Source organism: Pinus tabuliformis, chromosome X (assembly GCF_031772625.1).
Source record: "Pinus tabuliformis cultivar Carrire ecotype Pingquan chromosome X, CPIR1, whole genome shotgun sequence".
Lineage (NCBI taxonomy): Eukaryota > Viridiplantae > Streptophyta > Pinopsida > Pinales > Pinaceae > Pinus > Pinus tabuliformis.
The window spans coordinates 1,091,858,360-1,092,002,538 of NC_142308.1; the positions used below are offsets into that span (position 1 = coordinate 1,091,858,360).

At 37.3% G+C, this 144,179-nt stretch overlaps 2 pseudogenes; both read right to left on the reverse strand.

Annotated features, from left to right (window-relative positions):
• Positions 1-9,874: 9,874 nt before the first annotated feature.
• LOC149143628 (DNA replication licensing factor MCM7-like) lies at positions 9,875-22,001 on the reverse strand (annotated as a pseudogene).
• Positions 22,002-27,880: 5,879 nt separating this feature from the next.
• LOC149143629 (protein disulfide-isomerase pseudogene) lies at positions 27,881-74,855 on the reverse strand (annotated as a pseudogene).
• Positions 74,856-144,179: the final 69,324 nt, after the last annotated feature.

The window sequence follows — 144,179 nt, forward strand, 5'->3', positions numbered from 1 at the left end:
ATATGTCCCAGAAGTTTGCCTTCTTCTAGAGCAAATTGTGACTTCTTTGGGTTCACCGAAATTCCAAACTGTCTGCACTTTAGAAAGACCTTCTTCAAATGCTACGGTCCTTATGACTGCTGGAAAAGACTGTTATGTCATCGAGGTAAACAAGGACAAACTTGTCCTTCTCTCCCACAAAGGCTATGTCCATGGCCCTCTGAAAAGTAGCCCCAACATTCATCAGTCTAAAAGGCATCTTTGAGTACATGAAAGTGCCCCAAGGAGTAGTGAAGGTGGTATTTTCCTGATCTTATGGATGTATAGCAATCTGATTGTAACATGAAAATCAATCTAAGAAAGACATGACTCTAGCCCCTGAAACCTTTTGCAGCAAGTGTTCCATCTTAGGCAGGGGGTAGTTGTCTTTTTTAGAGCATTTGTTCAGATTCCTGAAGTCAACACAAAGCCTGATTTCTCCATTCTTCTTTCTTACTACCACAAGGTTAGTTATCCACTTTGAATACCTCAGGGGAACTATGATCTTGGCATCCAATAGTTTCTTGATTTCCTTCTCAATTAAAGGCAATAAGAGAGGGCTGATAGGTCTTAATTTCTGCTTAAAAGGGATGGTGTTCTTCTCTAGCAGAATCTTATGTTGAATGATGTTGGTGTCATAGGTCTTAAGATCACTGTATTCCCAAGCAAAAATATCAGCAAATTGTTTCATCAGGGTGCAATACTCGGAACTCTATGCAGAAGACAAGTGAGTGGACAGATTTATGTATTTTGGATGGGTTGGACTCCCTACATTATGTTTATGAATAGCAAACTCATTTTCTTTTTTGGTAGGCTTATAAGGTACATCATTATGATCAAACAACTTCTATAGGGGCACCAATCCTTTGGGTATATGGTTACTAGGCAACTGGACAATGCTTTCGCGACCAATCTCATCCTTTAGCTTGGACTGGTTGCATTCTTCCATGGTTTCATTTTCTTGGTCGATGTGCATTTCAGAAAATTCATCAACGACTTGTAAAAACCTATTAATTTCATCATCATCTTCAAAAACTTTCCAGTATTTGACATTGTCAGGCAGAGATGGTCTATATTTCACTTGAACTTCATAAGTCAATTTAGGAGGCAAAGGAGGAATAAACGTGCTAGCAGACACAATAAGGGAATCATCACACTGGTTCTTCATTCTCGGGATGTAAGAAATGATGAAAATATTAAAAGCGTCCTTGAGTTTCCATACCTCATCTCTGTATGCTTTCAGCCTTGGATGCTTTGCTTTGAAAGTTTTGTTGACCTGCTGAATGATAAGGTCTATGTCTCCAAACACTTTCAGACCTTTGATGCCCATTTCTTTAGCAGTGTTTAAGCCCAATATCAAGGCTTCATACCCTGCTATGTTATTTGTGACCTGAAAAGTTAATTTGAAAGATAAATGAATGCATTCCTGTGTGGGGGACACAAGGACTACACCTACCCTGCAGCTTCCTTAGATCAAGCTCCATCAAAGAACATGCCCTAAATTTGTGGGCCTTCTTCCTTTGTGATCTGGAAAACTGGTTTCTTAAGTTGCGTGGAGGCCAACTGGGATTCTTCAATCTGAAGAATACAAGCTCCAAAATCAGTGTCGACAGCATAAATAGGATGATTAGTGGGATTCCTTTCATCACTGATGACATAAGCCAACTGAGCTTCTCTGTATAATCTCCTATTCTCACCTCCAAAAACTGGGACAGTAGCATAGGATAGATCATTTTGCAATGTTCCACCTAATCTCTTGATCCAACCTCTGGAGAGCAACATGCCAAACTTGGGGGGTACATCTGCTACCACAATATCCATCATCATGCTTTTCATGGGTAGCTGAGACAAGGTGATGGCTAGGTCTTTGATTAATCCCAAACATTTCACTTTTCTAGAGTCAAAAGAAAACAGTTCATGATAAGGCTTGGTAATGTCAAGACCCAATTCATCTATGACAACCTTGGGCATTAGATTATGGCTAGCTCCAATGTCCAGAAGGCAGTTGTGAATGATTTTGTCATGAATAGTTAGAGAGACATAGAATGATGGTGAGTTGTCATCATAGTCTTCAATCATTAGGCTGAGAACAACAGCTGGTTTTTCATCTTACAGATTTACATAGTCAGTGGAGGCTTGGATGGCTTTAGGCTCAAGGGTGTTGAAAATGCAACAAGATGATGGAGCTTAGTGGAAATGAGTCGCCTTCACTAAGTGGGCCCACAGGCTATTTTTGGTGCAAAGTCTATTTTTAGACATATGGATCATGGTCTATGAGTTGAAGGATGCTATTTGTGGATGATTGGTCATGTTGGTAAAAATAGATGTACTTCTATTTTTAGACATATGGGCGGAGTCTATTTTTAGACTACCAGGCTAAAAATAGAACATTCGAATATTATTAGCTCTTAATAATATTTGGACTATAAACATTATCTTATCCTCTTGGAGCACTTTAGTTTGAGCTATGGATGTGGCACATGCAGCTATCAGAAGGAAATATGATTTTCTTGTGGGTCAGTTGAGCTATTGCATGCAGGACATCAGTTAGAACTCATGTGGTTGAGTTTGGTGGAGTTGATTGTGGAGTTGATGGAGTTGTGTTCAGTTTGACTTAGTTGAACTAGTTGTATTTAGTCTAACTGCAGAATACACTAGTGATGAGTGATGTGAATTAATTATTAATTAATTCACTAATTATTAACTCATAAAGCAACTGAAGAATATATCAGTTAACTCAGTGCATGGACAGTTCAGTGGAGACAGGTGTTAGAGGTTGAGATTGCTATCAGTTGTGACTATAGTTGTGCATGAGATTTGCACAATCAATGGATTGAGTATTGCCAATGAGGATTGCATGGTTCAGCCAAGGGAAATACGAGTTTGGATCAGCCATACTCATCCATTCTCATGCAGGATTGCGCAGTGGAGGCAGGTAAGCAACAAAGGAGATTTGAACCTATGATTGATTCATATCTAAGCTAGTTTGTGTGTAACAGGTGGAGACAGTGTTGAGTACTTGTGAGGAGTATTGTACTATGTATTGTTACATGTTCTCAATCATTATAATATACAGATAGTGTGGGGTTTTCAGCTATATGCTTTCCCCGTGTTACATACTGTGTTAATGTGCACATGCGATTGATGTTTCATTGTTTTTAATGCTACAAAATTGATGATCAACATAGAGGAGGTTATGTATTATGCATGTATTCTGCAATAGTGTATAATCAGGATAATCTCTGTGAATAAGTGTCATATTATTCAAAATTTCTACATGGTATCGGAGCAGAGTTGATCATCGGGTCTATTATTCAGAAAGTGGTTACATTTTATTTCTTCAGGCAGAGTCTGTAATCGGGCCAGGTAGCCTCTGGATTCATCCTTTTTTTGGAAGGTGAGATATCTGGTAAAAGCCCATACAGTCAATCTCTGTACGAGAAATACTTTGTTCTCATGAATTTTAGATTAGAAGCGGTTGAGTTTTGAGCTGTTGGAATTCGAATTTGCAGCAGTGTTTTCTTGGTGTCAAAGTTGAAATGTCTTTCAACGGATTGCGATTGGAGTATGCTCTTGAAGGCAGCTCAAATTATATTGCATGGAAAGATAGGATGGAGGTGGTGTTAGATGACAATGGGTTGAAGTATTTCATAGAGGCTGAGGTCCCAAAGCCTACTGATACTGCTCACATTGAGGCTTGGCAAAAGAAGACAGCAAAGTGTTGAAGGATTCTGTTGGAGGGCATGAAGGATCACATTGTATCCAACCTGCATGGAAAGGCTTCTCCATACTTGATGTGGAAAGCATTGACAGATCTATTCCAAAGCAAGAGCAACCAGAGGAAGTTGGTGCTTAAGGATAAACTCAGAAACATTAAGTGTGAGAATGGAGATAGTATGCCCAGGTATCTCACGAAGTTCACCCAATGCCGGGATGAGCTGGGAAGTGTGGGGGTGACTGTCGATGATGAGGACTTGGTGAGCTTGGCTCTCCTTGGAATTCTGAAGAGTTGGCATTCCTATCAGGACTCCGTCAATGGTCGGGAGAAATTGCCAGGATGGGAGAGACTTTGGTCGGATCTTGTGCAAGAGGAGATCAGACGGAGCACCAGAGACAATTCTTCATCCATGCATGATGAGGAGAACTGTGCCTTAGCGAGTAAGGTGAAGAAGGGGAAGGAGAAGGTTTCTCTTTCCGAATCCAGTTCTTCCAATAACGGGAAGAAGGTTGACAAGTCGAACGTGAGATGCTTTCATTGTCATGAATTGGGCCATTATGCTACTAATTGCCCAAAGAAGAAATCCAAGAAGGGATCCGGGGAAGGATCTGAAGGTGAGGCACTTGCTTCACAATTTGAGTTGGATTTCACACTCTTCACATGCATGGTTTCATCCATGGTGGGAAGCGGTTGGTTTCTTGACAGTGGAGCTTCTTTCCACATGACCGGTGACAAGAGTTTGTTCAGTACTTGGAGGAGAAAGATCTCCAGATACTCATAGCGATGGGTAATGATGAGAAGTATAATGTCTCAGGTGTAGGCACGGTTATTTTTCAGAGGGAGCATGGAGCTCGCCTTACCTTGACCGAGTATGTACCAGGACTGAAGAGAAACTTGGTGTCGATCGTGAAGTTGGAAGACAGAGGATATGATGTAGTCTTCAGTAAGGGAAAGGTTTTCCTTGGACACATCATCACTAGACAGGTGAAGCAGATTGGTTCATGGATCAAGAACCTGTATGCTCTTGAGGTTCAAGATGCATGCAAAGCCTTGAGCAGCAAGGCAACTGATGGAGACTTGGTGGTTGAGAGGGAGCATATATTACCTCTCAACATGCAGAGCCAGAAGAAGTCTCAAACGATTGTGGAAGAGCCACGATTGGTGCAGCAGCTTCAGGAGGTTGTGGAGCAGCCACAACAAGGGAAGCTGAGAGGAGATCGAGTAGAGACATCTACTCATGTAGAGACCTCCAGTAGGGGGAAACTTCGATCCAGGTGGGCTGAGGGATCGCATGCAGCCATACCTCCAGGTAGGAGGTGGGGTGATGTGGATTGATCGTCCCAAGGAGGAGGGGCAGGATCCTTGAGGTACCCAACCTCTTGGATGAGACCTTGCTACGGGAGCCCCGATGTGGAGTAGCAGGAACTGACTGATTGGGTAGAGACAGATGCGGATGGAGCAGCAAAGAGAGCAATAGTGTAGGGAATCCCAGGACAGCGCATAGCTAGCAGGCTACAGCAATGCGAGAGGCACAAGTGTTTTGCACAGTGCTAGGTAGCACAGAGAAGTGTGCAATAGTGCAAGATGCATGGAGATGTTGCAGTAGCGTAGATGTCAGAGAGGGAGCACTTGTCAGCAGCAGGTAGAGCTTCAGCATCAGAGTATGTTCCTAGCCCAACAAAGTGGTCAGTTGGGAGTGTTTTTGTTCCAAGTGTTGTTGGAGCAAGTGGACAGGGCAAATGTGTTGCATGCAGAACATTCCAAAGTTGCAGGATAGGGGTTGCAGATAATCCATATCTTGTTGAGAGGGAGTGTTGAAAAGGCAACAAGATGATGGAGCTTAGTGGAAAGGAGTCGCCTTCACTTAGTGGGCCCGCAGGCTATTTTTGGCGCAAAGTCTATTTTTAGACATATGGATCATGGTCTATGAGTTGCAGGATGCTATTTATGGATGATTGGTCATGTTGGTAAAAATAGATGGACTTCTATTTTTAGACATATGGGCGGAGTCTATTTTTAGACTGGCAGGCTAAAAATAGAACACTCGAATATTATTAGCTCTTAATAATATTTGGACTATAAACATTATCTTATCCTCTTGGAGCACTTCAGTTCGAGCTACATATGTGGCACATGCAGCTGTCAAAAGGAAATACGCTTTTCTTGTGGGTCAGTTGAGGTATTGCATGCAGGACATCAGTTAGAACTCATGTGGTTGAGTTTGGTGGAGTTGATTGTGGAGTTGATGGAGTTGTGTTCAGTTTGACTTAGTTGAACTAGTTGTATTTAGTCTAACTGCAAAATACACTAGTGATGAGTGATGTGAATTAATTATTAATTAATTCACTAATTATTAACCCATAAAGCAACTGAAGAATACATCAGTTAACTCAGTGCATGGACAGTTCAGTGGAGACAGGTGTTAGAGGTTGAGATTGCTATCAATTATGACTATAGTTGTGCATGAGATTTGCACAATCAATGGATTGAGTATTGCCAATGAGGATTGCATGGTTCAGCCAATGGAAATACGAGTTTGGATCAGCCATACTCATCCATTCTCATGCAGGATTGCGCAGTGGAGGCAGGCAAGCAGTAGAGGAGATTTGAACCTGTGATTGATTCAGATCTGAGCTAGTTTGTGTGTAACAGGTGGAGATAGTACTGAGTACTTGTGAGGAGTATTGTACTATGTATTGTTACATGTTCTCAATCATTATAATATATAGATAGTGTGGGGTTTTCAGCTGTGTGCTTTCCCCGGGTTACATATTGTGTTAATGTGCGCATGCGATTGATGTTTCATTGTTTTTAATGCTGCAAAATTGATGATCAACGTAGAGGAGGTTATGTATTATGCATGTATTCCGCAATAGTGTATAATCAGGATAATCTTTGTGAATAAGTGTCATATTATTCAAAATTTCTACAAAGGGCCTTGAGGATGGATCTTTTGAAGGACTCATTCTTCACTAGTTCAATCAGAGGTATAGGTATTCTTAGCTTCTGAATTTATGATTGAAAACTAAAAGGAGAAGGAGACTTGTCAAGGCCTCTTACCTCATGAGCTGGAGCTTAGAGGATGATGGGATCAACTGCTGGTCGCTTCTGCTTATTAGCTGGTTGTACTGCAGGGACAACAGCTCTTTGAACATGACTTTCCTTGGCATTATTGATCTTCGACCTCAGATCATATCTGTGCCAATCTTCAGTTTGCAGAACAGCTTCACCATCCCATTCTTGGTTGATTTGGTCATTGAATAATGACTTTTCATAGGCAGCTGAGGTAAAAAAGGAGGCACTGCCTTTGTCTTCCAGACAATGGATCTCATCATCTTCTTTAAACTGCTCTTCTTCCATGACTACATTCTGGAAAGGGGTCTTCACCCTTTGGTCTTCATTGGCATCTTTACTTCTTTGCAAAATCTGCAACTGCTCATTGGCTCTTCTATACGGATTTGGAATTCTAGGAGAAAAGGTATTAGGAACTCTTCCTTTCCCAGGGTGCTGCTCAACCTTTAATTTGGAGATTTCAGAGGCTAATGACTCTATCATCTTGGTCATTTTATCTATCTTGGGATCTGAAGATGATGAATATTCGCCCCTCTGTCTCCTTCTATCAACATTTCCCTTGAGCTTCTCTGCAGCCATGATGTTTGATTCTACTTCCAAGGCTGCATCCTGCATATCAGCCAAAGTAGCACATCACCTCTCCCTCAATAGTAGATAGAAGTCAAAATCAAAAGCACTGGCATAGGTGAGTTTAGTAGAGGTAGTGGTGGGTTTTACTTCAGCTGGTATTTTGTTGTACATGTGGTTAAACCTCTTATTAAAATTAGACAACAACTCACCATTTTCCCTCTTTAAGTTCCCAAACTCGGTGTGGTAGTAGAGTAGATCCTTCTTATCCCCACAATGCTTTAGGAATGCATCATCTAAAGCCTCAATATCTACTATAGACCTTGGGGTCAGTTCTTTGAACCATTTTCTAGCCTCTCCATCTAGGCTTTGGACAAAGACTCTCATCCAGACATCATCTTCACTAATGTCCAAGTTATCAGCATAGCTATTGAATGATTCAAAATTTTCTTCAGTTGTAACGCCTTCAGTCCCAGTGAACTTAGGCCTATACTTCTAATATTCTCCAGTAGTCATGGCATTCAAAGGAGTGGGCAGTACTAGAGGCCCATACCTAGCAGCTATGATTCCTTCCATTTTGGTAGGTGCTTGTGGACCTACCATAGCTGTGGTGGCTATAAGGGTACTGGAAGTCTGAATGACAGGGGGTTGAGGAGTGACTGATAATACTAAATCGGTATGAGGGATAGGAGGAGAGGTTTCCTTTGGGCTTGCAACAAAAGGAGAAACTAAAGAATAAGGAGCTCTATGAATCTCTGAGATTTTTTCTTCACTGCTAGTATTAGATGCTATACTCTCAATACGTATTTGTTCTATTACAGGATTTTCTTGAAGAGATATAGAATATTGCTTAGAGCTACCTGAACCTGATGCTCCTTTCTACAATGCCTTTCTTTCTTTGATGATTTTTTCAGGGTCAGATACTGGGTCAGCTTGTGGCTTCTGAGGATTTCTCTGAGTATGCCTCACAAACTGAGCCATAACTATCAAGTGGAGTCACCAAGAGGTTCGTCCTCCAGTAGAGTCGCCAAATAGATGATTACAACCAAAAAAGTGCCCAGACTTTGTCTATCATCAAAGTTGGATCTGTGTCATCTCCCAGGGAAGCTGAGCTTCAGTCTCCTCTCCCTAGCAATGGCACCAATTATGTTATCACTCCAGGAAGCTCTCCTAGGTTGTAACTCAGAGATGCCTGGTAACATATAAATCTTCAATATTGTTCTCTGAACTATTGGAATGGATGATGGTTTGGATCAAGTCAGATGACTGTTTCAACACTTTTTTCACTCAATACATGCATGAACACCTCAGCTTTACAAGGCTTTAGACCACTAATGCTCAATAATTTATAGATTCAATGGATAAATGGAGAATATTGACTGTACCAGCAAATGCATACATAAACACATATGAATGGCTAGCTACAGAAAGCAAATGAAGCTTGCAAATCTAATTTATCAATGCAGAGATAAGATGACAGTTATATGGCATTAGACAAAGAATAAAACATGAATAACCTATTCAAGTGCAAGCATAGAACAGAAGAGAAAATGGGAATTGAACATGTAACAGTGAAAGAAGCTTATATTACTGGAATGAAGATGAGAAGCTAGAGGAGTAGAGTCTCCACGGTCTCTAAAAGTTGGACCTTTGTTACTCTGAACTTTCAAATATTTATAGGCCTTTTACAATGCTCTCGAGCCTTCTAAGGCTTGAGAGGTCTTAATCTATCCCCTCTGTCTTTAATGACTTGATGCCCTGACTAGGCACACATGGGCTTGGAGGTTTCTTCTTCTAACAGCAGAGTAACTGCATTCTGGTAGTTTACTACGTTGTCAGGGAACTCGCTCGCACTAGCGATGCTCCATGATCACTTCTATTGGTTTTGGCTGTGTTGCACTATTGCCTTTCCCCTTCCGGCCTTTTGTCTCTCGGTCTTTGTCTCTCGTCCTCTGTTATGTGATGGAATGGGTCTGTGGGCCTTTTGAAATCCTTTCAAATGCTAACAATGACTGTTTTCTATTTTACATAGAAAAACGTTGCAACACTGTGAAATCCCGCCAAGCTCTGTTTATTTCAGACTTCACAAGTCCTTAAACACTATCTATTCCTCTATCGAGTCCACCCTCAATCACTATCACAAGTCGCTTCGGCCTTGTTTCCAAGCTTCCCTTTGTATTTTGAAATATGTTAAAAACACTAAAAATCATGAAAAATTGGCTTTGGCGGACCTGAAATATTATATATTTTCATTTCTGAACCCCTTCAAGTCTGGGTTTTATCGCATCGGTGCTGCCCCTTTGTATTTCGTTAAATAACGAAAATACGCAAAATACATAGGAAAATGCCTTTCGGTGGATTTCAAATTTTATGCAATACTATGTATATAACTGTTGGGTCTGGTTAATCGCATCGCACATATACATGTATAAAGGCCCCGCTCCATAATGTTTCCCCAATTGTGATCCGTCGATGCGATTGATCACAATCGCATATCGCTCATGCCCTAGGCCAATGGTGAGCGCTTTGTTGTGTTCTCTGATAGCGATCCTGCAATGCGACGTGGGCCGTCGATCTGCGCGCTTGATCGACGGTCCACGTTGCATCGCCGATCTCCATCGCAAGTTCCATACAGTCCGCCCCCAATCTGTCGATTGCGACCTGCCGATCAGATCTGGACCGTTGATCAGCCAGATCTGACGGCTACTGTGCATTTCACTGTTTATGCCTCTGATACTTGGTTTTTCACTGTTTTTATGTGTTTTTGCCTCCCGATAGTGCTTTTCTGCCATTCTAAGGGTTCTTCTCCTGCGCTAGTTTTGATCTTTGGCATGATTTTACTGGCTTTTGAAGACTTAAAGAGCATATTTGGACCCATTTGGATCAGGATCCAATGTATTTATAGATGTGAGAGTAATATTTTGAAGTCTGGCTTATGGCCAAAGCGGAGCAAGAGGAGATGTGGTCGTTAGAGCTGAAACAAGGGACATTTCCACTAAAAATAGCAGCACTGCACCTCAGGGGCTAACACCCCCTCTTGCCACAAACCTGATCCATTCTTCATTTTCCTCTAATTGATTTAAAATTTATATTAGTGAATCATTCTTCATTTGCCTCTAAAACTGATTTAATTTTTATATTAGTTATGTGTTCAAATGATTTTTCTTCTCTCGAGTCCTTAGCATTCTTGTGTTATCGATGTTATAGCTCACACCTCCAACTTCCAGCTCCTTATCATTTATACCAATTATAACGATTCAATACTTTATTTGTACTCATTAGATTCTATCTCCTCATTTCCTACACTGATATTAAAACCTTTAAATTATTCTCCATGACTGTAAGGATGATATATATCCTCCATGTTTCTTCTCCAATATTAATCTTGAATTCTAGCATTTAATTGTCCCTTGTGTAAATTTTACCAGCAAAGTTTTCATACAATTAATTTGTTTCATTTCCAAAATTTAGTGAAAATTTTTAGTAATATGATCATCCAATAATTTTCCACATAATAATAAATTGCCAACTTTGTCTTTTTGGGCTTTATTAGAACATAGATTTTGGTGAAAATAAATTGGAAAAACTAGAAATTTCACTCCCATAAAGTTCTCCAACATATTGAAAAAAACCAATGTTCGAGGATTAAAATAACAATGAGAAAGAGGCCCAATCCAATGACATAATGCATTAGGAGAAAATCCAATTGTATAGTACAATGACAAAAATCCAATAGTTGAGGACAATTTTGTTTACATCAGGTTACTCCATTTATTATGTTAATCTTTCCATGGTTATTTCACTCTAAAAAGAGTCAAACAAGTGTCCATAAATTTGGATTATCTTCATTGTAAAATAATAATTCATTTTTGTCATTTATATGACAGGAAATGTAAATAAGATTACAACAACTCTTGAGGCTTAAGAAACAGTTGAAGTTTAAGCTTAAAAGTAAGAAAGACAGGAAATTGTGTACAATAGAAACCATATAGAGTTTATCTGGAAACACATATTTTTTACATAAGTACATATAATGACACTTCATAACAGAACTCTTGGTTGTTGTCCCAGTGTCCTGTTCATGGAAGTCCACATGTAATCACTATTCAAAATATAATTCTTGACATGTCTAACCTCGTGAGTTTTCCAAGAGGAAACTCATCCTTGAATTTCATATCAATTTAAGGACATCTAAAAAACAAAACTCTCTTTGCTAAAAGAGTTGAACAATGAGGATATTTAATTTACAGGTATATGATACATTATTTGCTTGTTGGACATTTTAGGCATCAATAAAATTAATATCAAATATATTGGTATAAATTTTCCACACGTTCAATCTTGCATACTCTTCCCAGCACTCCTTTAGTTAATCTTAAGTGTAAGGATACATGCAAGAGACCCAATTAGATGCATTTAAACAAACCTTGATTAGGAAATTTTTCAACTAATGATATTTATCATGCTCTAAATAGTCTCTGGAGAGTACCTTTCGAGAAATCCAGTTAACCGAGGGGTTAGAAGCGGGGCGGAGCCCCCCTTCATTGAGCCGATTGCGTAGCGGGGGAGGGTCACAGGGGGTTTGAGGGGTGTAGGTAGACCCACTCTATGGGGTTCAGGGCAGCACCCCATAAAATTTTGTTTTTGGACCCTCTATTAGGTTGGGCGGACCTACCTATGGTTTTGTGCATGATTTTTTGCACATGGTTTTGGACGCGATGGTTTTCGTTCCATTGTTTTGGACGCAATGGTTTTCAGTCCATGGTATTGGATGCTTCGGCATGTATAAATATGTATTGTAGCATTGAAAGGAACATAATGAAAAATCAAGCTGGTAGTCCCGGTTTTGGGATCCAGGGGAAAATCTCTGTGTATATGTGTTTTATGTGTTATTCTCTCGCATTGTTTATTTTTTGTATTTTAGAATTTGTATGCAGGTAATTTCTGTACGGTGTTAAAACCTACATTTGGTATCAGAGCTATTTTGGCTTCAAGGGATGCCTTTGTTTCCAAGGGATTTCACTCGGGCCTGTGGTAGACCCTGTTCAGTGGGAGATCTGTGAGATCGATTCTAGTGGTAAAAGAAGATGGCGAGCAGTGGAAAGATAGAGATCAAGAAATTCAATGGTCAGAGTTTTGAGTTGTGGAAACTCAAGATGGAGGATCTGTTGGTGGATAAAGATCAATGGATCATGATAGATCTAGGGACTAAATCAATGGGAGTGTTCGATGAAGAATGGAAGAAGTTAGATCGGAAGGCAAAGAGCAAAATACGATTGTGTGTCTCAGATTCAGTATTGTTGAATGTATCAGGGGAAGCTACGCCTAAGGCTTTGTGGGACAAGTTGGGGACTTTGTACCAATCTAAGTCTCTGGTGAATAAACTGTTCCTACGGAAAAAAGTTGTATAACCTGAGGATGAAAGATGGAGACTCAGTGACAGAGCATCTGAATGCATTTAATATTGTGGTAAGTCAGTTATTATCTGTTGATATTAAAATTTCAGATGAAGATAAGTGCATCAGTTTGTTGTGTTCTCTACCAGATTCATGGGATAGTTTGGTTATTGCAATAGGTAGCAATGCAACTGCCTTGCAGTTTGATGAAATAGTCTCATCCTTGCTAACGGAGGAGATGAGACGGAAAAATATGGAGAGCCAAAATGGTGATGCCTTGTCTGTACGAGGATGGTCCTAGAACAGAAACAAAAATAGGTCATCGAGTGGAAGATCTAAATCTCCAGGAAAACCTTTAAAGGTGGTTTGCTGGAAATGCGGAAAGGAAGGGCACTACAAAAGGGACTGTAAATCTAAATCTCCTGACAAAGGAAAGGGATCTGATGATGCTCCTTCTGCAGAGGTGAAAACCACCTCCGATGAAGGTGGGGGTGTGTACTTGGATTCTTCAGGTACACATGTAGATCATGAGGCATGGTTGATTGACTCAGGTGCATCCTTTCACTTCACTCCCCATAGAGAGTGGTTCTGCGACTATGAGAAATACGATGGTGGTCATGTCTTCTTAGGGGATGATAAGAAGGCTAGAATCGTTGGTCGCGGAAAAGTAAAGTTGAAGTTGCAAGGTGGAAGGATTAGAACACTTCTGGGTATTCTACATATTCTTGCATTGGCCAGAAATCTGATTTCTATAAGCAAGCTAGATGATGTAGGTGTAAAAACAGTGTTCAAGAAGGATACATGTAAGATGGTTCGGGGAGCAATGGTATTGATGCAGGGAGTTCGGATTGGAACTCTGTACAAGCTGCAAGGTAGCACTGTTGTTGATCGGTGCAATAGTTCCATGGTTCTTGAAAGTGGAGAAGAAAATCTAGCGGTCTCTGGAGAGAAGACCATGTTGTGGCATCAAAGGCTTAGACATATTGGAGAGAAGGGCCTTCCAATACTTCATGGTAAAGTTATGGTAGAATGTATGAGTAATAGCTCTCTAGATTTTGATTTCTGTGAAAATTGTGTATATGGGAAGTAGAATCGGGTGAGTTTCCCCTCTGGTGGTAAGTGGGTGAAACAGATATTAGAGCTTGTGCACAATGATGTGTTTGGACCTGTGAAGGTTCCATCACTAGGTAAGTCTGTGTACTATGTATCATTTATATATGACTTCTCAAGGAATACATGGATATGTTTCCTTAAGAAGAAATCTGAAGTCTTTGACAGGTTTAAAGAATTTAAGGCTCTGGTGGAAAACTAGCCAGAGAAGAAGATAAAGGTGATGAGGACGGATAACGGTGGAGAGTTTTGCAGTAAGGAATTTGAAGAATTCTATAAGAAGTGTGGTATAGCATGACATAAGACTACTCCATATACACCTCAGCAAAATGGAGTTACAAAAAGAATGAACAAGACGTTGATGGAAAGGGCAAGAAGCATGCTCAGTGGTGTCAGGATAGGACAAGAATTCTAGGCAGAGGCAGTGGAGATAGCATGTTACCTGGTCAACATATCACCTTCATCAGTGTTGGAGGATAAGACTCCACAAGAGGTATGGATTGGTAAGAAACCCTCCCTTTCACATCTGAAGGTATTTGGATGTGATGCATATGTACATGTTCCAAAGGAGAAAAGAACCAAGTTGGATAGTAAATCTGAAAAGTGCATCTTTATTGGATATAAGGATGGTTTAAAGGGTTATAAGCTCTGGAACCCAGTAACAAGGAAGGTTGTGTACAGCTGAGATGTGGTGTTCAGAGAGGTGAAAGATGTTATTAAACATGAAGTCCAACCAAAGGAACCTAAGAAGATAGAGTTTGAGCTTAAGGAGGAAGAATCATACTCTACAAGAGAGGAGGAATCAGAAGATGAAGAGCCACAAACTCTGGGTGTGAGAATATCAGTTCAAGAAAGAAGGCAGCCAGAAAGGTATAGTCCATCTTCTTTCTGTTCAAATTTTGCTTTATCTGTTACTGATGATGATCCCGGAACTGTGAAGGAAGCAATAGATTCAGAGGATGGAAAACTTTAGAAAGAGGCCATGGTTGATGAATGGCATCTTTGCACAAAAATGAGACTTGGGATCTGGTGGAGTTGCCGGCTGGAAGGAAACCCATTGGCAGCAAATGGGTGTCCAAGAAGAAGACAAATGTAGAAGGAAAGGTGGAGAAATACAAAGCTCGGTTGCTAGCAAAAGGTTATTCCCAGGTGCCAGGAATTGATTTTGGTGATATTTTTTCTCCTGTTGCCAAGGTAGCTTCTATTAGATTACTTTTATCTGTTGCTGCTGCTTTTGATTTTGAGATAAAAATGATGGATGTGAAGACAACATTTCTTCAGGGGATCTGGAAGAGGAGATCTACATGAAGCAACCTGAAGGTTTTGCAATGAAAGGTAAGAAAGAAATGGTATGCAAGTTAAAGAAGTCTACCAAGGAAGACCAGGATTGGATAGAGTGTTGGATATTCGCGGCTTTATTGATGCAGGCTGGGCTGGAGATCTAGATCAGAGAAGATCTGCAAGTGGGTATGTGTTTAACCCATTTGGAGGTGCAGTCATTTGGATGAGTAAGAAACAATCTGTAGTGGCACCATCAACTACAGAGGAAGAATACATGGCAGCCACTCACGCAAGCAAGGAAGCAGTTTGGTTGCAGAAATTGTGTTCAAGTATGGGGTTAGTACAGGCAGCTATAAGGATAGACTGTGACAGGCAAAGTGCAATTTTCTTGGCAAAGAACCTTGCATATCTTTCAAAGACAAAGCACATTGATGTTCAGTATCACTTTGTCAGGGATATGATAGAAGACAAAAAGGTGTTGCTGGTAAAGGTGAACACTTTGAAGAACACTGCAGATGCATTGACAAAATCCGTGAGCTCTAAGAAGTTTTCTTGGTGTAGAGAAAAAATGGGCATTGCAAGGCTAGAAAAATGACTAAGCTCTCTTGTGGCCCCTTGTGGAAAGAAAACAAGTGGGAGAATGTTGGGTTGTGTTATATTCTTTCCACTACTAGCCCACTTAGTTAACCAAAGGTTAGAAGGGGGACGGAGCCCCCCCTTCGTTGTGCCGATTGTGTAGCGGGTGGGGGTCACAGGGGGTTTGAGGGGTGCAGGTAACCCCACTCTATGGGGTCCGGGGTAGCGCCCTGATAATTTTGTTTTTGGACCGTATATTAGGTTGGGTGGACCTACCTATGGTTTTATGCATGATTTTTCGCACATGGTTTTGGACGCGATGGTTTTGGGTCCATGGTTTTGGATGCGATGGTTTTCGGTCCATGGTATTGGATGCTTTGGCATGTATAAATATGTATTGTAACATTGAAGGGAACATAATGAAAAATCAAGCTGTTAGTCCTGGTTTTGGGATCTAGGGGAAAATATCTGTGTATTTGTGTTTTATGTGTTATGCTCTCGCATTTTTATTTTTTGTGTTTTAGAATTCGTATGCAGGTAATTTCTATAGGGGGTTAAAACGTACAATATAATGACACTTCATAACAAAACTCTTGGTTGTTGTCCCAGTATCCTATTCATGGAAGTCCACATGTAATCACTATTCAAAATATAATTCTTGACATGTCTAACCTCGTGAGTTTTCCAAGAGGAAACTCATCCTTGAGTTTCATATCAATTTAAGGACATCTAAAAAACAAAACTCTCTTTGCTAAAAGAGTTGAACAATGAGGATATTTACTTTACAGTTATATGATACATTATTTGCTTGTTGGACATTTTAGGCATCAATAAAATTAATATCAAATATATTGGGATAAATTTGCCACACGTTCAATCTTGCATACTCTTCCCAACACTCCTTTAGTTAATCTTAAGTGTAAGGATACATGCAAGAGACCCAATTAGATGCATTTAAACAAACCTTGATTAGGAAATTTTTCAACTAATGATATTTATCATGCTCTAAATAGTCTCTGGAGAGTACCTTTCGAGAAATCCAGTTAACTGGGGGATTAGAAGGGGGGCGAAGCCCCCCCTTTGTTGCACCGATTGCGTAGTGAGGGGTGTCATAGGGGGTTTTAGGGGTGCAGGTAGCCCCACTCTATGGGGTTTGGGGCAACGCTCAGGAAAATTTTGTTTTAGGACCCTATATTAGGTTGGGTGGACCTACCTATGGTTTTGTGCATGATTTTTCGCACATGGTTTTCGACGCGATGGTTTTGGGTCCATGGTTTTGGACACAATGGTTTTTGGTCCATGCTATTGGATGCTTCAACATGTATAGATATGTATTGTAACATTAAAAGGAACATAATGAAAAATCAAGCTGGTAGTCCCATTTTTGGGATCCAGGGGAAAATCTATGTGTATATGTGTTTTATGTGTTATGCTCTCGCATTGTTTATTTTCTGTGTTTTAGAATTCGTATGCAGGTAATTTCTGTACAGGGTTAAAACCTACAATATAATGACACTTCATAACAGAACTCTTGGTTGTTGTTCTAGTGTCCTTTTCATGGAAGTCCACATGTAATCAGTGTGCAAAATATAATTCTTGACATGTCTAACCTCGTGAGTTTTCCAAGAGGAAACTCATCCTTGAGTTTCATATCAATTTAAGGACATCTAAAAAACAAAACTCTCTTTGCTAAAAGAGTTGAACAATGAGGATATTTACTTTACAGGTATATGATACATTATTTTCTTGTTGGACATTTTAGGAATCAATAAAATTAATATCAAATATATTGGGATAAATTTGCCACACGTTCAATCTTGCATACTCTTCCCAACACTCCTTTAGTTAATCTTAAGTGTAAGGATACATGCAAGAGACCCAATTAGATGCATTTAAACAAACCTTGATGAGGAAAATTTTCAACTAATGATATTTATCATGCTCTAAATAGTCTCTGGAGAGTACATTTCGAGAAATCTAGTTCAGGGCATTAGCATATTGTACATCCATAGTATTCATTCTTGAAGCTTAATCCCTTATGATTGAATAGATGTAAGATATGGAATCCAGACCATTTTTCTTTCTTTTTTCAGCACATAAGGAGAACTTTGACATTGCATAAGCCTAAGGGATTCATCTACATCACTTTGAGCCATTATTTCTAAGAATCTAAATCGACTTAGGGCTTGTGAGGAATAAATCCATGCAAAAGAAACAAACATAAGATTTTGTCAATAAATGGGTTTCTGAGATTAAAAGGCCAAATTTGGATTAATGTTGTTGCTTAGTCACAACTCCACTCTAGCGTTGAAAATATGAGAAATTGAAAAGTCACTTATCCTATAACTCGCACGTAACACTAGGTAATTTAAAAAGGAACAAATAAATTACGATTGAGAAGCGAAAAATTCTTAAAAGTGTTCTGCCAGTGGTGTAAGAATGTGGTGCATTACATTGTTCTTCCTCTTGTCTCATGGAATAATATGCACTGGAAATATATTCGGTAAGGTCTTTAGGTACAAAAGGTGATACCCTTCTTTCTATTGCTATATAAGTACTAGAAAATATTAACCATCATAAGGTTAGAAACTACTCAGCATTAGAGTACAACAATTCGAGCATTAATCTCTAAAGAGCAAGTGACAACAAATCACCTAAGGATGGAAGACTCGAGAGGAGTAAAGCCTAAATTTGGTGGCTCACACTTTTGATGCATGTATAACACGTGTCTTGCCATTTCCAGGTCACTATACATATCGACTTTATCAAGTATCATCCACAAAAAGTCAAAACGAGAAAGAGATTCTACCTTAAAATAATGAAAATTTATCTCAAAATAATCAACTTTACTCAAAATAGATTATTCCTTAAGGTCAAGAAAATTATCAAAAAAAGAATCAATTGTACTTCACATATGTTCTCACTTAAATACATAAAAAAATTATCTCAAACTAATCATATGTATTGAACAGAGATTTTTTCTTAAATTCATGAAATTTTATCTTAAAATAATCAGTTGACTCAACAAACATTCTTCACTTAATTCATGAAAAATTATCTCAAAATAATCAGTTGTGCTCAACAGGGCTTGTTCCCTAAATTCATGAATATTATCTCAAAATAATATGTACTATAGATATTCTTTCTTAAAAGTTGACTTAGCATAACCTACAAGCAAAACATAAAATTTTCCAGACTTTCTAGAAAATTCTTCTAATTTCTCAACTCCTTGTATAAGTTCCCTTGGTTCCTCCACTGCTAGTAAAAATCCTCCATTACTTGCAGAAAATTCCTTTAATTTCTCCAGTTCACCAAAAATCCTTTAATTTTTCCATTTCATGTAAGAATTCCTAAGAAAAATTGCAAAATGTAGAAGCATAGGGGAAAATTAAAGAAAATTCCCATAATTTAGCAAAGAAAAATTGAAGTACCTATGTTCAAGAGAGCTTGGCGCTTAGCAACGGTCATGTGAGAGGCCCATGACTCGGCATCCATAATAATTACGGAGGAATTTCAAGCGACAATGACTTTTGTTAATATAAATCCCCTGTATTTATGGGCACTTTGAAAATGAATGGCCAAGTTTGATATTCTTTGTAGGTGTTCTTCATAGATCATACCGACCCTTGTGATAATAAACAACATAGTATAAAACAAAACTCAAAATTAAATTTGCATCACAAAAGTAGGATACAATGTACACTAAAATACTAGAAATAAAAAATGAGCCATGCTGTCCTTTCAAGTGAAGATTATATAAGGAATTGTTAATTAGCTATGGAAATAAAAGAAGGAAAAGAAATTTGAGAACACTATATATAGTTAAAGCTTAAATAAAAAACTACTAATTGAAAACAAGTAATGTAAAACAAAAATTATCTAAGAGCAAGGAAACAAAATCACGGTAAAAATAGATTAATCCTTTTTTACCAATTCGAGTTCCTAAATAGGAGAAAAATTAAGGGCACTAGGATCTTTGTACAAGTCAATATAGGAGTTTAAAGAGGTTTCAAATTTCTCCATCCTCCAATGTATCCTAATGGTTTATAGCTCCAAAAATGAAAATGTACCTCATACTTTCGATCCAAGATCCAGAACTAAAGAGCACATAACAAATTTAACAAGGAAAAGTCAGAAGAAAGGACACACAAAAGCTTTAGTTTCAAAAAAAGAAGAGATGAATGAATCCCCCAATAAGCACAACATTCCAATTACATATCTCTTCTATAAAAAACATTGATAAAACAAAATCCTTTTCTTCTATACAGGACACCTTCCATGCGTCCCACTAGGTTGATGCAATTCCATGAGATCTATCTCTAGAATTCATGACATTCACAAACTCATATTCATGGTAGGACCTCATATGAATCTACCTTCAAACTAAATGATAATAGCAGTAGCGGCAGCCAGAACAACTATCCATGCATTTAGAGATGTTGTTATGCCCACCTTTGCAATGTTGACAATTTGTTGCTCCATCACTTCATGAATAACAATACGGTTTGTCTCGTCCATAACACCTGATTCATCACATACAAGATCCATTATTTTTTTCACTACTCTGAAGGTGTCGAAAGATATATGTTGGTGAAACCTCTAATGCATTCAGTCTAAAATAAAACAATTTCCAACTCCAAAGAAACCAACAACTTAAACATTGGAAAGAATAAAGCTCATAAACATACCAGGGCCCCACCTTCAAGGACCATTTCATTGGGTGAACGGATCCTTTTGAACAACAGCTGTCAGACCAACACCATTGCTTCCTCGACCTATGGTGTAAACTCCTCGAGGTTCCACACTAATCATGTGTTTCAACAACTGACTCTTTACAACTCCAGGATCTCCCATCAAGTAGACATGCAAATCACCTATTATTTGCAAGTAAAACATAAATATGAGAAATAAATATAAAATTTCCTTTGGTAGACAAACTCCATAGACAAGATAAGCAAGAATAACAAGGAATTTTTCTCAGACAGTCACCAAAGGGATAATAAATTTTCTCTATAACAAATCTTCAGTAAAATAATTATACCTTCATTCCATGCTTGCGTTTTCTAGTTGGGGAACCAACAAGAAGCAAAAGAAGGACTTTTTTTATATCCTCTTGTCCAAATATTTCTGGAGCTAAAGAACGTGCAAGCTTGTTGTAGATGTCCCCATCCTTAGCAAGAAGTTCTATTTTTTCTTGTTCATCACCTTGTAAAACATACCTACAAGTGTTTGAAATTAATGAATAAAATAAGAAATATAGAGAAAACATGGATCAATTAAAAAATTCACTAAATGACACGTTTTAAAAAACTTCATATGCTAGACATGTGCAACCAAAGAAAAATTGCTAATCTACCTGCATCAGATGTGGAACTTTACATATTGAACTTTAAATATCTATATAATGCATACCTAATGGTATATTAACTTTGAAGACTGGCTTTTGGTGGAAGGATCCATCATATTGGTAAACCCACTTATTAAATAACTACATGCATGATGTGGCCTGAATGTATCGATGACTAATGCCCTGTAGAAGGAACTGCCAAACTTGCCTTGTGAAGTCACATTAGAGAAAGAGATGTTGCTCTATTTCTTCTACTTTCTGGCATAACACACAATGAGTGGGGCCAGCTGTCCCATGCTTCCTTAAATTATTTGCAATAGGGACTCAGGAGCTTGTTATGCACTAATATCCAGCAGAAGGAATTTACCTTAGGCAACGGTGCCTGTGGAAAGGAAGGGAGGATAGATGATGGAGATACCCCTGCTTAACAGAGTAAGAAGATGCCCCATAGCCCCTATATTTTCTCTTGGATATGGAGATTAGAGTACATCCGAAAAGTGTCAATCTCATAAAATATTGGTCTAAGATCAAACTTAAGTTCTAGTCAACCCATTACCCTGCTTCATTCCATGTAGAAATATCATATAGGGTAATCAAAGAGTATTGATATAGTCAATCAAAAAATTCATGAATGAATTGGATCAAATGATAACATACACCTCACTTCCTTATCAATATACTCTATTAATCTTTGAAGAACCATATCAGCATTTGCATCTGACTGATTTTTTGCATGGCATGCAAGCATTTCCTGACTGTAATGACCCAAATGTGCAAGTCATGCACAGTTAAGACACTAGAAATTGCACACAATCCTTATTCAAACCTTGTAGAAACAATCTCACGAGGTGCATTCACCATCAAAACTTATAGAATGTGCTTCAACATCTTTAACTTTTAGAATATTTGTCAACATATTTATAATGAACCCCAGTTCAAGTACTAAGAAAAAAATGTACATAGCAAATCAATTATTTTCATGCCAAGCTTTACCCAAATAATTAAGCTCCTCTAATCATGACCCCAATAATCTGAACCAAATCTCACAGCATATGAATATATTCCCCCTCCAAATTTATATTTAAATGTGAATGATTGACTTTCAGCACCTTTGTTTTTGCCTCCAAGACATGATATAATTTTAGTCTAGTATTTTGAAATTCCTACCTTCAGCACCTCTCAATCCATAGCCAAGGGTCTCCCCGACATAGTGGAATCATAAAAAAAATTATCCCTTTCTACCTCTGAAAGAAAAGGCTTCTTCAGTTTCGTTTTGTCTTAAACCGCAACAATGCATATACTGAGATCTTCATGCTTATGGCCATGGTCATGAATGTATTTAGTATTGCCCCTATGTTCTTTTGCATGTCTCTTCTTAGCTTCTTCTCGATGACCTTTTCCCTCACCATGTCTTTCCCTCCGTTGTGATTGTTGACCATCAACTGCACCTGTAATGTGAAGTATCTTATTGATTGGATCATAGATGAGAATTCTAGTGACAAACGAAATAAACTCAATGGACAATATTGCACCTAAACTCTCAAGACAAAAAACCCATGTCTAATGAGGTGTTTCTTCCCATCCTGATGCCCATATTGCAAAAAAGAAATTGCAAACCAACCTACTTACAATTTATCTAAAATATAAATTGTGATTCGACAAAAACAATTAAAGTCAGTCATATAGGCACCAACAAAATTGCACCAAAGAATCATTTATAAAATACTAAAGATCTAACTCTGGAATAACACCTCTTTCAAGAATTTGGTGAAGACGAAACGAGATCATCATTTGCGATTTGGAAAGAGGAAAAACTTGAACTAGAGCATCATCTATAAAGCACCAAAGATCCAACTCTTTAACAACACAAATCTGGTAAAGAAGGAAGGGGATCATCATTTTCAATTTGACAAGAGGAACAATTAAAACCAAAAAAAAATATCTATGGACTAAATATCTAACTCTTTCAAGAACATTTTTTAAAAATTTGGTAAAAGAGAGGAAGGAATTTGGTAAAGGATAGGAAGGAATAGTAAATGTTTTACAAATCAACAACCTCGAACCTAAATTTGGTAAAGGAGAGACATGAACAAAAATATTTTTACAAATCAGCAACCTCAACCCATAGTAACTTTTTCGAAATTAAACAACCACAACGCATTTGGTAATTTGGTAAAAGAAATCAACAACCTCAACCCATTTGGTAATTTGGTAAAAGAAAGCATGTGTAGTAATCTCTTTACAAATCAACAATCTCCACCCATGATTAGTAAGCTTTTTGCAAATCAACGACCTCAATCCCTAGTAACTAGTACTTTATGTGAAATTTACCTAGAGAAACAGAGACTCTTGGGCTAGTAAAACCAAGAATCAAAACATGAAAGAAAAAAAATAATCAATGTACACACTTTTAAAGAGCTTATGAGGCTTCTTCTTCTGTTTTAAGTAATCAAGAACTGAAACAATGCCCAGAGAAATTTACCATGTGAGACAACAATTTACCCTAGAAACCCAATAACCCAATTTGATAAAACCACCTTGAAATGGGAATGTTAAGTAGGATTATCAGTGTTTTATCAATTTATAAAAAATCATAGAGTATCATGGTTGTCCAGATCATGAATAGTTTGATCTTACAGGGAAAATCAGTCTCATTGCTAATTTCTGCCAAAGAACGCCTATCTCATTTTTTTGTCTGCATTTAATAGAGAGTCTCGAAGGTTTTACTGATGATAGTAAGGAGGTTAGGCATTATCGAATCTTCAGATCCCTTCAGCTATCATTTTATATTTTGTCTTCTTCAAGTGATTGGGGTTTCCACAATTTTGTAATTGGAAAGCATGAACAAGCGTCATTTTGACATGAATGGGTGACCATAGTAGCTTTCCAACTCGAATTCGTTGTTGAGTATGTGGTGAGAGCATGGGCCACTTTTACACCAAGGGGTGACCATAATAGTTTGCAACTTGAGGCCATGGCTAAGGATGTGGCCATCATAAGCATGGGTCACTTTACACAGAGTGGCCATAGTAGCTTTGAAACTTGAGACTGGTGCTTACAAAAAAAGCTTCATAATATCATTTGAACTTTGAGGTCATTGATTATGATATGCTTATAGGCTATCTCAAGATCTCAAGCTATCCAGGTAGGAAATTTGCATACTTTAAGTTCTCCCATTCCATCACTAGTGAAAAATAATCAATTGTGTCCAATGTGAAATGCTCGCACTTCATTTCTTGAAAATACTCTACCTCATTCATGAAACCTGAGACATCAACAATAAAAATTATTATAACCCCAAACAAATAGCCAATAGAAAATTTGGGAAAAACATGAATGATGGTCTTTACTTCAATTACAAAACTAACATTGTAAATCCAATTATTGGATGCAAGATTTTGTAAATACAATGAGTGCATGCAGGATTTTCTAAATCCAACTAGTGCCTGAAGTATTTTTAAAACCAGAAGAAAATGACCCTCAAATAGCCCAAACGAATTTCAAAATCCAACCCTCTGCCATTCTCATAAAAAAAAACAAATAAACCAGATATACCTGCTACCAATCTTAGAAAAACAAATAATATGAAATCACCATCGGTGCCTGTAATGTCCTCTTCTAATTAAAATTTCCCAAGGGAAGATGAAGTAGCCTACCTAACCCAGTAGGCTATAGTCATTTGTTTACTCTAAAATATTTGTTGGAAGGAATCTTCCACCAATATACAAATTACATGTGTGTATGATGAACTCACAAGGTAACGCACGAGAAATATTGACCAAGGGCACAAGAAATCCAGAAAATTTGTTGAATAGTGGTAACAAATGGAAACAACACTAGAATAAGGGGAAAAAAAATCCTAGATGAGAATTAACACACAGCCATATTACGAGAAGAAAGAAACAAAAGGATCACAATGCTAAAATACAAGAGGCCCTGTACCTTAATTTCATCTTCTTCAACTAAAATATCAACATCAGGGCCACGAAGAGCCTATAATGAAGCTTCAAAATCTGACTTCTTCCCTATTTTAGCCTGCTCCCAACATGAACAGATGTTAGATAATATTTTCCTTTTACATAACATAGCACACGAAATTTCTCTAGCTTATGTAGTTCATATCATTTACTGCAAGAATTCAAGATTTCTAAAATCTTACCAGCCATCTTGGAGATTCTGGGATAATGGAGAGACCAATAAGCAACAGAACACTGGGAACTAGCTCTGCATCACATCCCAGGAGCTATTGGTTTTAATATTTTGAGAAAAATACAATAAATTTGTAAACCCTTCTTACTAATCACATACATAGAAGTTCTGGAGACCTCCAAGAAACAAACCCATATAAATATGCCATCATTATGGCAATAGTAATTAAAAGTTGTTCCACATAAAAGATACTTTGGCCAGTTACAATTAAGATTTCTAGGGCTTTAGAAGTCAATTACATCCATGCAAATATGGCTTCTTAGAAAACCAAGATGAAGCTATATTCCCAAGGTGAAAAACATAAGAATTTAAGAATAGGAAACTCACATGATTTACAGTAACAAGAGCTCCCCACAAGTGCTTCAGAGCTATCTCAACTATATATATTGGTACCTTGATTTACCACAACACATGAATAACATGAGAGGCTTGACAACATTACTGCAGTACCTAACTTATGAAAGGTTTTGGAGGAGAAAGGGCAAATGAGGGAGTGGGATGCTTGTTGTGAAAGGTATGGCTCACATTCCAAAGCCTACCAACAATCTATCTGCATACAATAATAAATAATTCTGCTACAAGGAAAACATGACAGCAATAAATCAGAATTAATTTATGTTCTTTGGTTGTTCCTCATCTTCTTCTCCCATTGATAACCTGCCTCGCTCATCAAAGCATATTTTTTACTTCTAGTTATGTTCCCGGGAGAGATCATAGGTATATTTTGTATGAAATTTTGTGGAAAGTGGCCACTAAGTGGCCTTCTTTCCTTTTTGGAGGTGATATGGCATGCTATAAGAACTTTTCTATGTATTTTCCTTTTCCAAACCATGAAATAGAAACTTATGCATTCTTTCTTTGGAAAAATAAAATCAATTAAAATTTTCATACCATTCACCCTATCAAATTCCTGTCAATCCAAAAGTTGAAAAAAAATAGATACCATTCACCTTAAAATACCCCTTGGATCAGACACACACATTGTAAGGCCCATCAAACACATATATATCAATGTAGTCAAAAACAAGAAAGCAAAGTGTCATCACCCTTCCAATCTACTAGAATCACATATCTCAATAAAGTTTCAAATAAATTAAAAACAAACTACCATCACATGCCAAAAATCTGTTACAGATAGTAACTAATGTTAATATCGTTTAGTGAAAGCACTGAAAGGAAATGTCCAAAAGATGATTGAGGACTCAATTGTCAATAATAACCAAGTGCAATTAAACTGTTGTAGACCCCGTGCGCATGGAAAAAATATAAATACTTCCAAAAAGACTTTGATGGCACATTTGAACTATAGATTATGATTTATATGTCCAATTTAAAAAATAGGAAAGCCAACTACCACATAAACAATCAAAATAAATTGCACTTCATGTGTTAGACGATGCAAACACAACTCTAGCTTACAGAAATATTCACAAGAAGTGCTGGCCAATGTAATTTACTATGTTACTTAGGAAAGAGACAGGATGCCTAATGTCACTATTTTGATTTAGTTTAACACTAAATGGAAGAGGAAGTGGAAGAGAACAATAATCAAAGTGTCTATCAGAAAATGATTGACTTAAACAAATAGAAATTCATATTAATTTCAACAAAACAATCACCTTCTAAGCACTTTAAAATACAAATAAAAATTTGTAATGTGTTTCTTGAGATCTTGAAGATCTTGACATTTGAAACATCACTTGAGATAAAAAATCATGATGTTGAACTAACGTAAATGATAATTTCACTTAGTTTCATAACCCCTAGTTGACCCTCGTGTAGGACCATTCAACACCACCAAAAAGGCCATGGCTAGGTAATTTTTCAATTTTGTGAGTAACATTCGGTGGCATAAGCCATGGTTATTGTTCATGATAGTGTGGTGATCCCTAGTTGATATGGTGATGGTTGACTTGACCATGATGCCTCTTGCATGCCACAACACTCAACCACTATCTAACCCACCAAGCTAAAATTTTCCAAAATTAGACACTAGATGTTAACCTTTTCTTCATTTTGGTTTATTAGCATGATACATGCACATGTCACATATATTATACCCCAGGCTATAAGAGCACCTTACTTTCCTCTATGCAAATAGAGTGAATGACATGATCCATAATTTTACGAACTTGCAACAAATACGATTATTGTCACATTATAAAAAGAATCTCTAACACACCAAATGCATCAAAGGATGGTCCGAAAACAAATGTAACAAAACCAAGGACACCCAACATGTTGAGATAAGCATAACCTTGGTTCCCAATATGTTCCTACATGAGCATACCAGAAAAGACAATACATAATCATATTTAAAATGTAAAAATATCATGCGACGAAGAATGCAAAAGTTCCCACAAGTCTATAAAGTTCAAACAAATTCTAAACTAAGAATTATTTTAGTTCAGGCGAGTTTCAAGAGAACCCTCTAAAGGAAACAAACAAGTAATATTGATAATGTGCATTTTGACACATATAGAGCACCTTGACTAGCCTCAAGATCAGCAAGGAGAAATTTCAATCCTTTTCCTCTATGAGATTTTGCTAACTCTTGATATGTGGCTCTGAATTCCTCTCCACTATCTATAGTAAAATTAAAAAAAACAAGGCCTTGGCATCTAGGTTGTTGAAGAATTTGATTGTGTGAGGATAACTATCAGGGTCTTTAGTCAAAACTGATAAAAGGGGCCTACTAGCTTCTTTGACAAACTTCTCTAATGAATCAACATCGAAATCCTGAGAGTTGGAATATCACTCATGAAAAGGCTTAAAAAACTGAACAAATGGTAGGTTTATTGCAGAATCCTTCAAAGGAATGATTTTAGCATCAGATGTATGACCAAAATCATAATTTGAACGTAATTTCTTTGTAACAGTATTGAAATTGGTATATTCCTCTCCCTCAAAGTTTGAGAACACTCCAACTATAAATACTTTCTTGTCACCAATAAGGCTAGTGGCCTCTTCTGAAGATTTGATTTCCACAGATGTAGGACCAACCTACTTTTTCAAGTATTTCACAATACATTTTGCTTCACGAGGACCTTTATAGTCTTGAACACTTGACCCTCCCTTCTAAATGATCTTCAGAGTTGGAAATCCATTGACATCATATTCACTAGCCAAATCTTTATTTGTTTCTTCATTAGCATCAACTTTAGCCAAGACAATGGGAAGGTCATGATTTTTAAGACTAGCTCATCCGTTGTTCTGATGGAAACGTGGCTCAACCGTGAAATGAAATATTTTGCCTTGGAATAATTATCTTGGATATATTTTATGTTCTTTCATTAAGATTCTACACTTGGCATTTGTAGTGATTCCATTTCTATTCAGATCCAAATTTCTAAAATCTAGATGGTCAGAGGAGTCCAGAGACAGTTTTTACAGCTTTAGACATCATGTTTACTATAGAAGTTTCATAGCGAGCCATCACAATGTTGGAAGAAACTTGATATTAACAAGGAATTAGTATTCCTTTTGCAGAAAAATTCAAAGATTACATAAAAGAAATAGCAATCTCACAAGGACCATAAAGCTCAGCAATCTTGGCTATCTTCAAAGGAAAAATAGAAAACAAACAAAAAGTCACATGAATTCAATTGCATCAGAGAAAAATCAACATTGACTTCATACACCTATAGTTTACCATTCTACTTGAAAATCATCTCCCTATGTAATTGTGGTGCAGGGTCGTCCAAAAGGTTGGGAAGTTCTCTAGTTATAAAATCAATTGTAAAGAATTACACCCAATGTAATCTTTCATACGTGCATGGTCCAATAACTGTTATATCAGCTAAACAACTACGACTATAGCTTTTGGAGTATTCAAATGATATGGATTCTATGATTGATGCAACTAAATATGTTGGCTTTGTCTTGCTTCTCATAGATGGATGTTACAGTTTTGAAATGGAAACCTTCCAGCTCTTGAACATTCTTCAAGTTCATGTATTTCCTAAAGTTATGAGTGTTCTTACACATTTTGATTTAAATGATGTTAAAAAGAATGGATTGTGTGAAAAGATAAAGTTATCTATGCACCAATACATACTTGGGTGATCTCTTATATGACAAGGATGGTGTTTACATAAAGGCAATGATTATATGGTTCAATTCTCCAAACCAAACAATGAAGATGAGGAAGAAGAAAAAAAAAACGAGAAGAATCTTGATATGGGTGAAATCCTTACAAAAACACTTTAGAGTATAAGGTACTTGTTAGCAAAAATTGGAGCAAAGCTTTATCCAGTTGTTTAAAGGAAAGTCTACTGAATGGTCTATGATCCATTTTGTTTTTTAGACAATGGCTTCCTGGTAATTCTTTATGGTCACCTTCTCAAAGTTTAGATTACCACTTCATTGAAGTGTGTTTCAAACTTTTTGTAGTTATATCTGATTCTCAATGTCATGTATGGATTTTGCATTTCCTTGCAAGTATAAACTACTCAAGGGAAAGCTAGAGAGATATCAAAGAAAGTGTGTGGGCCAACTGTACAGTAATACATAGAAAAATGGCAAGGAAGTAGTTCCCATTGCTCATATATCTGAGTGTATTGTCTCCTATTTAATGTAATCTTCAATCTTTGTGAAAAGTGGCCACCAAGTGGCTTGCTTTTCCTTTTTGGAGGTGATATGGCATGTTATACGCACTTTTCTATGTATTTTCCTTTTCCAAACCATGAAATATAAACTTATGCATTCTTTCTTTGGAAAAATAAAATCAATTAAAAATTGCATACCATTCACCCTATCAAGTTCTTTTCAATCCAAAAGTTGCAAAAAAACAGATACCATTCACCTTAAAATACCCCTTGGATCATACGCACATGGTTCAAGGCCCATCAAACACATATATATCAATGTAGGAAAAAATAAGAGAGCAAAGTTACATTGCCCTTCCAATCTACCAGAAGAACATATCTCAATAAACTTGCAAACAAATTAAAAGCAAACTACCATCACATGTCCAAAATCCTTTACAGATAGTAATTAATGTTAATGTCGTTTAGCGAAAGAACTGAAAGGAAATGCCCAAAATATGATTGATGACTCAATTTTCAATAATAACAAAGTGCAATTTAATTGTTGTAGACCCCATGCATATGACCAAAATATAAATACTTCCAAAAAGACTCTAATAGCACATTTGAACTATAGAGTCTGATTTATATGTCCAATTTAAAAAATAGGAAAGCCAACTACCACATAAATATTCAAAATTAATGTACTTCATGTGTTATACGTGGCTCTGGTGTAAATCTATTGACTTGAGTGAGCAGAAACCATCATGATTAAAGCTCGTGCCATCAGATCCTTGATATCCTTTCTAGCAAGTGAACCATTAATCTAAAATTCAAGGAAAACATTCACATTAGTGAGAAGAACCACATACTTATCCACAAAACATATTCATGAAAAAGGAACCACCTCTTCTTGTTTTTCATGACTAAATGGACCAACTTCAAAGGAACCATAGTAGAAGGCATCCAACACAAGTGTTGAGGTAAGGGGTACCCTTACCTCCAAATTGTATATATGTGTTGAGGTAAGGGGTACATATAGTTATATAGGTATGTAATTCTATATTTTTTATGGAGGAAATACCAAATAAATGTTTGAATGAAACACAACTACAAAAATATGAATGGATAGTGAAAGAAACATACACCAAAAAGAAGGTAGCAAAATAAGGTTGAGTTATCCCGAACATTCACCATTTGAACTATCCACTAGACCTAAAACCAAAAAGTACAAAATTAACATCAGATTCATACAAACAAATCAAAAGAAATAAAACCAATAATTATTTATAAATGATCCAACATATGGAAATACATAAGGAAAGTGAAAGTAGAATGTTTTGAAAATACCCCTTGTTCAAAATTTTCACAAAATCTAAAAAACTTTGTAGTCAATTTCTTCTAATTTGTATGTATCATTCCTGGCATTGTATGATAAGTTTGCAATTTTATAACATATTCAAGTTGTACAAAAGCATGATCTGTCAAATCATATGTATACATGTGTTGCCCCTTTATTCTACTATACCAACATAATTGAAGCTTGATGCCTTCTAATCTATCCAAAAGGTTGATGTCATTATAGTAATCAAAAACCCAATTACCATCCTTCTTCCTTATTCTTTGAACCCTTCCAATGTACCACGTTCCACAAGAAACACCTTTCCTTGTACTTTGAGGAACACCTTTTCTTGCAGTAAGTTCAATGGGGGGAATTGAGTTTCTTTCAAACAAAACCCCACAATCTGATCCAATTCTAAAGCCAATTGAAACACCCTTTTGTGGAGCTTTCCCATCTCGCCTAAAATAGACCCTATTTCTCACTTTTGTCAACCTATCTTTGGATAATGTCGGATTTCCATTCAATCGACTAACCAAACATGCTTTGAACATATCCTTACCATCAAAATCCACCACTGGTTTTATCATTTTGCTTGCATTTTCATCAATGGAATCTAAAATTTCATCCAACTCATGTCTCCACTCACTTTCCATTATTTTCAATTCACTTTCATTATGTACCAATGATGATGAAGATTGGAATAGAGAGATGTAACAACTCGATGGAGATTCATCAACTACTTCATCCACAATTTGGAATTTTGGGTAAGTTTGATCCTCTGTCCATGGTTTAACCCACCAAGAAGATTGAGTGTAATTTTCTTGTTGCCTTCCAAGTGTTGATAAAATGTCCTGTGCATTCTTCAATCCAATCTTAAGGGATTCTACAATTTTAGCGTCTATGGATATTGAATCATATTGTCACAATGTGTCAATGTTTTGTATTGTTTCTTGGTGTAATCTATTCCAAATGCTTTCTTTCTTTTTATGATATTTCTGGGGATTTGATTCTTTTTCAGCAACTCTATTAAGGGTTCCAACAACATGAAGCATGTCAGTGAAATCATAGGCCATCTCCACTCCAGCCATTCCACCAACTTTATTAAAGAAGTTCTCACATACATCTAACCCAGTGAGTTGTAAAAAACATGGCAAGTTAGAGTAATGATCTCGAAACAATCTCATCAATAAAACTGCAAAATGGCAAGAAATTTTCACATCTTAATATGCCTCTCTGCTGATGAAATTTACGTTTACATTAGTATGAGATTGTTTTTATACCCAACATAACCATAATGTGAAGAAATGATGAACTCATGAAGCATGTGAGGAGGAAATGAAGGAAAATAATGGAAAATGAAGAAAATAGAGGCCTAATTGATAAAAAGGATTCTGAGGAATAATTGGTACCTTTTGTCAGTTCAGTTTTGGAGCTATCTCATTATTCTCTCTATCTCTCCCTCATACTCTTCGACACTTAGAGTTTTCTTGGAGCACATTGGTATTGGATCAAGAAATGAAAAGAAGGCAAGAGGAAGGAAGGAGCAAGCAAGGAAGAGCAGGATCAAGTAGCTACAGTAGGATTCATTGCAGGTATCGATTTGCATGTGTGTTTTCCTTTCTATATTTCACATACATGGTATTGCATGTGGTTCGTTGTTGTTATGACATGGTTTTTCTAGGTGTGATAGTGTTTTTAGCCTAGCCTTTCCATTTCCGGATAGCCATGGTGTGATGGGGTTCTCATGTTTATGTTGAGCTGGATTGCCTGATGGATTCGAAGTTGAGTAAGGTGGATCTCCAAATAATAGAACACATGTCCTAGTAACCCCTGAACCGGACTATGGGTTGTGGTAAATCTGGATTTTGTGTTGCCTCGGTGGGCCTAGGAATCCTTGCGGTGAATGGCAAGATATCTAGTAAATCCTAGAGGTGGATGCTCTCTATCAAGCCTAGTAATCTCGAGATGGGATATGTGGTAAATCTTGGAGAGTTTGTCTTGGTCGACTGCTAAACAAAGGATTCACTAGCTTTTTTCCATTGTGGATGTAATATTGGTCATGCAATCTTGTTACATTGCAACCATTATACAACCCAGTTAGCCTCCACCCTTCCCAAGGAATTTGATATCGAAGACCTGATGTTAAAGAATAATCCTTCAACATAAGTTGCCTTCTTCTGCTATCCCCATCCGATGAATGACCAACAATAGGTCCCAAATTATTTTCCACGTGATTCTTCCACATAGATTCTATCGTTTCCCATTATTGATAAACAAAATTTGCATTGAACCTATTGCACATTCGATGAACAACCACAACCAAACGAGGAATCTTTTCATGTAAAGGGTTTGAAATAATATGTGTATAATGGCCAATAACATTATTCTTAGAATAAATTGTTATAATATCATAGCCTACAACTGCCTCACCAACTCTCACCAAGAAATGTGATTGCATTAATGTTCTTCTTTTGTACCACAAAGCCCCACCAATGTATTGCTTTTTGCTACCCACCTAACATATTTTTTCACAATTGTTTCATCTTCAACAAGCAATACAGGAATTGGGCCATCTATACCATGCTTGTCTTTATAAGAAGCATAAAATTTTCTGACTGCCTCAAAAATGTGCTCATGCTCCCCTAGGATATATGCTAATGACTTTCTAACTTGCCTTAAAGTCATAGATATTGAAGAACTATCCAGATTCAAGCTAATAAAGCTATGTAATCTAGGACCTCCCCATAACTTGATAATATCATAAAGGGATTTTTTGGATGTATTATACCTTCTCCCTGCTTTTGCATGCATCAAGTTATGAAAGATATCCTTGAAAAAATTCCAAACTACATATTTACCTTGTAATTTTCCTTACTTATGTGCCTCACACACATCCTTACAAAACCTAAAGACATCCTTCCTTTTTGTCGATTCAAACAACTTTTTCTTTAGGGATCTCATTCTAATAGAGAGTGTAGTAACCTTTGTCATTTTCCACCAAAGAGCTCGCATTGTTGATCTATGGTTATAATTTGTAACCCTTGCAGCATTCTACAGTTCATTTTGAGTCAAATAGTCCATTCTTATACCTTTTCATGTATCTCGTTCACTTCTTTTATTGGTGCACATTGATTCATGATATAATCACATCCTGAAGTCATCATGTTCTAGAGCCAACTTACAAAATATTCATGTTAATGAATAAAATGGGATCCCTATTTCAGAATCCCTCTGGCAATGAATATGCCTATATGTACCATCAATATGACATTCAATAACCTCATAACATAACATGATATTAGTATGCTTCTTTATGGCTCATAATTTTCCACCCCTTTTATCATCCATTAGGAACTTTGTTTCCAATATCTCTCCATTTCTATCAATATAAGGATACCAATACCCCCAACATTGTAGTAACAATGGAGATAATTGAGCTATAATAATATGACAACACAATAAAAAACAAATAAATTTGAAGTAAGATAAATAAAATAATATACAAATTCACATTCAAGTTTAGTCTAAGTTGTTAATTAACACACCTAAAGTAGAATGATTTTCACTTGTAGAACCCCTATGTAATACTTATGGTGATGATGGGAACAAGAACATAGTCAAACTTTGTTGGGACTTATCATTGGTAGGCTTCTTGGGTCTGCCAACTGTGCCACTCGGCCCAATCTCCTCATGTGAAGCCTCATTTGTAGTAGTAGTAGTAGTGTGCTTCTTTGATTTCATGTGTTCAGTTAGAGAACTGACAATATTACCACTTTTCGTCACTAAACAAAATTGTTGATTGCATCATGTACATTCCACTCTCACGTTTTTCATGTCCTTGTAATCTGCAAGTGTTGCTTCCACCACCTTGAACAAATTAGGCTCTTGTGTCTTGTTGAAATCATATAGAAGTTTGATTGCTTGATCAATGTGAAATTAATCTCCAACCATCGTTATATGTTTTACTTCGTTACATGAAGGAATTTCACTATCACTTGGCATTGAAAGGCGTTGTTGATGAGCCCCTGTTTTCATATGATGGTTTTTTAAGTTGCACGTTGTTTACACTGCCAAAGATAAATCACCTGTTCCATAATCAATACCAAAAAAATCACAATGGATCTTTATTTTATATCCTCCCTTTTGTTAATATACTTTGAGAGTAATTTTCTCATTGACAAACTCTTCCATTAAACTTTTGACTTTTTTTTCCCAAGGTGCCAATACACTAGAATCAACAACTATGGATTGTTCCACTAAAAAAGAAATATTTTCAACTCTTACTTGTTTATGCATATGTCCCTCCACATTCACTTCAATGTTTTCAAATATTGGTATTGTTTCCACTACATTTGAACCCTTTGTTTCCACATCAAATGTGCCTAGTTTCATCTTGAGCATAAAAGTGTTGTACAAACTTTCCATTTTTTCTCTTGCTTTGGATTTAAAGTTAATCCATCCTGGATAAAATCAAAATGGTATCCAACGATTTCATCATCGACAATTTCATCATAGATTTCAGCAAATGTACAATATTCTCAACACCTGACCATGCCAATGATAGAATTCTCTTCACCAGTATCAATTTTATAAAATAGTTCCATCTGTTTTTACACATAAATAAATGAAAAAGTAACTAAAATTACACAAGCATATTGGATTATTATAAAACAAAGAGCAAGGAAGCAAGGTATGAACTTTAAATTCAAAGCTCCAAAAAAGATGAAGAAATATTACTATTTGGATGAAACACATTCATTCAAAATGTACTATCGGTGGATTCCTCAAATGGAACTAAAACCAGAAATAAAACAGAGTACTAAAACAGATTTGAGAGTTGATTTATTGAGTCAAAAATTGACAAACTTATAGGAAAGCTTAGGCCCTAGATGTGCCTCAATTTTGGCCTTATTTACATCATTTTTTTGTATCCTAAAGAGGTCAAAACCAAACCCTTATAGCTTTTATTGTTCGCTGGTATCAAATGCATTTAATTCATTTTATTGTTCGCTGGTATCTAGGGCTTGTGAGAGATAAAGGCATTTTTTATGTTTTTGGAGCTACCAATGGATAAGGACAGTGCTTGATCTCTCATATAAATAAGAGAAGCAGTTTAGGATTAGATTAGAGTTTAAAACAAATTTACATGCATTCTTAGCCATAAATAGGCTAGACATCTTAGCATATGAAGATCTAAATGTAGCCCAGATTGATTGAAAGAAAAATATTCCTAATTTTTTTCTTAAATATTTATTAGTCTTTATTAAAATAGAATTATAATAAATTATTTATTGTTATTAAATTTTTTAATTTTAATCGAAAGTTAATAGGTTCAAATACACATAAAATATACACTTAGTCAACAAAATAATCAAGTTTCCAGTGTGTTGGCAGGCCACTGGGCTATTAGAGAAACCTATAGAACTAATGTCCTTGACACAATTTGGTTGACAGAGAAGGAATACTTAATAAAATTGGAAGTCCTGCTAACAAATTACTGTAGGTTCCAACCTTCCATCCATAGTCAGGTATGGCTAATATTGAGCATATGAAAAGACTCACCTCCTCCAGCTACCAAGGCAACTGAAAGACAAATGCATCTAACTAGTGCTACTGTAGAAAATTGCACTAGATGAGGTGGTAGTTTCTTTATAGAAAGCTTAAAAATGCCATAGGCCACACCCCAAGGGTCAAGTAACAATAACTGTCATGGATGGAAAAAATTAATGATATGCTGCCCTAATCTAATTTTTCCAACAGATCTGATCTAGGCATGCCTTTCATTCATCAAAAAGTAGAAAATAGTAGCATATGTCAGAGATCAGTGTATTAACTGGAGTGGTGACAACAACAATTGATGAGTTTCTAGTAATTGTTATGTTTATTATTGAAAATCAAGCTAGGAGAACTATTGTAGGGTTATTTCTAGCAGATTTCAGAGTTCACAGCTTGTAAACAGTAGCATATTATAGGAAGAACTGCCTAATTGAGCATGTTTGACCTTCCAACATATGCATGTGTGCTATACCAAACAGAAAGTAGTAAATTGGTTTAGGATTTGTGCATTGATGATGTTGTTTCATGGGTTTTTCCATGGTTTTAACGTCACATTGGATATATTTGTGAAGGATAACTGATCTAAAGAAGGTTTGGGACTTATGATTATTGAACAACAATGTTATTGTGGAAGAGAAAATTTAGGGTGACAGCTTTTGCATGATAGTTGTGCAGCAGTAATCCCATCACTTGCACACTACAATCTTGTAGAGGGTATGTCCTAGTGTCTTTTGGGCTTGTTTGAGGATCTAAAATAGTAGATAACACTTTATTCCCAAGTTTATTTTTAGAATATTAGATAGCAAGATCAGTGGACATGGGTGATTGAGATGAATTTGTTTACAACCTGTTGGTGATTTATTTTTGGCAAACAACAAGTCACTCAGAGTTAGTACTACATGGAGAAGTTATTAGTACAGTTTGATCCTTTTTCCCTCATGCACAGCTAAGGCACAGTTCCTTTCTTCTAGCTTCTTTAACGACAGAGTTGAGATATCTATGCAAGGGATAAACATTTTTCTTGGGCAGATTACAGCAGAAGGTTGTTTTCATTGTTCTTCCATCCAGGTCAAAAAAATTGCTTCCACCATAGCACTCCATGGAACTTACACATCTTGTAATGTGTTGATCATTATGGTATGATTTAGTCTCTTGATTAACACATTGAATAGATTCAACTATGTTGTGTCATTAGATCTTTTAATCCCATTGTTGTTATGAAACCAGCTCAAGAAAAGATAGAAAAGAAAGATCAACGCCTTAGAATTCAGCCTCTTCGAGGGGGCAACCTCCTTTACATTACATAAATGAACAATTCTTGGATGATACAAATGACAAAACCTCCTTTCTATATATAGGAGTCTAAGGAGTCACAATATAATCCAGCCGACCTAACAATAATAATATAAAGCCACAAAAATAACAATAGAGGGATTCTATGGGGCACAGAAATAACAATATGGGGGTAATAGGGGCACAACAATATAAATAAGGGGTATAACTACAATAGTAATGGGGTAATCACTAGTATTATAGGGACCCAACATGCCCCTCTCCTTCAAAAAAGTGTTGTCCTCAACGCTTGAGTAGTTCTGGATACTTCTGCATAAAATTCTCATCCTCCCATGTGGAATCTTCAGCGGATAAGTTCTTCCACTTGATAAGATACTCTGAAATTGATCGATTTCGTAGCTGTCGAGTTCTTGTTTCTGTGACTGCTTCCGGTTCCAATATAATTTTTCCTTCCTCGTCAAGTTCTGGCAATATTGTTTGAACTGGGAGCTTGTCGCCTATAACCTTCTTTAAACATGAAACATGGAAAACTGGGTGCAATCGAGAAGCTGCAGGAAGCTCCAATTTGTATGCCATAGTACCAATCTTTTGCAACACCTTGTACGGACCATAATACTTTGGTGATAATTTATTATCCTTCTTAGCTTGCTTTAGGGACATTTGCTTATATGGTTGTAGCCGTAGGAATACCCAATCACCTACATCAAAACTTCTTTCACTGCGATGTTGATCTGCCTGTTGTTTCATTCTATTTTGTGCCAACACGAGGTTATCCTTTAAGAGTTGGAGGACTTGTTGTTGATGTTCGATGTGATGTTCCACTGCTTGAACCTTAGAATTTTCTCTTAAATATGATGTGATGGATGGTGGTTGATACCCATAAAGTGCCATAAATGGGGTCATTTTTGTTGCTGTATGGAAGGAAGTGTTATACCACCATTCAGCCAGAGGCAACCATTTGACCCATTGTGTCTGTTTATCAGATACAAAGCAACGAAGATATCCTTCCAAACATTTGTTTACTATCTCAGTTTGCCCATCAGATTGAGGATGATAAGATGAGCTATGAGCTAACTGAGTACCAAGACAAGAAAATAATTCTGTCCAAAAATTTCCAGTGAAAATGGGATCTCTGTCACTTACAATAATCTTTGGGTTTCCATGTAGCTTTTGAACTGTTTCCATAAATGCAGTAGAAACTGTACTGGCTTTAAATGGATGTGATAATGCACAAAAGTGTGCATACTTGGTAAGTCTGTCAACTACCACCATGATGACACTCTTTCCCTCAGACTTGGGTAAACCTGTGATAAAATCCATTGAAACCTCCTCCCAACGTTGGCTTGGAATGGATAAAGGTTGTAATAGACCCGGTGTCTTAATTGTTTCAACTTTATTTTGTTGGCAAACCAAACATTCCGCCACAAACTTTTGAATATCTGATTTAAGGCCATCCCAAAAAAATTCCTTCTTAACCCTGTGGTAAGTTTTTAAAAATCCTGAGTGCCCTCCTAAGGGAGAAGTGTGCAATTCCATAAGAATCTTTTGTTTTAGCTGGGAATTCTTACAGAGGTATAAGCGATCTTTGTACCATAACGAATCATTTTTCCAGCTAAATGTATCAGAAGTACTGGAATCTTGTTGTAGCTTTCGAATAAGTGCCCACACTTCTTCGTCATTCTTCCATTCCTCCCTTGCTTCGTTTATCCAATCTGGTTGGATAATAGAAATGGCACACAACAATGCTTCCACATCCTCATCCTTTCTTGAGAGTGCATCTGCCACCACATTTTGCTTCCCTTTTTTGTAGATGATTTCAAAGTCATAACCCAACATCTTTGTGACCCACTTTTGTTGCTCTTCAGAGGATAATCTTTGTTCTAAAAAGTATTTAAGGCTATCATGATCCGTTTTTACCTTGAAGTGTCTTCCCATTAGGTAGGGTCGCCATTTCTTAAGTGCATGGAGTATTGCCAACATTTCCTTCTCATAAATAGCTTTGCTTAAAAACTTTCCCTTGATTGGACGACTTTCAAAAGCAATGGGTCTTTCATCTTGCATTAGAACAGCACCAATTCCATTTCCTGAAGCATCACATTCCACAATAAAGGTTTTTGTGAAGTCCGGTGTAGCTAAGACCGGTGCTTGGCACATTGCCTCTTTAAGATGTTCAAAGGCCTTTGTTGCTTCCGGAGTCCATGAAAATGAATCTTTCTTCAATAATGTTGTTAGAGGTGCTGCTATTCTCCCATAATTCTTAACAAACTTGCGATAATACCCTGTCAACCCAAGAAATCCTCGCAGATGCTTTATGGATGTGGGGATTTTCCATTCCTTAATGGCTTTAATTTTGCTAGGGTCTACCTTAACTCCTTCATGAGATACAATATGACCCAAATATTCCACCTCCTGGACTCCAAAGAAACATTTGGATCTTTTTGCATATAATTGTTTCTCCTCCAATAGTTGTAGCACCTTGTCAACATGTTCAACATGATCCTTCCAAGACTTGCTGTAGATTAGTATATCATCAAAAAATACTAACACAAATTTTCTAAGGAATGGTTTGAAAATTGAATTCATCAAACCTTGAAATGTTGAAGGTGCATTGGTAAGGCCAAAAGGCATGACCAAAAATTCATAATGACCCTCATGAGTTCTAAATGTCGTTTTCGGAATGTCTTCAATCTTCATTCTGATTTGATGATATCCCGAACGAAGATCCAACTTGGTGAAGTAAATTGATCCATGCAATTCATCCAGTAATTCATCAATGACAGGAATGGGGAACTTATCTTTAATAGTGAGCTTGTTGAGCTCCCTATAATCTGGACACATGCGCCATGATCCATCCTTCTTGTGCACCAATACTACTGGAGCTGAGAAAGAACTTTGACTCGGTTGAATTATACCAGCCTCTAGCATTTCTGCAACCATACGTTCAATTTCACTTTTTTGGACATAGGGATATCTGTACGGCCTGATGTTTGGAGGAACACTTCCTGGAATCAGATGAATAGCATGATCATGATCACGCATAGGTGGGAGACCTTTGGGAGTCTCAAATACCTTGGAATGATTGTCCAGGACTTTTTGGAGATCTGGAGAAATAGATGATTCCAATGTGGAAACATCTAGCGAACATAATTGTGCAATTACACCTCTTTGCTCCTTTTTTAGAAGCTTTGTCATGCCATTAGAGCTGATTATCTTTCCTGGTTTCCCTGCAATACCCCTTAATTCAACTTCCTTTCCTTCCACAGAAAATTTCATGAAAAGTTCTTGAAAATTAAAAGCTATTGTACCCAAGGATTGTAGCCATTGGACTCCTAGTACAACATCAGCACCTCCCATTGGAATGGAAAGCATTGGGCTAGTCAATACATATTCTCCCATGGATAGCTTGATATTATGGCACTTTCCAGAACAATTTATTGTTCCTCCATTTGCAATCATCACTTGACACTCTGGTGCTGGATATAGGAAGCAATTCAATTCTTTTGCTACCCTACAATGAATAAAATTGTGGGTGCTTCCTGAATCAATCAACACTATTACCTTTTTCTTCTTGATTTGTCCTTCTATCTTGATGGTTTGAGGAGTGGTAATTCCCGCCAATGCATTACAAGATATGGTCGGATTTATTTTTTCTTCATCTAGGCTTTGTTCCTGGAATATATCCTCTTCTTTTGACCTTTCTTGCTCCTTTTCTTCTTCCTCTTCACAATCTATGTAGAATAATTTCTTCTCAGCACACTTATGACCTTTTGTGTATTTGCTATCACAATTGTAACAAAGCCCTTTTGCTCTTTTTTCTTCCAATTGTTGTGGTGTCAACCTTGTAGGTTGTGGAAGACTATGGGCAACAACACTTCCGTCTTTATAGTTGTGAATGGTATGCTTCCTAGTTGCCATAATTTTGCTTTCCATTTTTCTTGCTAACCTGAATGCCTTCTCTAATGAATCAGGTTCCCAAAGGCGCACATCATGTTGGATATTATCCTTTAAAGACCCTATGAACACATCAATCCTATGCTCCTCTGGAATATCTTTTACCCTTATGTTCAATTTTTGGAACTCCTCAATGTGCTCCATTATTGAACCCTTTTGTTTGAGACTTATCAATTGGCTAAAAAAAGTGTTGCTTTTTGTATCCTCATAATGTGCTATCAATTCTTCCGTAAAAATTGCCCAAGTGATAAATTGTTTACGAGAACAAAGCCATTGATACCATACAAACTGATTTGGTTCCAAATATAAAGTTGCCATACGTACCTTTTGTGTGTTTTGCACATTATTGAGATCGAAGAATTGCTCCATCTGTAATATCCATGTGGCGGGATCCTTGCCATCAAACTTCCTCATATCGATTTTTGGAACATGGTGAGTCTTCGATCCAACATTAGAGTCTATGGAATCATGATTAACATTTCTTTTGTTCTCATCATGAGTTTCCTTTACTACTCTTTCACCCTTAGTGACCATTTCTTGTAGCAACTTATCCATCTTATCATCCATGCCATCAATTTTAGCGTCCATGCCATTCACCTTAGCTTCCATGCCATCCATCTTAGCTTCTACACCTTTCTTTAAACCGTCCATCTTAGCTTCTACATCTTTCCTTAAACCATCCATTTTAGATTCTGTTGCTTTTTGTGCAAGTGACATTTGTTGCACTTATTCTTGTAATTTTGATATATCATGTAGCATTTCTTCCTCTTCTTCATGAGTCATGCTAGAGCTTTCAGGTTCCTTACTAGGTGTTTGCATTTTCTTTCCTCGGGGCATCAGTTACCGATAATAATTCTCTACTATGCCCTTTGAATTCCTTCAAAATAAATTTTCAAACCAAGCTTAAGCAAAAATTAAAGAAAATCTACACACCTTTTTTCACTTTGTAGGAGCTCGATATTGCCTCTGATGTATCTCTGTACTTTCTGATCATATAGTTCTGAATTTGTGATCTGTAGTAGCCCTCTGTGTCCTCTTTCCAATGCCACAAGTCTGACCCAAATTGGATTCTCCAAGGAAGAGTTATGTGAAATCTCCCACAGTGACTTGATTATAGACTAGTTCAGTAGAGCGAACTTGTACGACGTGCCACGTGTCACTGTTTCAACCTTTGACTCTGAAAAATATATAAAAAAAAACTACAGTCCGTCCTCTTTCTGTAACTTCTTACGAAATTTCAATCCGATGCTCAGAAAGAAAGTTATGACGATTTTCCCCAGGTCACCTGTTTTGAGTGTAATTCAGGAGTCTGCAAAAAGACCAACTTCCTCAGATCATATCTCCGAAACTATCGCGCGAAAAACTCTGAAATTTGGACCCAAAGTTTAGCGCGACTTCTTCTCAAATGGGTTTTTTTTGCAACTTCTGAAACATCACAGAAAAAAAGTTATAGCGAAAATGCCACGATGACCTGTTTGGAGCAGCGAAACCCTAGAATCCAAAGCTCTGATACCAAATGTTATGAAACCAACTCAAGAAAAGATAGAAAAGAAAGATCAACGCCTTAGAATTCAGCCTCTTCGAGGGGGCAACCTCCTTTACATTACATAAATGAACAATTCTTGGATGATACAAATGACAAAACCTCCTTTCTATATATAGGAGTCTAAGGAGTCACAATATAATCCAGCCGACCTAACAATAATAATATAAAGCCACAAAAATAATAATAGAGGGATTCTATGGGGCACAGAAATAACAATATGTGGGTAATAGGGGCACAACAATATAAATAAGGGGTATAACTACAATAGTAATGGGGTAATCACTAGTATTATAGGGACCCAACAATTGTTGATTATATGTTCAATTGTGTTGCCAATGTTTTGGTTTTCTTTTCTGTACACTTATTTTAAATTCTTGTTTTGTCTTAAGGCACACATTCATTTAATTTCATTTGTCTGATCACTACTAGATTTAGTTTAAAAAATCTAATCTCAATCGTAACAATTCAAATCATGAATTGACTCTTGTTCTTGAGTGATTTTGGGCATCTCAAGGGTGGTTTAGTGTGCTAATCTGATTGGATTGCTATATAGATTTTCATATTAGTTAAAAACATACATAGGGTTTAGGGACAAACCCCAGAGAATGTAAAAGCACCAATCCAAAGAGAGAGGCAGTAATGGTGGCGTGCTTAATTGTTTATATTTATTGCCTAAGTCAATTGGTGCAGATTCACGTGATAACACACATCCAGATTCCTTAGTCTCCAACTTGTTGATCTAACCTAGTCTCCTCATCCAATTTTTGATAAATATATGCTTGAATCTCCAATCAAATAGCCTCTGGACCTCTAATACCCACATACCATGTTGATCAAATAGATTGCAAGCAAGAAACCATGTGGTATGTATTGTATATTTTATTAAATAAGAAAACTTTTAATACATCACTTCAAACATAACAACAATAACTCCCAAAACTAAGGGAGTATGTTTGAATGACTATTAATTCAATTAGTACCTATATTGACTTTATTAGTTAATCTAGACACTAAATATTTATACAAGCTTAAGTTAACAATGGTCATTAATCTCTATAAGGGTTGACGATCTCCCAAGGAGAAATACCCTTCATCCTAACTACAAAGATGAGAGAGGAAGCCCACTCTTTTTAGCAAAAGAAAAAAGGGTATTCAAGATGTATATGGGATTGTGACACACTCAGTACAGAAAGAATCAAACTGAGAAGGTACTTTTAGGATGAATTTAAATCCTCCATCAGACCTGATAAACTTGTGACTAGTGACCAAAAGCTTCTTCAGAAGCAGAGAAATCAAGTAAAGAGGTTGAAGCTTAATCATGTTTTCAAGTCTAAGGGACTTGCAACAATACAAGGGAACACAATTTGGGATGAGCAAAGGGCTATCTACAACGATCTCCTCTGCCTGATCTAGTGGTAAGTAAAAACCTGCACTTTAGGAATCCAAGGATCTAAATGTATCATAGATATAGTAGTTTGGCCAAATTGACAATCCTAAGTTTTGGAAGATGTCATAAAAGTTTAGATCATTTATTCATATTATGATGGCAATCAAATAGGTACTCTCAGGTTTTGGTTTGCATAAAGAGAAGGCCTGAAGTAAATACTTTGAATTTTAATATACTTTTCTTTTCCCTCTGACATGTTCTTTCATGTTGATATTATCTGAAAGATGGGTCTTTTCATCAATTAATATTATCCCATATAAATTGCTTCATGGAAAACTCTACTACTCAATAGCACATAATAATAAATTTGGTCTTTATTAAATGTTTCAAACTACCAATTAAGTATATTCATTCATGATAAGATAAGATAGGTTTATCAATGTCCAATGAATGACCAAAGGTAGGTCAACAAGACTGCTCAGTGAAAAAGTGGAAACACAAAGTGGGAGTGAAAAGGTCAGTATCTAAGCATAACTAACATAACACCAAAAAGAAGAAATACAATGATGTGGACACAAGTAGAAGGGAAAGAGCTAAAATTCTCTAAATTCCCACTATCAAATGAAGGAGAGGGTGTTATCCTTTGAAGTTGAAAGGGAATCTCTCTTACCATTTGAGACCAAAAGGAAAGAAACATTGTATACATGACTAGCCAAAGGAGATGGATATGGTCTCGGTATGCGTCTTTCTTTGGAAGAGGTGGCACTATGCCATGTGGCGGTAGGAGGGGGTTTCCTACCAATCTGGGATGAACAACAACTCCAAGTAGGTCTCACTACAAGGGGTTAAGTTGTCTCTTGAATAGGAATGGTTATGCAATTTTCCTGCCTTGTGTTGCCCCTATCTAGGAGCACTGGGAAGAAAAATTTGATCCTCCTAGTAGTGTCCTATCAAGGGGGGTGGGAGAGGGTAGGAGAATGTAATTTTTGGACCTAAAAACCTCTCCCAAGTAGAAGTTTTGGCATTGGTAGGCTAGGTACCAGCAAAATGTGGAAAGGGAGTTATGGCACTCCCTGAATATAATAGACGCGACCATGTATCTCATTGGAACAGGGACACCTAAAAATTCAGTGCTCCCCTGTCTCTATCTCCTATATATTCGATATCCAACATAACTTATCTTCTTCTGACATTTGGTGCTCACCTTCCACATAAATCTTATCAGTGCACACTCAAAACTAACCTAAGGGGGTCCTAATTCCATACATCAAGTGTCAAAGAGTGTAAGTGGATCAACACTATAAAGTTGTCTCTAAGAGCCAACAAGTGCTCTACATAAAAGGCCATTTTGAGTCTCAAATCCCCAAGAGGGGAATCCAAGTGACCTAGATATACTACTTATACATATCTTCCCAGATAATCCCATCCATCTCTTTCTTATTAGAGAAAAAGTGACTAGGAGCATCCAAAGTGTGCTTGAATGGGGGAAGATGATCTATCAATATACTCATGGATCGAAAGAAACAAGAAACTTCTAAACACCAACATTGTGCTCTCCCAAAAGGGGGGAAAATTTTGCAATGGCCTCTAAGGATAAATAAACAAGATATGGATACCAATATTTTCCTACTGTTGAGTAAATATCTAAAGTGGATAAAGCAACTCTACCAATCTAAAGGTAGCCTAGATCCATAAAGGGTTTATTGCAAAATATGTATGGATGATAGAATAGGGGATCATCCTCTTGCATTTGATGATGCAACACAGTAAGTGGGCCAGTGCTCAAGGTCACTATAACCTAACCTAGGGGCCAATATAACCTGAGTGATCTTGACCTCCATACCTGAGTAAGAATATATCAGACCCTCCCTTGGAGATAGCTTTGGTATTAATCTATAATATTTTAAGTCGCAACCCTCAAGTAGTCAAACAAAAGAAAAAAATAGAGGTGTTGTCTCTATTACAGTGGATTTGGACCTTTAGCTTGAGGATGCAATCAAGGTTTATAAAAGGAGGAAATATCTAGGGACTTACTTGAAAGAACTTGTAGAAGTGTTTGCAACATATGATTTCTACTTTCATGCAGCAGTGAATTCTGGTGATACCTCAAAGTTTACTGACCCTTATTCTGATCCTGAGTTGTGGAAAGATTGGAATGAATTCGAAGAGTAATGTGGAAATGAGTATACCTCCAGAAATTCAATATGAAACCCTTCGTTTTCCCAACAGAAAATATCCCAATAGAACTCTCTTAGGAACTGTGCTCATGCCTTAACTGCAACCCTCCCTGTGATTATCAGTCAGTAACCGGGACTACTATGAAGACCAAAAAGAGGATCATTACCAGTCAGACTCACTTATAGTTATGGGAAAATGAGGTTATAAGGTCAGGCATGGCGACCGATTTAGAGACATGATATATGTGTCAGAAAATAGTGAGATCAAGAAGGTGATCTTGAGGGAATTTCAAGTGAAACCATATTCAAGTCATCCAGGCTATCAGAAGACACTGACCACAGTGAAGAAGTTTTATTATTCACTGAACCTGAAGAAGAATGTGGTAGATTTTGTGGCTAGGTGTTTGTATTTTCAATAGGTGAAGGAAGATTTTAGGCATCCAGGTGGACTATTAAAACCAATTACGATTCCAGAGTGGAAATGGGAGGTCATTCACATGGACTTTATCACAAGTTTTCCAGACAATGAGATAGCATGATTCCATCATGGTCGTTATGGACATGTTAACAAAGGTTGTGTACTTCATTCCAATGAAGTCTACATTCTGAACTAGTGATGTAGCACATGTATTCATCAGAGATTTTGTTAGATTGCATGGATTTCCAAAGAAGATTGTGTTAGACAGGGATGCAAAGTTCACTTCCAAGTTTTGGAAGGAGTTGTTTGCATGTTTGGGCACAGAGTTGGAATTTAGTACAACTTATCATCCGCAAACATATGGACAAACTGAGAGGGTCAATAGGATATTGGAGGACATGTTGTGGATGTATGTGATGGATCAGTAAAAGAAGTGTGAATATTATTTGCCACTGGTAGAGTCCACTTACAACAATGGGTATTAGGAATCTTTGAAGATGAGTTTATTTGAGGCATTATATGGGTGGAGTTGCGATACTCCCATCAGTTGGAGTGATCCAGTTAACAGAGTGTTGATTGGACCAGACATGTTGGTATGCATGGAGCGGGAAACATAGGTAATCAATAAGAATTTGAAAGCAACACAAGATAGGCAGAAGAGCTATGCAGATCGGAACAGTTTGTTTAAGGAGTTCCAATTTTGGGAACATGTGTACTTGCGCATCAAACCGAAGAAGAGATCCTTGCATATCGGATCATGTGCCAACCTGGATAATTCCAATTGATTCCAACTGGAACCTCAGTGTATATTGAAGAAAAAGGTGCTCATGCTCCGAAACCGAGAATTAAGCAAGTTAAAGTGAAATGGAAGCACTTTGGGCCCGATGAAGCTACATGGGAGATGGTAGATCAAATGCGGGGTATATATCCTTCATTGTTTTCTGGTTGAGGCAAAGCATTTTGGTATGATGTTTTGTATATGTTTTGGAATATATTTGGTGTGATGTTTTGATATATGTACATATGTATATGGATAATTCCAACTGGAACCTCAGTGTATATTGAAGAAAAAGGTGCTCATGCTCCGAAACTTAGAATTAAGCAAGTTAACATGAAATGGAAGCACTTTGGGCTCGATGAAGCTACATGGGAGATGGCGGATCAAATGCGGGGTATATATCCTTCATTGTTTTCTGGTTGAGGCAAAGAATTTTGGTATGATGTTTTGTATATGTTTTGGAATACATTTGGTGTGATGTTTTGATATATGTACATATGTATATGGATGTAAATACCGCCATGAGCTATGCTATAAAGCTCTAATAAGCGATATGGGTGCCATGTCATTATAGTTGTCATGATTTTATGTTGTCATGTTGGTTTTCTTTTCAGCAGGGTAATCATTGTAAATATTGCATCGAGTTATGTGATAAATCCCCATGGGTAGTATGTTTGTTTTTCAACAGTTTTGGTAAGGTATAGGGGTGGTTGAACACCGAGGACGTTGTCCCCCAAGTGGAGGGGGTTATGTAATAGCCCTGGTGAAAATTCCATGTAATAAAAGTTAATAAAGGAAAAAAAATAACCACAGTTGATGGGACACTCATTACAAGATGAATGTTGGGAAAAACATCCTAGTGGGTGTTCATTTAGTTTATTATGGCTAAGGAAATTGGCAAAGGAAATGGCTAAGGCTTTGGAAAGGAAAAAATGACATTTTTGGCACATTTATTTATGAAAATAATGGAAATTAGGAGGAAAGGAAGGTGAAAGGTCACAGGTTGCATGTGAGGAGGAAAGGAAGGAAAATAATGGAAAATGAAGAAAATAGAGGCCTAAATGATAAAAAGTCTTATGAGGATCAGTTAGTACCTTTTGTCAGCTCAGTTTTGGAGCTCTCTCATTATTCTCTCTCTCTCCCCCTCATACTCTTTGACACTTAGAGTTTTCTTGGAGCACGTTATTGGTTCAAGAAAGGAAAAGAAGGCAAGAGGAATGAAGGAACAAGTAAGGAAGAGCATGATCAAGCAACTATAATAGGATTCTTTGTAGGTATCGATTTTCATGTGTCTTTTCCTTGCTATATTTGGCATGCATGGTATTGCATGTGGTTCTTTGTGTTATGGCATGGGTTTTCCATGTGTGACAACGTTTTTAGCCTAGACATTCCAATCTGAATAGCCATGGTGTGATGGGGTTCTCATGTTTTGGTTGAGTTGGATTGTCAGATGGATTCGATGTTGAGTGAGGTGGATCTATGAATAATAGAACACATGGCCTAGTAACCTCTGAACCAGACTGTGGGTTGCAATAAATATAGATTTTGTGTTTCCTCACTGGGCCTAGGAATCATTGACCGTTGAATGGCAGGATATACAGTAAAGCCTAGAGGTGGATGTTCTCCATGAGGCCTAGTAATCCCAGGATGGGATATGTGGTAAAGCTTTGAGAGTGGGTCTCGATTTAGGGCCTAGTGATCTAGTGTGGATTGGGGTAAATCTTGAGAGACTAGGAGATAGGAAAAGTCCTCACGGTGTAGGTGGAAAAATATGGTGGCATCCATGCTTATTTGGCCTAGTGATCTAGTGGATATCATGGTAAAGCCTATTATTACATGTTTACTATTTGGCCTAGTGATCCGGGATGGATTACAGTAAAGCCTAGCTTATATTGATGAGGGTAAGTTGGTTTAGCCTCGGGATGCCCTGGTTCGTTCTTTTGGTTTGAGTCCCACATTCATGCTTGGAATATGGCACGAGGGTGAATGGCTGAAGAGAGGATTGGCTCAACCATTCTATGGTCAGGTGGAACCTGGTACTCCCATCACCGATTGGGTTTTCCATTCATTAATAAGAGGTTCTTTCTTTGGTATCTTATGTGTAAATGTACTGATTTATATGTGGATTCTATGGCTGATCTATCCTTGATATTTCTATTGTTATTATATTGGTTATAAGCATGTATTATGAAAATGATGATGTATGGCTCTCCTCATGTTTTGATTTTTTAATGAATGAAAAATCTATCTATGACCTAATATATGATAATGTAGTTAATGATATAAGGGAACAATGCTTCTTAGCAATTATCAAATAAGTATGAGAAACATATGCTCAGATTCGTTGTTTACACCTGTAGATTACACATTTGTGGCATGTTTTAATAAATCCCTATCATGGCTAGTAGGGGTCCAGTCTATACCTTGTCCTTTTTTTTTCAAATTCATCATTGTTATGTTGTGTAAATTCATTTCCAAAAGTGTCATTGAGTTTTGGGCAGTGACCTGGGCTATGGGGCTGAAAAAGTGGCTTAAATCTTGGAGACGTAGGCACAACACTGGGCAGAAAATGCTTTGGACTCTTTCATATTGATGATGTGGGAGCATCCAGAGCCTCCTAGATGCATGCTTTTCGATATCAAGGGAGCATTCAAAGTTTTAATGGTCTAAAAACTCAGTGGGACCTAGGGGCTGGTTATTGGAGTGGTTGGGATGGCTTCTGGGAGTTATGTTGCTGATGTGGAAGGTATGTATGGTGTGTTTCCATCGGTTCCACTTCCTTAATTGAAAAATAGGGAGTTGAATCATATCATAGTAACTTCTCATCACATGTTTACCCCGGTTGGCCAGTTACTTGGGTAGATGTGGGAGGAGGGTGTTACAGTCTCACCCTCAAAGATTAAAGTATTGAGTCAAGCATAAATGTTGGGAGGAGACTAGTAGGACGACATAATTCATAGCACACTTATGGGGCATGTATCCAATTATTGGAGAAGGGTCCCACCAACCAAGTGAGTCTGATGTTGTGACCCCAAAGAAACAAAGAGGTGCAACGAAGCAGGTTCTAGGGTGAAGGAAGTTGAATGACATGGGATAACATGCGGTGGTAGTAATATTGGAAAGGTAAACCAATGGGAGAGGAGGCCATACAAACCCACCCACATGTAATCCTGGCGGCATGGCCCCAGTGATTATTAGAGAATAAATCTTGGGAATCCATTGGCATGGAAAGAGCAAGATGATGTGTCTCTAGATGTTATCCCAGAGGTATAAGGAGAGTAGGATGAAGGCATCAAGTCGACATGTTTAATCCATGACCGTGAGATCCAGTCCAACATAATGAAGGGCTTTGGAAATTAAGTGGAGGAGGCTGATATTGAATGGTCTAAAATCCAAAATGCCATGTAGGCAAACGATGGACTATCATTTAGTAGCGCAATGATGTGGTAGGGTAAAATCTTTAGGAGGCAATATCTCACAATCCATGGGTCTAACTGAGGAAAAAATTATAGCACTGGATTTGTCTCGAAGAGATGAATACAATGGTAAAGAGTATCCTAAGTTTAGAGAATTTTGGGAAATTTCAAAATTTTTATGCCTTATTTTCAAAATGACAATTTGAAGATTGGGTATGCGCAGTGACCACCTCTTACTATAGGTGTTGGGTAAGGGGTGTTGTTACAATCGTATTGAACAGATCCTTCCCTACCATGATAGTGGGTTGGATGATCATCTTTCCTCTAGGCCTATATGTTGCCTTCAATTCCCTATACGTTCACTCCCATTTTCAAAAGTGGCCCATACACAATCTTAAATGCCTTGACCTCTGATTGCACTACTCCATTGAGTTGAAATCGAGGGGACGTGAAGGTATTTTTCAAAAGGCACGCTACTGTCCATTATTTTAATTAAATATTTCTCAATAATTCCATTCCTCAAGTCAAAGAAACGTGTGACAAATTAAATGTACACTTGGGATCCACAAGCAATTCTCCCTCTTCACATCCATAGACTGTGAATCAATGACCTCTCTCAGTCTAGTAATTATTTTATTATTTACACCATTTCACATATTAATGCACATACAAATATTTACAAGAGGGTAACAATGGGGTTGTTACAACATGTGTCTGTCGAGGGTTGGCTTATTATCAAGAGCGAGCTTCTTGGGGTCACTCTCACCCACCAACGCCTAGAAGAAACAACTACCCGGTTCTGGGACCTTACTGCAGGCCCCATTTAGGACGAGATGCTCAGATCGAACATGAGGGAGCCTCAACACAATAAAAATATTCCAATTATGAGGTTCTCGCTGAAATGACAAACTGGGTGTCGAGATGTGGGCCACACCCGATGTCTCTTCAACCAACACATGTATACTATCGACTTATACTGGAACCTGAATTTTATCCTTAGCTACATTCTAATGGATTTATTTGAGCATACAGTTAATATCCTCCACTCTTTGGAACACCTCCAATGAAAACTGAGGGACTTGGACCAATGTTTGGATCACATTGAGCAGCATTTGGGCATCCCTCCTATGAATGGAAACAATCCTGGAAAAAATGAAGACCCAATTCAGGTTTTTTCTGTTGATTCCAATCCCTCTACTTGGTTCATGTCATGCCCCTGCTTATTTTAAATTTTGATCCTATAATCTGTCTCATTGGCCTATTTGGCTTGGGTTTCAATTTACATCTTAGTATTTTAGTCTTTTTGAACATTTTGATATGGCATGCCTCTTTGTGAAGTTCAATTTTGGATGTGGTTTGGACATCCTAGTGAAAGACTGACCTAAGCTACTTTGTTATTTATGTACATTCTATTTTAGAATGAAATAAAACATTTACCCCATAAAAAAAAAAAGAGGGTAAGGCATCTTGAACAATTTTGTCTATACACACTCTAGGAACATTTGTCATCTACTTATCCATGATTGTCAACTGTTATCCTCCCCATATTTACATATTGAAGTTGAATTACACTTCCTTGAAAGAAGAGTGAATTCCATCTCTCAAGTACCATGCCCTTTTTGTTTCACCCAAGATGTTTGTAATGTCTCGAATATGTATCCTCACCCAAAACTAGGAAAGGTGGGTGACCTTGCAACCAGGGTAAAGGTAGTTGTTTTTGTAATTCCATATATATATGTTTCAAAGTATTGCAATGGGATGATGCAACAAATAAATATGAAAATAAATCAGGGAAGAGAGCATTGTGGGCAATGTTGAGCAACCTAATCATTAGACACCTAATCCATTGGGGTTATGGTGAGGAATATGAATTGTCATTGGTAGTCCAAGAGACATTGGAATATAAATCCAATGATCATAATCATATGCATTTATATGTATATAATTTTAATAAAATTGCAATTTATGCTTATCTCTTCATTTCTAGTGCAGTATAGTATGATATTAGAGTAGGTTCCTTTCTAACACTCAAATTTGTGACAGCCAAATGTTTGTGGTCATTTCTAAAAATTCAAAGTTTGTCTTCACCTTTTCCTTCCCTATGGGTATTTCACCAAGGTATATGCTTGTTTCTTGCATGTTTAAATGTTTTCCATACATTTTTCTCAAGCCTATCTCACCCAACATTACTTCTCCTTATGTGAGAAAAATCATTGTTACGTCCAATTATTCCTCTAAATTCATGAGCAACATTATTTTCTTCTCTCCTAAAATCTCTTCATGATAGCAGCAAACATGATAATGATTCAAAATTCAGTGAATGAAGAGGTTAAAGTTTGATTTTGGGAGGATTTGAGTGGATTTTTTCATTTCCTAATGAATCAACCCATATTTTCTGCCTTGAATGCTACGAGGGGAATCATAGCATTCTCTAATATCATTAAATTATTATTGTTTTCCACATTTGAAACATTTGAGAATGCATATAAACTTTCAATGATAATCTCAATACATATAACTTACTGGTTCTTCCATACCTATATAACAAAGGGATTTCAACTAGAACTTCTATTTTGTAGGTTTCAAAGCCAAGTTCCCAATACAAAAAATAGTGACTAGAAAAAAAGGAATTGATGGGATAAATTGTGAAAATTGATCACCCTTAGTACATCCTCTAATTTTCATAAGTGGTGATGAAAAGTTCATATTCTCACCAAATTTTCATGTCAAAAAGATCAATCGATTCCTCTCTCTTTGTCCATTCTCTGACTCAAGCCGAATGACCCTTTCTTCCTCTCATAATTGAGAAATTCATGATGACGTGAGTCAAAGGAATGTAATTTCTATCTAAATTGGGAGACAATGTATTGATATCATTATCATCTTGGTAGAAAGGAGGAAATGAGAACTTGTTTGTGGTCCATTGACATAGATACAATGCATAGGTGCTTAGATTAAGATAGAGGGAACTCATCTTGTTATTCAGCTTGTGTTCATTTTGTGAAAAGAAAAGATTTTATGTTGCTACCATCAACTAGAATTTGCATTGGCATATATGCTTTTGTTTTATAGCCTCATTCTGTATATAGAGCCCATGACTCCTAATTTTTTTTAAAGCAGAAACATACTTTTGATATTTCATATGATATGAAAAAGTACAATCCCTTGGCTGCATAACAGCACACTAGATGACTTAAAAGGATGGGTTGAGAATAAAATCCCACATATATCTTAGACTTTGAACATACCTTGAAACTTAACTAAATCCTATTTGAATATGATTAAATATATTAAAGGAAAAAGCATACAACACATTACCCTTAGACACCATTTATATGAAAACTAACCTAGCCTCTAATAGTAGAGCCTCCTTGAATAACATATCCACTATGGCATTATTTACCTATATGTATGAAGAACTGCTCGTTACTCTACTGGTCATATTGAAACTATCTATCATGGGCAAGCCCCACTTGAGCCAAAATGAGAAATGTTATTTTATTTGGTACTTAGTTAACCAATGGGAAATAATTATTGTCGAAAAGAGAGGTCGAGGGTTGTGATTTCGATAAGGTTGAAGAGGAATGTTTGAATCTAAGGAATCTTGTTGCACATATAGATTAAATCCATACAACATGAAGCACATTTTTATTAAATAGAGAATTTCTAGTCGAATAGGTTTGAAGAAATAAATATATGATTCTTCAATTCTTCATCTACTTGATGCCCATTTTCTTGACATTTGTGGCCCCTATATCCCTCACAGTTTCTACTCTCTATGTTTTCCATGATTTTTGCATATAGTGAGAGGGAATTACAAAGATTTGAGCATTTTAATGCTTTTCGTTGAGCTACGTTACATTTGCATATTCAAATAAAATATTTGATTTAGTCTTGGTTTACATATACATTTTCATTCCATTCTAGCACTAATTTGTTCAAGTAAAGGATTCAATTCATGCTCTTATTTTCCTACCCATTCAATTACCCTCTTTTGTCACCCAAATGTATTGGGCGAAAGATTTATTTTGTGGAATTAACATTTGAGGATTTGACCCTTCAATATATTTTGCAGCTTATAACCCTTCATTTTTTACACAATTGTCGATATATAGGTTCAAAGTATCTTCAAATATTTACTCAATTACCAACCTATTGACTTTGATAATAGGCCTAGTTTTTTTAATCCACCAAGTTCTACTTATGCTAGGAAAACTGCCATTGATGATAATGTATTAGGAGGTTCTTTTTAATATCTAGTGTATTGCCTCTCTCTTCTTTGTTGACAAATGTACATGCAAAACTAGAACTTGGAATCATTGTTAATTATTTATGAAAGAAATTGATGATCACACCATTTTTTTAGCCTCCATTCTAGTGCAAGGTTTGAAGAACATGCCTAACATGAATCTATTTAAAATATATTAATCAAAGAACTCAAAAGCATCCATGGAACATTTAGTCTCAAATACCAGTTCAACTCAACATCAAGAATAATTGTAATATATAAATTTCCTTTTCTTAAGTTCACTTGTACATTATTGAAAATCAATTGAATGCATAATATAAAATAACAATATAGTGTTTCTTCCAGGACAGGCTAGAGAGGACCTCTCAGTGCAATTAGGATTTTGTGAAGCTCGATTGAGCTTGGATGCCCCTTGGGAAAATTTAATTACCCAAAAAGTGGCTTCCATCCTTAGCCTCTACCATACAATTTGAACGAAAATATTATGTGGTCTAAAACCCACTCAAACCAACAAGTTTAATCTCCATGATAAATTTAAATTACTAATCAATTGCACTACAACCAATGATAATGAGCATGTTTCCCTACAATAATTTGATAGTCTTTTGCCATGGCTTAAATATGCAATTTACTCCCCCCCAAGGGGTAGGTGTCAAGACCACCAAGTGCTCATAAGATGCAAGTATCCTATCTTTTCCCAATAGAGATTATCAAATTACTCTAGCTCCTACCACACTTGAACCCATAAGATTCAACCAGCCTTAATTTTTTTATGTAGCTAGGTTAAGCCTAGGCTGGGGATAGCCTATTTATTAGATGGAAGAATATTGATCCACCCATAATGGGATGCTTATCACCATGATCGTGTGACGCTGGGGAGCCTGGACACCACTTGGGAAGTTTAGTTCCCCGAAAGTGGCTTCCATCCTCAACCCCTCCCCATAAGGTTTTAACTTGTGATGTGGCGAGCACTAAACCCCATGCAAACCAACTAGTCTACACCTCATGGGTTAATCACCCAATATCACCCAATATCAAATGATAATCTAGAATTTGTCAAGGGAACAAAGCGAGCGCCTCCTAGCTCTTGAATCTCATTTAAAGAAACAACCCACCACAATAATAAGTGCTTACCATTAGTTTCTAATGGGTAGATGTACACATGACAAATAGAAAATGATAGCCCTCGCAGACGGCTTACTAAAATATCTAAAAAATAGTTTTGATGTATTGCTCAAATATGTGTGTGTGTGTGCGCGCGCACTTGCAATTCTTAAATAAAAATTAATTACTAGGTGTACCACTCCTAATGCTCACTTATATATGCGTGGTATATGCACCACTTTTCACATTATTAGTTTAATTTCATAAAAAATGAATTTAAATATTGTAAAAATAAATAAATTTAGATATTAAAAAATATATAATAAATAAAATTAGGTTTATACTTTTAAAAAATTAACAAATTTTTAAAAATAATTAAAAATATTTTTATGTTTATTTTCCATGAGCATAAATAAACAACACACCTAATTGATTTAAGAATTTAATTATTAAAAATAATAAAATTTAAAATTCACATAAACTATATCATTTGGAATAACGTATCTAACCCTATTGGATATGCCAATTTGTAAGCAAATTAAGAAAATTATTTAAAAATATCATAAAATTTAATTTATAACAACAATCCTAAACCTATTGGTTCTGAGTAAATTAAAAGAATAATTTAAATTGTGATAAAGTTCGAAGTGGAATTGTGACTAATTGTCCTATGACAGGATGTAAAGCGGAATTTAAGAAATTGGCTATTAACTTTGACATGTATTAAAAAGGAGACATTTTTAGACGACCAACTAGTTAGCAAAGCATCTAATTTGTGGCTCACAAAGGATGTGAGTCAGTAGAACAGAGAAGCACAAAGAGAAGTAGCATTAATGTTCTCCTGCTCCATGCAGTGCTACTACATGTTTAGTGCATAAGTGGATGTGACAGACCCTTTGGCGTGATCATCCAACTAGCTTGCAAGTAGTCAAGAAGTACATGACTAGTCAAGCGAGGGATTACTTGGCACCAAGAGCTTCTTGTCACATAGTTTGTCATTTTTGGAAAACAAATTGCCATTTAGTTTCCACAAATGGCATCATAACAAGCCCCGGCCTAAATGAAATGCAACTTGACATAAAATATTAACAACATTTTTAAAAAATAATAAATTGTCAAAAATACATTTTATAAACCTCAACACACATCACTAAAAAAAGCTACATAGTTTATCATTTTTTGAAAACAAATTGCTATTTAGTTTCCACAAATGGCATCATAACAAGCCACGACCTAGATGAAATGCAACTTGACATAAAATATTAACAACATTTTTAAAAAATAATAAATTGTCAAAAATACATTTTATAAACCTCAACACGCATCACCAAAAAAAACTAAAAACTGTTATACATCACCAAAAGAAACTAAAAACTGTTATACAAACAAAATAAACGTCAAAAAAAGAAAAAATACCTAAAAAAATACCCTATAATAGACATTTTTTATCAAATTTAGACATTTTTTATCAAATTCCAACCCTAATTGCCATTGCAGCCGATTTCCTTACCACCAAATGCCGATTTCCTTACCACCAAAATTAATTGGTGTATGAAGGTATTATCTACATACGTCTTTACACTCCTCTATTACATCCGTATGGCAGTACTCACAACCATTGTCTATACTTTTTGGCAATAACCACATATCCATGCAAATCTATGTGAGTGTTGTTTTATACCATTTTGTACTTTAACTTTATTAACCATTTTTAAAGGGAAAAAAAATTGACTAAATGAATAATAAAATATTTTTTATAAAAGGTATATATACACACTATCAAAAGCGAGTAAGAAAATAAAGAAACTATACTTTAATAAAATATTTAAAAAAAATAAGAAAATAAATAAATTATACTTTAATAAAGTATTAAAATTAAAAGGGAGTAAGTAAAAAATAAATAAATTATACTTTAATAAAGTATTAAATATTTTTAAACGAAAAAATTTGACTAAGAAAAAAACGAGTTATAGAAAAATGGTTTCGTTCCAATCTGAAGTATTTAAATATTCAAGGTTTATAATATATTATCTTTCATAAATGGAAAAAAATATATTTTTTCATAAAAGTTTTCCAATCGCTGATTATATATTATCTATATTAAAAGAAGAAGGAATATTTTTTTCATAAAAGTTTTCCAATTGTTGATTATATGTTATTTATATTAAAAGAAGAAGGAATGTATTTTCATAAAAAGTTTCAATGGTTGATTATATATTATTTATATTAAAAGAAAAGAAAAAAAATTATCAACATAAGAGGTAAGGAAAATTACATCAATATTAAATTGACAAATTAATTATCAATTACAAAATCAAATATAGGTGAATAGGAATATATTTTTTAGAAGAAACAATATGAAACTAAAAACATATTCAGATGTTGCAGTTCAAATAACAGAAATTCCAAGAGAAAATCGCTTAATCAAACTAGCAATATTAGTGCACAAAGAATATCATATGCCAAAAATAACTTAAGAAAATGCTACAAGTACATTAAAATAAAATCAAGACACAAGAATTCCTTATCGACACCTAAATCATAGGAGAACGAACCTCAACTAGTCAATGAATCCATATCACTCATGATAGAAACAACCAATTTACATTACAAAGAATATCAATGTCAACACAATTAAGTCTTATGATAACAACTCATCTTCGAAAGCTTACCAGCACAAAGTTCCATAGAAGATTGATTTCTTATGGTTAGATCATTTTACAATCTGACAATTTTGTACCACAACTAGAAAATCATATTACCTTGTATCATGAAGGATATATATTTGGCATGCATGGTATTGCATGTGGATCTTTGTTGTTATGGCATGGGTTTTCCAGGTGTGACAGTGTTTTCAATCTAGCCTTTCCAATCCGAATAGCCATGGTGTGATGGGGTTCTTATGTTTTGGTTGAGTTGGATTGTCGGATGGATATAATGCTACGTGAGGTGGATCTATGAATAATAGAACACATGGCCTAGTAACCTCTGAACCAGACTGTGGGTTGCAATAAATCTAGATTTTGTCTTTCCTCAATGGGCCTAGGAATCCTCGATCATTGAATGGAGGGATATATGGTAAAGCCTAGAGGTGGATATGTGGTAAAGCTTTGAGAGTGGGTCTCGGTTTAGGGCCTAGTGATCTAGTTGGATTGGGGTAAAGCCTGAGAGACTAGGAGACAGGAAAATTCCTCATGACGTAGGTGGAGAAATCTGGTGGCATCCATGCTTGTTCGGTCTAGTGATCTGGTGGAGATCATGGTAAAGCCTATTATTACATGTTTACTATTTGGCCTAGTGATCCAGGATGGATTACAGTAAAGCCTAGTTTCTATTGATGAGGGTGAGTTGGTTTAGCCTCGGGATGCCCTGGTTCTTCTTTTGGTTTGAGTCCCACATTCATGCTTGGAATATGGCACGGGGGTGAATGGCAGAAGAGAAGATTGGCTCAGCCATTCTATGGTCAAGTGGAACCTAGTACTCCCATCCCGGGTTGGATTTTGCATTCATTAATAAGAGGTTCTTTCTTTGGTATCTTATGTGTAAATGTACTGGTTTATATGTGGATTCTATGTCTGATGTATCCTTGATATTTCTATTGTTATTATACTGGTTATAAGCATGTATTATGACAATGATGATATATGGCTCTCCTCATGTTTTGATTTTTTAATGAATGAAAAATCTATCTATGACCTAATAGATGATAATGCAGTTAATGATATAAGGGAACAATGCTTCTTAGTGATTATCAAATAAGTATGAGAAACCTATGCTCAGATTTATTGTTTACACCTGTAGATTACATATTTGTGGCATGTTTTAATAAATCCCTATCATGGCTAGTAGGGGTCCAGTCTAGACCTTGTCCTTTTTTTATTTAATTCATCATTGTTATGTTGTGTATATTCATTTCTGAAAGTGTCATTGAGTTTTGGGCAGTGGCTTGGGCTATGGGGCTGAAAAAGTGGCTTAAATATTGGAGATGCAGGCACAACATTGGGCAGAAAAGTCTTTGGACGCATTTATACCCATGATGTGGGAGCGTCCAGAGCCTCCTGGATGCATGCTTTTCCATATCAAGGGAGTGTTCAGGGGTTTAATGATCTAAAAACTTATTGGGGCCCAAGGGCTAGTTATTGGAGTGGTTGGGATGGCTACTGGGATTTATGTTGTTGATGTGGAAGGTATGTATGGTGTGTTTCCATCGATTCCACTTCCTTAACTGACACATAGGGAGTTGAATCATATCATAGTAACTTCTCATCACACGTTTACCCTAGTTGGCAAGTTACTTGGGTAGATGTAGGACGAGGGTGTTACAGTCTCACCCTCAAAGATTAAAGTAATGAGTCAAGCATAAATGTTGGGAGGAGACTAGCGGGACGACGTAATTCATAGCACACTTGTGGGGCACGTATCCAATTATTGGAGAAGGGTCCCACCAGCCAAGTGAGTGTGATGTTGTGACCCCATAGAAACAAAGAGGTGCAACAAAGGAGGCTTTAGGGTGAAGGAAGTTGAATGACGTGGGATAACATGCGGTGGCAGTAATATTGGAAAGGTAAACCAATGGGAGAGGAGGCCATACGAGCCCACCCACATATAATTCTGGTGGCATGGCCCCGGTGATTATCAGAGAAGAACTCCTAAGAATCCATTGGCATGGAAAGAGCAGGATGATGTGTCTCTAGACATTATCCCAGAGGTATAAGGAGGGTAGGATGAAGGCATCAGGACGACATGGTTAATCCATGACCGTGAGATCTAGTCTGAAACAATCAATGGCTTGGGAAATTAAGTGGAGGAGGTTGATATTGAATGGTCTAAAATCCCATATTCCATGCAGGCCAACAGTGGACTACGATGTAGCAGCTCAATTACGTGGTAGGGTAAAATCTTTGGGAGGCAATATCTCACAATCCATGGGTTGGATTGAGGAAAAAATTATAGCACTGTATTTGTATTGACAAGACGAATGAAATGGTAAAGAGTATCCTAAGTTTAGAGAATTTTGGGAAATTTCAAAATTTTTATGCCCTATTTTCAAAATGACAATTTGAAGATTGGGTATGCACAGTGACCACCTCCTACTCTAGGTGTTGGGTAAGGGGTGTTGTTACAATCGTATTGACCAGAGCCTTCCCTACCATGATAGTGGGTTGGATGATCATCCTTCCTCTAGGCCTATAAGTTTCCTTCAGTTCCCTATATGTTCACTCCCATTTTCAAAAGTAGCCCATACATAATCTTAAATGCCTTGACTTCTGATTGTGCTACTCCGTTGAGTTGAAATTGAGGTGATGTGAAGGTAGTTTTCAAAAGGCATGCTACTGTCCATTATTTTAATTAAATATTTCTCAATAATTCCATTCCTCAAATCAGAGAAACATGTGACAAATTAAATGTAGGCTTGGGCTCCACAAGCAATTCTCCATCTTCACGTCCACAGACTGTGAATCAATGACCTCTCTCAGTCTAGTCATTATTTTTTTATTTACATTGATTTACATCATTTCACATATTAATGCACATACAAATATTTACAAGAGGGTGACAATGGGGTTGTTACAACATGTGTCTGTTGAAGGTTGGCTTATTATCAAGAGCGAGCTTCTTGGGGTCACTTTCATACCCACCAATGTGTAGAAGAAACAACTACCAGGTTCTAGGACCTTACTGCAGGCCCCATTTAGGATGAGATGCTTAAATCGAACATGAGTGTGCCTCAACATAACAAAAATATTCCAATTATGAGGTTCACGCTGAAATGCCAAACTAGGTGTCGAGACGTGGGCCACACTCGATTTCGCTTCAACCAACACATGTATACTATCAACTTATAATGGAACCTAAATTTTATCCTTAGCTACATTCTAATGGATTGATTTGAGTAAACAGTTGATATCCTCCACTCTTTGGAACACCTCCAATGACACCTGAGGGACTTGGACCAATGTTTGGATCACATTGAGCAGCATTTGGGCATCCCTCCTATGACTGGAAACAATCCTGGAAAAAATGAAGACCCATTTCAAGTTTTTTCTATTAATTCTAATCCCTCTACTTGGTTCATGTCATGCCCCTGCTTATTTTAAATTTTGATCCTATAATCTATCTCATTGGCCTATTTAGCTTGGGTTTCAATTTACATCTTAGTATTTTAGTCTTTTTGAACATTTTGATATCTCACGCCTCTTTGTGAAGTTCAATTTTGGATGTGGTTTGGGGTTCCTAGTGAAATACTAACCTAAGCTACTTTGTTATTTATATACATTCTGTTTTAGAAGGAAATAAAACATTTACCCCATAAAACAAAGAGGGGAAGGCATCTTGAACAGTTTTGTCTATATACACTCTAGGAACACTTGTCGTATACTTATCCATGATTGCCAATTGTTATCCTCCCCATATTTACATATTGAAGTTGCGTTACACTTGCTTGAAAGAAGATTGAATTCCATATCGTAAGTACCATGCCCTTTTTGTTTCACCCAAGATGTTTGCAGTGTCCCGAATATCCTCACCCAAAACCAGGAAAGGTGGGTGACCTTGCAGCTAGGGTAAAGGTAGTAGTTTTTGTAATTTCATATCTAGATGTTTCAAAGTATTGCAATGGGATCATGCAACAAATAAATATGAAAATAAATCAGGGAAGAGAGCATTGTGGGAAATATTGAGCAACTTAATCATTAGACACCTAATCCATTGGGGTTATGGTGAGGAATATGAATTGTCATTGGTAGTCCAAGAGAAATTAGAAGATAAATCCAATGATCATAATCAGATGTATTTATATGTCTATGATTTTAATAAAATTGCAATTTATGCTTCTCTTCATTTCTAGTGTAGTATAGTATGATATTAGAGTAGGTGCCTTCCTAACACACTCGATTTTGTGATAGCCAAAGGTTTGTGGTCATTTCTAAAAATTCAAAGTTTGTCTTCACCTTTGCCTTCCCTATGGGTTTTTTCATCAGGTATATGCTTGTTCCTTGCATGTTTAAATGTTTTCCATACATTGTTGTCAGACCTATCTCACCCTACATTACTTCTCCTTATGTGAGAAAAATCATTGTGACGTCTAATTATTCCTCTAAATTCATAAGCAACAATTTTTTTCTCTCCTAAAATCTCTTCATGATAGCAGAAAACATGATAATGATTCAAAATTTAGTGAATGAATAGCTCAAAGTTTTATTTTGGGAGGATTTGAGTGGATTTGTTCATTTCCTAATGAATCAACCCATATTTTCTACCTTGAATGCTAGGGGGGGAATCATGGTGTTCTCTAATATCATTAAGTTATTATTGTTTTCCACATTTGAAACATTTGAGAATGCATCTAAGCCTTCAATACTAATCTCAATACATATAACTTATTGGTTCTTCCATACCTATATAACAAAGGGATTTCAACTAGAACTTCTATTTTGTAGGTTTCAAAGCCAAGTTTCCAATACAACAAATAGTGACTAGAAAAAAAGGAATTGATGGGATAAATTGTGAAAATTGATCACCCTTAGTACATCCTCTAATTTTCATAAGTGGTGATGAAAAGTTCATATTCTCACCAAATTTTCATGTCAACAAGATCAACCGATTCCTCTTTCTTTGTCCATTCTCTGACTCAAGCCCAATGACCCTTTCTTCCTCTCATAATTGAGATACTCATAATGACGTGAGTCAAAGGAATGTAATTCCTATCTAAATTGGGAGACAATGCATTGATATCATTATCATCTTGGTAGAAAGGAGGAAATGAGAACTTGTTCATGGTCCATTGACATAGATACAATGCATAGGTGCTTAGATTAAGATAGAGGGAATTGATCTTGTTATTCAGTTTGTGTTCATTTTGGGAAAAGAAAGGATTTTACGTTGCTACCATCAACTAGAATTTGTATTGGCATATCTACTTTTGTTTGGTAGCCTCACTTCTTTATATAAAGCCCATGACTCGTATTTTTTTAAAGCAAAAACATACTTTTGATATTTCATATGATATAAAAATGTACAATCCCTTGGTTGCATAGTAGCACACTAGATGACTTAAAAGGATGGGTTGAGAACAAAATCCCACATATAGCTTAGACTTTAAACATACCTTGAAACTTAAATAAATCCTATTTGAATATGATTAAATATATTAAAGGACAAAACATAGAACACATTACCATTAGACACCTTCTATGTGAAAAGTAACCTAGCTTCTAATAGTAGAGCCTCCTTGGATAACATATCCACCACGGCATTATTTACCTATGTGTATGAAGAACTTGCATGTTACTCTACTCGTCAAATTGAAACTATCTATCATGGGCAAGCCCCACTTGAGCCAAAATGAGAAATGTTTTTTTATTTGGTACTTAGTTAACCAATGGGAAATAATTACTGTCGAAAAGAGAGACCGAGGGTTGTGATTTCGATAAGGTTGAAGAGGAATGTTTGAATATAAGGAATCTTGTTGCACATATAGATTAAATCCATACAACATGAAGCACATTTTTATTACATAGAGAATTTCTAATCGAATAGGTTTGAAGAAATAAATATATGATGCTTCAATTATTCATCTACTTGATGCCCATTTTCTTGACATTTGTGGCCCCTATATCCCTCACAGTTTCTACTCTCTATGTTTGCCATGACTTTTGTATATAATGAGAGGGAATTACAAAGATTTGAGCATTTTAACGCTTGTCGTTGAGCTGTGTTACATTTGCATATTCAAATAAAATATTTGATTCGGTCTTGGTTTACATATACATTTTCATTCCATTCTAGCACTACTTTGTTCAAGTAAAGGATTCAATTCGTGCTCTTATTTTCCCACCCATTCAATTAACCTCTTTTGTCACCCAATTGTATTGGACGAAATATTTATTTTGTGGAATTAACATTCGAGAAATTGACCCTTCAATATATTTTGCAGCTTATAACCCTTCATTGTTTACACAATTGTCGATATATAGGTTCAAAGTATCTTCAAATATTTACTCAATTACCAACCTATTGACTTTGAGAATAGGCCTAGTTTTTTTAATCCATCAAGTTCTACTTATGCTAGGAAAACTGCCATTGATGATAATGTATTAGGAGGTTCTTTTTAATATCTAGTGTATTGCCTCTCTCTTCTTCATTGACAAATGTACATTCAAAACTAGAGCTTCGAATCATTGTCAATTATTTATGAAAGCAGTTGATGATCACACCATTTTTTTAGCCTCCATTCTAGTGCGAGGTTGAAAGAACATTCCTAACATGAATCTATTTAAAATCTATTAATCAAAGAACTCAAAATAATCTAAGGAACATTTAATCTCAAATATCAATTCAACTCAACATCAAGAATAATTGTAATATATAAAAAAAAAATTCTTAAGTTCACTTGTGCATTCTTGAAAATCAATTGAATGCATCACATAACATAACAATATAGCATTTCTTCTAGGACATGCTAGAGAGCACCTCTCGGTGAAACTAGGATTTTGTGAAGCTCAATTGACCTTGGATGCCCCTTGGGAAAATTTAATTCCCCAAAAAGTGGCTTCCATCCTCAGCACCTAACATACAATTTGAACGAAAATATTATGTGGTCTAAACCCTACTCAAACCAACAAGTTTAATTTTCACGATAAATTTAAATTACTAATCAATTGAACTACAACCAATGATAATGAGCATGTTTCCCTACAATAATTTGATCGTCTTTTACCATGGCTTAAATATGCAATTGACTCCCCCCCAAGGGGTAGGTGTCAAGACCACCAAGTGCTCATAAGATGCAAGTATCCTAGCTTTTCCCGATAGACATTATCAAATTACTCTAGCTCATGCCACACTTGAACCTGTAAGATTCAACCAGCCTTAAATTTGTTATGTAGCTAGGTTAAGCCTAAGCTGGGGATAGCTTGTTTATTAGATGGAAGAATATCGATCGACCCATAATGGGATGCTTATCACCATGATCGTGTGACGTTGGGGAGCCTGGACACCACTTGGGAAGTTTAGTTCCCCGAAAGTGGCTTCCTCCTCAACCCCTCCCCATAAGGTTTTAACTTGTGACGTGGCGAGGACTAAACCCCATGCAAACCAACTAGTCTACAACTCATGGGTTAATCACCCAATATCAAATGATAATCTAGAATTTGTCAAGGGAACAAAGCGAGCGCCTCCTAGCTCTTGAATCTCATTTAAAGAAACAACCCACCACAATAATAAGTGCTTACCATTAGTTTCTAATGGGCAGATGTACACATGACAAATAGAAAATGCTAGTCCTCGCAAACTGCTTACTAAGATATCTAAAAATAGTTTTGATGTGTTGCTCAGATATGTGTGTGCATGCACACATGCTTGCAATTCTTAAATAAAAATTAATTACTAGGTGTACCACTCCTAATGCTCACTTGTATATGCATGGTATATGCATGACTTTTCACATTATTAATTTAATTTCATAAAAATTAAATTTAGATATTGTAAAAATAGATAAATTTAGATATTAAAAATATATAATAAATATAAATAGGTTTATACTTTTAAAAAATTAACAAATTTTTAAAAATAGTTAAAAATATTTTTATGTTTATTTTTCTATTAACATAAATAAACAACACACCTAACTGATTTAAAAATTTAATTATTAAAAATAATGAAATTTAAAATTCACATAAACTATATAGTTTGGAATAATGTATCTAACCCTATTGGATATGCTAACTTGTAAGCGAATTAAGAAAATTATTTAAAAATATCATAAAATTTAATTTATAACGGTCCTAAACCTATTGGTTCTAAGTAAATTAAAAGAATAATTTAAACTGTGATAAAGTTCAAAGTGGAATTGTGACTAATTGTCCTATGACAGGATCTAAAGTGGAATTTAAGAAATTGGCTATTAACTTTGACATGTATTAAAAAGAGACATTTTTAGACGACCAACTAGTTAGCAAAGCATCTAATGTGTGGCTCACAAAGGATGTGAGTCAGTAGAACAGAGAGGCACGAAGAGAGGTAGCATTAATGTTCTCCTACTCAATGCAGTCCTACTACATGTTTAGTGCATAAATGGATGTGACAAACCCTTTGGCATGATCATCCAACTAACTTGCAAGTAGTCAAGAAGTACATGACTAGTCAAGCCAGGGATTACTAGGCACCAAGAGCTTCTTGTCACATAGCTTGTCCTTTTTGGAAAACAAATTGCCATTACTTTCCACAAATGGCATCGTAACAGGCCCCAACCTAGATAAATACCACTTGACATAAAATATTAATAACATTTTAAAAAATAATAAATTGTCAAAAATACATTTTATAAACTTCAACACACATCACTAAAAATACTAAAAACTGTTATGCAAAAAAAATATTAAAAAGAAAAAATACCCAGTCATTTTTTTTTAATCAAATTCCAACCCTGATTGCCATTGCAGCCAATTTCCTTACCACCAAATTAATTGTTGTATGATGATCTTATCTACATACGTCTTTACACTCCTCTATTACATCCGTAATGACAGTACTCACAACCATTGTCATATACCATTTTGTACGATCACAATCAACCAATTAAGTAAACAAAGTCATATTGAAAGGAGTGGGAAAAATAACTTTATTAAAAGTAAGTGAGTGAGGAAAATAACATTTCATATCCTAATTATCATTTCTAAAATGTGAGTGAAGAAAATATTCGAAGGGTATATACATACACAATCTTAAGAGTAAGTGGGAAAATAAAAGAAACTGTACTCTAACTTTATTAGCTATTTTTAAAGGGAAAAACAATTGACTAAATGAATAATAAAATATTTTTTTATAAAAGGGCATATGTACACACTATTAAAAGGGAGTAAGTAAGAAAATAAATAAGTTATACTTTAATAAAGTATAACAAAAGAAAGTAAGAAAATAAATAAATTATACTTTAATAAAGTATTAAATATTTTTAAAGTAAAAAAATTGACTAAGGAAAAGTACTTAAATATTCAAAGTTTATAATCTATTATCTTTCATAAAGGAAAGGAAGAATATTTTTTTATAAAAGTTTTGCCATGGTCGATTATATATTATTTATATTAAAGAAAGAATGAATATTTTTTCATAAAAGTTTTTTAACGATTGATTATATATTATTTATATTAAAAGAAAAGAAAAAAATTATCAACTTAAGAGGTAAGGAAAATTACATCAATATTAAATTGATAAATTAATTATCAATTTCATAATCAAATATAGGTGAAAAGGAATATATTTTTTGGAAAAAACAAGATGAAACTAAAAACATATTCGGATGTTGCAATTCAAATAACATAAATTTTAAGAAAAGATCCCTTAATTAAAGTAGTAATATTAGTGCACAAAGAATATCATTTGCCAAAAACAAGTTAAGAAAATGCTACAAATACATTAAAAGAAAGTCAAGACACAAGAACTCCTTATTGACACCTAAATCATAAGAGAACACATCTCAACTAGTCAATGAATCCATATCACTCATGATAGAAACAACCAATTTACATTACAAAGAATATTAATGTCGGTGCAATTAAGTCTTATGATAACAACTCATTTTCGAAAGCTTACAAGCACAAAGTTCCATAGAAGATTGATTTTGTATGGTTAGATCATTTTACAATCTGACAATTTTGTACCACAACTAGAAAATCATATTATCTTGTATCATGAAGGATAACAAAACCAAGAATTCAAAAAGACGTGAATAAATTACAAGACAAAGAAAAAGACAACATGTTTTTTCCTCCACATGCTTCGAGGAAAAGACAATTTCTAAAGGGGAAGGAAATGTAATGAACATGAACATGGGATAATACAAATAGTAATTAAAAATAATTAATATTTATGAAAGGGCATGTCTCAAGAGACATGACTACTTAGGAAAGGTCATTCCGGCCTAATATTTATATGAGACTCGTCATTATAATCAACCATATCATTTTTAATCAATAATTATATATTTTATTTATTCATCTTTATGGATACTTTGATATTTCAAATATTTTGTGTGTGAGTGAACTTGGTTCGTCAAAGTAGAAGACATCAACTTCCAAATAAATCAGGAAATTTTTTAGGAACTTATAAACCTTAGAGCCAAGTTCCACAGTTTGCAAGCATCTTCAAATCACCATTTGTGGGCACTTCTAATCAATAAGAGATATCATTTCTAACCAATTTTGGAAATGTTCCAAGAATGATTTAGCCTTAGAGATGAGTTTTGGATTTGTTAGTAAGTCTTAAACTGCAATTTAGTAGAAAAATTCAACATATGATAACCATTGGGTTGGTAGTCATGCTGAAGCCATAAAATATAGAGAGGATATTCAACTATTGAAAACTATTCTAATATCTTTACTTCAACTTACAGAACCCCTTCTGATCAAGGAGGAATCTTAGACACCTAATCTATTAATTTTATGTGAGGATTATCAATCGTTATTGAGAATCCAAAGACCTTGGAAGATGAATCCAACAGTTATAAATGATGTATTTATATGTCTATCATTATAATGAAATTGTAATTTATATTTATCTCTTCATTTATATTATAATCTAACACTAATAAGCCTGAAGACAGTCAACAAAAGCGAAATCTAAATTATCATTTGACAACTAACTAAATGGTGAGATTTATTTGCATAATGATATCACCACAATCTAGAGAGATCTTTTTTAATATTGTTTTGAAGGCATTCTACCTCTAAATGCATTTTAAAAGTAATATTATTAATGCATACCTAGCGCCTTTGTCTTATGTTAATTATTGTTTTTATTTCTATTTATTTATTTATTTGTTAACTATAACAAGCCTAGGCTAGGGCTAATCCATATATTAGATGGAAGAATGATCTACTCATAGTGGGATGCTATCACTAGGATTGTGTGAAGCTTAGTCAAGCTTGAATGCCCCTTGGGATAGATTAATTCCTTGAAAAGTGACTTCCATCCTCAACCCCTCCCCATGAAGTTTGAACTAGGGGCTTAGTGAGGACTACACCCTACAAAAACCAATTGATCTTCACCTCATAGATTATTTTATAACTATGTTATTACCATTCACAAAAAAAAAAAAAAAAAATTGCGACATAAGTGAACTAAGAAATATCATATTCTTAATTTTGAGTCCGAAAAAGTATTAATAGTAAATGAACTATTTATGGTTATGAAATCGAAACAACAATGAGCCTCAAGGGTTAGCTCAACCAGTCAAATCAGTGACTCGCCAATTGGGAGGTCACGGGGTCAATTCTCCTCGAAGCCCTTGGGGTTAGGCCTAGCTATTGGTCGTGGGGCTTGATTCCCTTCGGGGTTGATCAACCCAGATATTTCTGTGGATGTAACGGTCACCTAGTGACCGTGGGTGTCTGTGAACCGCACTACAAAAAAAATAAATAAAAATTGAAACAACTATAACAATGCCTTATTTTAATTGTTATTTATAATAATAATATATTTGAAAATATTTTTAAATAAATTTGAATAAATACTAATTTGCAATTAAATTATATATCTATATATATATATATATATATATATATATATATATATATATATATAATACCATTAATTTATTTATTTTGTCAAATGAGTAAGTAAAGAGGTATCATTAAAAAGCAATGGAATTTCAACAATATAGAAATATATAATTACTTGTTACATCGATAGTTGTGATCTATGTTTGGATTGGGCTTGACGAATTTCAAATATTTAAATTATGAATGGTTTATATTTGATAATCTGTAAATATTCTTCCTTTAATACATGATCCATTAGACAATATGAAAGGTGTGCGAATCGTTTTTTTAGTTTCTTAGATATGTTCCTGAAATTATTTTATTAAAAAAAATATGAAACATGGTTGTCCTGACATTGTTCGGCATTAACATGGTAAGGATTACGCTCCTCGGCTACACAAAATGTTTTCCCTCCTCAAACCTTCGTGATTTTTCCTACTAATGTAACGTCTCCCGTCCTCGCTTATGAAACATGGTTGGGGTTATAAAATGTCCCCCTTGATCCTTAGTTAGTTTTTATTTAACATTTCTTCATTGCATTCCATTCCATTCCTTCAATGGCTCTTGTGTAATGTTATTGGTCCCCCAAGATTCCTAAGTCTGTAAACATTTCCCAACTTTGTTATTAGTCACTATTTCATTGAGACTATAACAATCTCTTCACGGTTAAAGTGAGTTGACTTTGCATTATTTTGTTGTATTTTTGCAATTTTATCAAAGTTTCAAGAAAACGCTTAATATATGTATTTGCTGGTAAATTCAAAAATAATTTGCTAATTTTCTAAAAATCTTTTTCCCAATTTTCGATTGACTGAGTGAGCTCTGATGGAACATAATTCCCCTGGTAGAGAGAATTTTATTTTTGGTATTTTTCAGTGCCTTACAATAATTTTAAATTTTTAAAAAAGGCTAATTTTGTGAGTGGTCATTCCATTTGGTAGTGCTCTTGTTGGAAATACTGGGGGGGTGTGTGAATCAATATTTATTTTCAATTGTTATTTTTACCAGTTAAATCATTTATACTTATAACAGAAAATGAACAATAGGAATAAATGTTTTTATTAATATAATCCTTACAATAAATTAGGTACAATATATATAAGGCTCCAATCTGTTGCCAAGAACCAACTTGATCTTTTTGAGAGGCTCCAACCTCTAGGGTGCCAACCCTATCTTCTCAAGGCGCCAACCCTATTTGTATGTATGTATGAGTTTTGCCAAAGAATCGAAACGACTCGTTCAAAGGTGAAGGGACCAACTCATTTATTAAAAATATATATTGGAGAGTCTTTTATCCATAGACTTGATTTTTCACGGAAACCATATAAGAATCGGAGAGTCTTTTATCCATAGACTTGAATTTTCATGGAAACCATATAAGAATCGGAGAGTCTTTTATCCATAGACTTGATTTTTCATGGAAACCATATAAGAATCGGAGAGTCTTTTATCCATAGACTTGATTTTTCACGGAGACCATATAAGAGTTGTTATACCCACAAGGAGGCCCCACATTCCACGTCATTACCTTTAATCGCAATCGCAACTTCATGAAAAAATCAGAGTTATTCCTTTAATCCCGCAAATGAACGCCGGTCCCACTTGAATGCACAAGACCGAACCCCAAATAAAATAAACCCGTCTCAATAAACTTCTCGAGTCCACCAAGCTACTCATTATTTTCAGAAAAAGAGAACTGCTTATCAATCCATGGATTTTAACTAGGCCTAGAATGATGAGTGCCTGGGGCATTTCTTCTTTAGGGAGCTGGAAATGACCAAAAAGAGAGCTCCATGGGGTCTCCTTTTTCATAGTTATTCCTTTGGGCCCGGAAAAGAATAATTCAATGCCCAAAGGATCCCTAAACTAGTACTACCTTATTATTTTAACAATCCTAAAGTAGTTAGTTCTCGAGGCATTCATATTTAGAGAGTATGAATTGCCTATAGTAGACTCCAGGGGATTTCCTTTCTGTAAACATTTCCTTGAGCCTGAAAAAGAACAATTCTATACTTAAGGAATCCCTAACTAATATTGGTCCATATTATTTACAAGCCTGAATCAGTCGATTCTTGGGAGCTTCATGTTTAGAGAGTCTGAAGGCTTTCAAAGGAGACTCCACTGGTTCCTTTTCCATAAATAATCCACCAAACCTGGATAAAGGAATAAAATTGCTCCTGGTGGATTCCTCCTTTATTCTACATGGGGTGTGGGGAGGACTGCCTGCAGATATAAAAAGTGATAGCCCACTGGTTTACTTATATATATATATATATATATATATATATATATATATATAACTAAGCAACTAAAGCAGCAAGGGGTTGATCATTGGCATGAATCAGCTCCAATCCTGGATCCCCTCGAGCTTCCTGCAAAAACTGATCACGTGAAAGTGGTTTATGATAAACTTTAAGCCGATGGCCATTTACTACAAAAGAAATCTTGTCATCATCGATAGTACAAATACAAACTGAACCGTTATCAAAAACTTCAATTACCTCATACAGTACTAACCATATAGTAGAAAATTTACCTTTGAAATGCTTAAACTTACTATCATATAACAAGACCCAGTCACTTGGACGAAAGACTTTCTTCTTAATAAATTTGTCATGCCATCAGGCTCTTTAGTTCTGTACTAATGCAATGATGTGGTAGGAATCTTGTTGGATCTCATCAAGCTCGTTCAATTGCATTAATCTCTATTCTTGAGCCTCATTTAAATTCATGCCCAACTGAGTAGCAGTTTTGAATGTTTTTACCTGGAATTCGATAGGTAAGAGTACTTGTTTACCATAGACTAATTCGTAAGGTGTATGCTCGGTCACATTCCTCCAAGTGGTCCGGTAATCTTGAAGTGCTTCTGGTAACTTTTCTGCCCAATCTTTGTGATGCAGTTGAACTATTTTTGTAAGGATGGATTCCAACACTTTGTTCATGGACTCCACTTGCCCATTAGCCTAGGGGTGGTAAGGGGTCGATTTGCAGTGCTTAACTTGATATTGCTCCATGAGTGCCTTGACCAACTTTGACGCAAATTGGGTTCCTTGATCAGTGACAATTTCACGAGGCACCCCAAATCTTGTAAAGATTTCCTCGAAAAAAAGCTCTACTTTTGCCTTTTCAGTGGCAGCATACAATGCTTTGGCCTCCACCCACTTGGTGACGTAATCAGTGCACACCAAAATATATTTCTTCTTGTTTGACATTGGGGAGAAGGGTTCAATGGCAACTTGTAGTTGAAGAGGCATTTCATCGGAGACAACTGGTCTCCCCATTCGTTGGTAAGCGTCACAACTCAAAACAAACTTCTTAGCGTCTTTAAATAGGGTCAGCCAATAGCATCTGGTACAGAGAACTTTATATGTCGTTCTTTTATTGACAAAATGGCCACCACAAGGCTCGTTGTGACTGACACTTAATATATCATGCATTTCATCTTCCCGCACACACCGCCTCATAATCAAGTCTGGCCTGTATAAAATAGATCTCCCTCGATCTAGGAGTAACTAGCACCACGCTACACTATATTGTGCCTCTCTCGAGCCAATAGGTTTTGAGGTAGTTTTCCTGATACCAGATAATTGGCGACATCAGCGAACCAAGGAGTAACAGTAGAAATGGCAAATAGAGCTTCATCTGGGAATTCGTCGGGCACTGGCATTGGCATGCTTCCCTGTGTAAGATTCAAACGAGATAAGAAATCAGCTGCCAAGTTGTCTCTTCCAGGCCTATCAATTATAGTTATATTGAATTCTTGTAGAAGCAACAACCATCTAGTTATCCTACCATTAGTAACATGTTTATTCATTAAAAATCTAACAACAGAATGGTCGGTATGGACAAATGTCTCATAACTAGTAATATAATGTCTAAACTTCCCTATAGCATGCACAACTGCTAATAGCTCTTTTTCAGTAATCATATAATTTAATTCAGCGGGAGAGAGCTTTTTGCTAACAAAGTAAATGGCATAGGGAAAGTTATCCTCCCTTTGTCCCAAAACTTCTCCTAGTGCATTGTCCGAAGCGTCTGTACAAATATGGAAAGGTAAGGACCAATCTGGCCCTCTTAGGACCGGAGCAGTAGATAATCTCTCCTTTAGTCCCTGAAAAGCTTGTTGACAGTCGACATTCCATACAAAGTTAGCATCTTTAGTTAACAATTTGAATAATGGTGCTTCAATTCTAGTGAAATTCTCAATAAATGGTCAATAATATCCTGCGTGCCCTAAAAAATTTCTTACCTCTTTTTGCGAGCTCGGAATAGGGATACGCAAAATTACCTCGATTTTTGTTGGGTCAACTTGAATCCCTTCAAATGACACATGATGACCTAGAACAATTCCCTTAGTTTGCATCATTCTACATTTATCGCTACTGAGGGCTAGATCGTCTTCTTGACAACGGATCAATACCTTCTCTAGATTCCCAAAATCCTGTGGAAAGTCATCTCCGTAGACTGTGAAGTCATCCATATAGACTTCCACACAGTCATGGATCAAATCAGAAAAAATGGAAATTATAGCTCTTTGGAAAGTGGCGGGGGCATTACAAATACCAAAGGGAAGGACTTTATATGCATAAGTACCCCATGGGAATGTGAAGGGAGTCTTTTCCTGGTCTTCTTCAGTTATTTCTATTTGATTGTACCTGTTGTAACCATCTAGAAAAGAAAAATATTTCTTACCTGAAAGCGTATTGAGAACTTGATCGATGAAGGGCAATGGAAAATAGTCGTGCAATGTGGCCTTGTTTAGTTCTCTGTAGTTGACGCAGATCACCACTTGCCATTCTTCTTTGGAACTACTACTAGAGGTGACACCCACTTACTATTAGAAATGGGGTAAATGAAATATGCGGCCAAAAGTTTATGAAGCTCTTCTTTGACAATGTCTTTTAATGTTGGGTTCATACGCCTTTGTGGTTGCCAAATAGGTCTCATTTCTTCATTTGTATAAATATGGTGGATGCAAGTGTCTGGATGTATACCCCTCATATCCAAGTAATCCCGTGTGATTGCTCCGGTTTGGTCATGAACCATACTCATCAACTGCCGCTTTTGTTCTGCAGTCAATCCTGTAACAATATGTAAGATTTTCCCTTCCAATATTTCCATTGGTTCTGTGGTGAGCTGATGACTTTCCTCCATTGCTACAAATGAAGCAAAGATAGCTGGGTGGTAGGTTTCCTGAAACTCATCACTAAACACATGTTGATAACCATTAAAAGAGATGGGATAATTGATCCAAGAGTTATATGCTAAAAACTGCTGCAAAACATGCTCATCAGAATGCTCCTGGAGACCTCTAGATTGATCTAACGTTAACAAGGGAAACATGCAGTCTTCATCTCCATATGGTTTTTTGATCCATAATGGTACTTCGGCAGTTGTTTGAGCAGGTGGAAAAATAAAAAATGTTTGATTTTGAGGACCATTAGAAATGATCATTTCCCCATTTCTGCATCCTATGATGGCATCAGCCATTGCCAACCATGGCCGCCCTAGGACTACCAGGTGTCCAAGCCTAGAGGTTTTTGGGGAAATGACTATAAAATCTGTGGGGTATTAGCAAGAGGCAATAGTAACTACTATGTCCTCCAGGGATCCTATTGGTCTAACGACGGATTTATATGCCATTTCTAAAAGGATAAGGGTGGTCTTAAGTCCCAGTAGCTGTAATGACATCATTGTTTCATAAGTCATTGCATTTATTGCTGCCCCTAGATCTACAAGAGTGTTTGGCAGAAGTACTCCATTTATTTCAATAGTGACAAATGTGATTCTCAGGGTCGTATTTGGCAGGCATGTCAGACATTCTGGTTCTTATACCCCTTTCTTCCCGGTTTCTTAATGCAGAGATCCTTGACAATTTTGGTGTATATGGGAATGTCTCTAATTGCTTGTAAAACACATTCCTAAGTTAATTTTCCATGTCATATTCAAGCGGGACCTCTTCTTTCTTTACTATTAGTCTTTCTGGGTATAGTGGTTCAGGTGATTCTTCTTCTTTCTGTTGTTGTTTTTCGTTTTGTGAATGATTTTCGGATGACGTGGAGGGTACCTCTTCTTGGATGATGACAGCTGATTTTCCTTTGTTGACTGTCTTTCCTGATCGTAATTGGATTTCGTTCAGAGGAATGGCAGTGATCATGTATGTGGGAAAAGGTTGAATATCAATGTTTTGCACTGGTTGAGGTAACCTATTATGGTTTGGGTTAGGTACGGGTTGCACGGCAACAATGTAGGATAGGGTGGGTTTATGGTAGTAGGTGCCTACGAAGATGATGGGTTAGTAGGTGTAGGTAATAATTGATGCAAAGGAGGTGGTGGCAGTGTAGGTTGTTGATACATATTAGGGTTATACGCTTGTTGATAGGTTTGTGTGGCTGGATTATATGAAGTACTTGGCATATTTGGATAGGGCGCATAGAATTGAGGTTGAGGTTGATAGTTGTTGGCATAAGGGTTTGACCTCCAATTCTGGCCCCAGGAAGTATTTTGCAGTTGTTGAGCAACCCAAGGAGGGTAGGATGCAGGAAAGGTCCATGGCTGAGTCTAGCTATAACCTTGAAGATTTGGATCTGGAAACACATTCTGACTTTGGCCTCTCTAGGTGGGTCTTTTGGTTGCTTGAGATTGGTCAATGGTTTCAGCATTCCCCTTGTAGATGGCCTGTAAGCCAGGAAGTGATGGGCACTTCTTGATCGGGTGCTCTAAGGTACAAATTCCACAGACCTCGATGGTGTTTAAAGGACATTCCCTTTCTGCATGTTTATGCCTACACTTGGAACAAAAGACTGCCATGGCTGCCTTCTCAACTTCTTTCTTTTGTTTAATTTTCATGGTGTCTAGCTGGTCACTGATTGTGTTCAAGATATTAGTTTTACAATTTTCTAATAGGTTCCCCAACTCGACTCTTGTAACAGCATTAGCCGCAGTTTTCTTTTGCACATAGTCTCTAGAATTGTATCTAAGTTCCCGAAGCTTTTTACCCACTTTGGTTTGGCTTCTAGAATAGGTGCGACACAGCTCAATGACTTCCGCAAATTGATTTTTATAAATGTCTCCACCACTGAGCAGATTTAATGTTTCAATGCAATCGTCTCTCAGCCCTTTTAGGAAAACAGTTCTAATAATCTTTTCATCTAGGTTGGACCCACGAGAATTGTGGAAGTTGTATAGGAACCGTTCAAGATACTCTTCTAGATTTTCATCTTCATTTTGTTGCATCCTAAGGATATCATTGATGTCCCTACTCTTGCAAAATTCTTGATACTTTTTAAGAAAAATTGATCTCATGTCATCCCATGTGTATATAGTGTGTTGCCATAGACTCATGAACCACCTAAGGGCTGCATCTTTTAATGTGGTGGGAAACAATTTGAGTTTATGAGCATCGTCATAATAATTATAACTACAACATAAATATCGAATTCAAAAAGAAAGGCATCAGGATCTTCATATGATTTACCGTAGAACAATGGGAGAGATGCCATTGGAATTCTCTTCATTGTGATGTCACGTGTCACATCTAAGATAGGGAATCCGAAGGTGACTTCCTCTTCGTCTTCCTAGTTGCCCCCCCTAAAGAGATTCCCATTACGTCGAGGACCTTCTCCCTCTTCTTGACGTTCTTCGTTGTGTCTGTCCTCTCCATGTTGGTGATCCATCTTTGCGACTAGCACCCGCTGGGGTTTGCTAATTATGGAGTGGACCAGGGGTATTGGAACACGGTTGATGTTGGTTGATTGCTCGTCCAAGAGGTCTTATTGTTCTATTGGTTCTTCTACTGGGTTGTCAAAGACAATTTGTTGAATGATCCTTTCCCCTTGATCTAGGAATTCCTGGTTTGAAACCACGTTAGCATCAACACTTCCTCCTTCTTGTCTCAATCCTACATATCGATTAGCAACGATGAGAATGGGTATATTAACTGATCCAAAAGTTGTAGAAAATCTAGAACTGGAAATAAATCTACCCTTATTACCCCTGGGTCTACCTACACTCCTACACATAAAGATAAAGGAAATAAAAAATCCAAGGACAAGCAATGATCGATCAAACTTTCAAGCAACCCCAACAAAAGTGGATGCATGGCTCTTCACTCATGTCTTACCGTACTCTATTCACCCTCTGACAATCCTGTAAGATCCTGAAACTCAAATGATAATGGTTATCTGAATAAGAAATGACAACTTCCCTGGCAACGGTGCCAAAATGTTGAGAGATTAAATTGTCAAATTAAACCTCTTAATATTAATTGTCAACCTGGGGTTCGTAAGCACGAGTTGCCTTGCGCTTTCTTTGTTCAAGGCTAAATTAGAGTTTTAACATTTCCTTATAATAATTCGTGGAGTAATAAACACATTATCACTTGCAAACATTTAGCTGTCAAAAACAGACCCAACAATCAAATTTAACCTAGAGATATCAGAAATCTTTACAAACTCTACCTAGTATTCAAATCTGAACCTAACAAGCTACTAAACTATTTATGACTGATCTTAAGTAATGAAAATGAACTACTAATCATACAAGACTCAATCAACCAAACACTCAAATGTTGGTTCTAGCTCTTCCAGTTTATACCCAAAAGAAACAAAGATCTTCTACTTGTAATAGCTATTAAATCCTCAAGCAGTCTATACTAATAGAAATCTATACCTAATGGCTTGTTACCCTACTAACAAGGACATCGGAAGTTAAGTACTGAACTGAACAATCACTCTATTTCACTATGTAACGTGCTAACTAAATTTGTATTTGCAATCAAACCACTTACAAGTCCTAATTAATCATAATGATGAAAACAACTTCAAGCATCTAGTCTACTCGATACATAGCAATCCAATCAAACAATTTTGGAGAAACTGTACTTTAAATCATTCTGTAATCACACCAATCCTTACTTGCAAATAACCTTACTTGGAACCAATGTACTACTGTTAAAATCTAATTTATATCTAACTTCCGAGAAATGTAATCAATCACTTCACACAAAGCAGGGGAAATCATTTATCCAGATAAAATAATGAAATCGATCATCACACGAAACAGGGGAAATCATTCATCTAACTAAACTAATGAAATCGATCAACACACAAAACAGGGGAAATCATTTATCTAACTAAACTAATGAATTTGCATTTAACAACTAATCATCCAAAGCGCTCTTTTGTATTCTACGTTCAATCCACACAGTCCACTAATCAATCCAAGAGTCTATTTTCCAAATGAAACAGGGCTAAAGCGATAATAAATCATCCAACACTTATGAAAGAAATCTTAATCATCAATCCAATCAGCTTAAAACCAAACCGAGGGTATACCAATTACAGCATTTAAACAATCAATGAGGATTTCCTTATGTCGTATTGCCTGCAAAATAATTCAACAGAGAGTCAATTCGATCTAGTTCTTTAGAGGAAGTGAAGAACAGTTTGGTGGATAGACAAATCTCACACTAGTTAGCTCAAATCCCATTCATCCCTGATCACTTAAGAGATTTAAATATCAAAGTAATTTCAGCACTATCAATGGATAAACAAATTCATTTCATTCATCAAATGACCATGTAGCACACCTCTGTCGATTATAAATCAATACGATAGCAAGGTTTATGGACATAGCATAACGTTGTTCTGAAAGAAAAATAAGGATCACATAGGAATTCAATTGCAGATTATGGAAACAAAGGGTTTAAAATTCGCAGTGAAGGAAAAACTCATTGTAACTAATCACACAGTGTCACTGTTATGCAATATATAAAGCTAACCCAGATGGGTGGGCCCGACCACACCTGGGAGCTGGCTAACTTACAGTAAAGGAAAGCTTTTGAACGCGATCAATTGGCCATCATCAGCAATTCATCAAATGCTTAATCCAAATTTAAGGCAGAACCATTGTCGATATCTTCAATTAAAAACAAGTCACGAAATACATAACAAATACTTCAACATTTGAGTGCTAGCTTAACATATTACATCACAGCCTTTTATAGGCTTTTAATTAAGTTTAAACAACTGAACTAAAGATGGTAAATCGTAATAGTCCAACTAATTTACTCCTTCAGAGCGGATAGCTTTGAACAACTGGTCCATATTGGTTCAACAACCTGCAACCAATCCCAAACTTAGTGTTTACTCCAGTCAGCGAGGATAATCACAGATCCTTGGTGTAGCAGTCTTTCCATGTGGAAACATGCGGTTAGGTACCAAACTTAAGATAGCTCTTGGTTCACTGCCTGTTGCTTCATGTTGTCATTCCTACACATCTCTGGAAGGTTTACACTTTGATCATAATAATAAGTTAGTTGAAGGAGTCGCTACTTATATCTACTAAATTTCACCAATAAATAGCAAAATATAATCATAAAAGAATTTACCTCAAAATGGGGATTGGAACAATGATTAAGATAGTAGAATAGCAAGTAAGTGGGTTTGGGGATGCCAAAAGACCTAAATAAGGATGAAAAACTTGTAGTGATAGGCACAAAACGGGGGATCAACACATGGCATATGGCATGTGGTGCCACATACCCTAAAGGTGATATGTGGTGTTAAAATGGAGTTGATGTGCCCCTGGGGCCATGTCATTGTGAACCATGGACCACAAATGATGATTTGTAGTGTTAATTGTGGCAGGTCGTGGAGCTAATAGAAGTCACAAAATGAGAACTATTCCCAGTAATTAGCGTGGAAATTGATGCCATGTCGTAGAGTTTTAAAAAGCTTGTTCTAAATAAATGGTGTGGGGTGTGATGGTACTATGATTTTGTGGGGAACCACATGGGATTTCTATGGATGTCACTTGGCAATGCCACAAGGCAGGGCATGTTAATGTGGCAGGGTTGAAGGGATTGATTTACAAATTGGCATAGCTTTCAATTCGAGAATTGAATTGAGATAAAATTTAAATCGCCAGAAAGCTCTTGAAGAGGTGAACGTAATGGTGGTAGTTGGTTTAAGTTTTTAGGAGGGTGGATAAAGAGGATTTTTGCGATCCCATCTTCATAATAAATCTTGAGTTAGTTTTAATGTAACACCTCCCATAGCCGAGGTCAACCCAAGGGGGTGGGAGGGAGTGTTACAGCCCCTCTCTCTCTACACCTCACAACCATGTGATGTGCCATGAGTGGAATCATTATAAGAGGAATGCAAAGATATGTGCTTGAGTATTTCAAACTTACATTGTTTGTTCAATTTGAAAATTGATATGCATAGAAGTGCTTCAATTTGGATTTCTACATCTAAAACATGATAATGGTGAGAGTGGTAAGTAAAATAAAGAGAATTCATGGAGTTTCTAAACATGAGAGATTAGAGAGTTACATCAATAATAACTTCCACAAAAAAAGCTTACTATTGCTTCTCTAACACTAACATAAAGAAGAGAACCACAAAACTTGTGATTGAGGAAAGTCACACAACATGACTCTCATACAATTATTAATGAAAGATGTGTATTGCATTTCATCAATAAAATAAACACATAAATACAATATTTTGACATTTTAATTTTATTTTCTAATAAGTTCACTTTTAACTTTTTCACTTATTATTCAATTGGAGAAGAAGATTTTTATAATCTAGATGACTATTCAAATGTGCTTGTAACTTTTCCTATCCGAATCAATATGAATAAGACACGCTTTACTATGTATTAGGTTTACAATAAAATCAAAATATATTGAAAAGCTTAAATGTGGTGCGCATATTTTAATAATTTCATAATAAAGCAGAATGGAAAACTTGAATGCTTCCAAAAGGATTAGGTTTACAATAATTTCATAATAAAGCAGAATGGAAAACTTGAAAACTTGAACGCTTTACTATGGATTAGGTTTACAATAAAATCAAAATATATTGAAAAGCTTAAATGTGGTGCGCATATTTTAATAATTTCATAATAAAGCAGGATGGAAAACTTAATGCTTCCAAGAGGAAAATGAAATAAAATGTAGTGGACTGGAATGCCGTGTAGAATCAAATTCGTGATACAATTGAAATTTAAAGGGGTAGGCACTGTAGAAGAACAAAGTGACGAAGAGTCCTAGCAGTTGTCTGTATGAAAACCTTGGCCCAACGGGTTTCGCGGAAAGCACCTCCACGGTCCTGTGCTGAAGTGAACTGGTGCGGGTGAAAAAACAGACGCGGTTTCCCAAACCACTCCTTACTTGGAATCAGACCTCCACCACTTGTAGTTCAACACGCATTAGGACTTTACTCAGGCAAATCAAAACTCGCTATATGACACTGGCACACCTCTGCCACATTATTGCGATAGAAATCTGCACGCACAGTAACAAGTTAGGGTTGAGTACTAAGAGGTTTTTTTCGTTTAGACAGTTTAGGAAGATCACTTCTCCGTGATTTGGATTTCATTTAACAATGAATCTATTCAGGGAAAGGCTATATATTATGAACTTGTTCCTTGCAATATTAGTTTGCTGCTTGGGATGCCTGTGTGGTATTGCATTTGGACAGTTGGATGAAGCTTTTACAAGTTCTGTTAATTTCCCAGACATCGGAATCACATGCATGGGTAATTTAGCTGTTTTCATTACAGTTATTTTGCGAGGCCGGGTTTCTATAGTGCATAACTCCCTTTCTGGACCCCTTTTTGGATTGTTAAGATATGAGAAATTGAAGAAAATAGCAGGGTTGGAAGGACTGACAACTTGTTCGAAAGAACTACGGACATGTGATGTCATAATATTGTCAAAACAGACGGCCAGTTATTCGATGCAGAGATTTTTCAAGTTCATCTCCGAAGTTTTTCAGGTGCACTCCATCTTTCTGCAGTGCCGCCCTTTACAATCTGTAGAAAACGTGAGTGTAGAGACCTGCCAAGGGAATCATTGTAGATGCATTGTATTCGAGACGGTGGAGGAAATCTCAATAATGCTTTCTCGTCGGATGCCTGGAACAATTAAAAGGCTGTCTGATTCCCTGTGCTTACTGCCATGTCTGCACTGCCTGAGAAACGGTTGTCATGGCTGCAACACGGGCCTGTTACATGTGGAGGAGATTGAACATGGAAGAGAGAGACTGAGAGAGGGCGAATCCCTGGTTGAATTCCCTGCGTCAGTCTCTAAAATCCTTGATCGTATATCCATCCATGAAGCGCACACTTGCCTCTGCATTCCATTGCGTTCAGCCAACGAAGATAAGTGGACAAATCTGCTGATCAAGTATTTTAAGCCCGATCCTAAAGAATTCAGAGGAGCAGTAATCAGGAATGGCAAAACCAACGCTTTTTCTGCCCTGGAAAACTACAAGAATGGGAGCGGAGAATGTGATGCAGTGGAAGAATACAAGCTTACTTCCTTATTCATAGTGCCAAGGTTGACAATAGCATTCATCCAGATTGTACTCACTTTCTGGTTCAAAGTGGACGGCTTCTCCAGCTTTCTACTCGCAGAAAAGGCACTGACGAACTATGTTCCACGGATTGATCAACCCCATCAGTTTCTAGCCAAGGCCCACGTGAAATCTAATGCCAAGAACACCGATGTATGCCAAGTGTTGTTCTTTAGACGTGATGTTCAGAAACTGGTACAGTTCTTCATATTAGAGGTTTTGGTGACCTCCATTTGCTCTATTACTTGGGCTGTACGTGTTGCACTGAAAGGCGGCGATCACAAATGGTATCATATTCATTCCATGGCGCCTTCCGAACCTCGAATTCTGGTGATATTGGCAGGCATTTGTATTGCTCTGGTCATGGATGGTTTTGATTGCAAATTGTATTGGCAAATTAGAAGAATGCGCCGTTTTAGGCGAAACGATTATAGGGATATTACTTGCATGATTTGTGTAGCCATGTTTATAGAAATACTCTGCATCGTAGTGTGTAGCGCAATAGGTGGAGTTATGGGTATGAAAGCATTTGGGAGATGGGTATACAGTGCGTTGCAATGCCTAGTTTGGCTCAAGGCCGGCATTGGTAACGCGGTGGCTCTTCGAATTGCTGGTCAACGAGGATATGGAGAGACGACCTGGTGGTATCGTCTATGTGGACTCTACATTTTCGCTTCTTCGTTCTTGCTCAATGCTATCCTCGCCGGAGTTAGATCCAATTGGGAGTTTTAATAATAATATTTATATATTTTCATATTTATTAACCATGAGATGATTAATTTGGGTTGAATTAGTTTATAGGATATTTTAATGTTTTTCTTGATTATATATTTTAATTTCTTTTCCTTAATTACAAAATTTTGAATGGATGGTGTAAATTTAAAGATGTAAATATATTTTCTATTACGTCAATAAATAAAGTTCACCTTACTAACGTTTTTATATATCTAAACTACATAAAAACTGGAATATAAATCTGTTATGTTTTTTATTAATATCCATCTATCATCATTAATAATAAATGGAAGGTTTAAAAAAAAGTTTGATTTTTTACTGTCATTTATGTCCACCTATCATCATTAACAATAAATTTTGAATAGATAGGATAAATTTAAAGATGTTAATATATTTTCTATTACCTCAATAAATAAAGTTCATCTCACTAACTTTTTTATATATCTAAATTACATAATTAAAACATAATTAAATTAAAATTTTTATAAAATTGGAATATAAATCTCTTATGCTATATATTAATGTCCATCTATCATCATTAACAATAAAGGGAAGGTTTAAGGAAAAGTTTGATTTTTAGTGTTATTTATTAATGTCCACCTATCATTATCAACAATAAATTTTGAATGGATGGTGTAAATTTAAAGGTGTCAATACATTTTCTATTACATCAATAAATAAAGTTCACCTCACTAACTTTTTTATATATCTAAATTACATAATTAAATTAAAAATTTATAAAACTGGAATATAAATCTCTTATGTTATTTATTAATGTCCATCTATCATCATTAACAATAAATGGAAGGTTTGAAAATAACATTCCAGTAAGACTTTGCATTTCTTTGAAGTTGACGCAGAGCGGGAGAATAGCGAGGGTTTCAGCTAGTTACAGAGGTTAATCTTCATGGAGGGGCGTAGAGGAGGGAGCTCCACTCCCTCCTACAAGGATGTCGTAGCCAGTAGAGGCAAGAAGCCTCTAGAAAATGATGGCAGTACTGTAGAGGAAAGGAAGGAACCCGGAAGAGGAGACAGGAGGAACCAAAACCAAGAAGAATAATGATGCAAAAGACAAGGAGGAAGAAGACAAAATACAGGGAGCAAAAGACAAAAAACAAAAGGGACCATGCAAACCCAAAGCTGAGATTTCACCCAGGGTAGTCTTAAATGATCCTGCTCTGCAGGCGCACAGGGATCACATGAGGACTTATGCTATTATCTGCAAATTCATGGGATTATGGCCCACTGAAAAAGCTCTACAAACATGGATCAAATATCACTAGAAACCTAAAGGAAGCATTGACCTACATCTTGGGTCAAAGGGATTCTTCACGGTAGTGTTCACAAACATTGAGGACAAAGATAGAGTGTTTGAAGGAGGGCCCTACTTCTATGCAGCAGCTGGCCTCTATATGCGGCCATGGATGATGAATTTTGTCCCGGAGCAGGAAACTTTTACTTCTGTACCAGTCTGGGTAAGGCTCTATTCTTTACCTCTTGATTACTGGCAAATAGAATCGCTAGCAGCTATAGGCAATAAATTAGGTCGGTTTGTCAAAGCCTCTGAAGCCACAAGAAGAGGAAAATACACGTCCTTCACAAGGATATGTGTGGAAATGGATCTTTCTGGAGCCCTTCCGGAGGAGGTAATCTTGGAAGTTTATGATGAAGAATGGGTGCAAGCAGTAGACTATGAGCATATTCCGTTCAGATGTCGTAGATGCCATGAACATGGGCACCTTTACAGAGACTGCCCCCTCAGTAAAGCAGAAAACAAGGGCAAAGCTAATACAGTGAAGGACAATGATAGTTTTCACAAAGTGGTAAATAAAGGAAAAGGAGGAAAAAGAGGGCCAAAGCAACATCTAAATGAAGGGCAAAAGGTCAGTCAGAACAAATTCCAAGTTCTTGAGGAGGAAGAAGTGAGTACAAAAGAAGATCAAGCAATGGAAGGGAGTCCAGAGGAAAAGGAGAAAGAAGATACTCAGAAACAAATAAAGGATATTGATAACCAAAAAGAAACTATGATGAGTGATGCAGAACTGGAAATGGACCAGGAAATGACCCAAAGTGAAATGGAACTGGAGGACCAGGAGCTTCAAGAGATTCTTGACAAGGAAAACCTAGATCTAGAAGGATTCTTGATTCAGGGAACCACGGGAGGGGTAGATTCGTACCTCAAGAAGAGCTCAATAGAATACAACAGTTGTTTTTATGGAAAACTCAGGCAAGGGGTTTGAGAAAGAAGAAAACAGTAACAAGCAGGATAATAAAGGTGTGAAAATGATGAAAACAACCCCTGGGTTGGCCACCAGAAATCCCGGTTTAAAAAAAAAAAAGCAGAATGAGCTCTTGATGGAGTGTGGAAAGCTAATGATAGACTCAGGTAAGATGAAAGATTTAGCCAGCTACTCCTTTACAAATATTTAATTATGAAGTTCACATCTTGGAATATTAGGGGTTTAGGCAGTAAAAGAAAACAGAGAATGCTTAGTAATAGAATGAAACAAGCAGCGTCGGACATAATCTTCATCCAAGAAACAAAATGTTCCATTCAAAAATTAAGACAAATTCATAGCAAATGGCTCAATAGATTTGAGTTTCTAGAAGTTAAAGCAGAGAATACAGCAGGGGGCATCCTCACTCTATGGAACCCCCAAAAAATTGGCATAATAGATGCAAAAGCATCTAGGAGTTATTTATCAGTTGTTATTCAGCATGTAGGAGATAAGGATACCTATCTGGTCACGAATGTTTATGGCCCCCAAAGAACAGAGGATAAACTCAAGTTTCTAGATTCCCTTGTGAAGCTCAGGGACAGACATGCAGGAATTCCTTGGATCATGGGAGGGGATTTCAACATGATCAAATCTCTTTCGTAAAAAAGAGGGGGGACCAAAGTTTTAAGTAAAGACTCAGTTGCATTTCAAACCTTTACAGACAATATGAATCTTGTTGATACTGAAACGAACAATGGCCTCTTTACTTGGAATAATAAAAGAGGAGGTGAGGCTTAGGTCGCCTCCAAATTAGATAGATTCATTATCTCATAAGACCTTATGCTTATAGATAAGGAAATAACTGCGAGAGTTCTTCCTTTTGGAGGCTCAGATCATTGGCCGGTTCAACTGGAAATCAAGGGCATAGGTACTCCTAGGAACAAACCTTTTCGATTTGAGAACATCTGGCTTTCTCACCCAGAATTCATCAGCAATATTAAAAAATGGTGGTCAAAAGATTTGCATATCCAAGGAACAAGAATGTTCCTTCTGCATAAAATATTAAAGCACATCAAACTTAGGCTTAAGGACTGGAACAAGAATGATTTTGGCAATATTTTTGTGGAAAAGAAATCAGTGGAAATCAAAATGCAGGAACTCAATCAAGCTCTAATTACGGATGGCTTTGATAAAGTCAAAAGTGATCAAGTTGATAGATATCATCAAGAATGGGAGAATTGGGGCAAACAAGAGGAAATATTTTGGAGGCAAAAGTCAAGAGTTCAATGGCTGAAAGAAGGAGAGCGTAACACTAGATTCTTTCACAGATCTACCATGGCCAATAGAGCTCACAACAGAATCTCCTCGATCAAGGACAAGGATGGGAAACTTCATACTTCTCATGAGGATATAGATTCGGTATTGGTTCAGCACTTCCGTGGCATAACTTAGGAAAACAATTCAGACAGAGAGCAGTCCATCAGGGAAGTAACTAATCACATTCCTAAGCTGGTATCTAGAGAGGACAATTTCAACCTTAATAGGCCAGTAACGGAAGAGGAAGTTAGTGAGGTCCTCAAAGAAATGCAGAATGGCAAAGCACCCAGCCCGGATGGTTTTAATGTGGATTTTTTTAAAGCTTGTTGGAATATAGTTAAACAGGATATTTTGAATGTAGTGGAGGATTCCAAGTTGAATAGAACTATTTTGAAAGTGCTCAATACCTCCTTCATCTCCCTGATCCCTAAACAAGAAAGCGCTCAAACTCCTGATAAGTATAGACCCATAGCTTTATGCAATGTGGTTTACAAGATCATATCCAAGGTAGTAGCCAACAGGCTCAAACCTCTACTTCCTTCACTTGTTTTAAGGGAACAATCAGGTTATGTGGAAGGCAGACAAATTCTAAATAACATTATTCAAGCTCACGAGGTGGTTCACTCGTTGACTAGCAAGAGGCAGGCGGGAATGATCATGCAGCTAGATATTGCCAAAGCTTATGACAAGGTGAACTGGACCTACATCAAGAAAGTGCTAATTTCCTTTGGTTTTGATCATAACTGGGTGAGATGGGTTATGGCCCTTGTGACTTCCTCTAGCTTCTCAATATTGGTGAATGGCTCTCCCTCTGAGATTTTCATTCCTTCTAGAGGCCTCAGGCAGGGAGACCCGCTTTCTCCATTTCTTTTCATCCTCATGATGGAAGGACTTGGTCAATCTATCAAGCATGCTAAAGCAATGGGTAAGATCAAGGGCCTTCAACTAATAGAGAATGGTCAAGCTCTGACTCATCAACAATTTGTAGATGATACCATGCTACAGGGAATCCCCACTGTCAAAGAAGCTTCAGCCTACAAACAAATCCTGAATGACTTTGCCCAGGCTACAGGTATGGAAGTCAATCTCTCCAAATCAAAAATCTTTTTCTTTAATACCAATATTGCTATTCAGAGAAATATCTCTAGGATTCTAGGTTTTCAACAAGATTCCCTCCCCTCAAAATATTTGGGAGTTCCTCTAACTGCCAAACCAATGCACAAGAGCATTTGGGAACCGTTGATCAATAAGATGCAGGACAAAGTCAGAAAATGGACCAGCAGAGCTTTAAATCTGGCAGGCAGGTTGGTTCTTACAAAGGTTGTACTACAAGCTGTCCCTGTTTTTATGTTATCAGCTCTCCCAGCTCCAAAAGGAGTTCTGCAGCAATTCAGAAATATCCAAAGAGATTTTCTCTGGGGTAAGGAGGAGACTAGGAAGAAATGGGCCTTGGTTTCCTGGGAAAAAATCTATAGACCCAAGCACCATGGGGGCCTTGGCCTGGATGACTAGGAGATTCTCAGTAATGTTTTAGGGGCCAAACTTTGGTGGCGTTGGGTTCATGATCCAAAAGCTCAATGGGAAAGTATTTGGAAAGAAAAATATGCCAACTCCTGGCAAACAAGTGACCTCATAAGAATGTCCAGAAATATAAAAGGGTCATACATCTGGAATAAAGCCTGGGAGAATAGGGGTCTAGTACAAAAAAACAGCTTCTAGGAAATTAGAGAGGGAGATCTAGCACTATTCTGGGAGGATAGATGGCAACAAGAATCAACATTGCTAAAAGAGGACTTTTTAAGCCTTAAGAATGAAACAAACATCCAAGGCTTAAATAAGGTAAAGGATTTCTGGGATCATACTCAGAATACAGAAAAGTGGAGAATCTGGAGAAATATTAATTGCGGTGATGACAGATCCTTGAAAACAAAAGCAGAAGAACTTAGGAGAATATTGGATCAAAGGATGATCTTAGTAGCAGGGGGCAGGATCAACTAAGATGGGGAAACAATAAAGAGGGCACCTTTAATCTAAAGGAAGCAAAAGGTATTCTCTTAGAGCTGGATTCCCATGTTAAGGATAAGATCTAGCAGAACCTTTGGAAGCACCAAGGATGGATGAAGATCAAACTCTTTATGTGGCTAGTTCTTCAAAAGAAGATATTGACTTGGGACAATATCAGAAAGAGGGGCATTCTGGGGCCTTCTATTTGCCAACTCTGTAAAGCTCAAGAGGAGACAATGGAGCATATTCTCAACAACTGCATTTTCTCCTCCTGGTTATGGGATTCATTCGCTACCATTTTTCAAAAGTCTGATAGGGACAAAGGGAGTATCATTAATACCCTTAATAATTGGAGTAGAAACTTCTCGGACAACGAATTCCTCAGCTCGGCTTGGGCCCTAACGCCAAGCTTCATTATATGGAATGTCTGGAAAGAAAGGAACAAGAGAATATTCAAGGATGAAAAGAATCCCCCTCAGCGACTATTTGAGCTAACCTTGAAGCAGCTTAAGGAGACAGTTGGCTCCACAGTTCGTAATCACCCCAAGAATCCTCCCTCAGAAGCTGATTTAAGAATTCTCAAAACATTTGGGTTTGCAGGGGCTCATTCCTCAAAGCCTGGATAGGAAGGGGATCACAAGGGAAGAGGAGAAGGACTTCTGGCATCCTCCTCCGACAGGTTTTTTGAAACTCAACATTGATGGTGCTTCAAAAGGCAACCCGGGAACTGCTGGTTTTGGCGGGGTTTTAAGGGATGAAGAAGGAAACATTATCTTTATCTTCCATGGCCATTTAGGCAGAGCTACCAACAACATGGTAGAATTAATGGCATTGGAACAATGCTTAGAGTTTCTGAAGCAGGACAACCGCTTTAATGTAATTATCGAAGCGGACTCTGAGTTATCCATTAATTCAGTGAAAAGAATTAGTTGTGGAGTTGTACCAGAGAAAGTTTCAAAACACTAGAGGCTAATCCGGGTTTTCCAAAGTCATCTCCTTGGTCTTCGCACAGTTAGTTTCAACCATGTTCGAAGAAAGGCCAATAAGCTAGCGGATATTCTAGCCAATCAAGGAGTGTGCTGTATAGAAGGCAAGGTTTTGAGGAAGTGGCAGGAGTTGCCTCGGAGCAGACTAAAGGCTCTCTGTAATGAGCAAGCGAAAGAGGATATGGATGTATTTCGTAACAAAGCCAAGGAGGCGAGTATGAAATGACTATATCGCAGAATGTTTTACCTTTGTTCTTCAGATTGTTCTTCGGAGGTTGGCCTCGGAAAACCTTGGTATCCGTTAACGAGTTTTCTCAGTTTCCCGGGTGGGCGCACCGTAGTAAGGTTCACAACATTCCAGGGTTTCATGATAGGCATAGATGAGAGAATGCGAGGGACGGGAAGCTCGGCCTTTCCGGCAACCGCAAGTTCCACAATTTTCTTTTTCGTGACGGAAAACCGCTGCCCCTAAGCGGGAAATGGTTTTTTAGGTGATCGCACAGCCCCTAAGCGAGAAATGGTTTTAGTGTTTTGGGAGCGATTCCATTGGGCTTCCTACACGTGGCAGGGGATGAAAAGAAATATTGCCCTCCCTTGGCACTATTGTTTGGACATCTTGTTTTGTGCGATATGTTTCCCTACCGTTGGATTTCGCGAGGCGGATCAACGGTCGGGAATGATCGTGTTGTTCGGTGGGTTGGACCGTTAAACTTTGTTCGACTTCGTCGGGCAATTTCTCTCTCTGCCAGTGGATTGATCGGAGTGTTTTGGACAGTCAAGATCAAAATGCAAGTTAGGGGAGCCGGTGTTCAGATGATTCTGCAGTTTTCCTTTGTTTTTCTGTCCACTTAGCGCAAACTTTGTTTGTATTTTCAAGGGTTCGGAGGCAACCTCTATTAGGTTGATGGTCATGCCTTAGGCGGTTAGCTTTTTGCTGGGGTCCACGGTCTTGGATGGACTTTTGTATACTATGTAAATTTTTTGTTGGCTTAATGATATAGAAGGTACTACTCTTGCTTCAGCAAAAAACAAAAAACAATAAATGGAAGGTTTAAGAAAAAATTTGATTTTTTACTGTCATTTATTAATGTCCACCTATCATCATTAACAATAAATGGGAAGTTTAAGAAAAAGTTTGATTTTATACTCCAATATTACATTTGATCAAATTGAATGAATGAGGACTCTCGGAAATCCAAACAATTGAATAGATGAATAACGCTTGTCCATAATGCAAACCATTGATAACATATTATTTCCCTTCATGGAAGCCCGTAACGAATGACTTTAGTTATACCTTATTTCACAACCATGAAATGAATTCATAAATTTGATTTCTCTTCCTACGGTTTTTGGCTAGCCTATTTTATTCCTCTTTCCAAGATTTTTAGCGTTTTGGCTGGAGGATTTGATTTTAGTAAAGTAAAAGTTTATGGCCAGGGTTTGAGCCATGGAGCACCAGCGGTACGATCAGATTACAATATTGATCGGGTTTGAGTGGTGGAGCGCCATCTTCTATTGTTCAATCCTTATATACCTTATATTTTCTTTCTTCCTAAGATTGTTATTCAAAGATCAATTGTATTGATCTTTGCAAATGGTGATAAAATATGAATAAAGATGGTGATAAAATATGAGTAAATTACTGCATGGTGGGATACAATTTTCCACCGACAAACTAGGTGGTAACACTAATGCATTGAAAGCTTTGGGGAATTCACGGATTGATATAATAGTCAGTGTCGATAATGGAAAATTGCAGGGCATATTGTTCAACAAAGACTTACTTATTTTATTTAATATGGTATTTACTCATGTTGTAGGCCATATATTATTGCATTATTGCAGGATGATTGCGAGTATGGGTAATCATGAATTGTAGGACTTAACCTCCAACTTGGACTTATTTTATTTAAGTTTAACCCATAATTATTCTAGAGTGTGTGGTTCAAATTCTTCAATAGTAGGGAGAACTTGATGGTGCTCTTCTTCATCAAACATCGTAGGTTTGAATAATTTCAAGTACTCCATATTCACCACTAAATTGATCTACATATAAGAAGGAAATATCAACCTAAATGCATCTCATTCTCCTTCTCAAGGATGTCAAACCATATATTTATGAGGGGCTCAAGTTTCTTTATTTCTCCTTGCAATCACTGCTTATGGATGTCAAACCACACCTTGTCTCCAACATAAAACTCATGATCCTCTCTAAGATTGTTATGTCTAGCTTTATGCTACTAGTAGCTCTTCTCAAGCTCCACTTGTACCTTCAAATGTTTCGATGTGATCTTGTATGTGAATGTGCTCACCTCTTTTCATTTCCTTATAGTTGTGTTTCATCTGTCTATTGTCCATACACAACGTCAAATAGCGAAGGAGGTAAGTAACCAAAATAGGTCTTGAAAAGAGTTTTTTTTGGTATCTAGAAGAATGGGGTGCTCTATTGTGGAAGTGTTTGATGTAAACCAATTATCCGTCACATGTTTGTGGATGCTTTCTATTATAAACTCTCAACCTTTGTACCGATTTTTTGTTGAAAATCTCTATGTGTCCATCAATCTAGGTATCAAGTGTAGTGGAATACCTTGGCTTGATAACCACTCTCTTCCAAAGAATTGTCTATAGTATGCCCAAGAAGTTACAATCTTGATGATACCTGAAGTATCTTGGTAATCCAAAATTCACCCAAACGTGGATGAAGAACAATTCAAATGAGCATCTCCTTTAAATATGTCTTCTTACATGAAATGATCATCTCCATGGTTTTTTTTGGAGGTTAGCCTATGTCTCATAGAGGCCATAACTATTGTTTTGTTGTGGTATACCACTTCAACATAACACAATAACTCTCTATCCTCCATTGTTTGTTTATATATGAGATTGGAGACCAGTGAACATTGTTATTTGGTCATTGCGAGATCGTATCATTCAATTTGAGTTCCTAGTAATGTTGTATGTTAATATAGCCATGAAGTGTTGATGGTTAGATGTCCAAACAAGTATTTTATACTGGTGTAGTGTAGGATTAAGGAAATATTGAGGAAGGGTCATCGGAACACTAAGGTTTGATATCTCTAGATAACATGACTAGTTGGATATGTTGAATATATATGTTACTAAAATTTTTGTGGCAAAGGTCATATGAAAATTATCATGAAGGAACATTGAAAGCTTCATGATAGCCTTAGCAAGAACCAATTATGTCTCATATTCAAAGGCAGTCCTAAAATACATCCATGGTAAAGTTGGTTCATTGTTCAAAAAATGAAGAATGTGACCTATATTTGATAAAAGAAACCTACAATTGAAGGAGGCTCTATGGGATAGGTTGAAGTGGCATTGTTCAATGAAAACCTTGGTTGAAATATTATTTCATTGTTGGGATGCAACCTTGGTATAGATGTTGTCAAGGAAGAATGAGCAATTAAATAAAAATTTGAGGGAATATCTACAAATGTCATCTCGGTACCATGTGAAAGGCTTGACATGTTTTCAAGAAGGTTTGGTTGTTGCCAAGAGGAAAGTGATGGGGCTAGGAGATCTAGAGCTAGTATTCTCTCTGGATAAAGGATAATATGGGGATAAAACATGATGAATTCCTTTACAATATCTACCAAGTGGAATATTGAAAAGTTTGCTTCTCCAAAATTTGATTGTGTATTTGTAGGAAAGAGAAAAGGAAGATAATTTGATTGCATGGAAGGATTATCATAAATGGCATTACATTTTATCATCATGGAGGATGACTAGGCATGCTGCCAATTACTATGAAATCCTTAAGGTGTGGGAAAAAAACCATAAAATCGTGGATAAATGCACAGGGTATAGATATAATAATGGCATAAAGAATTAACCCACATTTCAAAAAATGAGGAAGTGGAAAGGGAATTATTCATTGAGGTTTTCAAGGTAGATGATGACTACATTATTCACACAAAGTAAAGCTAAATGTACCATGCTTCAAAAAAAATTGGTGAATAGTCATTAAATTCATCCCTCTTAACAAGAAACACATGTAAGATGGACATGAATGCAAGATGAAAGTATATAAATGTGAGAGGGAAAATGATAAAGGTTAAAGGATTTAATGAGGAAGTATAGAAATAGCATGTTCAAGAGTTCAAGGAAGGCACCATTGTTTGGGCAGGGTTAAAAGAACTTGCTATAATGCTCAATTATTATTTAACTCATGAAAATAGATATTTTTTATAGAGATTAGATGAATGCAACTTGGTGTGTGTCATTACATAGCATAACATGTAATATGAAATGTCAAAAGTAGTTTTTTCTTGGTCAATTCACATGGAATTTTTGCACTATGAAAAGTCCATTTTGGAGTTCTCTTGTCAATGCTTCAATTAGTGTTCTTTCAATAACAATATATTATAATTGTGATTTATTTTCCTAAGTGCAAGTGTCATTTCATGTGATAGTGGATTGTTGGGTTTATTTCATGCTTAATTGGGTTTATTTCGTGCTTAATTGATGGTCATTAATAATAGGCTAGTTTTCTTTCAAGTTTTCTTTTTGTCTTTGCTCAATAACATGTGAGTTGTTTATTGTTTGGACATGCTAATTTTGCACCATGAATTGGTTAATGATTTTCAATATTAAGATTAAAAAAATTAAATAGCATTTCTACTTGTGACCAGATAGTTGGAAAAAAAGAGACAATGTGGTTAATACAATTGAAATAAAAAATAAAATTTTAATTAAAAAACAATAAAAGCTTTAAAACAAAATTTAAACTTTCAAAGCATAGTTGCTCATGTTTATTATAAATATTATTTCTTTAAATTATTAAAAAAATCACAAACCTTTTGGATTAGATGCCATGCTCTATGTTTGAAGATGGCAGAAGCTTGTCATTGGGTTGGTTGAATGCTCGATAAAAAGTTGTGTGGCTTCAGATTAAAGGAAAAACAAAAAAATGGTTGTTAATATTTCTATTTATTATTTTATTGAGAATCTACTTTACTTAACACTAACACCTTTATTAAAGTTTACTTATCCATTTTAAAAAAAAATTATTATCAATCATTTATTTAACCATTCAATCAAATTCTTAATAAGTTAATTCAACAATTAGTCTTTGCTATTCAAGTAGAAATTATGCTTTCGGGAAAATTGCAAAATGATATATAATTGTTACCTATAAACCTTTAAAATATTGTAAAATAATTCCAACATGTTTTTTGTTGACTTTATCCATGGAAATTTGAACATCAAATCTTTTAGTTTACATCATAACTCTAAATTCTATGGCACAGAGTAATAATAATCAGTAAGACTAAATTAACCTATATGATTTAAATATAAATTCCTACCAATTTTAAGTTAAATTTAATGTTTATGTTTTATTTATTTAGACCTATACTAATGCAATGTTCATGTGTTTTATTTTCAAATACGATACTTTAAGACATGGATTAGACAAAAAAAAAAGCATACCAAAGAATATATAATTAACAGCGAAGTATCACTAGCACAACTCATTTAATTAATTAGATGTGGTTGATATACGTCGAAGGCTTCATTTGTATCTACCACACAAGCCAATAATAAATATATAATTATAATTATAATATATATACTTTTTTTTAACAAAGTCAGTTACTAGATTTCAATTCCAAAAAAATAAAAAGAGGGAGGCATGCTCCCATTACATCAAGGCAAAATGGAGAGAGGCATCTTGGAAGAAAAACAAAGAGCAAACATTCCATATCTTCCAAGCCCTTCCCCTTTTGATTATGGGGTTACTAATTGCACTATCCTTATAAATACATACATACTGATTCAACAACAATTTACACTTACATAACATAAAACAAAAAAACAAAACAAAACAAAAAACAAAACAAAAACAAAAACTATTAGCGGAAGAACTTTGCATAAAAGAGAGGAATGAAGAAATTAAAACTAATTTTTGTTGACTGAGGGTTCCTGAAGGGACTGAGGCCAATTCTTGTTGCTTTGAATGTTAGAATTTTCTCTTGTCTGATTAATAAGTAAGTTCTTCAAATAGTTGATTGTATCCTCCATATGCTTACACTTTTGTTTTAGAGCTGACATCTCTTTCCTCTACTCTTCGAGTTGTCTCTTTAGGAAGGAATTCTCATATTTTGCTTCAAATTTGTATTCTTTGACCGTTTCTCTGATCTTCTCAATCATGAATTTGTTAGCTCTACAGACTACGCAATTCTTGCACTTTGGAACATTTGCAAGCGGGTTCCATTCCATTTTTCCTGAGGGATGTAAGTGACCGTTCCAGTAGAGGAAAGAAGGGGAAATAAGAAACAAATAATAGAAACGAAAATTGCCACCAGACAGACCTGCAAAGACCAACAGCTGTCAGGGAGAGCGAAGCAGAGCACCGAAAGCAGAAGCCACTAAACTTGCGCAAAGGCTAAATAGTCTGGAATTAAACCTCCAGAGCTCCGTGAAGGAAAGGGCCACTAGAGCTGCGTGAAGGCAAATGGTTCTAGAATTCAACCACTAGAAATGTGCAAAGGGGAGAAGCGAGACTAAGATATAGAAGATAAGCTCATTCCCCAAAGGGACACAACGACAGTTATAGGAAATAAGATTACAACTTCTAAGACATAGAGGAAAGAAAGGGAGGGCAAAGATGACAGAGATAATATCAATCGAGCAGAGGGAGAGTATATATAGTTGCGCAACAGGGCAGTTCAGAAAAGAGAACTTTAGAAATAATTCATGGAAAGCTTGAGTAGATGTGATTTGATTGATAGTCATAGTCTCACTATGCTGTATGTTCTTGGATATTTCCTTGGATTTCCTGATCTTCTGAATTCTAGTCTTTCGCACTGAAGTGATTGTTGCCCACCTTGATGTTCTAGTCTTGACTGTTATTCTCTGCACATGGAGGCATGAGGTCCTATGGAACCGGTTTTTGAGCAATATCATTATCAATTCTAGATTCTTCCATAGGAAAGTCGACAGCCAGATTAGCCTACATATCGGCAATACGATTATTTTCTCTAAGGATATGCTTGAAGGTGTCTTCACCAAGAAACTGCAATTTTTTTCCCACCCTTTTTTATTTTACTCGAAGCCTTGTTCTTGGGGCTTCTACTTTCCACCATCGATTGGATTATTATTGAAGAGTCCTCCATTATAACTGAATTCTTCATACTTCGCTGCCTTAAGATTTCTGTTCCCAAGAGGAGGCCATATGCTTCTACCCTGTTGTTGGTTAGTTCTCCTAATCCCCATTCATATGTGATGGAATTTTTCCCTCCTAGATCGAAAAGTATACCTCCCACTCCATCCTTGCCTAGGCTTGACTTAGAAGCTCTGTCGAATAATAAGAAGGGCCTATTTAAGTTTTCTAACTATGTTTTGAATTCCTCTTTTTTAATTCTGATTTTCCAGTTCTGAATGATGTTAGGAAATTTGTTGAAGTTTATTTTTTGTTGCTTTCTCATCGCGAATTTGGCCCAAACTCTTTCCTCTTGATTCATGTGTTTGACATCTATTGTTCTAGCTCCTTTGGAGTTGATGAGTTCAGTTGACATGCTCCAAGTTTTATCCAAAACTATTTTGTTGTTTAGGGTTCGATCTTTAAAGACCCTCTGATTTCTTTCCAACCAAATTTGTCAACACATAAATGAGGGAAAACTCAGCCAATATCTTTTTACTGTTTCTTTATTTTTGAAATAATATGGGTACTTTTTTCCCCAGGTTGATAAAAGCTCAAGTAAAGGATACAATTGTAGAATACTAACCTCCAAGGGACTAACTATCCCTTTCCAGCAAACACGAGCAAAAGGGAACCCCACAAAGAGATGTTGAATATTTGCAGAGCCAAGTTTATCAGAGCAAAGGTTATCAGAGCTATGAACAATATACTGAGAAGAGAATTCAAAGTTTGAAGTTCGGTTTTTCAGGTACAAATCGAATTCATCTCATACTTCAGGTTGGTCAATGGCGTTCTATGGCTTGAGACTCGAGTATGCCTTGGATGGCAGCTCGAATTACATAGCATGGAAAGATCGCATGGAGGTTGTATTAGAAGACAATGGCTTGAAGGATTTAATTGATCGAGAAATCCCAAAGCCAACTTCAAATAGTGCATAAGAGTTGGCCGAGTGGAAGAAGTGTGTGGCGAGGGCGAGACGAATCATCCTTGAGGGAGTTCAAGACCATATTGTCTCGAGTCTCCATGGGAAGGATACTCCATATTCAATGTGGAAGACATTAAAGGAACTCTACCAAAACAGTAGCAACCAGAGGAAATTGGCGCTCAAGGATAAGATTCGAAGAATCAAGATGGAGAATTGCGATACTATTTCCACATATTTGAACAAGCTCACCACTTGTAGAGATGAGCTTAGCAGTGTGGGAATAACTACTGCTGATGATGATATGGTGAGCCTCGCTCTCCTTGGCCTTCCAAAGAGCTGGAATAGCTACCAGGACTCTGTGAATGGAAGGGAGAAACTGTCGGATTGGGAATGACTGTGGTCGAATCTCATGCAAGAGGAGATCAGGAGGAGCACACGAGATGGTTCTTCATCCAAGGATGATGAAGAAAATCTGGCCTTAGAAAGTAAGGCAAGGAAAGGGAAGGAGAAGGATTCTCATTCCAAATCGAATTCTTCTCATGGAGGGAAGAAGGTTGACAAGTCTAAAGTGAGATGCTTTAATTGTCATGAAATGGGTCATTATGCAACTAATTGCCCATCGAAGAAGTGCAAGAAGGGATCCTCGGTAGGATTGGAAGGTGAAGCATTATCCTCTAAGTTTGAGATGGACTTCACTCTCATCGCATGCATGGTGTCATCAATGATGGGTTGTGGTTGGTTTCTTGACAATGGAACCTCATTCCACATGACCAGCGATAAAAGTTTATTCAATGCCTTGGAGGAAAAATACCTCAAGATGCGCATAGAGATGGGTGATGATGAAAGGTATAGTGTTTCAGGAGTGGACACAGTTGCTCTTCAGAGGGAGAATGGAGCTCTCATCACCTTGACAAATGTGAAGTATGTGCCTGGAATGAAGAAGAATTTGGTATCGATCGCGGTGTTGGAGGACAAAGTCTACAATGTTGTCTTCATTAAGGGAAAGGTTTTCCTTATACACATCACCACGGGACAGGTGAAACAGATCAGTTCACGAGTTAGGAACCTGTATGCTCTTGAGGTTCAAGATGCATGCAAAGCCTTGAGGAGCAAGGAAAATGTTAGAGACTTGGTGGTTGAGAGGGAGAGTAAATTATCTCTCAACATACAGCCCCAGAAGAAGTCTCAGACAATTTTGGAGGAGCCACAGTTGGAGATGCTGAGAGGAGAATGAGTGGAGGCATCCACTCATGTAGAGACCTCCAGTAGGGAGGAATTTTGAGCCAAGTGGGCAGAGGGAGCACATGCATCCATACCTCCAGGTGTGAGGTGGGGCGATGTGAAGTGATAGTCTCAAGAAGGCTGAAATTGGGAAGGGTTCATTGAGAGGTTTTATCTCATGGATCATACCTTGCTATGGGAGCCCAAAGTACATAATAGCGGGAGGAATCAGTGGGATTGATGCAGTCAGAGATCAAATTGATAGAGGCTAGAGCAGTCAGATACTGAAGAGCACAGAGAAGGACTGACAACAGTGCAGAAAGGCAGAGTCAAGAGAAGCGCAGAGTTTTCAGTCGACAAAGGCAATAGCAGTCAGAGACTTTGATGACAGATGCATCATACTGATTCAGGTTGGATGTTTTTTTTGTTTCTGGAGTTGCTGGAGCAACAACACTAGGGAGAAGTGTTGCATACAGAAAATTCCAAAGGTTCAGGATCAGGATCGAGTTGATTTCCTTTATTGTTGAGAGGGAGAGTTGAAAATAGCAACAAGAAATGATAAAAATCAAATCCAATATATTCCAATTTTAATTTGTCCTTGAATTAAAATTGAGAATTAAAATTCGAATTTAGTCTCACCAGCTGCTTGAAAAATAATCAATTAATTCATTATGGATTAATTAGTTGGAGAAATTCAATCTAGAAGTCTTTCTGAAGTCATGCAACAGTTATCACTTAAATTAAGGAGATTATCCCTTAATTAAGGAGATAAGGTTGAGTTATAATTGAGTTGTAATTAGTTAGCTCAATTAACTGAGTTATGTCCAGTTAAATTAGTTCCAAACTGTTTTAGGAAATAATTATGAGTTCAGTCAGTTATTACATGCATGCATCCAACTAGTGTACTCTAGAAAACTGAAGATTCTCTCATAAATAACTCATGCATGTCTATTCTGAGAAAGACCCAGTTGAGATTAAAGACAGGGACATTGCACTACCAATTGCATGAGTTTTCCTATAAAGGAAACTCATTCATGCAATCAAGGCAAGGTTCCTTGAGGATTGCGCAGTTTTACAGGGTGTGAGATCAGTGTGAGTGATCAGTGTTACACTTGGTAACATTAGGATCACCCGGGAGAAACAGCGCAAGGAAATAGGAGGCTTGGAGGGCTGAGGAGAAGGTTTGTGAGAAGCCTTGATTGCCTGTGAGCATCCAGGAGGATTGTACTGGGAGCTGGCTAGCTGTGAGAGATAAATCTTTGTGTAATCTTGATGTATTTCCACCTTGTATGATAATATAGATAGTGGGGTTTTTATCTGAGGCTTTCCCCTGAGTATTTTCTTTGTTTCATGTGCATTGATTCTTCTTCTTCTGGTTATATGTGTTCAACTCGATCTTGCTCAATCTTTAAGCTTCCACAAAGCAAATTGATAGTAGAAGTAGATTGTAGTATTTTTCTTTGGTATATTGCATTATCGAGTTAATCTACAGTCAGATTTTCTACAAAGATCTCAAAGGTATATTTGTAGAGAATTTGCAGAATTTCTACATGGTATCAAAGCTATCTGATCTATTGAGAAATTTCTACATTCCTGTACTATTAGAATCTTGTCAAGGATTTGTCTTTTTGGGACAAGTCTTAGTTTCCTGATATTATTTCTGGAACCACTGCTTTTATTTTGTTTGCCATAATATTTGTTATAATTTTATAGGAGGAATTACATAGAGTAATGGGCCTGAATATACTAAATGAATTAGCTTTCAACTCTTTTAGGACAAGGGCGAGGAAGGAAGACTTTGTGAATCCTCCTATCTTGAATTTCCCAAAAACATTTCTGATCATTCTTATCAAATCTTTTTTGATAATGCTCCAGTTGTTTTTATAGAAGGAAATAGGAAACCCATCCACGATTGGGGCCTTATCCGGATGAAAATCCAAAACGACAGCAACAACTTCCTTTTCCTCAATTTCTCTTATGAATTATTTTTTTTCTACTTCACTGATTTTAATAGGGATATGTTGTAGATAATCTTCATACTCGATATTTGATGTTGGGGATGATAACATATTTTTGTAATATCTATAAGCCTCCTTCTTTATTTCCTTTTGTCCTCTAACATCTTTTCCTTTGTTATCTTTTATTTTGTCTATTTGATTTTGATTTCTCCTTATTCTGGTCGTATTATGGAAGAACGCAATATTCTTGCGTCCTTTTTTAAGCCATAGACTTCGGGATTTTAGTCGCCACTCTTCTTCTTCCTTTCTATTTTTCCTATACAACTCCCAATACACTTGCTTTTCCTGCCATAATCTCTCCTGCATTTCCTCTTGCTGCTCTTTTTGCACTTGGATTCTATCTATTTTTTCTGTTATTTCTAGTTTTCCTTTTTTTGTTTCTAGTTGATTGCTCCTTGCCCAATGTTTCAGCTCTCTCCTCAAGGATTTTAATTTAGATTCCCAAACATAGCTAGGAGAGACAATTGGATTTGTCCATACTTCAGCAGTGATTTTTTTTAACTTCTTCACTGTCATTCCAAGAGGAACTGAATCGGAAAGGCATTAGGCTGAAGTTCTCTAACTTACCAAGTGAAAGCGCCACCAGTGTGTGATCTGATGCGATATTATGAATGATTTTGGATTTTATCTCCCTGAATGAGTTGGAGATTTTGTCTTGTATTAGAAATCTGTCCAACCTTTCCTTTATGTTATTTTTACTAACTATTTTGTTGCTCCATGTATACTTTCCATTGCTAGGAGGCATGTCCATTAATTTGCATGCTTCCATAATAGGTTCTAATATTTCCCTATATGGATCAACATTGTATATTCCCTCGAAATTATCCTCTACATTCAATACGAAATTGAGATCTCCTCCTAAAATTATACCTCTGTTTTGGTCTTGCATAAGATAATTTTTTAAGGTGGTCCAGTAGACTTCCTTATCCCTATAATGATTTGGGGCATAAATATTTATAATACAATAAATCTCTTTTGTCTTTTTGTTTTCCAAGTCTGTTTTTATCCAATGCAACTCTTTTTTTGGTTGAATGAGCTCCCAATTCTTTGTTTTCCATAATGTGCATATTCCTCCTGAAGCTTCGAGTCGCTGGAATTGAAGTTCCTTGATAACTTTTTATTTTCTATATCATTGTTTCCATTTCCTTTTCGTTTGTCTTTGTCTCCTGGATCATAAAAATATATGGTTTCTCTGAAACTATTAAATCTTTCATTTCCTTAATTTTTTGCATACTTCCCATTCCTCTGCAATTCCTGGAGACTATATTCATTATCACTTGATCTTGTGGGTAGAGGGACCTTTCCCTCTAATGGGGTGTGCATTTTTCTCTTATTTTTTCTAAGAAATTATCCAGAGGTTGTTGGTGCCCAGGGCCATTTCCTTTGCTGCAACCTCATCTCTGATTTCTCTGTTGGTTTTTCTGCCTACCCTTTTAGGGTGGTCGAAAGAGGAAAGGAGCTCTTTGGAAACGGTTCGAGTGATTATTCATTCGAAGGAGGAGTGAGGAGGGATATGGGAGGGGATGGGAGAGGAAGGGGAAGGGTAGGAGAGGAGGGGAGGAAGGAGGGGAAGAAGGAGGGGAGGGGAGATCAGGGTCCGCTAGGGAGCGAAAGGGATTAGATACCAAAAGATCCAATAAGGGGGGAGGGATAGAAGAAGGTGGAAGAGATGCAGAGGGAGAGGGGAGATCTTTAGATGGAATAGGCCTAGAAGGAGAGGAAGAGGGGGAGGAGGGTCAAGGGAGGGATAATGGAGACTGAAGAGGGTTGGGAAGATGATTTATTTGTTGTCTTTTTCTTCTTGACTTGCTCCCATTTTGGTTCCTAGTTTTCTGTTTGTTTTGTTTCCTGTTTTTTAGCACATCTATTATGACCATATTTGTGAAATACCTTGCATTTGAATGGAATTTGTTCATAATGCATGTGAACCCAGCGATCAACATTGATCATGACTTCTTCTGATAGTCCTTTCCCCTTATCAACTTCCACACATATTCTTGCGCGGGCATGCATGTTTTCCTTTGGCTCACTTCTGTCAATACATTTCACCACTGTGTTTCATATTTCTTAACAGATTCATCTCCCCAGCAGTCTAGAGGAATATGTGGAATCCTTACTCACACTGGCATTACATTCGGCATGTCCAACTCTGGGTCAAAGTCTAGAGTCCATCTATTTAAATAAAGCCCTCTTGAGTCCATGAAATACGGTCCATTTCTGAAGATCAAATCTTTGTCCTCTTTTGTTTCGAAATGTAAGGTGAAGTAACCTCTTCCACAGAATTTGATCGAGATTTTCCCCAAGATGGAGGAGGCTCAATTTCTTTCCACCCATTTGAGAACCGATTGGGGTGAGGGCTAGAGCCCAGTAAATTGTCCTACCAACCCACGTTTAGAAAGAGAGAGAGCAGTGCGACGGGGGAGGGAAGGGGGGAGGATTATTTCATGGAATTTATCAATATTCTTAACAAACTTGGATATTGAAGGCTTGTTTCATGACAGTGCAAGGGAGGAGATCAGAGAGGCAAAGGATTCGATGTTTTCTCCCTACTGGGTTGAAGATTCAAGAAGAGATGCAGGGATTGATACACCCTCTGGAGGAGACTCCAGAAGGGCCATCAATGGCTAGCCGCAGGATAGCTAGCCCTAGGAGCAGGAGGCCTCGGGAGCCAAGAGAGGAAGACGCACGCAGGGTTTGAAATCGCCAAGGCGGGAATCTCAGCGCTTCACAGCAATTTTCTTTTTTATTGTAGACCTCTTTTTCAATAATAACTATAATATCACAAACAATAACTATCACAATAAAATTATTTTTATTATTATTATAATTAATAAAAATAATTAATTTTTATTAAAGATGGTTATAATCATTTTAAAATAATTATTGTTATTAATAAATAACTATTATGTTAAGATTACTATTATTAATTAATATTTATAGTAAATAAATAAATGATAATAAATATTTTAAATTAAATAATATTAAAAATTAATAAAAATATATTAATTAAATAATATTAACAAATTGTTATGAAAATATTTATTAGTTAATAGTTAAATTATATAATAATAATAAATAATGAATATTAAAAAAATAATTTATTTATATTTAAAAACAAACATAATAATAATTATTTAATTATTTTTTTATATTAATTAATTGATTAATAAATTTAAAAACCCTTGGGATTAATATTATAATTTTTTTGGATTAATATTAAAAATGTAAGCAACTATTAATATCATAAACCCAAGGCATCAATCAACCCAAAGAATTTATAATATAAACTCTAAGAATATGAACCCTTACATTAATAAACCCAATGGAATAATTTTATAAACCCAAGGGAATAATATAAACCCAAGGGAATAATTTTAAACCCAAGGGATTAATATTATAAACTCAAGGTATACAAACTCTAAGATAAATATTATAAACCACAATGACATTTACTAATGTGGTTGATATACACCAATAGGTATATATGAAGTACATGTACAACCCCATTAGTAAATGTGGTTGATATATGCCGAAAGGTGCATGATTAATATACATTTATTAACATAAGTATATAAACCCTAAGATAAATATTATAAACCCAAGGGATCAATACTAAAAACCTAAGGGATTATAAACTCAAGGGAATAATATTAAACCCAAGCAATAAATATTATAAACCCAAGGTATATAAACCCTAAAATAAACATGTTTAACCATGGTTGACCATGATTGATTTTCATATTGACACAATCTTTGTGACAATGTGATGTTGGACTATGGTTGACCATGATTGATTTTCATATTGAGACAACCTTTGTCACAATGCGACGTTGGACAATGGCTTACCATGATTGACCATGGTTGATCTCCATATTGAGATAATCTTTGTGACAATGTGACATTGGACCATGGATGACCATGGTTGTGACAATGTGACGTTGGACCAAGAGACAATCTATGTCACAATGGACCATGGTTGACCATGATTGACCATGGTTGACTATGGTTATTGACTATGGTTGATCATGATTGACCATGGCTGACCATGGTTGAGATAACCTTTGTCACATTACGACATTGAAACATGGTTGACCATGGTTGATTTTTATATTGAGACAATCATTGTCACAATATGACATTGGACCATAGTTGACCATGGATGGTCATGGTTGTCACAATGTGATGTTGGACTAAGAGACAATCTTTCTCACAACGTGACCATGGTTATTGACCATGGTTGAGACAACCTTTGTCACAATGCAATGTTAGAACATGGTTCACCATGGTTGATTTCCATATTGAGACAATCCTTGTCATAATGCGACATTGGTTTATTTTTATATTGAGAAAAGCTTTGTCATAATGTGACATTGGACTATGGTTGACCATGATTATAAACCCAATGGATTTATATTAAACTCAAATATTAATAGTATAAACCCTATGAATAATATTATAATCTAGAAATGTGAATCCTTAGATTAATAAACCTAAGGGATTGATATTATAAACCCAAGTTTTTAATACTAAAACCCCAAGAGATTATAAACCCAAGGAAGATTATTAAACCAAATAATATTATAATATGAATTATGGTTGACCATGGTTGATTTACATATTGAGACATTCATTTTCACAATGTGACATTGGTTAGTTTTCATATTGAGAGAATCTTTGTTACAAAGTGAAGTTGGATCATGGTTGACCATGATTATAAACTCAATGCATTTATATTAAACCCAAATATTAATATTATGAACCCTATGAATAATATTATATCCTAAGAATATGAACCCTTAGATTAAATAAACCTAATGGACTAATATTAAAAACCCAAGGGAATAATATTAGACCCAAGGGATAAATATTATAAGTCGAAGGTATAAAAAACCTAAAATAAATATGGTTGACCATCGTTTACCATCATTGATTTTCATACTGAGACAATATTTATCACAATGTGACGTTGGACCATGGTTAATCATGGTTGATTTTCATATTGAGACAATATTTGGCACAATGTGACATTGGACCATCATTTGCCATGGTTGACCATAATTCTAAACCCAAGGGATTTATATTAAACCCTAGGATTAATAATATAAACCTTATGAATAATATTCTACCCTAGGAATATGAACCCTTAGATTAATAAACTCAAGGGATTTATATTATAAACCCTAGGGAATAATAAATCGAAGGGATTAATTCTGAAACCCCAAGGTATTATAAACCCAAGGGATTAATATTATAAACACAAGGTATACGAACCCTAAGATAAATATTATAAACCCTAAAATAAACATGTTTGACTGTGGTTGATAATGGTTCATTTTCATATTGAGACAATCTTTGTCACAAAGCGACGTTGGACCATGGTTGATAGCGGTTCATCATGATTGATTTTCATATTGAGACAATATTTGTCAAATTCCGATGTTGGACCATGGTTTGTTTTCATATTGAGAAAATATTTGTCAAAATGTGATATTGGACCATGATTATAAGCCCAAAGGATTTATATTATAAACCATATGAATAATATTACACCCTAGGAAAATAAACCTTTAGATTAATAACTACAACGAATTAATATTATAAATCCAACATAATAATAAACCCAAGGGATTAATACTAAAAACCGAATGGATTATAAACCCAAGGAAGTAATATAAAACCAAACAGATAAATCCAAGGGAATAATATTATAAACCCTATGTATATAAACCCTAAGATACATACTATAAACTCTAAAATAAACATGGTTGACCATGTTTTACCATAGTTGATTTTCATATTGAGATAATCTTTGTCACAATGTGACATTTGACCATGGTTGATTTTCATATTGAGACATTTTTTTGTCACAATGTGACATTAGACCATGGTTGTGGATGGTTGACCATGATTATAAACCCAAGGGTTTTATATTAAACCCTATGATTAATCATATAAACCTTATGAACAATATTATACCCTAGGAATATGAACCATTAGATTAATAAACCCAAGGGATTGACATTATAAACCCAAGGGATTAATTCTAAAACCCCAAGGTATTATAAACCCAAGGGAATAATATTAAACTCAGGGGATTAATATTATAAACCCAAGGTAATAAACCATAAGATAAATATTATAAACCCAAGGGATTATAAACCCAAAAATAAACATGCTTGACCATGGTCGACCACGGTTGATTTTCATATTGGAAAATTCTTTGTTACAATGCAACACTGGACTATGGTTGATCATGATTGATTTTCATATTGAGGCTATTGGAAATAATACCGAGAGGGGGGTGAATCAGTATTATCAGATCAATAAATTTATTTCTCAAACAGATTTATATACGCTACTTCAGTGAAGTGAACTAGCGTGTACACGCAACTGTGATTAAAGAAACTAGCGTATATCCAGAGAACTTGTGATTTAGACAATTTATCATGTGTTGATATTAAACCAGTACATCAGTAACTTATTAGACAGTGCAGTAAAAGCAGAATAAAGAATCACACATATGAACACCAAGATTTAAGATGGAAACCCAATGTGGGTGAAAACCACCTACTGATGTTGTCTCTGTCTTCTTTTAATAATAAAAAAATCTGTTTACAATCTTGTATTGGTGCAAACTCATACCAGTACACAGGCACCCACCTGCAGAAGGCTACAACCTTCTCTCATTTTCCAGCTTCTACTGGAAGGGAGCTGCAACCCCCTAGCTCTTGTACTAGCCAATATGATTACTAGTACGTAGGCGCCGACCTACAAAAGGCTACGACCTTCTTTCTTCCTCCAAGGACCACGTTTCATGAATTTTCAAACTGGATACTCTTGGATCACAACACCACAATCTGAAGGCCACGTTTCATCCAATTTTCATACTGGACCAATCAAAAAAAATTTAAACTTGAAACTGCATCAACCAACATTTAGTTAATATGAGCAATCAAATCACTGACACCAGAACATTGTGATGAACCCAAAACCCTGCATCATCATTCAGAACCAACTGTAACCTCAAAAATCATGCATCAGAGTGTATAGCTACTTGGTTGAACCCAAACTGAGTGTATACGCTACTTGGTTGAACCCAAACTGCGTGTATACGCTAATTCCGTTAATCAAACCTGCGTATATCTTAAAAACTATTGCAAACATAAACTTTTGAATCAAGTATGTACCAACCAACAATATATTGAATATCTACTGTCAATTTACAGAGCTTTACACAGGCAACAATGGAGATCACTTCTTCCCACTTATACAATCAATCAATCAAATACCAGCCTCCTCATGCATTCAGTTTTACATTCAGATCTAAGAAGACTTCATTGACAGACAGTAGTAAAACAACAGCACTGATTTGATAGATCAGTCATCCTTGAACATCAAGCTTTTTCTTTTGCATACGCTACTAGGAAGATTCAAACCGGCGTGTATACGCACCTTCATCAAAGCGAACCATCATACAGATATGCAAATACTTACTTCAAAACTCCGTTGCACCTCTGGACTTCAGACAAACCCAGATCACGATATTTAAAGAATAAAACAGGTGTACATAATCAAATCTAGCCCAATATCAGATCATTCAATAATAATAAGTCATTATGATCTTGATCCATCATTAGATCTCATCCATCATCAAATGCTCAAGTGCATATGTAGTCTATATCAAGCAAAGCATCAGAAACCCATAACATATATATTTTCTTTTGATATGACACTTTATAAGATATTCATTACTTGTTCTCTTAGCCCTTTGATCTTCTCCTCCTTATATACTTAGATCCTTTGTCAATACCTTGGACCAAAACCACTTAGGACCAAATACCTAGGGTCAATACCTCGGACCAAAAACCTCAGACCAAAACCTTGGTTTTCCAACATGTACGCGCTTTTCCTCCTATGGGAGTGCATGTATACGTATACGCTCTTTTTGTTATGGGGACCAGCATCTATATGTTGTTTTGACTAAGTGGACCTACGTATACTTCTTAAACTGCTTTACATCAACCTTTTCCTTTACATTCTTTATTATGATCAGTGGACCTAAGTTCCATCTTTCTGTTCTTCTGTACCAATGTCCTGTTACTTCTGAATACACCTGTTACACTTGTAATTTTCCATATTACTTCTGAAATGATTCCTTTGAAATTCCATGCATTCTGTCACATCTGATATCTATCTTGTAGATTCATCTAGTTACCATATACAAGTGAGTTGTTCTGCTATAAGTGGGTTTCCATCAAGTACAACACATGTATCATAATGCCAACAAAGGCAACCTTTATCACAATGCAATGTTGGACAATGGCTGACCATGGTTGACAATGGTTGATTTTCATATTGAGACAATCTTTGTCACAATGTGACCATTGTTATTGACCATGGTTGACCATGATTAACCATGGTTGATTTTCATATTGAGATAATCTTTGTCACAATGTGACGTTGGAACATGGTTGATCATGATTTATTTTCATATTGAGACAATCCATGTCACAATGCGACATTGTACCATGGTTAACCATGGGTCATTTTCATATTGAGACAATATTTGTCACAATGTGACATTGGACCATGGTTGTGCATAATTGACCATTATTATAAATCATGGTTCACCATGATTTATTTTCAAATTGAGACAACCTTTGCCACAATGCGATGTTGGATAATGGTTTGCCATGGTTGATTTTCATATTGAGACAATCTTTGTAACAATGTGACCATGATTGACCATGGATGACCATGATTGTAATAATGTGACATTGGACCAAGAGACAATATTTGTCACAATGTGACCATGGTTATTCATGACCATGACTGATCACGGTTGACCATGGTTTATTTTCATATTGAGACAATCTTTATGTAACGCTGGAACATAGTTGACCATGGTTGATTTTCATATTGAGACAATTCTTGTCACAATGCAACATTGAACCATAATTGACCATGGTTGACCTTGATTGATTTTAATATCGAGACAACCTTTAGCACAATGTGATGTTGGACCAAGGTTGACCATGGTTGATTTTCATATTGAGACAATCTTTATCACAGTGTGACATAGAACGATGGTTGACCTTGGATGACCATGGTTATTACAATGTGACGTTGGACCAAGAGACAATCTTTGTCACAATGTGACCATGGTTATTGACCATGGTTGACTATGATTGACCATGGTTGGGCAGGGTTGATTTTGATATTGAAACAATATTTGTGACAATGTGATGTTGGAACATGGTTGACCATGGTTGATTTTCATATTGAGATAATCCTTGTCACAATGTGACATTGGACCATGGTTGACCATGATATATTCTAATGTCAATACAATATTTTTCACAATGCGACGTTCGACCATGGTTAACCATGGTCCAGAAAGGAAAACAAGTGCTCATAAATACCTTATCAGTATGCTTCATCATTTTTGGAAAAGACACAAAAGAAAAGGTTTGAGTCCTCTTTTCTTTTTTAAGAATGTAAATAATCATTGGAAATTAAAAATTAAAAAAATGCCACATAAAATAATGTCCATTTAGATCATGGATGGTCCAAAATATAAATTGTTATAATATTATTTTAGATTTTTAATTAATTTATCTATTTCAATGTTAAATAACTAACATTTGTTTTTTTAATGCGTGCAATAAATATTAATAATTTAGTAATCTTTCAATATTTCTTGGTTTTAAAATGAAAATAATTATTTTTAAAATTTTACTTATATTTTATACATGTAAATTATAATATTATTTTAGATTTTTAATTAATTGATTGATTTCAATGTTAAATAATGAAAAGAATTTTTTTTAATTTTACTTATATTTTATGCATAAATTATAATTTTATTTTAGATTTTTAATTAATTGATTTAACATTTGTTTTTATTTTTTTAAATGCGTAATAAATATTAATAATTTTCTAATTTTCTAATTTTTTTGGTTTTACAATGGAAATGATTTTTTTTTAATTTACTTATATTTTATAAGTATAAATATAAAATAAATAAAATGATAAAATTATTAATCATCTTTCATAGTTGTTATATTTAAAGTGATAAAATTACTAAACAATAGTCAACTAAAATCAATCATAACTAATAAGCCATAATTAAACATGTTTTACCACAATGTCAAATATGATAAACTACGGTAAAGTTAGTCGACTATAATAAATCAAAATCAAACATAATTAATTATAATCAACCATAATTATAATATAATAGTAAATATTTTCATTATTAATATTAATATTTTAGAACCTTAAGGTTGTGTGGGGGTGGGAGCGATGGCAGCTAGGGTTTGAAGAAGACTTGTTCAAGTTGCAGCCATAGTACCAACTCTGGAGGAGGACAGTGCCAGAGTGGCAGAGCTTCGCAGAAGAGGGCAGGTTCTGACCCTACAAATGAAAAACGCGGGGTCCAACGGGACCCCATCTTATAAACAGGTAATGATGCACAAGGAAAAAACTGCACTGGATGGGGTGCAAATCTCAGGCTCTGAGAAGTCAAGAAAGGAGAATCCGACCAACAAAGGAAAGCTAAACAGTGAGGGCAAAGATACCCAGAAACAAAAAGAAATCATTGGCAACAATAGTACCGCTAATAGAGATAGGAAAAACCCTTCCCCAGAACAAGTTTCACAAGAAAACGAGCTTGAGGATGAACGATCAAGAGATAAGGAGGATCTAAACCAAGCCAAAGCAGGACAGGAAGGAACAGCGATGGGAGCTAAAAAGAAAGAAACCCCGGGAGCGTGGAAGCCCAAAGCAATTAAAACCCTACAGTTAATAATCTCTGACCCAGAACTACAGGCGTATCGAGACCACACGGCAGAACATGCAGTGATCTGCAAGTTTATGGGCTTCTTGAAAACAGAACAAGCCCTATGCTTGTGGATAAAACAGCAATGGAAACCCAGAGGGGATGTAAGACTCCACTTAGGAGCCAAAGGTTTCTTCATAGTGGTTTTCACCAATCTGGATGAAAAGGATCGAATTTTTGATGGAGGCCCATATTTCTTTGCTTCAGCAGGTCTTTACATGAGACCATGGAAGCCCAACTTCGCACTAGAACAGGAAACCTTCAAACAGGTACCAGTCTGGATTCACTTGTTTTCTCTACAGATTGACTACTGGGGACATGCAGCACTTGAACAGATAGGCAATAAGTTAGCCACCTTCATCAAAGCATCAGAGGCAACATTACAGAAAAGATACACCTCTTGTGCTAGGATCTGTGTCGAGATGGATGTTTCAGGAGCTCTACATGAGGGCCTATGGTTGGAATATAGAGATGAAGTGTATTTTCAAGCTATAGACTATGAGCAGATCCCATTTCGCTGTAGGAAATGTCATGAACATGGAAATTTGATCAGAGAATGTCCAATGAATAGAACGACAGAGAAACCCAAGGAAAACAGAGGAGATAAGAATAAGGAGGCTTTTGTTCGACCTCATGCTAGACAACGAACAAACAAAAGACGACAAAATAAAGCAAGTACCTCCTTCAGAAGCACAAGCAATGCTTTTGAGGTGTTGGAATCAGAGACAGATTCAGAGGACACCAATCCAGAGTGTGAGACATTGCGAGAAAGCCAAACCACAACCACACTAGGAACAAAAGAACCCATTTCTAATCCATCAAACAACATCCCAAATGCTCAGGGACCAACAGAAGGATTAGAAGAAGACTCAGAGATGATGACTAGCGAAATAGGGCTAGAGGATATGGAATTGAGCGACATTCTTGAACAAGAAGGTATGGATCTACCAAACATGGTAGAAAATTGGAAAAAGAAAGGCATGGAACACATATCGGAAGAGGAGGTGAACAAAATCAACAACTTATTCATAGCAAGACAACAAGAAGAACTAGATTTGCAGAGAAGGAGCTTGGGAACAACAAAAGGGCTAGGGGTGAGAGCTCAGGGACTGCATCAAACCACCACCAACTCAAAGCACCAGAAAAAATGAGGACGAAGGAAAAACAATGAAGCATTACAAAAACTGGGCCAGATGCTCCTAAACTTAGGTAATATGAAATCCCTTGAGGCGTTCACACTCACCTCCTAAAAATTTGTTGATTATGAAAGTACTTTCATGGAATGCTAGAGGGCTAAATAGCCTAAAGAAGCAGCGTTATTAAAGAAAAAATTCAAAAAGGAACAACCAGATATAATTTTTTTGCAAGAAACTAAATGCTCCAGCAAAACAATGGAAAACATCAGTAAAAAATTGGGCAAATGAATGGAATACTTAGAAACAACAAGCAGTGGATGGGAAGGGGGCCTAACCATTCTTTGGAATCCTCAGGTTCTCCAGCTCATATCTTCTGAAGCTACCAGATCTCATATATCAATAGAAGTCCAAATGGTAGGGAATCCAGCCACCTATCTCTGCACAAATGTCTATGGCCCTCAGAAACTAGAGGCAAAACTGTTATGGCTTAGAGCTCTATCCAACTTGCAGCAGAGATATCCCCAAGCAAAAGCCATTTTTGGAGGAGATTTTAATATGATCACTTCGCTTATGGAAAAAAAAGGAGGCATCAGAACGCTCAACAGGGATACTAAAGCTTTCAAAGACTTTATTAAATCAGCCAAGCTGGTAGACATCTTCCCCAAGAGTGGAGCTTTCACTTGGAACAATAAAAGAGGGGGTGATATGCAAATCGCCTCTAGACTGGACAGGTTCTTAGTGATAGAAACCATTCTTCTGGAAGGGATTACTGTGGATTTGGACATACTACCAAGTGGAGGTTCAGACCATTGGCCCATAATAATGAATGCGGCCATCCTAGGCACACCAAGGAATAAGCCCTTCAGATTTGAAAAGTTTTGGCTTAGTCATCCAGAGTTCACATCGAAAATAAAACAATGGTGGAGTGAACCGATAGGTATAAGAGGTACTAAAATGTACATTTTCCAAGCTAAACTTAAACATATCAAAACCAGGTTAAAATCCTGGAATCAAGAAGTCTTCGGCAACATATTTAAAGAAAAAAAGAAGTTGGAGGAGCAATTGGAACAAATTCACAAGGAATGGATCCAGGGAAATATTAATCAAGAAACAATGAAATCTAAACAAAAACTCATGCAGGACTGGCAGATCAGATGCCAACAGGAGGAAACTCTATGGAAGCAAAAATCTAGAATTCAATGGCTTAAGGAAGGTGAAAAGAACACTAAATTTTTTCATAGATCTGCCATTGATCACAGAAGTGCTAATAAAATATTAAGAATAAAGGATGATCAGGGAACCTCAGTGCAAACTCATCATGAAATCTCAAGCCTTCTCATAAATCATTTTAGCCAAATTGCTCTGGAACCCAACATTGACAGAGAGGAAGCTATTAGGGACCTATTGACTTCTATTCCCAAGCTCATCACAGAGGATCAAAACAAGGCTTTAAATCGAGCAATCACCTTGGAAGAAGTGGAAGAAGCAGTGAAAGATATGCCAAATGGTAAGGCGCCAGGACCGGATGGTTTCACCATTGATTTTTACAAAGCCTGTTGGGAAATAATCAAAACAGAGGTTTGGGAAGTGGTGGAGGATTCCTGGCAATCCTCCTCCATCCTAAAATCCCTCAACTCTACATTCATAACCCTTATTCCAAAGGAGGAGGAAGCAAACACTCCGTCAAAGTTTCAGCCAATTGCATTGTGCAATGTTCTGTACAAGATCATATCTAAAGTCATAGCTAACAGACTAAAACCAATTCTTCCAGGTATCATTTTGGAAGAACAATCTAGTTATGTTGAAGGGAGACAAATTATGGACAACATATTGCTAGCTCAAGAGATGATTCATACTCTCCAAACTCAGAAAAAAGCGGGCATGCTAATGCAGTTGGACCTATCGAAGGTTTATGATAAGGTCAGCTGGAACTATTTGGAGGCTATTTTAGATGCCTTTGGCTTTGCAAAGCAGTGGATAATATGGATCCTAGCTTTGATTAAGTCTACCAGATTTTCCATTCTGGTTAACGGAGCTCCCACAGCCCAGTTTACACCCTCTCGAGGTTTACGACAAGGGGATCCCCTGTCCCCCTTTCTGTTTGTAATTCTAATGGAAGGTCTTAGCCGGCTTATCAGAAGAGCAAAAGAGGATGGCATTATTCAGGGACTCCAACCCCTGCCCTCAAGCCCTGCAACCACACATCAGCAGTTTGTCGATGACACAATGCTGCATGGCACGCCCTCTGTCAAAGAAGCTCTTGGTTTCAAAAACATTCTCAATCGCTTCAGCCTTGCCTCAGGTATGGAACTTAATCTAGCTAAATCTTCCATATTCTTTTTTAATACGCACCTAGCAGTCCAGAAAAATCTATCTACTATCCTCGGTTTCAAGAGGTGTAACCTCCCTTCAAGATACCTAGGCATTCCGCTGACAGACAAACCCTGGCAAAAAATACATTGGGAAAAAATGATCGCCAATCTAGAGAAACGGTGTCAACATTGGACTCATAGGACCCTCAACTTTGCAGGCCGCCTAGTCCTCACCAAATCCATCCTCCAAGCTATTCCTCATTTCATGCTTTCTATTCTCCCGGCACCTAAAGGTGTGCTTCAGAAAATCTGACTCATCCAGAAAGATTTTCTTTGGTCGGGTAACTCAGTGAAATAGAAGTGGTCTTTAATGGCATGGGACAAAATCTGCAAACCCAAACACCTGGGTGGGTTAAATCTTCAGGACCCTTACACCGTCAACCGAGCATGTGGAGCCAAGTTATGGTGGAGATGGGTAAAAGAACTGAACATACCCTGGGCCAAACATTGGAAAGCAAAGTATGTTAATCACTATAGCCCACAGAATCTGATTAGGATGCAAGAACCCCCAAACGGATCTCCAATCTGGAACCTTGCAAGAACTAATCGAGGCATAATTCAGGAACATAGTTTTTGGGAAGTCCGAGATGGACAGACTGCCTTGTTCTAGGAAGATGCTTGGAAGCAACTACCAAAGTTCAAAAGATCTAATTTCCTTACCATTCAGAGAAGTAACTAGGAGCTAGGGAGAATAACCGTGAATCATTACTGGAAACCTAACGATACTAATCAAGCATGGAAACAGTGGATCTTCAACGATACAGAGCAGCCAGAAGAGGAGGACAACATTATAAGAGCACTGCAAACAGAGCTGGCCAAAAGGAAAATAAGGAATGCTCATGATGCAGATCAACTGCGTTGGGGCAAGCTCGAGGGGGGTAATTTCTCCCTCAAAGAAGCAAGAGTCTATATCGAAGAAAACGACCAAAGGGAAAAAGTCAATTGGTATAGTAAAGTTTGGGATGCTGAACTTTGGCCGAAGATTAAAACTTTCCTTTGGCTCTTGATGCACCGAAGAACTCTTACCTGGGAGAACCTTCAGAAAAAAGGGTTCATAGGCCCCTCACGCTGCCCCCTGTGTGAAATTGAGGAGGAATCCATGAATCACCTCCTCAATACTTGTAAATGGACAGAAAGCCTATGGCACTGGATGGAAACCATATTTAAGAGAACGAACAGGGATAGAAACTCAATATATGAAAGCATAGTGAATTGGCGAAGTAATTTTTCCAAAACCCAAACAACAATACATTATGGAAATTAATCCCTGGGTTTATAGTGTGGACGGTATGGAAAGAACGAAATAGAAGAGTTTTTCAAAATGAAGCTAAAACCATAGAGTTTATTAAAGCCACCATACTGCAAAACATGAGGGAAACGGCTCTTACCAGAGGGAAAGCAGAACAGAACAAGGATTTCTCAGTCACTGGCTTACAAATTCAGCAGGCTTTTGGAATTGAGACAGGATCCATCATTGTATCTTCTAAACCGTGACATCAATAGCGCCCCTCCATGAATGTCTAGTCACCTCCACCAATAGGCTTTCACAAACTCAACTTTGACGGGGATTTTCGTGGAAATCATGGTCCAACATGTATAGGAGGTGTCCTCCGAGATTACAAAAGGGAAATTTAACATATTTTCAGTCAATCGTTGGGTGAAGGCACCAACAATGAGATGGAATTCGCAGCTTTAGAGCAAGGGTTACGAATTCTAATTCGCCTGGGAACAGGAGCTACAGTGGTGGAAGGGGACTCTCTCTTGGCTATCAATGCCGCAAGGAGAATGTAGATGGGGTCAAAACCAAGTAAGGTCATGAAGCATTGGAGGTTGGCCAAGGTCACAGAGCTCATAGCAGAGCACCTCTAAAGCCTTGACGGAATCATCCTGCAAGCAGTAAGAAGAACGGAAAACGCGGTGGCTGATTATTTGGCCAACTACAAGATCGATCACCACTTCACCTACCCGGACACCTATTGGCATGATGTCACATGTACAGAACTTCGGGATAAGTGTTTACGTTTTTCGAGACAAGACATTCATTACAGGGAGGAGGGGTGCAGTAGTACGATGGATCACGCCTTAATAGCGAATGAAAGTAGCCAACCGTAGGAACAACAGGTGACAGGCCCATGAAGTATAGGAGGAAGAGTGGGAAATTATCTACAAGGACAAAGTTCATCTAACGAGGAGGACAATCAACAAAAAATATGATTGGCGCCATCAGCAAAATGCAGGGGAGGACACATGGCTTGCAACCAGTATCCTCAAGTGTGGTAGAGTTAAGGCCCAGGATACGCATCATGAGCAGGAATTAGGAAACCTTAATGGTAGTTATTATGGCAGGAACAACACATATCCAACGGCGAAGTGGGAGATCTCATGCCAGACCTTCCCACCCTCAGCTATATCTAAGGCATCCAACCAGAAGATCAGAACACTGCTCTCTCCCGGCTCACTTCTTAACAATCATAGTGCTGCTAGGATTTTCAGTGTTTCCTCAACCTGCAATAACATTATGGTGCGTGAGGGTAGTTGGAATGTTTCCGCTAACCAGGACCTACAGAAAGCCCGGGAGGCTTATGAAACCTGAACCACTCAGAAAGAAAAATGCAAAATCGAAGAGCTCAAAGCTGCGGTAACAGAGGAGGAAGAACATTTGGACGCGCAAGCTCTGGAGAAGGAAGTGGAATGGCTATCTGATCCAGGCACAACGACTACAAGAGCAACTCAATTTGTTCGAACCCAAGGAGAAATGTGGAGAATGAAGACCATGCTGGCCAAAGCGCTCAGCATGCAGGCTGAAGATATCAAAAGAGCTCACCAGGCCATCTCTCTCGTTTCTACAGAGAATTTGGCTAAGCTAGATGCCATGGAGTTCAATTTCAGTGCCCTGACTCAGGAAGTAAGAATCCTTTCGCAAAAGCTGAGTGTCCTCATTAGTCTCCTCAGGCACTCCATTCGTCAGGGATCCACGGCTGCGATGGAATTCCCAGAGGAGGCAACCGACACCAGCCAGGTGAAGCGCCCCACTCCTCAAAGGATTCCGCAGCCTGAGAAAATGACTGCAACAGCCGGCCCAAGTGCTCCCAGCACAAACTATGTGATTTTAAAGTTGTAATGGCTTCTATATTCCTGGTTTCTTTTTTGATTTTGTATCGCGATGTCGTAGTTGTAGAGATCCTCCCGGCCTCTTTCTTTTTGGAACTACTGTCCAGCAGTCCAAGGTAATGGTCCATTTTTCTGTTTTAAACCCCTCTTTAGGCAGCCCTACATGGTTAGCCTCGGGTTCAGTAGATGAAGTTTCAGCGGCTTATAGTCATTTAGAGCATGCATTGATGTTTTGGCTCTGTCTGCGCGTGCAGACCCTTTTGTATCCTATGTATTTTGTGAAGTAATATAAAACTGTTGATTTACAAACAACAAAAAAATATTAATATTGTAAATCTACTAATCCCTCCCATACAAACTTAATAAAATTAAAATACATTTATCAACACTCTTTTTCATTTTTTGAAATTAATTATATAACTCAAAATATATAATTCACTGAGAAAAACGTGTTCACTACTTAAATAATTATTTTACACTGAAATTGTGTGAGGCGGTTATTGAGCGGCTTTTCCAAAATTATATATACAGAGCCCACGGTAGCAAAAAGAAACTAACAATTTCAGTTTTCTCGTCATTAACAAATTCTTTCAAATCTAGATGATTAGTGTAGTGGGGTGGACACACAATGCGCTTATGCATGGTCGATCCAGTCCAATCATTTGTTGTCATATACAATCAACTTCCCTTCCAAATCCACTGTCTCCTTTCCTGTAAATGAAACAGAAAAAATCAAATCCCAAAATGGACTGCCAGACTATATGAAATTAAAGTTTAAATGTTGGGCATGCGTTTACAAATTGAAATTGAAACTTGTGTATGGAAACATTTGCAGCCACTGGAGACATAAAATCACATTCAGAAAAATCCCAAATGCACACACACATCCCCAGGCCAAGAATGTTTCGGCGTAGCAATCAGTGTGAAACCTCGATTCTGAGATCCTCATCATCGCCGGAAGAAGCCCAGAAGGATGTCGTTTGGGAACTCCAGCTGCCGGCCAAATGGGGCCATTGAAAACGTTTTTAACAGTAATGCATCATGATAAATACCATTATATAATTTATAACAAAAGGATGAATATATTTCTGTCGATTGCAGGAAGCGTTGCCTCAAGGAATAGTCCCATTTGTATTTGCAAGGGAGTACGACTTACACAGCGTAAGATCAAGATCAAGTTTAAATTTCAAATGAAATTATGTTGCGATCACAATTATATTTATCCCAATGGCTGATAAATGATTTTTAATACAAGCTCATATTTGGCAGGCTCATCTCTGCTTTAGGCCTTCCTCGACTGTTGATCTTGTCCTTTTTTTTGGCTATTTTAAGTCACTCTTCATAAATCTTTTCCACTTTCTATTAATGCCTGGAGGATTTTGGCCTTATCTGTACTATCTCCTCGGTTTGTTGATTGGTACTTTCGATCATTCATCATTCTGAATAGATTTTTCTTAAATTCGAACATCCTGTCGATATCCCGAGGTGGCTATTTGTCTGGTAGGCATTTACTCTCCCTGTTTTGGCCCGGGTTCTACCTTATCCTTTCGTCCAGTTGCTGACATCAGCCCATTTCCGTCTCTGAAATGGACATTCTCAACGGGGAATCCGACACGTCGGACCTGGTAAAAGCTGCTATGTAGGCTGAAGCAAATTACCATGGTACAGTCAAATCATTCGATTGGAACACTAAGTTGGTTGAGCACCTTCTTCCGGCCAATCTCGTTGTTGATATGAATGAAGTCTCTCCCTCTGCTCATCGTCGCAAACAGAATTTCCGTCCTGCTAAAATCACACCTCCCCCTTCTGCTATATGTTTGGATGGAGTAAAATTGTCGGACAGAATCGCTAGCTTGCAATCTCGGGCACTGATTGGGAAGTGGCATTTTCCAGACATGGCGGATGACCAGATAAGGAAATGGCTTGCTGCCAGATAGAGCCCTCTCATGGGTTATACTCCCACCATTGTCCGCCTTATGCGTGACTGGTACAACTTCCATTTTTTGGAAGTCAAAGACCTTAATATCATATGGGGTCTCCCGTGGGTGCATGGGCGGAGTTTCTTGGCACTCCACAAGTGGTATATAGGATTCGACCCTCTCAGAAACACTCCTCAGAACAATTTCATATGGGTTAAATTACCTGCTCTGCCTATAGAATTGTGGACGAAGGAATCTCTTTCCTTCATTGGAAATGCTATCGGAAAATTTGTTTTCGTCGACCCCAGATGTCTAGGTGCAAAAGACAAACGCGTTGCATGGATTCTGATTGAGAGAGATTATAGAGGTGGTTTTCCCGACCACATCGATTTGAAATGGGGTAATTTAACTGCCAGCCAAAGGTTAGATTACTGGGGAGTACCTTTTAGGTGCTCCATGTGTCATAGAACGGGACATTTAAAAGACTGTTGTCCCCGGATGCAGCATGGAAAGGTTTGGAAAAAAGTTAACAAGATGGAACATATCTCCCGAGCCACGGCATTGTCTCCTAATAAGGATGAGGGAGATACCTGCAATTTCAATTATGTGACTCCCTCTGAACACATCCTCTCTCCACCCGGTTGTATTCATGATCAATATTCACCGCATAAATCGGAGGGTCTAACTCATCGTCCTTTCCTATCGCCCAGGATCATAAAATCTCCCTCCATTCCCTTAACTAGATCTTATTCCATGGGTAATCTTAATGCTGTATGTGGCTCGGTCTTTTCGCCCCAGCCTCCTCTCTCGGAACCCCCTCTCGATTTTCCTGTCAAATCTCCCTCACCAGTTCCTAATGATATATGTTTGTCCTAAATGAAAGACTCCATCCTTATTATCCCCTCTTCTTCTTCGTCGCCTGCCAAATTCGATCATTTCTCGCCGAACGCTCTGCTTCTAAGGGGAAAGCGCCCATGTCCATGATTTCCCCCTCGGCCACTCCTTTCAATTCCCCTTCCAACTCCATTGGGAGTGATATTGATATGCTCCTTCAGAAAGATTCTCTTCATCTGCTCCCCTTGACTATCCATAAACCCAGCCATGCATCTTCTCCCGTCATAAGTCCCAATTCGGCGAAAAACATCACTGTACGCCGGAAAAACAATAAGGGCAGTAGACACTTTAGGGGCAGATGTGGCTCTCGTAGTCTGAATTACCAGGAGTCTTCCCTCATTGATGTTCCCATCTCGAATTATTCTGAATCTGGGCCTCTTAGAGCAGAATTGCCCGAGAAGATTTCCAGATGATGAATATTCTTTCTGTTAACATAAGGGGTCTCGGAGCTGGCCCCAAATTTTTAGCTCTAAAAGATCTATTTTTCTCTGCTCCGTACAGGTTGATTCTACTCCAAGAAACCATGCATGACAGACTGGATACTATCTCATTCTTCAGGCGTATGCTACCATCCTGGTATATGGTGGCAACGGAGGCGAATGGCCTTTCAGGTGGACTTGCTGTATTATGGGATCCGAGGTGGATTAATGCAAGTACTTTCCGTTGTCTTGGGGGAATCTTGGTGGTCGCGAAATACAGAGGATATGCTGATTGCTTCCACATACTTAATGTATATGCTCCATACAAAAACAGAGATTCCTTTTGGAACTTGTTTTTTGCCTCTGGCATTTTGGAGATTGAAACTCTCCTCATCGCTGGAGATTTAAATTGCACCTTGGGACCGGACGAAGTGTGGGGAAAGGGGAAAAAGACTGATTCTATTGGGGAAAAAATCAGGGAAGCAATGCTGCATTATAATTTGGTAGACATATGTCCAAACTTTTTGGCTCCCACTTGGGACAATGGTAGAACGGGGGAAGCCTACATTGCTAAAAGGTTGGATAGATTCATCTTGCATGGAAAGTTGCTAGAAAAACATGGTATTCCGAGCTCTCTTACTCTCCCTGTGTTTATTTCGGACCACAGGCTGATTTATTTACAGTGGATGGAACAAAATTCTCGAAAAAGTTACCCTTTTAAATTTAACAGGTATTGGCTTGAGGATGAATCTTTCAACTGCATGGTCCGTGATGTATGGAGAGCTAATTGTCCTTCAACGAATGTTTCTTCGACTGAGAACCTGATTAATAAAATGAGGATCCTCAGATCCAAAGTAAAAGATTGGCAGATACAGAAAAAGCAAAAAAATTGTTTTGAATTGAAGAAGATTGACAAAGAGCTAAAAGCAATAGCCGAGGGTATGTCGTCACATACTATTCCATGGAGTAGTCGAGCTCGGATTTGGGAGCTCGGAAAAATGAAACAGAGATTATTGAAAATGGAAGAAATATCATGGAGGCTAAAAAGCCGAGCCACTTGGCTAAAAGAAGGAGATAAAAACACTAAATTCTTCCATCGTTTTGCAAGCAAAAGGCGAGCTTCAAATTCTATATGGAAAATAAAAAATGAAGAAGAGGTTTATTTACACTCTCAAGAAGATATATCAAATGAAGCTATCAAATACTTTAAAAAGGCATATTCCCGGGATGCTAACAGGAGTATAGAAGATATATTATGGGGCATTGAACCTTTCCCAAGGATGTTTGATGATGAGGATAATACAAGACTATATGCTGCTATTTCAGAGGAAGAATTACTTTCTGTAATGAAATCATTTAAGAAAGACAAATGCCCTGGCCCTGATGGCTGGACCATAGACATTTTCATCCACTTCTTTGAAATGATGAAAAGTGACATATTGGGGATGGTGGAAGAGACCAAAATCAAAGGGAAGATACATCATATCATTTCTTCCACCTATATAGCTTTGATTCCAAAAAAAAAGGAATCCCCTACCTTTGCAGATTTCAGGCCGATATCTTTATGCAATGCCATCTATAAAATTATATAAAAAATAATAGCTGAAAGAATCCGTGGCATCTTAGCAACTCATATCTCTAAAGAACAACATGGGTTTCTTAGTGGAAGGAACATCTTAGATGCAGTGGCTATTGCTCAGGAAGCCTTACATTCAATGAAAACAAAAAGAATTGGAGCTGCCATCCTTAAAATTGATCTAAAAAAAGCATATGACTGTTTAGATTGGGGTTATCTGAGATGTTTACTTATAAAAATCGGGCTAGATGACTTGTGCACTAAATGGATCATGGCTTGTGTGGAAGGGGTAAATTTTTCCATTCTCATAAATGGATATCCCACATCCTTCTTCTCAACGGAAAGAGGTCTGCGCCAAGGATGCTCCCTGTCACCCCTCTTATTCATCCTGGTCATGGATACACTCAGTCTACATCTCAAAAGAGCGGTTGCTGCGGGAAATATTGATCCTCTTTCGATATCCAGAGGTAACTCTTTTACTCACAACCTTTTTGTGGATGATGTCTTACTTTTCGCTATGCTTTGTAGACATTCATGGCTTATTATGCATGAGATATTAATATCATTTCAAAAGGCCACTGGACTAACTATCAATGAAGAGAAATCCACATTTCATTTCGGTAATGTTAAAATGGAGGAGATGGAATATATATCACAGTTATATAACATTCAGGTTGTTTCCATTAAAGAGGGTATCAAATATCTCGGATATCATCTTAAGCCCACGGGTTACAACATTTCTGACTGGTCATGGATCACCTATAGATTCTACAAGAGAATTTCGGGGTGGGAATATAAATGCTTATCCTTAGCTGGCAGAATGATACTCTCTCAATCGGTTCTAGCTCAGATTTTTGTTTATTGGGCACATCTGTTTTACATTCCCTCAACTATTATTAAGAAATTAAACAGTCTAATGGCTACTTTTATCTGGGGTGGATGTAAGGAGAAGAAATTTCATTTCACTAAACTGGATAATATAACACTCCCCAAAACAATGGGGGGCTGGAGCTTAATGAACCTATGTATTTTCGGCTTGGCGCTTCTATGCAAATCATTTTGGAGAGCGGTCTTTGGGGAAAGTTTATGGTGTCAAGCTATCAGAATGAAATATATGGGGAACGAAGATATTCAATATTGGTACAGGAACAGTTTTATGTGGCCTTCCCAAGGATCGGCGATCTGGAGAAGTTTTCAAAAGATCCTCCCTTTCTTCAAAAGGAACATAATCTGGAAACTGCATACAGGAAACAACATTCTTATTGGATCTGATGCAATCATGGGGGTTGAGATGGAATCCCCGATTTCTCCACCACTTCTCGCGCTCCTCCACCAAAAAGGCCTCTTCTACTGGGCTCAAGTAATAGAAGAATGGAAGGATGCTATTCCTCTATGGAAATCGAATAGAGAGCTGGGATTGCGGGGAACAATGGCTGCCCAATGGGACAAGATTATCTGGACTATGAAAAACGCTGGGATATACAGAACTGAGGACAGAGACAGGATTGTTTGGCAGGTTAAGAGAGGTCAGCCCAATGTGTTAGTCAGAGATATATATCTTTCCTTGATAGAACAGCGTAGAGAAAGCGCTCAGAAACTTTTTCCATACTCCTTTTGGAAGACTGGTTGTCCTCTAAAAATAATTTTGTTTTCATGGCTTGTTTATAATAACAAAAATCTCACTTGGACTAATTTACAGAAAAGAAGATGGCAGGGACCAGCCATATGCATAATCTGCCTTTCTAATACTGAAGATAACATGCATATTTTCTTAAGTTGTCCACTATCTCAGATTTTATGGAAGAGGATGGCATTGTATTTTGGTTTTCCTGTAGCTTCTCATCCCTCCATAACAGAAGCATACGAATGGTGGGCTTCTCAGAAAACAGTTTGGCGTCCCATTCCGTTAATTGTAAACTGGTTCATATGGAAGTGGAGAAATAAAAAGATATTTCAGAACAACAAGGAGGACTTTGGGCATATATTTGATAAGATAATCCCCTACTATTATTCGATTCTCCCAAACTTCCCTCAACAGATGATACAGCAAAAATCAGCCACTGATTCCCGTCAGCTACTTTTTCCACGGGCACACTTCGATGGAGCAGCAAAAGATGGCAAGTGTGCATGTGGAGTTTACATTGGTCTATCAAGGGAGTGTTGGAATTAATGCTTACATTCCATATTTAAGAAGTTGGTTTGTGAGGGTTGAGAAATTCTCTCAACCTCTCTATCTAATTTGGGAATAAGTTGGATCTCAGAAACTCTATTTAATAGAGTAATTTGAATGTAAATCTGTGTGTGAGTGTCTTTGCACATACACCATTTGTGCATAATATATGATTGAGTTTCTGTAATTGTGTTGTTTTAGCTATTTTTATCATGGTATCAGAGCTAGATCTGAACCTGTGTTGTGAGGAGGTGCATCTGGATGTTAACCGCGCTGTTGCAACCTGAGTATTCTGGATGGAGAAACCTGCGTATGCAGCCGTAAACCATCCCCATCTCCATTGCGGCCGTGAGCTTCCATAGAGGAATAGCGATAGTGACAGAAGCGATGCCGTTGCCAACCAGTGCGGAGTCAAGACGAGTTCTGTGATTTAATTTGAAGCGATGTTGTTGCCAACCAGTGCGGAGTCAAGACGAGCGTCCAGACCTCCACATAACCGTCTTATATTGTTCGTAGCTGCGCCATAGACGAACAATTGTATGGCACGAGTAGCAGACTCGACAACACCTGAGCAGCGATCTCCTGAGCGGTGCTGTTTTTGGCCTCCAACATCTTGACCAGAAAAGGGATGCAACCAGACTCGCTGACTTCTTTTCTCAAATCAGACACAGACCAAGAAAATAATTGACAGCCGATTCCAAACGCCCAGTTATAATTGAATCCGATCGAAAGAGGATTTTTCTCTCCATTTTAGAAAAGGTATTCTCTTTTATCATGGAGTTTATGGTGTTAGACAAATTCAGTGGTTTGAATTTTCCCTCGTGGAAAGTAAAAATACAACTGCAATTAATGAATAAAAACTTGTGGGGAATAGTGAATGGTTCAGAAGCAGCACCTACAGATGCCAAAGAGTTATTTGAATGGAAAAATAGAGATGACAAAGCTAAGTCTATTATTGGACTTGCTCTTTCTGATTCGCAATTACATCATGTAGATCTTACTAAAACATCAAAGGAAATATGGGAACATTTGGCTCAATTGTTTGGTGTAAAATCTACAAATGCAAAATTTTCCCTAAAGCTGCAATTATTTAGTCTGAAAATGAATGAGGAGACATCTATGTCCAGTCATATAAATAATTTAATGTCTCTTTTAAGACAATTAAGTGAAGCTGGGACTAAGGTGGAGGATGAAGATGCTAAAGCTGTATTATTAAATAGTCTTCCTTCAAGTTATAGTAATGTTGTTTTCACTTTGAGTCAAATATCTACACAAACATTGCAAGAGACAATTGCAGCACTTCTGGGGGAGGAAAAGCGACTGAAACCAGAGGATGCCGAAGAGAACTCTCATGTAGAAAATGCCTTGTGGACAAAGTCAAGGATGAGAAAGAAAAATGCAAACAAAGGTGACATTGAATGCTACTATTGCAGGAAAATTGGGCATACAACGTGGAATTGCAGAAGTCGTGCTAGTGATGTGTTAAAAGGGAAAGAATCAGCAAATATAACCACAGATGAATACCAATGGAATTCTGATGATGAAGAGAGTGAACCTATTAAACTCTTTTAAAAATAACCAGCAGTTCAACTATGTGTCTGATGCCAGTACTTAAAGATCAAGTAGCAGTAAGGCTCAATATGGATGGTTGTCCAGATAGTATGGCAGTTGTGGATCTAGGGAAGGATCCCTCATTAGTGGTAGACATGGAAATGGTTTCCTAATGAGGTTATGCGACAGATTGGGATGTTGTCCAGTAATTGACTTCGGGAGGTCCTTGATTCGGGAGTTGAGGGAACTCGGGAATCCAGTTTGCCAACTACACCTTTCCGAGGGTTATGAGGCAACTTGATGGAGCATCTACTGATAAGCTTGATTATTTTGTTATTTTCATGTAATGTAATCATTAAGGGGGGATGTTGGAATTAATGCTTACATTCCATATTTAAGAAGTTGGTTTGTGATGGTTGAGAAATTCTCTCAACCTCTCTATCTAATTTGGGAATAAGTTGAATCTCAGAAACTCTATTTAATAGAGTAATCTGAATGTAAATCTGTGTGTGAGTGTCTTTGCACATACACCATTTGTGCATAATATATGATTGAGTTTCTGTAATTGTGTTGTTTTAGCTATTTTTATCAGGGAGCTACAATACTTTATGTTTTGGAATGGTGGCAAAGGAACAAATAACAAAGCCGAGGCCATGGCCCTACATGGCCTACTTATCTTCTGCTCTTTTATGGACATCAGCCCTATCAACATCTATGGGGATTCCAAAATAATCATAGAACTCGTGAAGGGGAACCAAAATATAAAAAACGACAGCCTTTCTGGATGGCTAGGCAGGATAAAATCCCTATGGAAGCCTTCACAGTTCCCTATCACACATATAAAGCGGGGACAAAATGAGCAAGTGGATGAACTATCTAAAAAGGGTATGCAGTCTCCAGATGGTAAGTGGCAACTATGTATCTCTGTAGATCATTCTACATTCGTTATACAGCCTTTTTCTATGCCGGGCATTTAAAAGGACAAAATCTGGTATGCTTCTGGCTCCTTTTTTCTGGAATAAGGTCTTTATTTGGGTCAGGCAATGCAATTACTTTTATACAGATGTATGTTTCCATGTTTTGATAAGATCTATATACAGATCTCATACCGTCTTATTTTCAAAATGGATGTAATACTGTAAATACTTTCCGATTTGGATTTTATGCCGGGGATATAACCATCTCATATGTATATGGATCTTTTTTGGAATATAATAGAAGAACTATTCAACTTTTTCTTCTGAAAAAAAAAAAAAAAAAAAAAAAAAGATCAAGATCAAGTCAAGTTTAAATTTTAAATTTTAAATTTTAAATTTTAAATGCAATTATGTTGCGATCACAGTTATATTTTTCCCAATGGTTGATGAATGATTTTGATTACAGGGTCATATTTGGCATGCTCATCTCTTTGCTAATCACAGTGGCATACTACGTCCTTCTTCAGGGCTAGCATATTTGTAGCTCCCTATTGTTATTCACTTCAACTTTAGATCCACATGTGACTGGATTCGAGACTAGTATTGCACTTGGTATTACTCATGATTTGGTGTATAGGGAATGCTTGTTTTTTCAGGTGATGTATTTAATGTACGTTCTTTAGGTCTGATAGACCAAAGTTTGGTCTCAGGGGACGTTAACCATCATCATCATCATAAAAAAAATGAGAAATGCAAATTTTGAATTTTTTCACCTAATTATGTTTTGTTGGACAATTTAATTTCAATTACCAACTAGGTATTATAGAATTATGTTTTGTTGGAGAATTTAATTTCAATTACTATCATAGAGTGTGTCTCAGTGTCATAGTTAGTTGAGTTTAGTTCAGTTATCTTAAGTTCAGTTACTCATTTATTAATGATGTTTCTAATATAATCTTATTTAATTTATTCATAATATTGAGAAGAGCAATCTTTTGGTCCATGATTTTTCTTCATTCTTTGTCATTGTATCAGATCTTTCAATCTGAAACTGCGTAAAACTCCATGCATGAGAGCAGTGGAAAGAAAAGGCTAGGTTGCATAAAATTCTAGAAAGTAGTATCTCACAAAAAAAAATTGGGCTCAGACAAAGAACAAAAATGGTGAAAGACCTAGGAGCTTGAAAAAGAAAGTGCCACAGCAGCTTGAATTTCCCACATGTAAAGAAAAAAAGCCAAACGTCAGTTTGGCACGCCAGCAAAAAATGAAAAGGGTCGAAATTGACGCACCAAGTCAGTTGAAAGAGTGCGCAAAATTACCCATGAACATAAAGCCACAAGAAGCGGAATTTAAAAAAATAATTGAAGCGGATTGTTTTTTTAAAGGTACCAAAGCTTTTAACAGAGTTTTTCTTAAAAAGGTATGAGATTTTTTTAAAAGGAAAGTCAAGCAAAGTTCAAGAAGCTGAATTTAAAAAATAAAAAAATTAATTGAAGCGGATTATTTTTTTTAAGGGTACCAAAGTTTTTAAATGAGTTTTTCTTAAAAGGTATGAGAATTTTTTTTAAAGGAAAGTCAAGCAAATTTTTCGTGTCTCGTGCCTCCGTGCGATGTCAGTTTGTTGGAAAAGGTTGCAAATTTTAGACGGTACGAAAAGTTTTCTAATGACAAGCCGATTTCATTTCGAAATCTTCGAAGAGTTCTATTCAGAAACGACAAAACCTTCACGGATTACAAAGTTTTAATAAATTGGTTTTGAAAAGCTTCTATAGAAACAAGGGTCGTTTCATTGTGTTTCAGATTAAAAAGGAGGTCGTTGTTTTATAAAGAGGGGTTTCGTTTTAGAAATGAGAAGAAGTTTACTCAAATTGTTAAAAAAAGGCTTACATAATATTTGAATGAGAAATGTGGTGGTATTATTTTTAAAGGGTTCATGTAATTTATTAAATGGATTTTTTTTTTAAGTTTTTTTTAAATGACAAAGGACACTAGAGATGCTATTTTTTTTGGTTAAAGGGAAAGGGTTTGTGAAAGCCTTTATGTAAGTGTTGCGCCATGTATTTATGGAAGTTAAGCAACAGAGAAGCCAATCTAGAGACACACTCATAAGAAACTATTATGTCTACAAAATGATTTGCTTGTCGAACCACAATTAGCCAAGCTCAACAAATCGGAAAAACCAAGAGGTTAAGAAAGTTGAAGCATCACAAGGAGATGTTTGAATTTTTTTTTTGAAATATTTGGCAATGAAAAGGAATTTTGATGTAAGGGTGAGTAATCTGGTTGAAGATGAAGAGTTTGGTGAATCCAGCAACAGAGCTTGTGATGACAATTTGGTGAATCCAGCAACCGAGCTTATTGATGACAATTTGGTGAATCCAGCAATAGAGCTTACTGATGAAAATTTAGTGAATACAGAAATAGAGCTTGCTAATGAAAATTTTGTGAATCCAACAAAAGAACCTGTTGATGAAAATTTTATAAATCTAGCAACAGATCTTGTTCATGACAATTTGGTGAATCCATCAACAGTGCTTGCTGATGACAATGAAGATACCATTGGAGCAGCCAATGCTATGGTAAATCCAACAATTAATATTGTTGATGTAAACTTTGATGAAGAATTGTTGACTAATGATGAATGGTTGCAGATGATGCAACAGAAACATCATATTGACATGATGTTATTCAGTGAGAGAAGCCCACTTGAGTCTGAAAACCAAGTGGAAGGCAACATGTTTGCAACAGCACATGTTAGTAAAGAAGTGGAAGAGACAGAGACAGAAACAAAAACAGAGATAAAGGCAGAGGCAAAGAAGGAAGCCCACAAAGAGAAAACAAAGTCAGAGGTGGAGGCATAGAAGGAAGTGCAACAGGAGAAATCTCTCATTGCATAGCAGAAGGAACAGAACCAATGTGGGTCTGCAGATATTTTTATACTTACCATTGATTTCCAATGTCTAAGTAAAGAAGACAATTATGAAGAAGAGTTAAATTTCCTTGAACCATGGCTTGCAACACCATGCCTTAATAAAGTCTACATAGAAGATGCAAAAAAGAATGTTGAAGACAACATAGATTATGAAAACATTAATGATATTTTCATGAAGTGGAGTCCTGAAGAAATATTTTTTTATTATAAACTTATGTTGCAACAAAATATTGATGATGAAAAGCACACAACTGAAAATGACATGTGGCAGCAATTCACAAACAAGCTGATTTTTTAAGAAGTCTGGGACATACTTAGACAACCTAGAACAATGGAAGATCTGCACCATAAAATGATGAAACTGAAGTTTTGTTGACGGTGTTGGACCCGCCAACAATCAAGGGATCTCCCCGATATGAAGTCCCAACTAGACCTCACACTGTTTGGTGTAGGAGTCCCATACGGTATATGGCCTGGTTGCCATTATCTTAAAGATATGCCTTAGCTCTTGCTTGTTAGTATGTGAGAGTGGTTTGCTTTGTCTTCGAACAGTGAGGTTCGCGTGCCTGGTGAGTGCTTAGTGCCACTTGTGTCAAATTTCTTTCACTGCAGAGGGAGAGGGTGGAAGTGAGTCTCAGGTTGAAAGGGAATAGTCCCAACTCTACTAGAGACACACAACACAATAGGACATGCGCAGCTTCCAGCGGAGTAGTCCACATGGATGTGGCAATCACAAACACAAGGTGAACAGATAGCACGTACAACACCCAGCGAAATATTCCACACGAGTGTGACGGGCGTTATAACAAGTTTACAAGAATGAATCTATCGAGTGTCCAACGGGATAGCCCACATGGGCGAGACAGCGTTAGCAATTGATACAACACATTTCCAATAGCATATGTACTAAAACAACCAAAATAGTTCAACTGTCTTAATACAGGTTAAAGCAACATGCATTACAAACATCCAAAGAATAGTCTTACAAACAAATACAATACATGTGTGAAAACGTGTTGGCTTGTTAATAGGCTTCTGAATTAAGCAAAATTTCCAAGACACATTCGTACACCATTACATCACTAACCCCAATAGCGGGGCGTTGGAGCCACTGCTCGCTCCTCAAAGAAAATATTACAGACTCTCAAGGCTATGTGGGAGGAGCCAAGGTGAAAAATTCTTTTGCATGTACAAATGAGGGGTATATATAGCCAAGGGTGAAACTGACCCTTGTGACTGTTTGACTTCCCTCATGATTGTTTGACTTACATGACTCTTCAACTTTACATGAATCTCTAACTTTACATGTGGGTCTCTTGGACTTCCACGTTACATTACATTGATTACAACAGTATGGCCCACAGTAGTGATGTGGCCGAGATGACTCATGACATGAATCGACACAATAGTGTTGGTATGTCCATGTTGATGGTGGTGTCCATGTTGAGCTGCAGTGTTGCTAAGTGATGAGAGTTCTCTTGGTGTATCATAGCTTCACCTTTGCATGGAAAGGTGTGCGAAGTCTTCGATGGTCTTGGTGTTCGCTTGATAGTTCATGCATGTGCATGTGTCTCCTTCGCTTACTACTTGGTACGCTTTGTGTGTTCGTCCATTCGCGAACAAGTCTCCTAGCATGTGCTCCTTGTTCATCTCGTTCATCATCGCGCCATGTCTCATTCATGTACATGTATTTGTAATCACTCATGATGAGACGACATCAAATCCAGAAATCTCCTAGTCTACCATGATGCATTATCTTTCGCTTTCGGATGCAGGTGACTGGGAGAGAGGACAAGGCTCTGAAATTGCGCAGAGCACATTTTAGGCCGGGATGCGAGCTCCAGGCACTGTCAATGAAAATTGCGCAGAGGTCACTGGGAGGCTGAGATGGGAAATATGGATCAGCAGTGACTGTCCGCGGGATCTGGCTCGGCTGGAGGGCAGATCTGCGCAATTTTTCTAGGGAGACAATGCAGGTAACAAGGGGAGAATGGCAATGAAACCTGCGCATTTTCTCCGGGGAGGCTGGCAGCGTGCTGCGGGAGGCTACTAGCCAAAATTGCACAGAGATGGGGGGCTGGCCTTCTGGACATCCCTGCACAGTTTCTGGGTTGAGCGGGATGCTAGGAAGCTGGGAGACTACCCATGAAAACTACGCAATTTTTAGTGGGAGCAGCAAGTCGACTGACAGGGTGACTAGCTGAGAAAACTACGCAATTTTTTAGGGCAGTGCAGTGACATGCAGCGAGTGTCTATTCGGTATGTCTATGTAGTTTCATTAGTCAGCGGAAGCGGGCATGCTTGGCAGCTTCTGCGCAATATTTTGGGGAGTGAGACACGGGGTCACTGCACGGTCAAACTCTTTGGTTGACCAGCCGGAGGCTTGATGGATCTACTTGCGAGCAGTGCAGTTTGGGATGACTTGTTGAGCAACTTCTGAGTTTTTTTGGATGATAGTCAGTCGGGTCAATTCCAGGATTGTGCAGACTGCCTAGGCGACAACCTCAAGCTCTGCGTAATTCTGGGCAAGAGTACATGATCACTGAGGGTTGAGACTGCGCAGTGCAGCTTAGTGGAGGTCTAGCTATTGGAGGGTGGTCCAGTCGACAGGGTTTCGAAAAAATGACTAAGTGTGTGAACGAGTGACTTCGTACATGTATGACCTTGCGAACACACACTCAACATGACTTGACAACTAGACACCTCGAACCATCAAGACAACATGCACTCAATGTGACTGATCAATGGGTGCGAGCGACAAGCGCAACACTTGTGATAGACGTTCGGACGACCGCGATGATGCTTGCGCGACAGTACTTACAACATCATGTGTGAGTGCAATAGATGTTTACATAGCGAACACAACTCAAACACAACCTTCAACATCACCATAACAAGGTCACAAGCATGACATAGAAATCGACATGCCAAAGATGACAGTTAGTCGAACAAGTGAAAAGGAAGAAAAACATGTAGAAGAAACACATAAAATAACTTTTTGTGTTTGCACACATGCATGTTGTTGAGAACAGGATGATATGACAATGACAATCAGTCCTGAAAACTCAACTAAGAGGTGTTATTTACTTACCACACTTACCCTCAAGATGATCATGCATCCGAAAGAGTTTGCATGTGGTCATGATCTTTTCCATTACTTGGTTCCTTGGTCCTTCTCCTCAACTCCTTGGAAGTGATTTTAGCATGTCACATTTTCCTGTAGTCAATGAGAGGTAGATTTGCACAATTTTAGTGGACAATGAAAGCAGCCGGGATGAGGCCCTAGGAGGCCCGTCTGCGTAGTTTTTGCATGTAAGATAGACAGGGCAACTTGGATAACATTTCGCAATTTTGAGGCTCAGGGCACTGCTGCAGGACGGGGGTCCTGAGAGGACACCTCTGTGCAATTTCTAAGTGCAGTGCAGCTGGACTATTCTGCACATTTCTGGAAAGTAGCGTTGGCTACTTGACTACTCTGCGCATTTTTGGAGAGAAATGTTGGATGGGGTCTCTACAGGCTGCGGGGTTTCCACAGGCAAGGGAGGTTGGTGTCTCTACGGGCTGTGGCGTTTTAGTAGGAAATCGAGTTTGGTGTCTCTGCGCACTGTAGGGTTTCAGCAGGCAAGGGAGGAAGCTTGATGGTTGCAGAAGAAAAGTGCATAGTTCCAGGAAGCTGGATGAGGCTAGGTTGCTCGATAAAATGGCTAAGTATGAGATCAGTGAAACATATGTAAACATTGATAGGACTTGATTGTGATCACACACAGATACTTAGTGACACAATGTAGACCATCCAGAATGCATAAGACATACTTTACTTGATGCAACAACCTTCGTGACAAGAGTACGTGAAGTGAGTGTGAAACATGTCTATATGATGACAACCACTCATGTGCACATTCTTTCCCTTGAAGCAAAACAACATTCCATTTTCATGACAAACAACAACCCCTATGCCCAAAAATGACACATGATGCATAAAGATGAGAACACGGACAACTCTTAGGTTCAAAGAGGGGATCTTGAAATCATCAGCTTACCAACAAGTGACCAAGAATGATCGATCGCAGGATCGAAGGTAGGCTCTGAAATTTTCATGTGAGCTAAAATTTTGGAGGGTGGTTGTAGTCGCTACAACAGGTTTCAAGGATACAACAAAAGGAAAAAGTTGAAACAATTTAAAGGTTATAAGATCTGGAAGAAAAGAAAAAGAAAATCAAGATGATATCAAATTTTTAAATTGTAAGCCTAGCTGAGACATAGACTACCAGAAATCTTAGTTTAATTTTTTTAGTGGTTGAAATTAAGGGGGAGTGTTAGAGAATCTAATTCCAACCACCTATTAGGTATCATAGTCATCCATCCAAGTGTCATAGCTAGTTGAGTTTAGTATAGTATCTCACGTTTAGTTCATTCTTACTACAGTCATTTATTACTGGTGTTTCCAATGTAATCTTATTTAATTAGTTCGTAATATTGAGAAGATAAATCCTCTACTCGATGATTTCTCTTCATTATTTATCACATCCATGGTAGCCGACTGTGGTATCATAGCTTGTATCCTTCTAGTTTATGTTTGTGGAGGGAGAATAGTGTGTTTGGTTTGGTTTGAGACTAAAGGGAAGAAGCCTTAAAACTTCCATTGTTGGGGCTATCCATGAGATGCTAGCAGAGGTGTGGGAACCTGGATATGTCAGAGGAGACCAGCAACGTCAAGGCATTGGTTGTAATCTCTTTCTAAATTTATATGAATACAACTATTGATTGATTTCCTACATTGAGTGTTATCTTACATTTAATGGCTTAATATTCCTTGACCTTTTAAGTAGGTTGAATACAATTTGTATGCTATCACATTTGTTGTTGTTGTTTGTTTGCTTGTTTCAGGTATTCGAAGGAAGGAAACGAAAGATAGTTGGAGTAAGAAAGCAGGATCATCACCAAGAAGAATAGCATTATAAGAGGTAGGCCCTCTTATTTGATTCTAGCTTAAGGAAGTTTTCCATAGATTGTTTGTTTATGGCTAGACCCGCTCTCTCAGGCTAGAGGAATTGTCTTTGTCTGCATCGAGAATTTACTTGCACCACAAATTGGCAACTCCGCTGGGGAGCCAATCCTCCTGTTTGATTGATTGTCATTTCATGGTTTTGTGTGAACTTTTCTAGTATCACCTTTTCCCTTTAGTTTTCCCTGCTTTGCCTGGTTTACTGCTCTGAGTCTAAAATTTACAGTGGCAAGTCTGGTTTTAGCCCTTGAAATTTTTTTTTCTTGGAATCCTCGGTCAGCGCGTTTATTTTTCTAACAGACACACCGATCAGCGTGAGTTGCTCTAAAACAGTTGCGTCGACCCCCTTCTAGCGCTTGTTTTCAGTTAGGCAATCACGTTGATTCCTATAGGTGAAGATCAGGGTTTCCCCTAGATCATAATTAGTGTGTCTTGCCCTCTTAATTTCTGCCTCTCAGCTTGTTTTTCTTGTGTTCTCCGTGACTAGAAAGCTCCATTTGCTTGGTTTGTGTGCTCGTTTGGTTTGCTTTCTATTTACTTGATTTTTTGAGTTTTTGGGTGGTTTGAGGCACTAAGGAATCTAGGTCATCTTCTATTCAGTTGTTAATGTGCTCAACAAGTCAAGTTGTTGGCTAGTTACTCCTTGCATTTCGTTTTTTAGTCCTTTTATTGCTTTGATTTCAATTAAACAAGTTTGAAAAGTTTCATTTGTTACTTAAGCATCTCTTTTCGAGCATAGATTACATTTCTCATCTTGTTCTTGATTGAATCATTGCATCATTAGTTTGGAAGGAATTCTCTTTTGTGCTTTGCATTTGATTGAGCTTGATTTGTTTTGAAGATTTTTCATTGAAGTGTTTGTGAAAGATTCATTTTGTCATTTCCTTGAAAAATACATAATTCTAGTTTGTTGAATCAATATGTTACATTAGTTAGCATCATTGAAGACTAGAGTTGCATCATCATTTGCATTTGAAAAGAAATGAATTCTCTTTATTGTTGAAAGGACTACTTGAAGTACATTTGATAGGAAAGATAGGAATTGGAAATATTTTTTCATTATTTTTTTTTCAAAAAGCGCAGTAGTGAAAAGGTCATTTTGCTTCTAGTTGCTTGTTTGTTGCATCTGTTGTGTTCTCTGCTCTCATTAGTGTAAAAATTCATCAAATTGAAAGGGTCTTGTCTCATAGTAGCTACATATAGGAGTTTTTTCGAGTCACAATGATAAGGCTTGAAAACTGAGACATAATTTCAAGATAAACTTTAAAATGAATCCAATTAACCTAAGGCGCATTTGAAACCTAACAATCACATTTAGAAGGTATAGGCTAGAGACATGTTCCGACATCTTTAAACCTAGCAATTATCTTTCGCTTCGGAACTAGACATCGCTATTACGGACTTGTGCTCCCCGTACCGTCGCGTATATAAAGGGAGACCCCACTAGGTTGCAATCCTTTATCCGTTGGAAGATGAGTCTGTTGCCTTGTAACCATGATACGCCGAACACAGCATTCGGTGAGATTTTCTGCCCGTACTTCTTGGTTCGTCGGGAGGTATTCTGCAGTTCACGGTTACCTGGTAATCATTTTTGCCTAGATTTTCCTTAGTAGTGATTTGATCTTTTTGACTCTTTAAACTTAAAAGATCACCCGAGCACTTATCCTTTCAAGCTCGTTTCAAATCAAAAGTGATAGAGTCATATTTTCCTTTTTCTCGACTCTAAAAACATGAAAAGGCACCAGTCAACGTCTTAAAAAATTGTTGCCCACAATCACATAACATTCATGTTAGAATTTTTCTAGACCACATCATGTGTATACCTCAAAATACATTTTAAAAGCCTTGGAATTAATCTCTCTCTCTTGTTAATTGAGACAAAGTCATCTTGGTTAAACCATTAGGTTCGTCTAGTTCCTCTTCCTCTCCTCTGTCTAAGAGATTGTCTGAGGAGCCCTTTCCTGAATTATTGCATTCACTTGAGGACCAAGGTGTTGAAATTGGAATTGTTCTGAGCATTCAACCTTTGTCATCTCATCCTCCTCCTCCCTCAGATACTGGGTCACTTTCTGACATTGGCCCGGAATCTCCGAATAATCCTATCCAGACTCCCGAGAGTCCACCGACTCCTGAAGGTCAACTAGGAGAGGTTGTTTATCGTCTGAATCCTTTGTTTGATCCTATTGTGATATCACCGCAGTGTCCATATAGTCCATACGATCAACCGGGTATTCCTTTGGAATTATCCCCTTGAACATCTTTGGTTGTCCGTCGTCGTTTGTTTCCACCCATGGAATCAGAAGGTGAGATCCCAGTCTCCTCTCCAGGTCACTCAGAGGTTTCTGCTACACACACTCCACACATTGTCGATGAGCAGGAATATCCTTTCCCTCCTGAAGGTTTCCCTTACACGGGAAGCATTCCAACCAGTGTTCATCCTGAGTTACCGCATAATTACGTGACTTTAGCTCAGCTGGTTTCCGGTACGCCTGGTGCCTCATCGTTATATAACAACCCTATCTGGTCATCTGGTGTTATGCCTACCTTAGGTCCGTTCATTCAGAACCCAACCTCTCAGTCACTTGTGCATTCTTTAGTTACTTCAGTTTTGGTGCAACCCACCATTCTAAATCCTCATGTTTCGTCGGTCCAAGTAACGCGCCCAGTTCAACCGACGATCTCGAGTCATGTCTTTATTAGTTCTTTGATTCCTCCAGTGAGTGGACAGATTGCGCCACTGCCTGGGGAGGGAAATCCGAATATTTATATGATGTCTGACACAACCAATGTGAGTGGCTCACAAACTCACATGGTTGGGATGAACCAGCACTTTTCTGGTGCCATTCCAAACCCTGCCGGTCCTACTGGATCAAGCAATGTCCAGTACCAGCAACTGAACCCTATTGTTCCATCTGGTTTAAATAACATCTAGTACCAGCAGCCTTATGTGGCTCAGGTTCAATACCAACCTCCCTATGTTCCATATGGTTCACAAGCAATGGTAAATCTACCTTATGTCCCTCAAGCTAGACCTCATGTTCAGCCTGGTCCGTCCGCCGCACCTGGTGGATATGGCCAGATCCAGTTTGGGAACTTTCAAGGTGTCACTCTGGGAACTGTCCAAGTACCCTTGTAGCAGCAAGGATAGCTTTTGCAGCAACAAGGGCAACCTTCGCAGCAGCAAGGGCCATCCATGCAGCAGCAAGGACAACTCCAACAACCGCAAGGTCAACCCTTGCAACAATCACAGCAAACCTTGCAGTCGCAGATGCAGTTTGTTCAGCAACCCTCCCAGCCTATGCCCTCACAAGGTCAACCTCTGCAGCCGTAGGGACAACCTTTATAGCTGCAAGGTCAACCCCTGTAGTAACAAGGTCAACCCGGGCAACAACAACCCTTATACTCATATCAACAGGGTCAACCTTTGCAAGGGCAAGGTCAGGGTCAAGTCCTATAGCAGCAGGCCCAAAATCCTTATGTCCAAGGGCAGTAGGTTCAAAACCCTTTTTTCCAGGGGAAACAGTTTCAACAACCTTATGCCTAAGTCAGCAAGTGCAAAATCCATATGTACAAGGTCAACAGGCTCAACAAGCTTTTAACCCGTATGTTTCTTATCAGCATCCTATGGCCGAACAGTTTCAAGGCTTTCAAGGCCAAAACCCTCTTTACGGGCATGGTAACCTACAGTGGGGGAAAAATCAAATGCCACATGGACAAAACCCTCCACTATGGGGACAAAATACTTACCAGCAAGGATGGATTCCGTAAGTCGGGCCCGCTTATAGGCCTCAAATGCCTTTCAATACCCAATTGCCATTCTTGGCCACATTGGAATTTCCAGATGTGTCTAGACTCACGAATGATCCAATTCTTCATTTGCCATACTAGCCTCCAGTTCCATCCAAGATCCCGAGTGATTGTCTGAAGTTTGAAGGAAAAGTGAAAGAGGATCCACAATCCCACATGATGACATATCACCTTTGGTGCTCCTCGAATTCCTATGTTGATGATTTCATTCGTCTCCAGCTTTTCCAACAAACTCTCACAGGTTTTGCAGCCAAGTGGTACATCGAACTCCCTCGAAGTAACTATCATGACCTTAACACTCTCGCCATGGCCTTTCTCACACGTTTCCAGTTTCCGGTTCGCTATAAAACTGGCACCCATGTCCTTATGTCGCTCAAGCAAGACACTGCAACCCACATCTCCGATCACATCCATGAATGGAGATGTCGACGTCACCTGATAAAGTTCGAGATTGTTGATCAGTTGTTGGATAAATGGTTTACCAAATCATTTGTCAGCAAAATTGCTGAGGACATTCCTATGGGTGGATGTGTCACTGAGGAACAAGCCATCGCGCGTGCCCAGTATCTAGACCTCGTCTATTCACAATCTGGCACGTTATATGATATGTTACCCGATGCGCCCAAACCATCATCTGATCTGGCGACATCCAAGTCTCCGGCTACACCTCCTATTAATGGAGTAATTGGTTCAGTGTCCCAGACCCCCGCAAAATCTTCTTCCAAGCAGAAGTCGATCTCCAACGCTGCTTCCAATGATTCCTCCCACAATTCACCTAGTCCTAGTAAAACCTCAGAGGTTCACGTTGTCCAGTCTACCACAAATGATACATCCTCTAAAGGTAAGAAGAAAGGAAAAGGCAAAGGTAAAGCCAATACCCCGAAACAGGGCCCTCCTAAGTCATCTATTGGTGAATTCTTCTCAACGGAAGCCTAAGTATCCATACCTCATCTTTGAGGAGGATCACAATACTAAAGATTGTCCGAGACGATCCGAAGTTAGTTGTTTTCTCAAAGGGACCCTAGTTGTCTTGAAAGAGCCAATTTTGTCCCAGCAGACCCAAATGGTAGACCAACCCCAATCATCCGCTTCTTCAGGTGCCCAAGTGTTCATGATGAATATGCCTATCAATGTGGCTACCAGATCAAAATATTATCAAACAACTACCCCGATAGCAAGGAAAGAGAAGGAAGGTACCCCCTCCTCTTCTATCCCGTCAAGTACTAGTCTTATCCATATAGAGTGACCTAGTCCCGATTCCGCATTCGACCACCTTCTCGAGGTGTGCTGCGAAATTCCTCGTACCATCCAAATGCTCGAGCCGCTCAACATTATAACATTTTTGAGGATTTTTCCCAAGCGCCATCAGCTATGTCTGCTCTCGAGGTCCTTCAAAGTTGTCCTTCGTATCGGAAATCATTATTATCGGCTATTGGAGGTATTGATCCAATTGAGTCTAATCTCATTTTTTTTATCTGGAAAACCACGTTCCGCGTTTACCTCATCAAATTGTCTTTCTCATTCAGGGGATCATAAATGAGAAAACCATTCATAGGACCGTCATCGATGAAGGTGCTTCTACCTACATCATGTTTGTCACTTGTTGGAAGGAAATTGGTTCTCCTACTCTGAACCAATCCCCTAACACTTTGGAAGCTTTTGACGGATGCGATTCGTGACCATTCGGTGTTCTCCCTAACCTTGCCATTACCTTGGAGGGAAAGACTATTCATGTCGAAGTAGAGATTGTTGACGCCAATATGAACTATAATCTTCTACTCGAACGGAGTTGGACCCATGCCATGCATGTTGTAGCCTCCTCCCTTTTCCGCGTGATTCATTTTCCCCATCAAGGGAAGATAGTCACAGTCGACCAACTGTCCTTTTTTGCCTCTTCCTCCTTGGATGGCAATGTTCCTTATGTCAAGCACACCGGTGCTCCTTATGAGAGTGTGGGGGCAGGATTTTTTAAAGATCCAGCCTTGATGAGTGTTTT